Here is a 124,829-nt window from a genome sequence, read left to right as displayed (position 1 = left end):
TCTTACATCTATTTCCTTATCTCCCATTCACTCTTCAACCCACTAGAACTTTATTTCTGTTCTTACTATTTCACGAAAATTGTACTCACTAGGTCCTTTTGCAGACAGTATTTTATTTGACTTGGAAATATCTGTTAGAGAGGATATTAGATATATTGGATATGCCCCATTTTTCTTGACCAAACTGAATGCTAACAAAGGAGAAAAAAATGAAGATATATATCAAAAGGTTATATAATCCACAGAATGTTTTATTCTATGTAATGATTTTACATACTTCTTAGTAATAAAGATTAGGCTCAAACCCTAGTATGTAACAAAACTTAGGCCAGGGGAAACCCACAATATTTTGCAATTATACTAAGCATTACCCACCCCCCCAACCCTTGACCTAACAAAATGCTGACAATTTCTGATGAGTTAGAAGGACATGGCAGTAGTTGAACAAAGAATAGGATAAGGCTATGTTTAGAGAGAGTAAAGAATAAGTTATTTACTCTAGGGAGCATTATAGGATAGAGCTAGTATAAGGTTTATATGTGAATGATTTTTTTTATTACTTTTACATTGAACAAACCCTAAGCATAAAACCTAATGAAATACATTTTTTTGCTTCCCATTATCTCTTTAAATTTTTTCAACGATGGAAGCTTCCCCCACTACTGAATTAGAGTTCTAAGATTTCTACTCATTCTTAGATAATTAGCATTCCTAAAGACATTTTAAGGCCCAAAACGCTGTCTGGCTTCAGACAGTGTCGATTCCTCTATAATAATTGAAACTTGGCTTTTAATTTAGAGTTACGTCTTTTCCCCTCTTTCAACTATTGCTGGATTTAATAGTTGCCAGCTTGCTAACCTTAGCTTCAGACCTTTCCAGTTTCTGTTAGCACGTGAAAGGGAGGAAGAAAAAAATAATAAGAAAATTGTTACTCGAACTTTGGTGGGCTAGATTTGAGGTCCTGGGATTGAGAAATATTTAGGGCTGACTCTTTTGGGTGCTTTTGTGGGTGCTTGGAAGAGTCCCATCACTGGAGCCTCTCACCTCTGGTTTCCTAATGGATAGATCTCTGTTTGAGTGGTAGATTTAGACTCTCTCTGCCCTTGCTACCTCCAGAAATAGGAGATCCACATAGATCCTATCCTTGTGGATTGGGCCCCTTGATCCCTTTCTGTAGCCGTATTGGACTGAATCCAAGGTGAGCTCTTCCTCATATACTACCCACCTCCAGGCCATGGGAAACTCTCATGTAGACTTTACCTGGGCAAATTTGATAGTGCAGGCCAATCCCCAAACAAAAGAAACCCTCCCCCATTACCATCAAACCAGTTGGTAAGCCAGTCTCTTGGCTCCTTGATTTCTCTGGACAGGAGTCAGACTACAGTCATTTTGCCTCACCAGTGCAAAGGTAAGACAGTAAGTTCTCTCAGTAGGCTTCTCGGAGGCACATCCAAATGAGTATGAGGAAAGGGAACAGGCACACTCTAATCCCTGCCCATTAGGGATGGAGGACCTGAGAGGTCCAGGAATTTTGTGATCATTTCCTTTAAAAATCTGAATTTGGGTCTGGCACCTTACTTTGGTGTGAAGTATCTCCGTTATCTTGATGTGTCAGCTTGTCATTCAATATCCTAAGATATTCCCTTTTGGAAAAATAAGAAATTTGGGGCTGGAATTGAATTTGTCTAAAATATTAACACATTATTTTCTATTCTCTCTTGCTTCTCTGAGTGATCCAAAACTTGTTGTTTCTCTTCTTAGTTAATTAATTTAGTTATGGGGAGCTGGAGAATTAATATGAATTTTTCTCTTTACAACTTTTCTATTATAATAACTGATATTTATTTGGGGATGATATTTCCTACCTCTTTTTTCTTTTTTTCCCCCTTCTGATATGCAAGAGAAATAATAGTAATCCTTCAAGTAAATCTCTGAGGGCTGATCTTGGACTGTGAAAACTGCTCTCTGTGTGCCATTCATTTCAAATTTGGACTTCTCTACCTACTGTGTAAATCGTCTCTCCAACAGGTAGGAATGATTGCATCTCTTCATTAAGGAAATCATCTCTCACTTGAAATGTCATCTTAGAAAAAAATGTTAATGTTATCAATCTTGCCATATAATATTTCTGACAGAAAATTCTCTCATAGATGAAAAGTAGTTTCTTTCTTTTAATCAAATGAAAACAGTGTCTTATTAACTGATATGATAAACATTCTATTTTTGGTAAAAGATGTATAGAAATCATTTACAGTTCTCAGAGGAGAAAAACCAATAACTACCTCAATGTTGTATTACTTCCTCTTAAGATATTAAAGTGTGGGCAGAAGAAAACAAACAAAAATTACTTGTAAAACATTATGGTGAGGCTAGATATAAAAGGCTGTAGCAGAATTAGATAGGACATAAAATTGAGTAATCTTGACCCATTTTATTTATATAGACACATAGGAATTACCACTGAGTCAAAGCTATGGTCCATCCAGCCCTGCATTTTACTAAAAACCATAGCCCAAGTTTATAAAAACCACTATGCTAGTGCTAGCCATAATGTCTGAGAATTTCAGGTGGAACTGTTGGGTTGTTGGAACCAGAAAGTTGAGTTCTTTCAGTTATTTTGTCCCAGCACTTTCCATATTCTTTTTTTTTTTTCTTTAAGAACTTTTATTGAGATACAATAGACATACAGTAAACTGCACATATTTAAAGTGTAAAATTTGATATTTTTTTCTTATTAGTAATGTATATATGGCAATCCCAATCTCGCAATTCATCCCTCCCCCCGCCTCCACTTTCCCCACTTGGTGTCCATATGTTTGTTCACTTTCCATATTCTTAAATGCATTCAGCCTTATGTCATGTCTTTTAAGTAGGGCCATAATTGGGGTCAAGGTGAATCACTGTCATCTTTCTCATGGTATGTTTGATGAAGAATATGACTGTGGTAATTTAGCACTGTGTCGATTCAGCAGGAACTATGGCTCCCAGAATTCCCTTCCCTTTATTAGTTTCAGTTTAGAGTTGGTCATTAGAGAAATTTGCATGAGATTTGGAAGGGAGAAGCAGCAGGCATTACACAGGAGGTTACTGCAGGGTCCCAGGCATTGCTCAACACATGCTTGCATATGTGCACACACATGAGTGTGTGTGTATGTGTGTGTGTGTGTGATTCCTGATGTTCTGACTCACCTTGTTGACATTGAGCAGCACCCAGACCTGTAGCTTCTCTTATTCCCGTGAGATCTCCTCCTTCATCTTTTCCAGCTCCTGGGCCAGTAGTATGTGTAGTGAGGTGGTCAAAAGCAAGAACATTTTCTGCATGTGGCCTGCATCCTTGGAGTTTGACATAATGAGTGACCAATGTAGGTTCCAGTTTTTCCTTGTGGAAGAAAAATGTACCTGTGCTTTACCCAACTGTCTGTCCAACTTTGACTAACTTACAGTGACTTCAGACCCACTGCCAGATGCAGGTGCAGCAGCCTTCCACAGCTCCCTTTATGGTCCCTTGTTATTGGCTTTTCTCTAATCCTCCAACTATCCACGTTCAGACCTTTATTTCCTCAGCTTCTCACACCATCGTGTAAGTTCTAATACCCATCTTAATCCCCTACTCCATTCTACTTATAGTGTTGTTTCCTTGACTGAACCTTATCCTATTTATAGAAAGGAGTACAAGAGTTACCCTTGGTTGTACCCCAGTGAGAGAACTCAAAATACCCAAGGTATAAGATGTCCTTTGGACATGGCAAAGAAGGAGAAGATAATGTTTGGCTGGTAGGAGAGGCCAGAAATGCTACAGAATAGCCTATACCAAGGACTGCCGAAGGTTCTTAAATGTAGCAAGGAAATTAAAAGGGAATCCAGAAATCTTTTCAAGTCTGCACTGTATATATACTTATATTCTCAATGAAGTAAAATTAAAAAAAGAGCTAACTCTCAAAACGTGTCCTTTTCTTTACATATATTTAAAATTCTTTAAAAACAATTCAGTCTTTCTTCTCTGCTTTTACATAAACAGAAAAGAAAATCCAGAGAATAATATGTTAGGAAGTGTCTAACTTTGCTTTCCAGAGACGACTTTTCAGATTCTGTTAAGAATTTGATGAAACTTGTGTATGCTCTGAACCCAAAGTCCAATGTGAACATATACACAAAAATTTTCATTCTATTTAAGGGCATTCAAGGCTCCTGCAAAACTCATCCTCATAAGCATAGGGAGTTTATGGACCCCACTTCCCACCACTTCCATAACATCATCTTTCCCCAGTTATCCCCATCCTAGTTATTAGAATTATCATAACTAACTGAGGAAGCCAAAACCCTCAGAGTCAACCTCAATTCCACTCTTCCTGATTTCTCATATCCAGTTCATCAAGAATCTAGTTGGCCAAACCTCCTACATATTTCCCAGTTGCAATACCATCTCACCATCTTCACTCTTACCTTTATCATTTATCCTCTGCCTGGACTGTAGCAAAAGCCTCCCAACTGATTCCTGCTTCTACCGTTGACCCCTTTGGTTCACGTTCCACAGAGTTGCCTGTGAGATCCTTTGGAAAGATAAATCAGATTCTTTTTTTTCAGATTATTTTCTTTTATAGCTTAAAATTCTCAAATATCTACTCATTGCAATTAGAGTGAAAAAAAAAAAAATCCAGAGCCCTAAGGCCCCACATCACTTGGTCCCTGACAATTTTTTCATGATGTCGTCTTCACACACCAAACATGTACCTAATTTAGGGCCTTTCTGCTAGCTGTTCCCTCTGCCTGACGCGTTCTAACGCAGCCCTCTTCTCATCTTCTTGGCCAGCTCTTTCATATCATTGTAGTCTCAGCTGAAATGTCATTTCTTCAGAGATGTCTTCCGGACCACCACATCTAAGATAGTATCCACCTCTCAGTCATCTTCTATTTTATTATTTTCATAACACTTGCAACTATCTGAAACAATCCCTTTTTTTTTTTTTTTTAGGCAAAGGTTTTTACTTGTGGTTAGGCTTACATCATTCCAAAAAGTAAACATAATTAACAAAACACTTAAAAGTACCAGAGAAGGTGCTCTGGTATCAGTAGAAGGCACTGATCATCGTAACACAGAGAAAGCATGACATGGACCTTCACGTACAGATGCCAGGACAGTCCTAGCAAACGAAGACACTGTTTTCTGAGTGTGACAGTGGTAGGCAAGAGTAGGAACTGGAGGCTCTTCTCCACTGGGTCAGGCAGCCAGGCCCTCCAGGAGCAGTGTTACAGATAACATGAAGGTGACTATGATGGTAACCGTGACAGTAATCCCAGCTCTGACAACAATACTGACATCATCAGCAATAGCTTGGCCGGATCTATAAATCCTTCAGGTGCTTCTCACCCAGACGATCATCCTGGATCCATTGCTTGGATGGACCACAAAATCCACTTTCACAGAAATGAATCCAGTATATTCAGTTATCACTGAAAACACACGAGTCCTGGTATTTGCTGATGGAAGAGAGGGCTGTGTGTCACAGGGATTCCTAAGCCGCTAAAGCACATCCCCAGGACCATATCGTCTGGAGCGTCATTGCTGTAGCAGCGACACTTGCTGGCGAGGAGTCTCCTGATTGCTGCTCTGCTGAAGACCATCCCTCCTCCTCCTGTGATGTAGCTGTAGCCACCGGTGCCCAGGCCGTAGCCATAAGGCTCTCCCAGAAACACGGGCTCTTGGGCGTTGTAACAGCTCAGCAGGTGCTGGAGCCTGGAGATGCTTATTAATGTGTCATCATCCACAATGACTAACCATGCTATTTTGTCATGGCTGTGATTCAAAAATCTTTCCAAAATGGCAAATGTCTTTCCACAATGACCTCTCTCTGTATTAGGAATTCCCAGATCCACCGCTGGAACAGAACTGTCTGCGTAATCGCTGTAGTATTCAATGCGACCTGCCTGCGCCGCCCAAGGCTGCTTTACGATGGGGATTCTATCACCATGAAATTTCTTGCATGTTTTTACTGCAACAAAAATATCCTCCTTCTTCACTGGATTTCCCACGAAGCCTTTGCTCAGCCAGACCGACACCAGAATCCCAGCTCTGCCATTTCCACTGTGTCATCTGGACGCGTGTCCTCAGCTCTCTCCCCCTTTTTTTATATATATCTGTTTGCTTGTTCACTGTCTTCTCCCACCTCTAGGGCCCTGTCTGCTTGTTTTCCACTGCAACTCCAAACATAGCTCAGCACCTGGCAAGCAGTGAGTGCTCATCAAATACTTGTTGAATGAAGTGTGTGATGGGTTTATTTTATGAAAATATTATGAAATTAGTTGATGTCACAATTATACTCCTAGTTTTTATAACATATTATATACTTATAGCAACATTCACTGTGAAGACTTCTATTGCATGCCTGAATTGTACATGACTCTGGATTGCTTGGATCGCAGTTATTAGAAATAACAATAATCCATAATTCCCTTTTCCAACTGCTCTCTCAGTGCCTGCTCTACCAGCATACCATTCTTTCTGTAACTGTCCCCTTCAGGAAGCTGGTCCCTCATTATGGTAAATATCTAATCCCTTGAACCCTAACACTTTCCCTTGGCTTCTCAACCCTTAAATTCTGCATGGTGTTGCCTGGCCCACAGTAATGCCCTATTATTCATACATTATTTTTACTGGCTGTGTTTTTGGTGATGTCCAGTCCACTTCAGGTCTTCTAAATGGTGTAAATAACCTCCCCAAAAGCTAGATGTAGGGGGCCAAGTGTGCTGTGTTACTCTGTGATTCTAGCTAAAAATTAACAATAAGATATAGGTTTAAAAACATATTTCCTCTAATCTCAAAAGGACTAAGCATCAAGTTGTCCTCTATCTCTGTAGAATTTAGAGGAATGGTAGTCTACAAAACAGTTCCAGAAAACTTCTCTATACCTGTTATTTCAGAATTCACAGAATCTACACCCCAGTTACCCCTAAGGAAATCCTCCACATCTATTTGAGAAATTCCAGTTTAAAGCACACTATTCTTATTAGCGTAATAGAGTTAGAATTATTAACTAATTGTGTTAGGAAGACACAATTACTAATTCATGGACATTCATAGCCTCCCTCTTCTCCTTGAACATCCACCTACACTTAAGAGAAAGGATTCTCTCTTTTTGGCCCCTTGGGGCTATCGTTTGGTCTCCAAAATTCAACTGTAAGTCTAAACAAAACAAATGAAACCAGAAAGGCTCCATGGAGCTACATCATAATAAGCTACAGAAGAAGGAAAGAGAGAAGACAGGGAGGAAAGGCATATGCAAAAGCTATCAGAGAAGTTTTGGAGGGCAGGGAACTCTGATTGAATAAAAGTTAGAGTTTCTGGGAATAGCTATGGTGCTGGAGAATATTAAGAGGAATGATGATGGTCTGAGAAGATTTTAAAGATATGCTGTTTATTAAGAATGCACCCTCCGCTCTCCCTTTGACATTTCCTGTCAGAAGATCTGTAGTACTTCTAATTAATTTGTGGTCACTGATGTGTATCTAGTCTGGGGCATGTGGAGTACCAGATGACCTAATCCAACCAAAATAAAGCTGGTCTTCATATTGTTAGTTTGCCTTTTGACTGTGCAGAGTAGGTCTTTTTGCCTGGCATATTTTTCTGTTGTTGGACCTTGTTCTTTAGTATTTTGCACCCATCTTCGTTCTCTCTGTGATTTCTGGTATGCAGCCTTTTCTTGCTTCAGCACGATGGGCATACACAGAGGGTGTATGAAGGGAGCTGCATCGCTCAGGGTACAGAGGCTTCACTTTCTAGAGTACGGATTGGTACATTCTATTTTCAGCCCTTATAGTTCTAAAGAGATTTAGCTGCAAAGAATCGTTCTAGGAGATTGTTTTATTCTTATACAACATTTGTAGTTTCTTAGACATTTCTCAGGAAAATTCCATCTACTTCTCATTAGTTCTCTCCTGTTTAATTAAAATAATAATGATTTTATAAATGGGTTGTTTACTGCCCTTAATTCTCTACCTCATCGTGCTGGTAAATAATCCAGATCTCCAGTGTTCATTAACTATGGGCATAAAGATTTACTTGTTTCAATAAAATGAGAAGAGAGGCAAAAATAAAGCCTCCTGGAAATAATAATCAGCTGACTTATTCATCTTTGTATCAGTATGTGGCTGAACTCAGAGCAGGTGCTGGATACTAGTTTGAGGAAAGGAGAGAGAATTGGAAGGAAAGCCGATGGAAGGAAAAATAGAAAGACAAAAGGGAAGGAGAAAATTCAGGAGGCAGCAAGGGGCACCTGGTGGGTGTACTTTTAAAACGATGAAGAGTGTATGAAAATGGAGTGAAAAGCTGGGAAATATGACCTGACTTTGGCATTCACTTGAGTACTGACTCAGTTGTACAGGCCTACAATTGACTGACTGTTATTTGTAAATTTCACCTTGCCCACCTTGCCACAACAGGGAATTCTCTTGGTCACATAAGAAATAGCTATTATTTTGCAGGACAAAGTGGGTTCTAATGTCATGTCTTTGTATATTTAATAATAAGTAAAATGAAATTAATAAATATATATATATTCGTATTTTAGAAAAAGATTAACTTGTTTCCTGCTGAACCTTGCATGAGTTGGATTTTCCAGTAGAAAGGAAATTTCATGATTGTAGTAAACATGGAGTTGTAACACCAAGATCCCCCTTCAAGGGAGGACTTGGCTTACTTGCTGGGATTGAGGTCAACAAGCAGCTTTTAGCAGTAGGCTCCAGCAAGGATTGTCTCAGCTACAGGAAGCCTTACCCTTCTGGGGGTGGTCCTCCAGTGACTAACAGAGGAGAGAATACAGGGCTGACCAGCTTGACACAATGTAAACAAATCTGATGGACCTCTTCAGCTTCAGCACTCCCCATGGGGTTCGCTGAAGACTTCACTGGGAATGCATCACAGCTCACCTTCTCCCTCTGCTTAGTCCTGCTTCCTTCCCCTCCATTCTGCAGGTATTGGTCCCAGGTTCTTATTTCCCTAAGAAATACCTTGCCCCCTAAGTGCTATCATAGAACCTGCTTCCTGGAGAAGCCAGCCTGTGATAACGATCCTTAAAGCTCAAAAAACATTCTACCAGTTGGAAAGAAATGTAAAGCCTAAATTCTTCTTCAAAACCTAGAAATTATTGCTAACTTTTGGGTACAACTAGAAGGTTAAAAGGTTACTAATGGAAATCTTTGCTTTCAGGACATATGCTTATTTACTTTCACATTATTCTCAATATTTTTCTTATATATAACATTTTTCCTATAAAAATTAAGCATTTTAATCCTTTCACTGTTTAAAGATTTAATGGTATAAGGACATAATTAATTGCAAATAGCTCAGATGTTTGCTTTTATTTTAGTAGTATTTTCAATGGAACCCATAGTAATTTAGAATTTCTAGTGATTTGAATGGAGCATTAAATGCACAACCTATAAGAAAAGCATGGATAAAATTTTTAAATGCTTTAATGTGAATGAAATTTTCCATAATTTGTTTTATTTTAAAATCACTCTTTTCCTTATTGCAAAACAATACAGGCTCAAAGTTGCAAACAAAAGAAAAAAAAGCACCCTAAATTCTATCATCCAGATAAGTAATTATTGTTTGTTTTTGTGTGTATAATTTTAGCTTTTGACATAAACATTCATGTTAGATTTTTTGTTTGCATAGATGTATATACTAATTTCAAACAGCTTTTAGATACTCGATAAAACATACCTTTTAGGAACCTTTATTTTTAGCACTTTGCTAGCAAAGTCCTTTAAATGTAATAAAAAGTTAAAACATTTCTTTTACAATATTTTCTAATATAGAATTTTGATTAACACTGACTGAGTGTCACACCAATGAATTCAAACTAGTGATGTTTATTACATTTAAGGAAATTGCCTGATAACATCTATCTTACTGTCATGATTCAACTCAACTCTCATGGTGGCAATCCCAATTCCAATAAATTCCTTATGAACAGGGAAACACCTCCTTAGGCTTTAGTTTCCTTAACCTACAAAATGAGGGTGATGGTGGAATTCTAACATGAGTTGCTCTTGTCAGATGATCCTTCTACATATAACAAGGATAAACTCTAAGTGAGGCATTGGAGAATGACCAAAAGTAAGCAGATTCTGGAGGTCAGTTGACAGTTTGTAAGGAGGGAGGTACTCAGAACTCTGTTTTCACAATTTTTAGCCTAAGAACTGGCCTCAGTGTGCTCCCTTCAGGTTGGCTACAATTCTGCTTCAAAATGCCAGGTTTTGTGACTTGAAGAATGAGAGGTCTGAATTTAGGATAAGTATGATTGCTGGAAAGTAAGGGGAAAATCCAAGGTAGGAGGAATTCTGGGAAGGGAATCCTCAAATCTTTTAAACAAATCTTCTGCTGATGCCTGGACCATGCCTGAACAGGACAAACTTTAAGAAGCCAAGCCCAAAAGATATCGCCTAATCAAGTCAATTGCATGCTAAACAAACCAAACAAACATATTAAAAAAAACTTTTATTGGGAGAGTGTTACAAGGTGTTTGGAAAGTAACATTTACAATGTTAAGGATACAACCTAAAATTACTTAATAAACCAAGAAACATGGAAATGTGACTCATTTTTGAGATAAAAGACAATCAACAAAGATCAACCTGGAGATGCCCCACATGTTTAAGCTAGCAGACAAAGATTTAAAGCATATTACTATAAAACATATTCAAGGACATAAAAGAAAATATGTGGATTATGAATGAAATATAGGAAATCTGACAGAAAATAAACTATAAAAAAGAAAAAAATGGAAATTCCAGAAATAAAAAATGTAATATCTGAAATAAAAATGTACCAGATGTACTTAACAGCAGAATGCAGATGATCAAAGAGTCAGCAAAGCTGAAGATATACTAATAGAAATTATTGGGAATTTCCTGGTGGTCCAGTGGTTAGGACTCCGAGCTTCCACTGCCTGGGGCACAGGTTCGATCCCTGGTCAGGAGCTAAGAGCCCACGTGCTACAGGGCACAGCCAAAAATAATTTAATTAATTAATTAATAGAAATGATCTAACCTGAGGAACACTGAGAAAAAATATTGAAGTAAAAATGAACAAGTCTAAGGGACCATATTGAAAGTGCTAAGATATGTGTAATTAGAGTTCCAGAAGGAGATGATAGAAAGGAACGATGGGCAGAAATAATATCTAAGGAGAAACGTGGGCGAATATTGTCCAGATTTGGTGAAAGATATAAGTGTACACATTCAAGAAGCTTAACAAACCTCAAATGAGATAAAAACGAAGAAAACCACACAGTTTTATGATAAAGAATTTGGCTGGTCTTTGTCCATGGTTCCTGGGAGATAACCTCTAAATCTTTTTAATTTCTCGGAGTGATAGAAATGTCTTTGTTACTTATGGTGGGCCTCTGGGCCCACACCTGAGTTTATGCTAATGAGATGACTCAAAATTGGGGCTAGCCACACCAGAAAGACCAACCATATAATTACAGGGTTGGAGCTTTGAGTTCTGTGATATGAGCCCAGCCTCTGAATAGGGCAGGGTTGGCTGGAGACTGAGTTCAAGCACATGGCCAATGAATCAAACAACCAAGCCTATGTAGTGAAACTCCAGGAAAAACTCTGGGCACTGAAGTGAGCTTGCCTGATTGGTAATTATCCATTAATGTGCCTGGAAGTTGAGATGTTCTGAGGACACAAAAGCTTTGTGTGTGGGACCTCCAGACCTTACTCTATGGGTCTTTTCAGTTGGCTGGTCCTGATTTGTATTCTTTATATAAAACTATAATTATAAATACAGTACTTTCCTGAATTCTGTGAGTCATTCTAGTGAATTATAATACTTTGGGGAGTACTGCGAACCCCAGTATTTGTAACCAGTTGATCAGAAGCTTGGGTGACCTGAGAACTCTGGAATTGGTATCTGGCTTCTGAAGTGAGGGGAGGATTATGCTCCTAACTTGCAAAATTTGACTTAATTCTAGATAGTTAGCATCAGAATTGCATTACACACACCTAGGTACATTATCATCAAATTTGAGAAAACTAAAGGTGTTTTGAAAGCTGTCAGAGAAAAATGACACATTGCATACAAGGGAACTATGATTTAAGTTATTGATGGCCAGAACACAGTGGAACATCTTTAAAGTACTGGAGGGGAAGGGAGAACAAGACCACATCAAAGCAGAATTCTACATCCAGTGAAAATGATCTTCCAAGAATGAAGGTGAATGGACTTCGCTGGTGGCGCAGTGGTTAAGAATCTGCCTGCCAATGCAGGGGACACGGGTTCAAGCAGGGGACACAGGTTTGATCCCTGGTCCAGGAAGATCCCACATGCTGCGGAGCAACTAAGCCGTTGTGTCACAACTACTGAGCCTGTGCTCTAGAGCCCATGAGCCACAACTACTAAGCCCACGCATTGCAAGTACTGAAGCCTGCATGCTCTAGGGCCCATGTGCCACAACCAGTGAGCCCACGTGCTGCAACTACTGAAGCCCTCACGCCTAGAGCCCATGCTCCACAACAAGAGAAGCCCATGCACTGCAATGAAGAGTAGTCCTGACTTGCCACAACTAGAGAAAGCCCGCATGCAGCAACAAAGACCCAAAGCAGTCAAAAAAAAAAAAAAAAAAAGGAATGAAGGTGAAAAAAAATAACATTTTCAGAAAAAGAAAACTAAAACAATATATTGACAGTGGGCATGTGCTATAAGAAATACTAAGGAAGTTCTACACGCTTAAGAGAAATAAAAACATGAAAATTTAGATCTTGGTTTAGCAGCGGGCATGAGAGCATTGGAAATTATAACATTGTATCATGGAGTTTTAATGTATGTAGATGTCATACACTTGACAAATTTAGCAAAAACAGACAAGGGTGGGTAAGCCTACCTTGCAAGATTTCTGTATTTGACATGAATTAATTCAATGTTAACCTTAAGTAGGCTGTGAAAAGTTAAAGATACATATTGTGATCCTTAAAGCAGCCACTAAAAAATAATACAAAGAGGTAAAGTAAGGATCCTGGAATATGTAATATTTATACATATGCTGTGTTTCAGCTAAACCAAAGATAAACCTAAGTTAAACTTTTTATTTCTTGTTCTTTTTAAATGATGACAACAAAATATTTCTATTAATGGTCTTTTTTGTCACGGGTAAGGATTGTATGATCTTCTCTCAACTTCTCTCTTGAAATCTTTCTTTTTCTCCTGTCTCAGAGTCAGTGTTTTGTTCATCTCTGTCTCCTGTGTTCCTGAAAAAAATGATGCTTACTTTCCCTTCAATTAGTCAGCTGTCAACTAGTGCTTGTTTTCTCTGCAGGGTACTTATTTGTTTCAACTGCATTTCCTGCCCTCTTTCTCCCCAAGGTCATTGAATCACACTTTGATAAATACATTTTTATTAAGATTTACTAGAGGCAATTGCAATTGTTGATTTTTAAAATTCATGTCTTTCATCATAATGAGTCAGAAAGTCAGTGAATTGAAAAATTATTCTTTTTGTGGGGATTCAGCGTTAGTTAATCAACATGTCTTTCTGTGTGTGGAGTGCTCTTCTGAATTCTCTGGGGGTGTGATTCTGGCAGTATTTCCTGGAGAAACAAGCTGTGTAATGAAGAAACAGGATAAACAAAAGTGTGACAGAACTTCAGCTAAGTGATTGGAACGTAGGAAGCATGGGGGCAAATGAATAGGCTACTGGCCTGACTAACCCAGGAAGTCTTCACAGGTAACACTGGAGTTGTGAAAGACTCGAGTGTGCCTCGTGGAAAGCTGACAGAACTCCCTAAGTGGAGGGAATGTCATGGATATGAAGTAGAAATCAGCTAAAATTATTTATTGAGTGCTGATTGTGTCATATGGGAGTCACTAGAAGAACATGAAATAAAGATAGTATTTCTAAACTGGTGGGGGAAGATTACATGTTCTCGTGAAAAAAAAAAAAAAGACAACATATGCAGTAATAGATGCCACATACAAATATATGTCAAATACTATAGTGGAAATGAACACCTAATTGCAGAAGGAAGGCTGAATTAAGTGGAAGGGACTTTGAAGTGGGATCAGGGCCTAACAGGACAGAGAAAAAGGGAGAAATATAACTCAGAGATGAAGTTTGGGGACAACAGGAATATGCTGGGAACAGGAGGATTGTGATAGGTTGGTGATGAATATGTTGCTGCTGGTGAAGATGATTTTAATAAAAATGGTACACGGCATGGAAAACATAGCTGCTTATTATTTAGGGTTTGTTTTAGATAAAATAATTAGATGGATTAGTTAACTTGAATTTATAACTAGCCAACTGTTAAATCTAAGCTTCTACATGAATTTATCATGGCTATTTCATTTATTTATTTGTTTGCTTTTTTTATTTTTTCATTTATTTATTTATTTTCCTTATTTTTTTGGCTGCGTCAGGTCTTAGTTGCAGCACTCTGGATTTTCGTTGAGATATGCGGGATCTTTTCAGTGTGGCGCACGGGCTCTTCATTGTGGTTTGTGGGTTTTTTTTCTCTCTAGTTGAGGTAGGCAGGCTCCAGGGTGCATGGGCTCTGTAGTTTGAGGCACGTGGGCTTAGTTGCCCCGAAGCATGTGGGATCTTACTTAGTTCCCCGACCAGGGATTGAACCTGCGTCCCCTGTGTTGGAAGGCAGATTCTTTACCACTGGATCACCAGGGAAGTCCCCGTCATGGCTGTTTTTAAATGTACTGTGTGCTTTTGAGTTCCACTGTTGCACCTTCTTTTTGCCAAATGAAAAATATTATTTCAAGACCAATTCTCCAAGCGTTTAACCGATAGCAGTCTTCTGATTCTTCAGCTATATCCTCTGTGTTAGTCCATTCAGGATAACATAACAAAATACCAGAGACTGGGTAGCTTATGAACAACAGAAATTTATTTTTCACAGTTCTGAAGGCTTGAAGTCCAAGATCAGGGTGCCAGCATAGTGAAGGCCCTTTTCTGGGTTGCAGACTGCCTACTTCTTGCTGTGTCCTCACCTGGCAGAAGAGGCTGGGGATCCCTCTGGAGCCTCTTTTACAAGGCACTAATCCCATTCAGGAGGGTTCTACCCTCATGACTTAAACACTTCCCACAGGCTCTACCTCCTAATACCATCACCATTGGGGATTAGAATTTCAGCATATAAATTTGGGGGTGGGGGACACAGACATTCAGACCATAGCATCCTCCCTTTGGTTCTGTGACATCATACCACCCTGGAGCTTGTGTACGCTGATTGTTCTGTCTCTTCTCCCTTCACTGATTCCATTTGCAGTTCATGGACCCCTAAATTTGGGTATAGTCTTCGATCTTCATCTCAACTTCTTTTATCAGTGTATGCTCTCATAGTGGCAGTAATTTTCTATCAAAACAGAGACCTCTCAACTTAGTTATATTTCTAGTTAAATTTTAATTCCAGAATATCCAGAATCAATTCTAATGCAACACATCCTAAATTAAGTTTATCCTCCCCACTATTCTTCCTTTCTATTCTTCATATTGTCACTGTCAATAAGCAGGCATGCCAAAAACAGTGGTTTTCTTTTCCTCCCATCTCATATCAATGTGACCAGTCACCAAGCTTTGTCTTTATGTATTTGAAATATGAATCTTGTCACTATCCTAGAAGTTTTAACATGCATTATTTGACAGTAGAAAAGAATATACCTAACACATATTTGTTGGCAACTGTAATCATAAAAAACTAGTGAGTTTAGCAACTAAGGAAGCTCTCTATGCATTCTTCTACATCTCATTCCCTTATACACCCAAACTTAACCACTCTCCTGAATTTTGTGATAATCACTTCCTTACTATTAATATTATGTATATACATGTATTTATAGAGAACATGTGGTTTCATTTTGCTTGTCTTTGAAATTTATAAAATGGTATCTTCTGCAATTTGCTTTTTTTCATCTATAATGCATATAGCTATAGTCTGTTCATTTTCACTGCTGAATTACATCCCATTGTGTGAGTATACCACAGTTAATTTATCCTCCTCTTAACCGTTAGGTCATTATGGATTGTTTCCATGTTTTTGGCTTTTATGAAGAGTGCTACTATGAACATTCCGTTCTAGTGTTTGTCTCTTGGTGCTCATGTAAAAGAGTTTCTTCAAAATCTTTCCTGGGAGTAAAAAGATTGATTGCAGGTTATGTGCTTGTCCAGACTCATAATATAGTGCCAATTTGTGCTCTAGACTAATTGAACCAATTTACACTCCTTCTAGCACTATGTTTGAGTGCTTCATGTGATGGGTAAGTGTATATATCAACTTGACTGGGCCACGGGGTGCCCAGATATTTGGTTAAATGCTATTCCTGGGTATGTCTATGAGGATACTTTTGGATGAGATTAGAGTTTGAATCGGCAGACTGAACAAAGATGGACCTCCCCATCGTTCTCTCTGCCTGACTGTTGAGCTGGGACATTGGTCTTCTCTTCACTTTGGACTGGGATTTACATCATTGGCACTCCGGTTCTCACGCCTTTGGACTTAGACTGGAACTACAGCACCAGATTTCCTGCATCCGGAGCTTGCAGACAGCAGATCATGGGACTTCCCAGCCTCCATAATCATGTGAGCTAATTCCTTATACTAAATCAGTCTCTCTCCCTCTCCCTCTCTCGTTTTCACTCTCACTCTCGCTCTCTATTTATTTAGCCCATGTTTCTCTAGATAACCCTGACTTATACCTTCCATATGCTCACCAACACTTGATATTGCTAGACTCCTTAATTTTTGATGACTTGATGGTTGTGACTTTGTATCTTATTATGGTCTTTCACAATTTGTACTTCCTTGCTTGCAGTGAGGTTATGAATATGCTATGCAATCATTCATTATTTATGTTTCCTTATTTATGAAATGCCCCTCTAAGCCTTTTGCCTAGTTTTCTATTGTGGCATTTGTCTTTTTCTTGTTGATTCCATGGAAGATTCTTATATCTTGGATTCTAATTCTAACCCATTTGTGGTTATAATGTGCTATAAATATCTTCTCCCGGATTATACTTATCTGTTATCTTTATTTATGGTGCCATGATTAACAAACTTAACTTTAATGTATTAATTTTTCTTTTATGCTTAGCGCTACTTGTATTTTGTGTAAGAAATGCTTGCCATCCTCAAGATCAGAAAGACATTCTGAATTTCTTCTTAAAGTTGTAATGCTTTGCTTTTCACATTTAAATTTTTAATCTACCTGGGATTGATTTTTGTGATTGTATGATGTAGGAATCCACTTTTTTTTTTTTTTTTTGGCTGTATCACGCGGCTTGCAGGATCTTAATTCCCCAACTGGGGGTCGAACCTGCGCCCTTGGCAGTGAAAGCACAGAGTCCTAACCACTGGACTGCCAGGGAATTCCCAGGAATCCACTTCTTTTTTTTCCCCCCTATTTGGAAAACCGATTCTCGTAGCCTCACTTAGTGAAAAAGATAGTTTCCTTACAGATCTGCAATGCTAGTTTTGTCACATATAAGTCTCTATAAATGTATAGGTCTGTTTTTAGGCTCTCTAATCTACTTAGTTGGTTAATTTCTCTTTTCATGAGCCAATAACATCCTGTTTAATTACCAGTGAGTCCTCTTTCCTTATTGTTGTTTTTTAGGAGAAGCTTAGCTATTTTGGATCTTTGCTCTACCATGTAACTTTTAGAATGACTTTTCATTTATCCTGGTATGATTTTAGTTGAAAATTTGTATATTATTTTGGGAAGATAGATATCTTTGTAGAGCACATATTAGCATTCTTTTTATTTAAAATTTTTTTGTCTTTCAAGAAAAAAATTTTCCAAAAAGCATTTAATACCCTTGTTGATTTTATTTCTAGATATCTTATATTTTTGTTATTATTATAAACAGTATCTCTTTTCTAATTTATATTGTTTGCTACTCAGATATAGAGATGCATTGGATATTTTATTTTTTTAATAAATTTATTTATTTACTAATTGGCTGCATTAGGTCTTCGTTGCTGCACATTGGCCCTCTCTAGTTGTTGCATGTGGGGGCTACTCTTTGTTATGGTGGCTTCTCTTGTTGCGGACCACAGGCTCCAGGTACATGGGCTTCAGTAGTTGCAGCACTTGGGCTCAGTAGTTGTGGCTCACTGCCTTTTAGAGTGTAGGCTAAGTAGTTGTGGCACACAGGCTTAGTTACTCCGTGGCATGTGGGATCTTCTCAGACCGGGGATTGAATCTGCATCCCCAGCGTTGGTAGGTGGATTTTTAACCAATGTGCCACCAAGGAAATCCTGCATTGGATGTTTTAGATTGATCTTATATCCAGCCACCTTACAAAACTCTTGTTAAATAATTTGTGGATATAATTTATTTTATTTAAAAAAGCAACCCATATATAGCATTTTTACTATGTGAAGGCACTATTCCAGACACTCCACAAATATATATTTAATTATCTCAGCATCCCTATGAAACAGGTTTATTTTTAATCCCCATTTTACAGATAAGGAAACTAAGTCACAAAGAGATTAAGTAACTTGCCCAAAGTCACCAATTTTCCTTTTAACCTAGAAGGCAGAATTTAAACAGTTTAGGCAGTTGATCTCTAAGCCCCATGCTAAACCAATAGCTTTGCTGCCTCTCCAGTAGACTAAAAATTCTGATTCTTCCTTTCTAATCCTTATCCCCTCCCCCCCCTTTTTAAAACTTTCTTTGAAGGTATTCTTTTGAATGTGAACAAAGGTAATTCTTTCTTGTTCTTAATTTAAAAGAGAATGCTTTTAATGATTTACTATAGAAAGAAGCTTGCTGTAGGGTTTTGGTGGATGACATTTAAGAGGTTAAGGAAATTCCCTTCTATTCTTAGTACTGAGGAGTTTTTTGTTTGTATTTGTTTTTGTTTATTTTATCTCGCATGGGTGTTTAATGAAATGGTTTCTCTCTTCAATTTTTTTGTGTGGTGAATCCACTAATTGATTTTCATATGTTGATCTTTGCATCCCTGGGATAATCCCAGCTTGATGCTGATGTGTATTTTCCTAAAACCTGCTGAATTTGGTTTGATAATATTTTCTTTAGGATTTTTCATCTATCATCAGTAGTGAAATGGTCTTGTGACTTTACTCTTTTTCATACCGTCCTTGTTCCTGGGTCTTGGGTCTGGGGAGGTGGGCAAGGGCGGGGCCTTGAGAGCGGCCACCCACTCTCTGCCCGCTCACTTTGTCTCTAGAGGAGAAGCGTGGTTTGGCTGCTGAGCTGACTCCCGAGCCCCAGCGGCCGCAGCAGATCCCGCAGCGCGCTCTCAGGGAGCCTTAGTCTCCAGGCTCCGGAGCGCGGTGCGGCTGACGGTTCCCCAGGGCAAGTTTAGGGCGCCCAGTGAGCGCTCACGGCAGGTCGCGGAGCACCGCTTCCACCTGTCGCCTGCCTTCAGGGCTGGGTTCGACTGGGCAGGGGGTGGGAGCCCGCTCAAAGACCTTTTGTCCCTCCCAAACAGGAGCAGCCCTCGTCCCTCGAGCGAGCACAGTGCACGCAGGACATCGCACCCGGACACTCGCCTGTGCAGTCCACGTGAGGTACCATTCCCCGCGGGCTCCCTCTCTGCCTCCAGGTGACCCCACCCGGGAAGAGAGCACTGGTCCTGAGGGGAACCTGAAATTCTTAGGGAAGAAAATTCTCTGGTCCCACCCAGTCCTTTTGTATCAAAAACTGGCCACTGTCAGCTCTATTTGGGAAATCTGCACTATCTTCTGCAATGTGAACCGACCTGAATAACCTAAGTTTAAATTTGTTTCATTTGATTTGTCTGTTTAACCTAACTTTTTTTGGGGAAAGTGGAGGAGGACAGTTTACAGGAAAGAAAGTGAGCCCTGTCCTCTGGATCTGTCCTCTCCACTGTACTCCTCCCACCTGGCTGTCAAGGTTGTGTGAGTGACATTTCCAGTGTCAGCCTAGAATGGTAACTGTGTGGCCATTCAAAGTGAATTTAGACCTTGACTTCACCTATATGCTTCAGGCCGATTTACTGAGCAATCAGTTTTCAGGGAAACTTATGCAAAGAATCATGAGAAAATACCAAGATTTTGCTGAATGTCATTGGTGCTGCACCATCTCATATTAGCTTATATCACCTTTCTTGTGTTCATGCTCTTCTGTGTATGTGTGTTAATCTTCTCCAACCAGCTCCTGAACAACCTGAGAAAAGCCAGGGATCCCTGAGATATTAGTGCATAACAAATATTTTTTCAATGAATGTTCAAAGTTTATCAGTAACTTTGAAACCTTAAATGGTGCTCAAGTGTCCAACACATGATAGATTGGAAAACATCAATTAAAACACACACACACACACACACACACACACACCCCTTTTCTTATGGTTACACACAGAATGGGCTGCATCTTGATCTTCTTGGTTGAAATGTATTGTGGTAGGAGTCTTGGATAGGGAGACAGGAAACCTGAGAACTTGCTGAACCATATCACTGAGAATTTTTCTAATCTGTAAAAGGAGAAAGTTGGAACACGTACTTTTTAAAGTTTCTTTCACCTCCAAAGATCTTTGATGAAATGAATCTATCACAACTTCATAAACATGTGTTGGATTTCAGTGGCTCCTGAAGACTGTTTATCAGAATGTTGGTAAAGCTGTTATTGTAATATCCTTTCAAAGGAAGGTCTGAGAGTCAGCAACTTAGAGGAAAACAAACAATACATAGTAGGCAAATTTGACTTGATCGAAACCAAATACATAAGTATTTATAATTTTTTAGGTTTGAACATATCATCAAGTAATTGAATAGTTTTCTTTTTAAGTTAAAAACATTTCCCTTAATTTTTTTTTTTCTGTATAGAATATGAATTTTGCCACAAGAAGATGGTTCTATCTGCCACTGGGCTGCATGATGCTGATCAATCTGATTAATGCTGATTTTGAATTTCAAAAGGGGGTGCTTGCCAGCAACAGCCCAGGAATCATGGAAGACATTGATCTCCAGTGCTGGAATGCTTGCTCTTTGACACTGATAGATCTCAAGGAACTCAAGATACAGCACACTGTCGATGCTTTCTGGAAGTTCATGTTGTTTCTGCAAAAATCCCAGTGGCCTAGACATTATAATGTCTTCTTAAGCATAGCTCAGGATTTCTGGGACATGTATGTAGACTGCTTGCTTTCAAGATCCCATGGAATGGGCAGAAGACAGGTGAGGGCTCCCAAGTATAATTTTCCACAGAAGACAACAGGAGGTAATTTAAATTTGTACTTAAGAGAATAGCAGTTTAGTTTTCTTAAAAATTCAATATTTAATCTTTCTGATTTTTAAAGTTTATCTAATAAGCTAGCAAATTTGCCATATTTTTCCTAATACATCAGCTTTGATTTTCATTTTTACTGATTTTATATTATTTAGAAACCATGGAAGCTCTGATATGCAAATACTTGATTCTAAATGATCTTGGAATATAATGTATTTTTGTAGATCATTAAATTATCATCTTATTTTTCCCCATGAATAGTTCATAAGAAAGCCATTTAGTCCTGTAATTATTCAGATTACATTTGTTGAAAAAATTTTTAAACATCAACATGTATTTAGGGTTTTGAAATTAATTTTTTCAATAGGGTTGTTTAAAGGGAGGGAATCTTAAGAGTCATATTAGAATAAATGTTAATAGTTTTTTCTCTCTAACCTTACAGGACTGGATTTTACAAAACTTGAGTTTTACATTTAAGAGAACATAGAAAATACCTCAAGCAGGATGACACCAACCTGAAAATTTAACCCTGTGTCAGTATTTATGAGCTCGAATATTTCCTGTAGCATTTATCAAAATTGTTATTTCTAATTCTTTAATATTGATGAAGGTTGTATTTTTGTTGATCTGTAATTGTTTTATGGCTATTGAATTATCATTTCCCATATTTTGGGGTAATTTGTGAATGTTTTTATTTAGAAGGCATCTTTGTAAAGCATTTTTTTTTAAAGAGAACACCATTTAAAATGCAAATACAATATATTTTTTAATACAACAATCACTGCAGTAAAATTGTAACCAATTTTATCAGGTATCTTATATATAATATTGACTTTAAAACTGTGCCAAAACTAATGCCATTATTATCCTAAAAAGTAATACTTAATCTTGATGTAGTGTACTGTGTGGCTTCTGATATATGTATCTCATCACCAAGCTATCTTATATATTATTTTTCTATGCATTAAGGACTGAAATTTTGTTTTATGTTCTCATTTTTATAGTCCTCATTTAAAAAAAGGAATAACAAGCAGAAAGGTGGTAAGAAACTTCGTTTTAGTAAAGTGCAGTTGGATAGAATTTTTGTCTTTGTTATCTCAGTTGTTTTTTTATATCCTATTTATATCACACATCTTATTCCAAAAAGGATATGCAGTTTAAAGAAATATACCAAACAATACGATGACATGAAGTAGATGAGGAAATTGAGATGATGAGAAATAAAGACAGGAAACAAATAACATGCAGTTAAAGTTTAGATTAATACTCTTAAATGCATGTCATAAAGTTCTATACTTTTGATAAAGGGTAGCCATAAATTTGGTCTAAGTTTCCTATTTCTCAAGGTGAAGAGGGACTCATGAGCAGTTTCAAGATTCACAATGCTGATAAGAAGGACCAAACAACATGTTTTGGAGAAGTCCAGCTTTTCCTAGGACTAAGAACCGATAGAAATCTGTCCTATAGGTTTTTATAATGGCTGCCGTGGGGTACAGCATCATGTTTTCAAGTATCCTGAGAATGACAGATTGCCTGCAATGCAAGCTGATGCCAGTGCACCCAAACTCAGTTAAATATAAACAAATTCAAAAGCAGCAAAAATAATATGAAACAAATATGCTACTGTCTGATGGTTTGACTTGATCCAAGAATAAATTCTGAGTTAAAGGAGGGGGCCTGACATTCTTTGAGTTGTAGACTATTTTGAAATTCGGATGAAGCTATAGACACATTACTAGGGGTTTTATACATACAAGCTCATCATTTTGTGTATAATTTCAGGGGTCCCATGAGTCCTAGGTCAAGAAGCTCCAATATTAAAGGATGAATGGACTGCATAGCTTTCAGGTATTCTTTTACAAATAGTGTTTCATATAACTGAATTTTTTTATAATAACTGGTTGCAGATAATACGAAGTTATAAATTTAATAAATTTCTAGATTGAGAATATTTTGTGTTGCCAATTACAGATAGATCCCTAAGCTCAGAAAATCAACTAGTTGGAGGGTAGAGCTTACGTTCTCTTATAAAAATGACCAAGAAGTTGCTAAGAGGCACAGAGTCATGATTTTCCTTAGAAAACAGCTCTCTTTTAGAACTTTAGAAGTTGAATGCCAGAAAACAAGACCATGTAATTTTAGCCTAAAAAATTATTCAACCATTTGTCATCAATTATTGTTGTCATAAAAATTTTATTGCAGCAATGATGAACTTTTTAATGTTAATATAATTAATTGTAAACCTTCCAAAAGAGGTTAATTGAAAATGGTTTCCCAGTTCTCCTAGTTGAATTTACATGCTACCTTGGATAAGTAAAAATATTAAAAATAGAGATGTTTGCTAAAATGAGCATTCTGGTTTTAGAGCAGTTCACCTTAAGCCTTTTTTTTTTTAATGAAATTTTTTTAAAAAATTTTTTTTGAGGTACACCAAGTTTAATCATCTGTATTTATACACATATTCCTGTATTCCCTCCCTCCCTCGACTTCCCCCCACACTGCCCGTCCCAGTCCTCTAAGGCATCTTCCATCCTCGAGTTGAACTCCCCTGGTTATATAGCAATTTCCCACTGGCTATCTATTTTACAGTTGGTAGTATATATATGTATATGCTACCCTCTCACTTCGTCTCAGCTTCCCCTTGACCCCCCGCCCCACCAAACCTCGAGTTCTCCAGTCCATTCTCTGCATCTGTGTCCTTGTTCTTGTCCTGTCACTGAGTTCATCAGTACCAATTTTAGATTCCGTATATATGAGTTAGCATACAATATTTGTCTTTCTCTTTCTGACTTACTTCACTCTGTATGACAGACTCTAGGTCTATCCACCTCATTATATATAGCTCCATCTCATTCCTTTTTATAGCTGAGTAATATTCCATTGTATATATATGCCACATCTTCTTATCCATTCATCTGTTGATGGGCATTTAGGTTGCTTCCATGTCCTGGCTATTGTAAATAGTGCTGCAATGAACATTAGGGTACATGTTTCTTTTGGGGTTACGGTTTTCTTTGGGTATATGCCCAGTAGTGGGATTACTGGATCATATGGTAGTTCTATTTGTAGTTTTTGAAGGAACCTCCAAACTGTTTTCCATGGTGGCTGTACCAACTTACAGTCCCACCAACAGTGCAGGAGAGTTCCCTTTTCTCCACAGCCTCTCCAACATTTGCTGTTTCCAGATTTTGTGATGATGGCCATTCTGATCGGTGTGAGGTGATACCTCATTGTGGCTTTGACTTGCATTTCTCTTATGAGTAGTGATGTTGAGCATCTTTTCACGTGTGTGTTGGCCATCTGTATGTCTTCTTTGGAGAAGTGTCTATTTAGGTCTTCCGCCCATTTGTGGATTGGGTTATTTGCTTTTTTGGTATTAAGCTTCATGAGCTGCTTGTATATTTTGGAGGTTAATCCTTTGTCTGTTGTTTCATTGGCAACTATCTTTTCCCATTCTGAGGGTTGCCTTCTAGATTTGTTTATGGTTTCTTTTGCTGTGCAAAAGCTTTTAAGTTTCATGAGGTCCCATGTGTTCATTCTTGATTTTATTTCCCTGATTCTAGGAGGTGGGTCAAAAAGGATGTTGCTTTGATGGATGTCATAGAGTGTTCTGCCTATGTTTTCCTCTAGGAGTTTTATAGTGTCTGGCCTTACATGTAGGTCTTGAATCCATTTGGAGTTTATTTTTGTGTATGGTGTTAGGAAGTGTTCTAATTTCATTCTTTTACATGTAGCTGTCCAATTTTCCCAGCACCACTTATTGAAGAGGCTGTCTTGTTTCCATTGTATATTCGTGCCTCCTTTGTCAAAGATAAGGTGCCCATATGTGTTTGGGCTTACCTCTGAGTTCTCTATTCTATTCCATTGATCTTCCTTTCTATTTTTGGGCCAGTACCATACTGTCTTGATCACTATGGCCTTGTAGTATCGTTTGAAGTCAGGAAGCCTGATTCCACCAACTCCATTTTTTCTTCTCAAGATTGCTTTGGCTATTCGGGGTCTTTTGCGTTTCCATACAAATCGTAAGATTTCTTGCTCTAGTTCTGTGAAAAATGCCATTGGTAATTTGATCGGGATTGCATTGAATCTGTAAATTGCTTTGGGTAGTACAGTCATTTTCACGATGTTGATTCTTCCAATCTAGGAACATGGTATGTCTCTCCATCTGTTTGCGTCGTCTTTGATTTCTTTCATCAGTGTCTTAAAGTTTTCTGCATACAGATCTTTTGCCTCCTTAGGCAGGTTTATTCCTAGGTATTTTATTCTTTTTGTTGCAATGGTGAATGGGAGAGTTTCCTTAATTTCTCTTTCTGCTCTTCCGTTGTTAGTGTATAGGAATGCAAGAGATTTCTGTGCATTAATTTTGTATCCTGCTACTTTACTAAATTCATCAATTAGTGCTAGCAGTTTTCTGGTAGAGTCTTTAGGGTTTTCTATGTATAATATCATGTCATCTGCAAAGAGTGACAATTTTACTTGTTTTCCAATTTGGATTCATTTCTTTTTCTTCTCTGATTGCTGTTGCTAAAACTTCCAAAACTATGTTGAATAATAAGAACTTTTATTGAGATACAGTTAACAGACAACAAACTGCATATATTTAGAGTGTACAATTTGCTATTTTTTTCTTATTAGTAATGTATATATGGCAATCCCAATCTCCCAATTCATTTCCTTAAGCCTTTTTGATGGTACTTAGATATAATGTCTGTTAAATCCCCCCAGTTTTTGGGCACAAATCATGTCATTTGTATACAGAAAATTTTATTCTTTTTTCATCATTCATGCAACAAAAATTCACTGAGCTTGGAGGTACAATGCTGAGCAATCCAGACATAATCCTTGACTCCCAGAGTTGTCATTGCTGTGCAACAAAGATGCAGCAGGAAATAATATAACTAGTTCAAAAGCACTTTTATGATGTCAAAATGTTTTTTTCAAAAAAGAGAAATTGTAGCCAAAATGCGGTTGAGTGGGGAATAATATGTATTTCTCTTTTGCCCTACTCAAAATCATCAGACTAGATCAGACAGATCATCCAAAACAAACCTCCAAACCCACCAATTCTTGCAGTGGTATTATGGTAAAGATTCAGTCAGTTTCGCAGTTTTGGGTTTATGCTGAACTCATATAGCTTAACTCATAACCAGTTATTTTCCAGAGTGCTGAAAGCTGAAAAAAAGACAGCAAAACATCTAATATTGTTCCCAAAATATTTCTTCATGAGGTGATACAGTGGATAAAAATTGAGTATCTATGCTTAAAGTTCCTCTGCTCTTCCTACAGAATTTTTTTTTACTTTAAATAAACTTTCTATTTTAGAATAGTTTTAAGTTTGCATAAAAGTTGCAAGGCTAGTGCAGAGGGTTCTTGTATATGCCTCACCCATTTTTTCTTATTGTCTGGTATGTTTGTCATGATTAATGAACAAATATTGATACATTTTTAAATTAAACTTCACATTTTATTTGAATTTCACTAGTTTTCCCCCTAATATCCTTTTTCTGTTCCAGGATCCCATCTAGGACTCCACTTACATTGAACTGTCATGTCTCCTTAGGCTCTAAGAAGATGTTTTTGATGACCTTGACAATTCCGGATAGTGGTCAGGTGTATTGCAGAATGTCTCTCAATTTGGGTTTGCCTGATGTTTTTCTCATGGTTAGACTGGGGTTATAGGTTTTTGGGGATGAAAACCACAGAAGTAAAGCACTGTTCTCAGCACTTCACATCAAGGGTACATGCTGTCAACATGACATACCGCACAGATGGTGTTTAACCTTGGCTAAGTTAGTAACTGCCAGGTTTCTTGGCCATAAAGTTACTTTCCCTTCTCTTTCTATGTTGTATTCTTTGGAAGTGAGGCACGAAGCATTACCCATGCTTTAGGGAATGGGGAGTTACATTCCATCTCCTTGAAAAGGAAATATCTATGTAAATTAAATACAAGCAATTATGAAACATGGTTGCCAATAAGACTAATGTAAGCTTCGGCTATGTTGGCAGAAGGTGTGTAAAAATGAGAGGGACTAGTTTCATTGGTGTGTCCTGTTATATCTGTAAATTATTGATTGGTTCTGTTGGTCTCAGTACAGAGGAATATTAACAAATTGTAGCACTTCAGAAAGGGCTGGCCAGATTCACAGTCTAGAATGATTAAATACACTGGATATTTGACCAAAAAAGACTTAGTGTGAACATCATAGTTTTTTCCTGTGATATGAAATGTACCGTGTTCCAGAAGGCAGACTGAGGACCAGATGAACAAAAGTTGTTCTTCTAATTATTCAATGATTTTCATCCAGTATGAGCAAGCACTGGCTAACAGGGTCTAGTAATGGAATGAACTCCTCCCTTATGTGGTAAGAATCTCATTATTGGAGAGTGTTGAAGCCATTTTCATCTCTGCTCACTAAACTCCATTTTTATTTTCTTGACTTTCTTTTCATTTAGTTTATTAGCAAAAGTTTAGGAGCTGAAATTTTGTCTCAGTTGACTCATGGAAGGAAATATACTGTACACGTTTCAGCCAGGCTGGATGGGCAAGGCACCCATCCCCTAGGGCTCAGGAGTGGTGTGGTGGGAGCACAGGATGTGAGGAGAGAAGGAGACTTGCTAGAATTAGTGACACTGTCAGACAGAGGGTCTGATCCACTGGCTCACTGCCAGGGGGCTAGAATTATAACATGCATGTGAACTTGGGTATTGTCTGTCTACCAAGTCCAAGTGTCTGGATTAAGCAACCTTACTACCCTCCATTCACATACATTTCTTCCTCTGTTAAATGGCTGCTAGGTAATAACTTTCCCTATTTTACCTTTCCTCTTCCTGATGGGTAAGATCTACAATGGCAGGGAGAATTTCTACAGAAGTCACAGATTGTTTTGATTGTGGTCAGTCCTAATCAATCTCGCAATACCAAGTTGCATTACATACAAAAAATGATATTTAGTCAAGTAATATCAATTCTGTTCCTACCCACTGGTTATATTAATGTAATAGTATTTATGCCTCATTTTTAGAGAAAGTCTATCACTGTTATGAAGTAAATACATTTGAACTACTTTAACATGTCTGTGTTTAGCATTCCCTGTATAGTATTTTGTTGGCTGAACCTTTCCTTTGAGCTCAGGACTTTGCTGCATTTGCAGAAGTTGAGGGAAGGGCTGCCAGGAGCTGAGACCACCATCACACTTAGTTATTTATTTACTGAGGTGTTGGTTACAACAATGAATGAAATATGGTTTCTGTCTTATCTTTAGGGAGCTTAAAGTCTGAGGAAGGAACTTATAGTCTAAAAAGTGGGGTAAACATTCATCGCTCTTAGCCATGGACACCTCGTCTCGATTCTATGTGCATCTCACGTGTACCTGAAGTATATCTGGTGCTTTTTGTATGGGCGTCTCATCATTGCATGTTCCTACCCATATCCATTCTTGTGTCTCAGTAACTCCCCTTTACGTGGAACCTTTGTGCTTAAGGCTGCCTGTGAAGAAGAGGAACAGATTATGCCCTCTACTGTCATCTTGGGTAATAGAGAAAGGGATTCAAGAGAGGACAAAGCTCACTGATAAGCTGATACATATTATGTACTCCTGTGAGCCACAAGGAGAACGGACAGCTGGGCCAGGGTGAGAGGCCACTAGCAACTCATTCTAATTAGAACAGAAACAACAGCTACAATTTCTCCTCTTACTGCAGATGCTACTATTCTCACAGATGGAATAATGAACAATTCTTGGAGAAATGTGAGTTGGGGGAAGAGGAGTAAGGAGAAGAGGAAGGAGAAAGTAGGAGAAGGTGGGCCCAGTGGGGTGTTGGAACCCTCTTTTATCTGATAATGAAAGTAGATTCTATGTGTGTCTTCCCAACTCTGCATTCATTTGCACCATGTTGGTAGCTTGAAATTGGTCATAGTGGGAGTATTTATACCATGTAAATTGGCAAACATTACAAATAAGGCCTTTTTCCCCTTGAAGAGCTGACTGTTATACATTTAACCAGTACACTGCCATGTGCACCCTACAGGTCTAGAGTCTAGACTCAAATTCCAGTATATTTTCCTTTCTGAGAAAACAGATTCTTGTCTTTCCCAGCCCTGGACATGAACTCAGCTTTGCAGTTTCATGAGTAGAGAAGTGGGTTGATGGGAATGGAGACAGGCTGTGGAAACCACATAACAGCATACAGGGACACAGACACTTTGCTGTATCTGTGTCCAGTATTAAGGCATCTACCTCCTATTTGGCAAGACACCTCTACCACCAAAAGAGCGCCCCCCCCTTTCCTTCCCCATTAAAGAAGAGAAGTAGCATTAGAATTTATATACTAAGAGTTAAACCATCTTTATTTTTATTGTTTAGCTTGACTAACATTTGCTTTTTATAGTAGAGATAATTTATTTTACTTTGACTATCATATTTGTTGCAAATGTTTTTGCTGCCCAGTATGTATATATACTTATAATAACTTATATACTTATAACCTGAGTCCCCACCCCATCCATATGCTTTGGATGGGACTGGCCTCCTGGCTCTAGATGTAGGCAGTTCTCAGATCTGGCCAAAGTCATGATGAATGGTTCAGGAGTGGGCATGTGGCCAATCAGGGGTCCCAAAATGCAGAGACAGTCGCAGAGACTGTTGAGAGACAGGCATGTACTCTTTTTCTACTGGATATCAACCTGAGAGAATATAATTCAGGAGCTGCTAGGGAAGGAGAAGCTCTTACAGAGTTTCAGTTCCTAGATTTGATAGCCCCAGAGCCTGTAAAAGTTGGGTTTTGTTTTTTGTTTTGTTTTTTTTTTGGCTTAAACCATTTGGAGTAGTTCACATCAATTAAAAGAGTAACTGATACAATATGTTTTACAGTTTTCAGTTAAGAGAACTGTAATCTTTAGAAAGAAATTGATGACAACTTTTCTCAAAGTATATGTTGATATTTTCAATAAAAATACATTATATGTGCTTACTTTTATTTTTTAATAGTATTTTACTAAAATGTATATTCTAAAATATTTGCTTTCCATTTATATATAAGGGTATTTAACTAAAAAATTATAAGTGGAATTTATTTCAAAAAGTCTAGAATATTTTATGTGGGAACATTCTTCTTTGGCTCATCCACAACTTTTACTGCTTTCACCCTCTGTAAGGCTTCTCCTCGAATAGGCAGTTTTTTAAGAGCAATATCTGTATCAGCCAGAGGTCCTCCCACTAATCGAGCAGGAGTGCTTTCCACTGTTACTACCCCACCAGAGGGCACCTAAAAAAGCAAAAGTAAATATTTAAGAGTCTGTTTACAAAATTTTTCACTAAGAAAAAAACCCATTCACCCTTCAGCTAACTTTGGAAAAGACACAAAATGTACATAGTAACTAGGAGGCAACGTTGAATAACGGAAAAATAAGGGCTTTGGAGCCTTTGCAATCTGGCCCAATTAGGTGCAGAAAAGGACACCAGGAACACTGGAATATGGCATGGATCTATTTGCCAGGCAAAGGAGGCACTGCACACTCTCTGTCAAAAAGATGTAGAGATATATTTTGACTAGTGTTTATAGCAGTTTCTTGGGAATCCTGGAGGGCTGGACCTGGTCTAAACCAGCACTAGGCACAGGTAGAGATAAATGTGCCTTAACTATTTGATATTTGAACAGCAAAAAGAAAAAAATATGAGACAAAATCCCATGGAAATAATATTCTTTGGGGACTAAATTTAATATCTACTAAGAAAAGTTATGGAGAAAAAAAAATCTTACCGTTGTGCTAAGGCCTTTAATATCCGTCCGGTGAAATATTGCATTTGGTGGATGCTCACTATATCTAGAGGATTCTATAGCTTTCTCTTGAAGTCTTTTTGCTTTCTGAAGATTTTTAAATTAGAAAGGAAATAAACGTAATTGCTATTAAAGCATTAACTATGGTGCAATGAAGAACACAAAATATATTGTGTCTGGTTCATGCTTTATTAGTTAGCACTAGAACCTGCACTTACTCATTTAGGCTAAGAAAATAGTTATTAGCAAGTTATATCTTTTGTACACTGCAGAAAACACCTGAAAATGTTACTGAGATTTCCAGAGGTACTGGTAATATGTGACCAAGGGATAAAGGAGGTCCTAAAGATATTGGCTTCACTTTTTTGTGCATAATTGAATAAGCTACTAAACTTACAGTAGATGGTGCATGTTTTCAAATTATTTTGCATAAATTAAATACTTATACAGTACACTTAAATGTTTCAAGCATTCAGAGTAATCAAACTATATAATTTGCTGCGGTTTTATTCAAGCTTAATAGTTGAGGCACTGGAACAGGCGAAATTCAAGGTGACAAATTATCTGCTTGGAGGGAGCTGATTTTCATTAACTCTTCCTTAAAAGTACAGGTAGTTATGAGGCTATTTTGTAAATAAAGTTGGGAATAACTTTTAGTGAGAATGGGGAGACATGGTACCTTGCATAAGCTTGTTCTTAATTTCGGTTTTGCTATCTTAATATGGTTCCACTGTTTTTGTGGGCTAATATAACATTTAACAATTTCATATCTAGAGAAAGAATTGTAACTAAGTAAAAGTGTATCCCAAGTATTAATGGAAAAGTTGGAAAAATGTAATGAGATTTTGGAAATCTAGTTCCAAGTAAACAATTAGCATTATAAACTTTTTAGATTAGTTTCCAGCTTATTGCTGAAGCATGTTATCACATTTTTCCAAGTGTTTATCCCAAATTCCCACCTAAGCTTTAATATAATGTTTTTTTTTGGTGGTCACAGAGGGGAAACATCCTTAAGGGAGAGGGTAATATGGACAGTTGTTTTTCGCATCCTTCACTCTGCTTCTTACAGAAAGGATCAGTGAATAAGAAGGCTCAGAATGGAAAGTAGGAGCACATTTATCCCGTTTATTCCTGGTTAACTCTCGTCACTTTTATGCAAACCAGGAACACACCATCCTTGTTTCCCACTGCTAAGCCAGGTGAAACTCAGAGTGGTATCTTCTGTAACTGTGAAAAATGCATAGTTTCAGTTATCATCCTAAATTGCCAGTGAGGACCAATAGTGTTGGTGTTCCACAGAAAGATCAACAGAAAAAGGTGAATGAATATTTATCCCTAAAAAATTCTGTCAGATTTGGCTGTGTGTTGTGGTTATCATAATATTTAAAAAATCTTACCTTTAAAGTTTTAGCATTTGATGTTCTAGCCAAGAAATTTTTCCATGATTTATTAGCCAATTCTCTTTGCTTGTGTGTGGCTTGTATCTGAAATAAGAAAGATAATTGAGAGTTCCAGTTTCTATGAAAGGATACCAAAGGGCTTGAATACTTGTATTTTGAAGGAAGACCTAGTTTTTGCCAAAGTAAATTTTAAGGCCAACTAGCAAAAGGATTAGAGTTTAACAACTTAAAAAACAAAAGTCTTAAAGTGGAAAAAAAAATCCTTCCCTCACTATGTGGCCAAGGTTTGAAGTGCTTCCCATGAAATGTAATGCAAAACTGTTGTTATAAAAATATAAGATATGAAAATAATAATAATCATTCTCAGCAAGACTGATTGTTTTACATGATTATCACTTGTGAAGACAGAGTATAATCCAGAACAAACTACATAAATGACCCAACAGCAAATTCACAGGAGAAAATAAAGAGATTTCTGCTGCTGCTGCTAATAGTTTCAGCAAATTTATATTGGTAAAACTGCTTCTAATATATGACTTCAGCAAGACAAACAGTTTTGTGAGACTGCTGAGTTTGTTGTGGTGATGTAGTCTAGAGAGGTAACTACTGACAAACTGCAAAGACTATGGTTCTCAGCAGGCTCTCCACTAAATATATAATCAGAGGACATGTGCCCTTGGTTGGCATATAATATGCTATTAAGCTTAAATTATGAACCTAAGAGTATTTAAGTAAACAACTGCTAAAAAAATAAGTTGGGTCAAAGCCATGATAATAACAAATCAACAATAACCAACAAGTCAACAATAGCTAGTCCACACAGCAGAATCCTGCCACTAAATAGAACTAATGAGGAGCAGAACTTCCAACAGGGCTACTCCACTTAAGAGCAAATGAATGGGTTAAATGGCAGCATTCTTGCAATAAAATCTTCACAAATGAAATTTTTAAGCAAGGAGGTATCTAAGATGGAGCAGAATTTATAGGTGGATGCTAAGTTGCACTAGAATGAAGATATAAACATTTAATAGTTTATGTGAAAAGATCAGGCAATAGAAAACACTTTGGAAATCACCTTAAAGAGTTTTAAATATTTAATTTTAGTCATAAAAGATCATCAAGCAGAAGTGGGGATTCTACATCATCACTGTATCTTAGGACAAGTTCACTTAAATAGTCACAACCTATTTGCTCAAAACCTTCTGATGTGTTATTTCTCACCTGTGTAAAGATTTGGGAAAATGGCTTATATTTTCCTGACAGGCTTTTTCTGATTAGCTAAAGTCAGAGACCAGATTTGCATAGTGCTCGCAGTATGTGTTTTGGCACTGAGGTGAGGAGAAGCTTGTCCATGTGACTATGGTTGGCATACTAGTAAGGGCCTATCACAGAGTGAGGGACAAGGCCAGCTTTCTCGATGAAGTTATACATATAGTCACAGAGATACGCCATTTGTCAGAATTTGCTAAATGTATACATTTAAATAGACCACACTTTTTGGAACTCTGCCCTTTCAAAAAATGGAAATGTCTCAGTTGTCTACCTTTTAAAATGTAAGCCTGTAGAAATCAAATTATAATGCCATGAGGCAGTATTGAGCATAGTAACTGAATTTCAAGCTATTAACTATGTTTTCTTTAAAAACTGTACAAAGACATTGAAAGTAACTATAAAAGAAAATTACAAAATAGTTCTAAGTGCTGAAGCATTCACAAGTAAGGGAAGTATATCTTATAGATAACTTCAACTAGTTAATACATTGAAATTATTTTCTTGTGCCTCAGTGGCATCTGTGGCTTACTTTTGTATATACTTTTTGTTCATTTTGCACATCTTGGCGTGCTTGGCTTTCAATCATCTCACTTTGCAGAGAAGCAACCATCTTTCCAATATTTTCTGATGCTGTTGTAATCAATTCCAAAATCTTTTTGTCTGTAGTGACTGGTCTTAACTTTTCTAATTTTATTTCTTCATATATTTCATTCCATATTTCTCCAATCTGTTATAGCAAAGTTTAAAAGAGTTTTAAAAAGTTAACCAAAAATAAATTTTGGGGGGTCATCTAAAATTTATTTGGGTCATCATTCCAAAGTTAACACTTACTGAACCAGCTTTTCCTCACTTACTCCTTGGGAATAAGTTAAGTGCATTGGGAATGGTTTGGGTCAACAGTTACATTTGAGTATTCAGAAGTAATTTTCCTAATGTTTTTCAGTGATAGCTATTCATGGATAAGGTTCCACTACCTAAGTGTAGTTCACTGCCATCATCACTGCTCTCTCCTTTATAGTCACTCTGTTTTCACAGCTGCATAAATTGTTGCTTTAGTCTCATCCTCCTGAAGTACCGATGCTTTCCTTCCTAAAGCCCTGTTTGAAGGCTAGGTCAAGGTGAAGTTGTAGAACAATGAACATGAGGATTTCTGGGACCCAGATACCCAGCCACCCTGAGAAATAGGACCTTGTCCCTTACCTTCCAGCTAAGGTAATACCTGAATCTAAAACTCTTAATACATTGGTTTCATCATGCCGTAGTTCCATCTCATATTATGGGTTATCTGGAAATTACTGTGCTTGAGTATGTTTCAATTTAGGGAAAAAAATATGCATCCAAGATAGGGATAAAACTCACCCTTGTTTTCCTTTTTTAAATAGAGATTTATTCATTTACAGCATTCAAATACATACTACTAATATTAGTAGAAGAGAATGTTTACTTTAAATGCCTTTGAAATTTTAGGAAAGTCTTTTCTTTACCAAAAAGTAAGAAACCTAGGACTTTTTAATTGATATTTGACCATCATTTAATGTAATGATAAAACAATACTTTAATAAGTATTAATAATTTATTTTAATAAGTAGTAATTCATTCAATTCTAGCTCTTAATACCCTCTAAAGAAAAGAAATTATATTTTAAAGATTCTGTTAGGCTTCTATGTCAGTAACATCCATCTTTTTTTTAAGAAACTAATGGTTGGATGAAATCTTATCCCATGGAAAATACCCAATTAGTTGTATATTCCTTGAATAGTAACAGATGTGAAATGAAAAATAAAAACTACACAGTACATGGACGATTGCGCACAAATACAAATAGATCTTTCCCCAATGATGTTTTGCCATACTAGATTTTAATAATAAGGTTAAGGAGGTACTCTATTTTTTTAGCTCTTTATTCGAATATAATTGCTTTACACTGTTGTGCCAGTTTCTGCTGTACAACAAAGTGAATCAGCTGTATTTATACATATATCCCCATATCCCCTCCCTCCCTTGACTCCCTGCCACCCTCCCTATCCCAGCCCTCTAAGTCATCACCCTTCCTCAAGTTGATCTCCCTGTTATGCAACAGCTTCCTACTCTCACTTCATCCCAGCTTCCCCTTTGCCTCCCCACCCCCCTACCCACCCCCATGTCCTCAAGTCCATTCTCTACATCTGCATCTTTATTCTTGCCCTGTCACTGGGTTCATCAGTAAGAAGGTACTCACTTTAAAATCAAGATATCTATGTATGATACAGAGGGTAACAAAATCTTCAGCAGATAAGCCAGGTAAATTTTCAAAATCTAAACAAAGTTTATAAAGAGAGAATTACTTTAACAGAGCAAGTGATTCCAAAAGGCATACATCTAACATTTAAAAAATGCAGATGGTTACTTTTGATTTCATCCTGATTTATGAAAAAGTTACTTCTGGCTTCCTCCTACAGCAAATCTCTGCCAGGCCATCCTTATCTAGTAATTAGTAGAGGAGTACTTTCTGTGCTGTGGTCAGACCATAATATTGCACTTTCACAATTTGAAGAGTGAGGACTTCTTGCTTAATATGAAGCAAGGTTATGTCCTCAGGTGATTCAGAATTCTAGTGTTTAAGCCTAATCATCTAAACTAACTGCCTTTAATCCTAGCTGCAGTCTGGAATTGCCTGGGGAGCTTAAAAAAATACTGATGTCTGGCCTGAAACCCAGAGCTCAAGGGTGTAGCCTGTGCACTGGGATAACAATGGAATATGCATTTATCTGTATAAAGGGACTTTTGTTTATCATGTTTGAAAAATGGACTCCAAAGTGAAACCAATTCACAACACTTAGCAAAAAAGAGAGGCTCTTGTGAATGTGATGAGTAACTTCTTACCTAGTTTGCCCAACACAGCATAAATTTTTGCTCTGATATTCTCAGCAACATCCATAACTGCAATGGTTGGGCAGTTAGCAGGCAGTGGTGTGATTTTTTGCTCTTCTTGAAAACTAGTAAATAGAGGTTTCTTTGTATCTAATCATTGGATATCGTGAAAATACAGAAAGGACAGATAAAAACTGTAGTAAATTAACACAATTTTAAGAGTTTAGTCTAGACATCATAAAATATATAAAAATATTTTAATAGAGTACAGTAATACCTGACACATGATTACTCTTTTAAAAGCATAAATAATCAGTATTTTCTTTCCATTCTGTTGCAAAACTTAAAGCTTTCATTTTTTACTATTTATGTAAAATATAAAAATTTCACAAAATTACTTTTTTTAAAAGTGAAACTTTCATGTTAAAAACTTCTTATTTTGAGATCTAGAAATTGAACAATGTCAGTTTAACAATGATGTAATCTTCTATTTGCTTTTGGATTCCATATATTATGCTATAAATATAAAAACTATTTTATGATATTATGGATCAAAAGATAGAAACAATAAAAATGGATTGAATATAGAAATCATCTTAAGTTAAAGGGGAAGTATTTTCACTTAAAAATAAGCAATACTAACATATGAAACTATAAGAATCGTAAGAGGTTCAGAAAATGTAATATAATATAGCATTATAGAATAGACAAATAAAATATAAATTCTGGTACTATAAACTTCATTAATATAAAGCCAGTAATTAAAATTTATGAACATTTGATTTGTTTTTGTTTCTTCTTTCATATAAAAAGTAAACTGTGTAAATATGAATCAACAGAAATGTACAAAATACTATAAAAATTGTTCTCAAGCACTCTATTTATATCCCAAATTTTACTGGTAAATGAAATATTACTGAATATACTTACAAAAGCAGGTAACCCAAAGAAAGTTCTTTAGGAAGTACTGTTAGGTTTTTTTTCAAGTTAAAGAATATAATCAAACACCATTTCCTAAAAATATTCTATAAAAATATAAGCCAGCTACTAATTTACTTAGTTTTCTTTCAGTCATTCAGAATTTATGATAGCAACTTCTGCAGACCTCTGTGAAAAGAACTTTAAACAAAGTGGTGAACGTCCCCATACTTTGCTAAGATCTCTTTTTAAAAATACGGATCTAACTGCTTCTATGAACAATTATAAATACACTTACCAACAATCTTCCCATGTTTATCACGTTTTACTCCTAGTTCTTTTTCTTCTTTTCTCCACAATTTAATTAAAAGACTAGCAGCTGTCTGGTCCTTCTTCCCTCGCCAAGCATTGACGTGAGCCGCAGTTTTAGGATTATCACAAAATTCAACCATTATTCCAAGTATTAGATTACAGAATTTTTTTTGATTCAACTTTTACAAGGAAACAGAAAAAGAAAAATGTTGCAATAAATATTAAGATTTACTGTCTTTTAAAAAAAAGAAACATTTGTATTAATCAGTAGGTTTCTTCTAAATGATTGCCTTATAAAATTAAGACTCTAAGTATGACTTCTGACCATCTCCTGTTAAAATACATGCCATTGTAAGAGTCTGTTTTCAAACATTAGGAATTTTTAAAAAATTGAAAGAAAAAGATTCAGTATAATTCTAATGTAGTCAAACATATGTCGTGAACAAAAATGTAATTGATTTAGTTGAGTAGGAAAAGGAGAGACTTGTAAAAATAAGTGAAAATGTTCATTTTAAGCGAAGCAAGGTCAATGGTTCTATGCGTAGGACTCTAGTTATAGGATCTTTCCAATTCACCTGCTTTATTAAAGTTTGTAAAGACTCATCCTAGCTATAACCTCATTGTTACTAAGAGACTAACTGATGGTAACTCCAAGTGGCAGTCACGTGTGAAAATAAATCAAAATGAGGTATGATTTTGTATTTTGAAACTCAGCATCCATAGAAGAGTATTTAAGCACTTAAAATTATCTTCTTAAGCATATTTCCTGTGTTTTGCTATGAATAATTTTCAGCAAACCAAAATTTAGGTTAGAGGATTCCAACCAGAGCAGTGGCCTCCACACATTAATGGTTTCTGTGTGAAATATTTTTGATTAACTCTTACAGTATACTGCTAATAGAATATAGCAAAATAAACATGTAACCTGTTATCTGAATTGCAAACATTATCAGTTTCCTCTTTCATTAAATTAAGGACAATAATATTACCTGCTTTAGAGAATTTTGATGAGTTATATGAGACTGCCTATCACATAGTAAGCTCTCAATAATAGTTAACCTTTATTAGCAATTATCAGGCACACTGAATAAATATTTTAGCAAATTGTATTAAGCAGAATCCTCAATCAACTGAGTTTTTTATTCCTATACTTCACTTTCAGGAGAAAGAGGCAAATGTCAAGGGTTGAAGTTTATATAGAAACTTCATTAAAGAATATTTATAATTTGTAATTAACTTGGTTGGTTTAATCCACATTAAGTGGAATCTAATAATTACATTTATAGCAATAGAAAACATAGCAAAAATATGTGTCAGGAACTATTCTAACTAATGCATATATATGTGTACACACACACACATAATCACTCATATCATCCTTCCACCAGTGCTGAGGTAGATAATGTTATCTCTGTTTCATAGATGAAGAAATTGGTAACAGAGATGTTAAATAACTTGTCAAAGTTACACAGCTAACAACTGTTGGAGGCCTCAGGAGACTGATTCCAGCCTGTGCTCACAACCACTGTATTATATGGCCTCTCCTACCAGTCTTCATGCCTTTCAATCCAAGAAACCCTAATGGTGATGGAGAGTGAACACGAGTCAGAAATGTCTTTTAAGTCTTCTATATAACATTAAAATAAAATTTACCGTGTACATGCATAATATCATTCCTTACTTCCAAATCTTAAGTAGAAGCTAGATTCTAGGAGGATATGCAAAATTAATTTTGTAGTTTCTAGAACCCCTGACACCATGTGCCTCTGGGCATACTTGTTCTTTAGTCAGAGAAACACTGTGAGCTATATGTCATTTAGGACTACATATGTAGAGATACATATATATCCTTCTGTATTATGTGCAATTTTCTGAACTTTCAAAGGGTTTCTGGTTATGACTCATTCAAGGCGGATTATTTTTATCATCATTATTTACTTATTTTTTGTTTGTAGTGTTTTATATCTAATGAGTTCACTCTCATCTCTAGTGTAAACTAATTTTCTTTCAGAGAGATGAAAGCACATAGCACACCTACTTTGCTAAGTCAAGGTAGGTTTGTTATTCTGTTCATAAAATTGAGAATGGTGGCAATCACAGGTAGTGACATAGCTAGAACTCTTCATGAGAACATCTCCAAAGTTTTACTGAAACAAAAGTAACACTTTTTTCTTTCATATCATAACTATGGGCCCACTTAGAACTGAGGCCAGTAGGGGATTACTGTAAGGATCTTTGCTATTCTTCTCAGCTGCCTTCCTGGGAGGCTTAGTATGCTCACTTCTGCTCCTTCTATAAAACAGTCTATGACACACTAGATTCTTCACATTACCTACAAACTATACACAGTTTTTTTTTAAATGCTGATCTTTACTCCTTTGTCTAAGGTGACCCTTTTAATACTAAGAGAAGAAGCTAGAAGTTATTAATAAATTATTATTGATTTTGAAATAATCTGTTTCTTTAAAGTTTCATAGAGGAAAAAAACAAAAACCATAAAACAATTCTCGCTGTCATGTGTTTGGGAACACTGACCTAAGTAAAGCAGTTTATTCACTGAAAGAATTTTCAGACTCTACTATGCCAATGTATATTATGAAACTCCAGGAGGGATTTTTGTTTAAAACAAATATTTGAATACTATTTGGGGGCACATTTAATCACAGAGTAGTGTTCTGTGATACTCAGTTTGGAAAGAGTTAATAAAGACATACTTATTTTTTGTTTCACAATTGTTATAATCATACTTACTGCCAATAAATCCAAAAGGAGAAAAATGCCTTCCTTTTCAAGAAAGTAATCCTCTGAGGGGTAACATCCCAAAATGCAGCACCTTAATTAAAACGGGAGTTATTTAACAAGGCTTTATTGTTAAATTCAATTTGTGAGTTTATTTCTATCAAAAAATCTTTTCAAAGGATATTTTTTCTTCATTTCCTTAAATCAAGTAGTTAATTTCTTTGCTTAAAAAACTGAACTTTGAGGAGACTTTGCTAGTGTAGTTTAATTTCAACTATTTAAAAACTAATGTCAATTATTTTTCATAACTGCCCATTTCTTTTCTGTAGATGCAATATTCTCCTTTGCTCTCCTGATATTAATTATCCTTAAAGATCTCTGTTGCTCTATTAACTGTTTCTTCAAGCTTTATTCATTTACTGTCTGTCTTTTACAGTGCTGGCGTGCCTGAAACACTTGTTGTTTTTAATTACATTTAATCTTTGCATATGAGACTATTTGCTGAAGTGCCTGCTGCCTAGGCCTGTGTAGCTCATATGGAGTGAAGGACTGAAGTTGCTGTCAGGGCTACTTTGACTGTTTTCTTGGGTGGGGGATGGATATGGGCTGAACAGGCCAGTGCTGGGTGTGGTGGTGGTAAACAGAGTCTAATCTACCTCTAGCCCTCCCAGGCATTGCAAGCCTGCTGGGGTCAACCTGTATACCTTTCCTGTTTGATGTGGTATCTATCTATCTATCTGTCTGTCTATCTATCTATGATTCAATAATAATATAATTATTTAACATGGTTCCCTCTTGGAGAAAAGACACGCTGTTTCTGCTGGCTGTTTTGTGGTGGTGGTTGTGTGCGGTGGTGGTTGTGAGGGTTGGTGTGTAAAGGCCATCCGCTTGGCCCCTCTCACTCAGGTGCTTCCAGGTTTTACCACCTCTGGGTATGAATCACACTTATTGTGTTCCCACTTTTGAAGTAGTATTCTCTGATGCCTATCATGGGCTGCCTTTGCCTCTTTAATTCATAAAAATTACAATAAGAGAAAAAAAGTAGTAAATATTTCTCTGTTCAGAAATTAAATAACATACTTCTAAATTTCCCAAAGACTGAAAAGAAAATCACAATAAAAATTAGAAAATAGTTTGAACATAATGACAAAAATGGAACATATGGAAACTTGGCTGAAGCTAAAACCATGATTACAGGAGAATTTACAGCCTCAGATGGATATATTAGAGCAGAAGAAAGACTGAAAATCTATGATCCTGGCATCTATCTCAAGAAATAGAAAAGATGAAATTGAATGAATGAAAAAAAAACCCCACAGAAATTAATTAAATATAAAACAAAATAAAATAGAAAAAATAATGCACACAAATCAATTCTTTAAAAAAACTAACAATATTGATCAACTCATGGTGAAACCCATCAAGAAAAAGAGAGGAAGAGAAGGCAGAAATGACCAATACCAAGAATGGAAAAGAAAGCATCACTTTGTATCCTACAGACATTAAAAATCCTAAGAGGATATTACAAACAGCCACATGACAGTAAATATGAAAATTTAAACAAAATAAATGAGTCCCTAGAAAAAGACATCAGAACCTGTGCAAGAAAAGAATATCCTAATGGACACATACATATTAAAGAAATGAAATCTATACTTAAGGATCTTTCTACAAAGAGAATTCCAGGCACAGATGACTTAATTGGTGAATTCCACAAATTATTTAAGAAAGATACAAAAACAATCTTACACAAACTCTTTCTAGAGAATATAGAAAGAATATTTCCTAACTTGTTTTCTGAGGTCAAAATAAACTAGGTATCAAAACCATTCATGGAACATTAATAAAAGGGAAATTAAACTCACATTAATATGGTACCAAAAATAAAATCTAAAAATATTAGCTAACCGAACCCAGCAACATAGAAAAAGAAATAATACACCATAACCAGGTCAGGCTTATTCAAGGAATACAATGTGAAGGACCACATTAACAGAGTAAAGGAGAAATATTATATGCTATCTCAATAGAAGTAAAAACGCTTGATAAAATTTAAAAGTCCTTTCATGATGCAAATGAATAGAAGAGAACCCTTCTCAGTTAAGTTCCTAAGAAAAGGAAAAAGATCTGATGCCTGGTGTTACCAATTAAACATTGGAGTTATTACTTATCTCTTATCCAACAGGATTTGAAGTTGTGCTATAATAAAAGACAGACAAATATTTATCTTTTTCTTAGAATAATTGTGAGGTATTAAGTAAAAAGAGATAAAACATCAACTCATTTTCTGCAGTAACCACTGAATCCCAATGTATTGGTAGATAATAAGGATGGTACTCATTAATATTCATCTCTGAAATTTTTACCGTGCTTAATACAGCACTTTGGTCAATAAGACTTAGCTGTTGAAACTTAAGATCAGGTTATCATGTTATCACTATATCCCTCTCCTCTCTGCAGTAAAAAATAAACTACATGGTTGATTAGCCCCATTGCCTATATGTATCTGGAAGAGAGCTGAGTATTCCAGCTCTCTATGTAAACAGAATTTGCAGGGGATAAATCTAGTTACTTCATCTTATGGAAAGTAATATCCATCAGTTTTTCCTCCCATCTGTTTATTGAGGTATAATAGGAATTTTTAAATATGCATATAATTACATATAATTTGGACATATGTATATACTTGTGTTACTATCACCACAATCTAAGTAATAAAAATACTCATCACATCTAAAAGCTTCCTTGTATCCCTCTGTGGTATTTTTTTGGGTAGTAAGACGACTGAACATATGAGATCCACGCACTTAACAAATGTTTAAGTACACAATACCTTACCTTAACTATAGCCACTATGTTATACAGTAGATGTGAGCAATATGTTGTTCTGCAGATCTCTGGAACTTACTAATCTTGTATGACTGTAACTTTATACCGGTTGAACACCACCACCTCATGCCTCTCTCACTCCATCATTTTACTGTCTACGTACTGTTATCTACTTCTACATCTTCGACTATTTTAGATGCCTTGTATGAGAAATTATGTATAAGAGATATTCTTCTGTGAATGACTTATTTCACTTAGCATAATATCTTCTAGGTCCATCCATGTTGTTGCAAATAGTAGGATTTCCTTCATTTTTAAAGCTGAGTAATATTCCATTGTATGTATATACCGCATTTTCTTTACTCATTCATCTGTTGATGGACATTTGGGTTTTTCCATATCTTTGCTATTGTGAATAATGCTGCAGTGAACATAGGAGTGCAGCTATCTCTTCAAGATCCTGATTTCAATTCTTTTGGATATATATCCAGAAATGAGATTACTGGAGCATATGGTAGTTCTATTTTTCATTTTTTGAGGAACCTCCATACAGTTTTCCATAGTGGCTGTACCACCATGTCTTTCACCCCTTGGTTATGCTTATTTTTAAGTATTTTATTCTTAGAAATGGCAAATGTGATTGTTTTCCTGATTTCCTTTTTTTTTTTTTTTTTTTTTGCGTAGTTCATTATTGTTGTATAGAAATGCAACTGATTTTTGTATGTTAATTTTGTATCCTGCAACTGTACTGAATTCATTTATTCTAACAGTTTTTTGGTGGAGTCTTCAGTGTTTCCTACATATAAGATCATGTCATCTTCAAAAAGAGATAACTTTATTTACCCTTTTCTTTCTGATCTGGATGCCCTGTATTTATTTTTCACACCTAACTGCTCTGGGTAGGACTTATATAGTACTATATTGAGTAGAAGTGGTGGGAGTGGGTGTCCTTGCCTCCTACAGATATTAGAGAAAAAGCTTTCATCTTTTCACCATTCACAGTGATATTAGCTGTGGCCTTTTCATATATAGCCTTTATTGTATTGAAGTAAATTCCTTCTGTACCTAATTTGTTGAGAGTTTTTAATCACGAAAGGCTGTTGAATTTTGTCAAATGCTTTTTCTGTATACATTGAGGTAATTATGTGATTTTTGTCCTTTATTCCATTAATGTGGTATATCACATTGACTTATATGCATATATTGAACTATTCTTGCTTTCCAGGGATAAATCCCACTTGGTCATGGTGTATAATCCTTTTAAGCTGCTGTTGAATTCAGTTTACTAATATTTTCTAGAGATTTTTGCTTTCATGTTCATCAGGGATATTGGTTTTTGTTTTGTTTTGCCACACTTTGTAGCTTGCGGGATCTTAGTCCCCCTACCAGGGATTGAACTCAGGCCCACAGCAGTGAAAGTGCCGAGTCCTAACCCCTGGACCACCAACGAACTCCCAGTTCTTTTTTATGTCTTTGTCTGGCTTTGGTATTATGGTGATGCTGACCTCATAAAATGAGTTTGGAAGTGTTCCCTATTCTCCTATCTTTCAGAAGAGTTTAAGAAGGACTGGTATTAATTCTTCTTTAAATTTTTGGTAAAAATCACATGGAAAGCTCTCTGGATCTGGGATTTTTAGGTTGGGAGATTTTTGATTACTGACTCAATCTCCTTACTGTTATTGGTCTGCTCAGGCTTTCTATTTCCTCTTGATTTTGTCTCAGTACACTGTATATTTCTAGGAGTTTATCCATTTCTTCTGTTGTCCAATTTGTTGGCAGATAGTTGTTTATAAGTCTCTTATGGTCTTTTTTATTTCTGTGTTATCTGTTGTGATGTCTTCTCTTTCATTTATAATTTTATTTCAGTTTTCTCCCTTTTTCTCTTAGTCTAGCTAAAGTTTTGTTGATTTTCAAAAACGTTTTGTTATCTTTTCAGAAAACAACTCAGCTTTGTTGAGTTTTTCTGTTCTCTACTTCATTTATTTCTGCTGTAATCATTATCATTTCCTTTGTTCTGCTAACTTTGAGCTTGGTTTGTTCTTCATTTTATAGTCCCTTGAGGTGTAAAGTTAGGTTGTTTGACTCTTCTTTTTAAACATAGGGGTTTTTCACTATAAACTTACCCTTAGTGCTGCTTTTGTTGTATCACATAAGTTTAGGTATGTTGTGTTTTCATTTTAGTTTGTCTCTAGAAATTTCTAATTTCCCTTGTACTTTTGTCTTTGAGCCAATGGTTGTGCAAGAGTGTGTTGTTTGATTTCCGTGCATTTGTGAGTTTTTCTGGTTTCCTTCTGTTATTGATTTCTAGTTGTATTCAGTTGTGGTCAGAAAGGGATGATTTCAGTCTTCTTAAATTTGTCAAGACTTGTTTTATGACCTTATATGTGATCTACCCTAGAGAATGCTCTATGTGTGCTTGTAAAAACAAAACAAACAAACAAAATAAAACAAAGCCAAAACCAAACTAAAACAAACAAACAAAAACCTCTGTCTCCCCTCTCAAAACTACTCTAAATACTTCACTTATGGCCACCAAATGTGTAGGTTTTTCCTTCACCAACCAATTCTTCAATTCTCAGTGGACATCATCTGGGTGTCCTACAATTCAATTCAATTTAGAAACCTTCTACCTAGAGTTAACATCAGATCTTATAGTTAAGGGCTCAGTCTCACAAGACTGTGCTGCTTTCTTCCCCCAACCTTAGATTCCAGTCCAGGTTGTCACCTGTGCTTCTGATAAACCAGCTATAGAGTAGCTCACAGAACTCAGGAAAATAGTTTACTTACTAGATTATCAGTTTATTGTAAAATGATCCAACTTGGAACAGCTTGATGGAAGAGATGAACAGGACAAAGTATATGGGGAAGGGGCATGGAGCTTCCATGCCCTCTCTCAGCCACCATGTGTTCACCAACCTGGACAATCTCATAGTTTAGGATTTTTATGGAGGCTTCATTATGTAGGCATAATTAATGAAATCACTGGCCATTGGTGGTTAAACTCAATTTTCAGCCTCTCTCCCCTCCCTGGAGGTTGATGGTGGAGCTGAAAGTTACAGCCCTTTAATTAACCATATAGTTAGTTCCCCTGGCAACCAGGCTCCCATCCTGTGGTTATTTAGGGGCTTTCCAAAAATCACCTCATTAACATAAACTCAGATGTAGTTGAAAGGGGCTTGTTATGAATAACAAAAGTACTACTTTCATCTTTATTACTCTGAAACTATTATAGGAACTGAGAATAAAAGACCAAGTATTGTAACAAAATATGTTCCTATTGCTCTTATTAATTAAGAAATTACAAGAGTTTTAACCGTAATTCAAAAAGATACATGCACTCCAATGTTCACTGCAGCACTATTTACAGTAGCCAGGACATGGAAGCAACCTAAATGTCCATCAACAGATGAATGGATAAAAAAGATGTGGTAAATGTATACAATGGAATATTACTCAGCTGTAAAAAGCAATGAAACTGGGACATTTGTAGAGACATGGATTGACCTAGAGACTGTCATACAGAGTGAAGTGAGTCAGAAAGAGAAAAACAAATATCGTATATTAACACATATATGCAGACTATAGAAAAATAGTACAAATCAACCGGTTTGCAAGGCAGAAATAGAGACACAGATGTAGAGAACAAACATATGGACACCAAGTGGGGAAAGTGGGGAGGATTGGGGGGCGGGGTGAATTGGGAGATTGGGATACCAAATTGTACATTCTAAATATATGCAGTTTGTTGTCTGTTAACTGTATCTCAGTAAAAGTTCTTAAAAAAAAAAAGATTGCTTTCCAAAGGATATTGGTAAGTGTCATTACTGGACTATTGAAAAGAAAAAGTCTTATCTTTCTGCTGTAGTTTTGAGGGAAGAAAACAGGCATACGTAGCTACAGAGGTAACTTTTTTTTACTGTGGTTCTATCTAACATAGGTACAGTAATACTCACCAAATGCTGTCCAATGTACTAAAAAGAAGTACATTATAGCCTAATCCACTCTGTAACTTCTTGGGGTCTGTTTTCATTGCATGTAGAATTATATCCACTCCTTCAGTTCCAAAAATTTCCTAAGAGATTTGTTTAAAATTATTTCTTGAAATAAATAATCCTTTCCTTTCCTAGTTCATCCTGTCCCCTAAAACTTTTTCTACCAGAAAAATACAACAACATTGTTAGGAAAATAGTACTGTAATACAATTTTTTTTTTCAAACTTGTACTCACTTGTTCTCAGGAATTTAAGACAAATTATTATAAAGCTAGTCATTTTAAGAGAGGATATCAATCAATATGTCAGCTTAATGCCCCTTTATATTTTTTCCCTTTCTCTCTTTTTAAAAAAAAAAATAAACCATAAGACTTGTCCCATGGTTTTCTTCCACATTGTAATAAATGTAGTCTAACATTATGTCAGATGAGTACTAGATAGCAACAACTAATTTAAGGGGTTAAAATTCTATCATGGAAGATTTTCTAATGTTCCCAAGAGAGAAATAAATGTATAAATAGCAGTTAAAACCTCTAATAATTTATATGAAGTTATTACCAGTTAATATTTGTCCCTTACCAAGTACCTTTCTTATTTGTCTTGTTGTTCAGTTCTGGTTCCCAGTAAGCAAGACTATGGGTATTTTCCAGAAGAACATAGGCACAGAGTGATAGACTATAAGAAGTTTCACCAAAGCTTGGAGCTAAATATGTATTTACTGTCCTTTTTGCCTCTCCCTCAAATCACTCTATTGAAACCTTCATAATTTTTAATTTGTATCTTTCCAAATCTATATCTTGCTATTAAGTTATTAGTCTCTGAGACTCAGAGTTTCCTATGGCATTAAAAAGGTCAAAGGGAATTAAGCTATTTTTCTAACTTTTAGTTTTAGGTATGAACCCAATTCGAAACCCAAAACAGCATTTATAATGGTACAGCCACTTTGGAAAACTGTTTGCCAGTGTCTTCAAAACATACACCTATCTTATGATCCATCAATTGTACTCCTAGGTATTTATCCAAGAGAAATGAAAGCATTATGTCTACAAAAAGACTACTACAAGAGTGTTAATTAAAGCTTTAAACATAGTAGTCCCAAATGGAATCAACCTAAGTGTTTGTCAGTAAGGGAACAGAGAAACAAATTTTGGTGTATTCATACAAAGAAATACTACTCAGCAACAAAAAGGAATGAATTATCGATACATGCAACAACATGGATAATATTTCAGAAATATGGTGCTGGGTGACAGAAACCAGAACTAACAGAGAAATAATTATGTGATTCCATTCATATAAAGTTAAAGAGTAGGCAAAACTAATACATGGGAATAGAAATCAGAATAGGGTTGCCTGTAAGCAAGCGGGGGCATGGCTGCTAAGCAGTATGGAGTAATTTTATAGGGAGATAAAAATAGTCTATATTTTAATTGGGATATTGGTTAAATGGATGTATATATTTGTCAAGATCTATCAAATTATATACTTAAGATCTATATACTTTATGTAATTACAGTCTAATTATAAAAAAGATTATTAAATCTTCATAAGATTAAAAAAACACCAACATTTATGGACATTTACTAAGAACAAGTTCATAGTGTTATGTGATTGAGAGATCTGAACAAAACTTTGATTCACAGGCATACATACCTTCCTAGGAATATGATGTTCACAAAGACCAGATAAAATAAGTAAAATATCAGATTGAATTTCCAAAAGAATGGACTCTTCCTTATCATTATACTTGCTTATTGTATTTTTAAAGATTCCTGAATTGAAAAAAGTTAAAGAATGTAAAGTTATTGAACACTGTATTTCTATTTTGATCAATTACTGTTCTGAAATTCTTTCTTATAAAAATTTCAACTGGAAGAACTATTTTAAAAAGGGCTATTTTCATTGCATGGTTTCCTAGAAGCTGTAGACAGAAGATGATAAATGGATTCTTTGGGCTCTCAATACAATCAAGTAGCCCCATGTATATGGAATTTCTAGTACATACTTAATGGAGTTTCATTAAAAGACGCCCTTAACAACCTGATACTTCACCAGGCAAATAAAACTAGTGAAGTTTTGTTTAAAACTATGCCGTTTCATGAGGCAAAGATGCGTGCCTTTGCAAATATGTGACCAAAATGCCTGATCATAGCTTGCCTCATCTCTTCTTGTCCTTGTAGTTAACAGGGTCAATTTTAAGCAAAGGTGGAAGACATCCCTAAGTATGTTTTCTATTCCTGTTACTTCTTTATGCATTGTCTCCTTATGTCTACCCAAAGGCATCTTCAACAACTTAGGTAGCAATATTCCCGTGCCCTTTAAAAGCACTCCCTTGCTTCCGATCAAAATCTTAAAAGACTTGAAAATAGCCAGTTAATGGAATGTCACTCACAAGAAAATTTTGCCTCAAAAAAGGACTTTTCCTTTAAGCATTATATAAGGAACAAAAGTCATTTTTCCTCAGTTAAAGAGATCACTGGCATTAGCAGGAAGGTGTGAAGCTATTTTTCAAAGTAAAAGGGTCATGGAAATCACAGCCTATTTCCATAGTTGGCCTGAAAGGAGAATTCTTGGTCCTGTTAGCATGAATTACAGGTGAAAGATCAGAGTCTAGGAAGGCTAGGTGAGCATGCTGGAGGCCAGGGCAGAGGCATGGCATGGATGGAGGGCCTATGTTCCCTTATTAGGACACCTTCCAGGAATCCAACCTGGCTGGCCTTGGATCTGCTTCTCCTTTCTAGATTATCTCCTCTTCTTCCTACCTTGTACAGGCATGTCACTTTCCCTGTTGTCTGTAATAAATATTATGTTAATACTGAATTATTTTCTTAATATTTCGATATCCTTTAACTCCCTAAATTTTCCCTCTCCTTGTTCTATTCTAAACCATTGGATATATTTCAGATTTCCTCTTTTTTTAAAAAAAAATTTTTATTTATTTATTTATTTATTTATTTGTTTATTGGCTGTGTTGGGTCTTTGTTGCTGCGCGCGAGCTTTCTCTAGTTGTGGCGAGCGGGAGCTACTCTTTGTTGCAGTGCATGGGCTTCTCAGTGGCTTCTCTTGTTGAGGAGTAGGGGCTCTAGGTGTGCAGGCTTCAGTAGTTGTTGCACGTGGGCTCAATAGTTTTGGCTCACAGGCTCTAGAGAACAGGCTCAGTAGTTGTGGCACACGGGCTTAGTTGCTCCGTGGCATGTGGGATCTTCCCGGCCCAGGGCTCAAACCCATGTCCCTTGCATTGGCAGGCAGATTCTTAACCACTGCACCAGCAGGCAAGCCCCCAGATTTCCTCTTTCTAAAATAGCATTGTATGTATAACTTCCCTAATCCAAACCACTAATAGCTCCCCATGCTTAAAGAGGATGAAGTTCAAACTCTATTACTATCTGCCGTTCAAAACTCTTTCTAGCTTGGCCTCTGACTAGACAATTAACTTTATCTCATATTATTTGTCTTTGTAAACCTTTGGCTCCACTTAAGCCAGCTCTGAACACATCATCATGTATATTTTGGCTTCATGTCTCTGCTCATGCTGTCCCCTTGTTTGAAAGACCATCTCTCTCTCTCTCTCTTCCCACCCCCCCCTTCCTCTTGAAACTAGCCTTACTCTCACACCGTAACTCATAAAGGTTCCTATTAAGATTGCCCAGCCTTGAAAACTACCCTGTGGCATGTACTCTCTGTGTTACTCACTAGGTACCTTACTGATGGGGCAGGGTAACACTTGCTATCTTTCTATGACATACATCTTTCCTTTTGTTTTCATTAAGGCAAGGTCCTGAGAGTTCTGCTTTATAAATGTTTATGACACTAGTGCCTATACAACAGGTGTATAAACATTTACATTTACAATGCAGTTACTATTTGCTGAGCTTATTACTACTATTGTTAGACTCAGTAAGAGAAGGTCCCTGCCTCTAGGAACTCACATAATGAAGATCAGCTTCTTTTAAGTTAAAGGGAAAAGGTACGAAGAAGAAAAGAACCCTTGCTATTTGCTTTCCCTTCTCCACTTGCTACCAAGGTAAGATTAAGACTTCTTCCTAGATGTATGGAAAATTGTATTCATCCAGTTAGGCTGGGGCCTTAACACTGAGTTCTGTATCGTGAAATATGCACAGAAGTGATAAAATCTATTTTCAGGTTTGGTCATTCCTCCAGTAAACTCATCAAGAAAGTGACTGTTTTTGCCTAGCCCCCTTTTCAATATCCTCATTTTGCTTACTAGTGTTATTATTAGAGGGCACCACCCCAATCCACTAATAATGGAAGAGCGGGCACTTATCTTAACAGGTAGAAGAGTTTCTGAGTAAGCATTTGTAATTAATTGACATCCAGCAAATTATATCACTTAACTCGTGCAGCCTGAACTCATTCAGTTCAGTCACTGAACATAAATATGACTACTATAGCTCTTACTTCTCAAAGCTAGGAAAGGTTAGGGCCAGGGAACTATTTATTTTTTAAATAACAGAAGGTATAAAGCTTTTGCGTAAGGGTTCTGAATTTTACAGTGAGCTCACATGTACATATGTTGGGGATAAAGTGACTTAGCACAGTCAACTCTTTTAAGTTGAAAATTAAGGATATCCTGATATTTCACATCTGAAAACCTGTGTACATTTTTGTATACATCAGTGTACCAGTGTTCTGGTATGTCAAATGCACTGGAGAATGTAATGTTATCCTTTTTTTACAATGACTCCAAAAGCCTTGGCCAAAAGATCTTACTACTAGAAGAGTGAAATATAACAATAGCCCATTAAAAAAAAAAAAGATAAAGATAATCCTAAATGAAACAGTATCTGAATTAAGTAAACACGTATTTAAAGGATAAGTAATCATGAAGTTTCAGTAAAGACAAACTAATTTATAGCAACAGTATGAAACAAAAATCAAGAGAATATTCAGGAGTTTGTCAGCTACAGGACAAAATAAATGTGTAGAAAAACATTTCAAACAAAAGTTCTAATTTATAAACAATCTACTTTCATCAGGACACAAACATGTTATGTTTTACCTATCAGTTGCTGAACTGCTGTCTTCTCACAAAGATCCTTGTTTATAGTCTCATTCTCAAGGTAGACCATGGCTCTCAAGAGTCTTAAACTGTAACGCATCTGGGCAAACTTGTTGCCACGGCCACCTGTACCATGAAAACTGTTACCATGACTAAAGAAGGAATCTGTAGAGAAATATTAATAGTTTACTTTACATCAAGAAATTTAGATTAGACATCTTTTGTATCTATATATAAATTTAAAGAGATGTTAAAATTTTGTCATACTTTAGTTTTTTTTTTTAAGAGAAGTAAATATGATTCAATCCCCCCTCTTTCCATTTCCAGTATAGAAATGTTTTTAAATTTTACTCAAATGTATCATGATTGTATATATCTTTTGTAACTTGTTTCTGTTACTCAACATTGTGTTTTTAAAATTATTCACATTTGTTACAAGTAGATCTAGATCACTCAGTTTTAACTGCTTTCCACATCCAGTTTATAAATAACAGTTTATCCATTCACTAGTACAAATTGTTACAATGAACATTCTAGTTCATGTCCTCTTGTTCCCACTGAGAATTGTTTCACCTGTGACACCAGAATCATATAGGGTACACCCACATTTAATTTTACTAAAGTTGACAAATTGTTTCCCAAAGTGGTTATATTGATACAATGTATTAGAAATAGATTTTCCCCAGTCTATTAAATGTGAAACAGTAGTTCATTGTTATCTTAATTTGCACAGCAATTACATTTCTCTGATTACCAGTGGGGTTGAGTATCTTTTAATTTTTCTTGAAAATTTGAGATTTTCTCCAAATATGTTGAATAATTTTCTTGGCAATCCCTATTTTTTGTCTACTTCTCTACTGAGTTATTTTCTTTTTGATATGCAGGAGTTCTTTATGAACCTGAATTCTAATCATTTATCAGTCAGAGGGGTGAGTAAATGTCTTCTCTCAATTTGTAGATTGTTATCTAATTCATATTTTGACATACAGATATTTCTGTTTTATAGTAGCTTATACATTTAATAATCTTTAATACTCTTCTATATATTTTAAGCTCTTCTGTTTTTTAAAAATGTGTTTCTACCCTGTTATCATAATTTCCCATGTTTTCTTCTAAGATTTTTACAGTTTAACTTTTCACATTTAGGGCTTTAATTCATTTTGCAATTGACTTTTTAAAACAAATTGAAAGGATCTAATTTTTATTTTTTCACACCAACTGTCTGAGCACAATCCTTCTCTCATGGATTGGCAATATCATCTCTGATAATGCCAACTTCCCATATATGTCATTCCACTGGTCTCTTCCTGGTCTAGTACCATACGATTTTAATTACTATAGCTTTATGGTCAGTCTGGATAAATAACAAGGCAAGTCCTCTTTTTTCATTATAATATACATTCTTTGAAAGGTGCTTTTAGAAGCAGCTTTTGGTTTAATGCTAAAAAAGAAAGTTCAAAATACTGTTCTCAGTAGTGTGTATGGTTTTAAAAATGTGGATTCTGGAGCTAGACTGCCTGCATTAAATCACTTACTATGTGGCAAGGAACAAGTTACTTAACTTCTCTGAGTTCTATCCACTGACCAACAGGGCTAATAATAGAACCTACAACTCCTAGATTTGTTGTGAGTCCTAAATGGTTTAATACTGCTGAGGGGTTAAGGCCTACCACGTAGTAGGTACTCAATAACTGTTAGCTATCAGGCTTCCTCTTGTTAGGCAGCATTTCCTTTTTTAGCCTTATAGACTTCTATAAACATAAATGATATAAAGGAGAGACAGGATAATTGTTTTATTTAATGCACAGTAATTTAACATGACTAAATTTAGTAACTCAGCATATTAAAAACTAGAGAATAAAAATAAGCTATAATTTTTTCTCCCTCATGGATGAGTGTTATTCTTGATCTAATGAAAAGGCACCATACAAAATTATTTCCAGAGCAAAGTTACTACCAGAGAAGAATGCAGTATCCTCCTTATAACTTTTTTTTAAAAAGAAAGTATTTCTTATTCCCTTCTAAGAATTATGAGAATTGAAATGAAATATTCATACAAATTAGGGCTCTGCTAATTTGGCAGATTACATGTGGCTAGAGATCTAGATTTGAAGCTCCATGAAGGTATGGATTTTATTTACTTTGAACATAAATGTTTCTTTAGCAGCTAAAACAATATATGGTAACTAGTTGGCATTCAATAAATACTTGTTGAATGACTAATTAAAATATTACAGGATTTAATATAATTATTCGATAGGCCTAATAATATAAAAATTTTAATCAGTTTATATGAATGATTTCTTTTACTGAAAGGTATGCATCAATTATAGCTAATATTTACTAATGTCTGACTCTAAATGAAATCTCAGGCTTTTTTCCTTAAAACAGCATTTAAGTACATTAAAATCACAGAAGGCCAGATCTACATTTTTAGTTCTCCTTTTAATTGTATTTCTTTTTCTACACCGCCATTCAGTTGACATATGTAGATTAGAATTTTGACAGGAATCTGAAAGACCACTTACCTTCACTGTCACACCATTCTAGAAATGCAAGGACTCGAGCATTTCCCTGATACAACATGTACTCGTCTATTAAAAAAGGAGCCACTGATGACAAAGTGGCAATTGCATGCAGCTGTAATTCTTCATACTGTGCTGCAGACCATTCAACTATTTTGTGTTTCTCAGGCTTTTTAACATATGTAAACAAAGCCAAAATAACTTGGCCATCGATTAATAGCTATGAGAAAGGGCAAAAAGTACTATGTTAGAAACATAATTAAAACAATTTTATTTAATCTGAGAAAATTTAATAAAAGATGTCCAATTTGATGTGTTATTGATGATCATTTCAAAGTTCTTTCTTCCTAAAGATTCCAAGCTATGGTAAATACCAAAAATTTAAAAATTAAAAAACCAAAAACCAAACTCAGTAATAACAACAGTTCACTAAGATTCCCCTTTCTGGGATATACAGTCTATGGTTGACAGTAATATAAAATATATATTAATTTTTAAAATCTATGCTGCTTATATATGCAGTTTAACTCCTGCTTATGATAAAACCATAAGAGTTGAAAATTTGGGGCAAATAAACTGGTGGTTGTTTCTGTCTTTCTTACCTTTTTTTTTTTAAAAAGGAAACATTTCAGAGACTCAATTGTATATATACATTAAGAAATCAATTTTGTCTAAAAGTTATGATAATTGACTATGGCTAATTTTTTTCACAGTAACATCTATGAATTTTTCTAAATTTCCTACTATTCCACATGGAAAGAGCACAAGATTTATAATTGAGAAAATAAGAATAACAATTAGTTCTAGTGTTGCTGTATTAAGTGGATAATTTTTTTGAAATACTCTGTGAACTTCAAATAACAGTATACATATTCATTATCAGTACTATTACTGAGCCACAAACACATATGACAGAAAAAAAATTAGTCGATTCCATTACTCACACAGTGCTTTAAGAAGCTTACCACAGTCTTTGTGCCATTTGACTTTGTTGTCAAATAAAATCTGTTTATAAATTATAGTGTAAATTTTATTATCTTTGTATCTGTCATTTTAATAGTTATATAATACTCCACTACAATAATAAGGCATATTCTACTGAATGATATTCTATATGACATTTCAGAAAATACATTTAGGTTCTTTAGAGTATATGTTTTTGATGTGTATAACAAAGTTATAACTGTAAAGACAGTTTTTTCCTGAGCATTTTTTAGTATATTCTTTGAAATTGCATTACCAAAACTTTGGTAATGTCTTACCAAAAAATGTTTACCAAAAAAAATTTTTTTAGCTCTTTTAATCCTCATAATAATTCCATGAGATAAGTGTTTTCCCCATTTTGAAGTTGTGGTAACTGTAATTTAGAGAAGCTAAACTACGGATTCAAGATCACATTGCTACAAAGTGACAGCACTGGATTCTACCTGACTAAAGCCTTAACCACCATACTATACCACCTTTATATTATCACTAATGATACTGATAGAATGAATCCCCCCTTGGAACTTGAAAGAGTTTTAAGACTAAAATGAAATTTCAATTAATGCAATAATAACTAAACTAATGGAATTGTTAACAAGTAGTATATTTTTTCTGTTGCTTTATAGTTACAAAGCCTTTATCTCAATCAAAAGGAGGAACTGAGCCTCAGAAAGTTTAGGTGACTTTGCCAAGGCCATACAGCTAGTAGGCAATAAGACAGAAGTGAAATTCACTTCCAGTGTTCATCAAACTTCATCGTGCTTTATGTAGGATATAAAATATTAAGATAATTCATGGGTAATAAAAATAGGTATATAAAGAGGTTAGATTTGTGTGGAGAAAAAGCAGGTTCATAGCGTTTGAGATGGGCGGCATAGAGATGAACAATTTCCTCCAGCATTAAATCATCCCTTATTACTGTGGTCAAAGATAGGCTCTTAGGCTGGGTGGGCCTATATGGATTTTCTTTCATTTTATGTTCTCTTATTCAGTTGCTCTAGATATATGAATAAATCTCCAAGGTTCTCCTGCTTTTTCTTGATTTATGTGGTTTAAATTTAGGTAAATTCACTGTTCGTTAATAGATAAATTTTGAAAAAGTGAAATTCCAGTGAACATGAGTTTGTAAATTTTTATGGTAAACATATGGGCTGATGCTTTCATCAGCCATGACTTTTGAAACGTTATATGACAAAGTGAGACAATTTTAATTTTTGTTTTACTTTTTACCTGTATAGTAGATAAATCTTTACATAAGATCACAATTATATTGAACAGCAATTTCTTCAACTCAAAATCTTCATAGGAATTAGAAAGCTTAAGATCTTTTACCAAAGGATTTTGACTTTTAACTGTGAGGGGGGAAAAAAGGAGGAGTAAAACAAAAGCTGAAACGATGTATACAACTCATTAAGATAATTATAACATGAAAGCTTTATGGTTTTTACCTTCATTAAAGGTTGCAAATAATATCAAATCCCTGGTAAAGCCACACTCCTAATATAAATACACAAAATAAACAGAAGGGTGAATTAATTACATGGAAATTAAGTTACAGATGCCCATATTTACTTAATTTTTAAGTATTTTTATCAGATTCTCCTTGTCATTCATTTGAATTCATAAAACACTAACAATAAGGAATAAAAGCAAGAAAATAAAAGCATATAGCCAGATAAACTTGTAATTTATTTAATATTAAACTTACTTCTGTAGGTTTTAAGAAATATATTACATTATTTTATGAATATTTTACAAGATACTGTTTAAACTTTGGTAAGAACTCAAAACGTATTGCTACAAGTTGCTTATGTAATTCATTATCTCTACTTTCATGTGACAAAAGAGGGGAAGAAAATAGTTATTTTCAACAGCTTTTCTTCTTAAACACCCCCTGGCTCCCCACCCTGACCCCAACCACTCTCAAATATGTCAAAGGTTTGGTCAAGAGATAACAAACAATTCCTACTTAACTTGAAAAGCCCTGAAGAATGACCAGAACTGCAGACAGTTCAGCATGAGGGAACTCATTCTTGACAGAGATATCCTAGTTGGACTTTGTACATCAGGGAGAATTAATAGGGATAAACCTTGGGCTTTTGAGCTTGCAACTATATATTCCTACTATTTTAAGATCTATATGGTTTCTTTAAAATGTGAAGATGTTATTCCTGTTGACTCACATTCACAGAATTCAACTGAATGTTTACAAGGATGTAATGAGAATTTGACCACGGGCTTCCATAGAAACATAGGTCCACCTACACATTACAGCCTTGACTAGGAAGCTATGTAGGACTTTTCCCCCATTTGCATGATATAAATTCCATGACTTTTTTTTTAACTTTTATTGAAGCCTAGTTAATTTACAATGTTATATTAATTTCTGCTGTATAGCAGTGATTCAGTTATACATATATATATTCTCTTTCATATTCTTTTCCATTATGGTTTATCACAAGATATTGAATATAGTTCCCTGTGCTATACAGTAGGTCCTTGTTGTTTATCCATTTTATATATAATAGTTTGCATCTGCTAATCCCAAACTCCCAATCCTTCCCTCCCCCAGCCCCTCCCCCTTGGCAACCACAGGTCTGTTCTCTATATCTGAGTCTGTTTCTGTTTCATAGATATGTTCATTTGTGTTGTTTTTAGATTCCACATATAAGTGATATCATACAGTATTTGTCTTTCTCTGTGTGACTTAGCATGTAATCTCTAGGTCCATCCATGTTGCTGCAAATGGCATTATTTCATTCTTTTTTATGGCTGAGTGTCCCAATGTATTCCATTATATATATGTACCACATCTTCATTCATTGATCTGTCGATGTCTTGGCTATTGTAAATAATGCTATGAACATAGGGGTGCATGTATCTTTTTGAATTATAGTTTTGTCTGGATATGTGCCCAGGGGTGGGATTGCTGGATCATATGGCAACTCTATTTTTAGTTTTTTGAGGAACCTCCATACTGTTTTCCATACTGCCTGCACCAATTTACATTCCCACCAATGGTGTAGGAGGGTTCCCTTTTCTCCACACCCCTCCAGCATTTGTTTTTTGTAGACTTTAAAAAAAAATTTATTTATTTATTTTGGCTGTGCCGGGTCTTGGTTGCAGCATATGGGATCTTCGTTGAGGCATACTGGATCTTTAGTTGCGGCATGCAGGATTTTTTAGTTGCAGCATGCATGACTTCTTAGGCAAAGCATGCATGTGAGATCTAGTTCCCCAACCAGGGATCGAAATAAGGCCCCCTGCATTGGGAGCTCAGAGTCTCACCCACTGGACCACCAGGGAAGTCCCTGTTTTTTGTAGACTTTTTAATGATGGCCATTCTGACCAGTGTGAGGTGGTACCTCATTGTAGTTTTGATTTGCATTTCTCTAATAATTAGCGATGATGAGGATCTTTTCATGTGCCTATTGGCCATCTATATGTCTTCTTTAGAGAAATGTCTATTTATGTTTTATGCCCATTTTTTCATGCCCATATTTTAATTGAGTTGTTTGTTTTTTTGTTTTTGAGTTGTATGAGCTATTTGTATATTTTGGAAGTTAAACCCTTGTTGGTCACATCATTTGCAAATATTTTATCTCAGTCTGTAGGTTGTCTTTTTGTTTTATTTATGGTTTCCTTTGTTGTGCAAAAGCTTATAAGCTTGATTAGGTTCCATGTGTTTATTTTTGCTTTTATTTCTACTGCCTTGGGAGACTGACCTAAGGAAACATTGGTATGATTTATGTCCATGACTGTTTTCTTATGTTGTAATCACTTGATGTCTACTTATATGGGGTTGAGGCTTCATTGCTACATTTCCTTTAAGTACAACTTGGAAAGTAGGAGGCTATGTGAACATTGTTGCCAAAGATCTCTACTCTAGAATGTCAATCATTCAATGATTTTTACATTATAAAATATGGAGGCTCAGCTTCTGATATGGCTGAGTAGCTCCTAAACCCTCCTATAGGTAACAATTATAAACTCTGAACAAAATATAAAAACAAGTGTCTTGTGATCAAAACCAAGCAGATACTAGAGGGGAGTTAGGACTTTGAAGAAAGAAATGGTACTGAATGAAAAAATGGCTTTTAGACTGAGACCAGGCCCTAGTCTCGTACCTTATATGGATGTTAAAGTTCAGGGTAAACCTGTAATTTAAGTGGTTTAAAGAATCAGAGGACAGAGGCAATCACAGGGCAACCTGTGGGATAATACTACAAAAATCAAACGTAAATATAATTAGAGCTTCAGAAGAACAGGAAAGAAAGAATTGGGCTAGAAAAATATTTAAAAAATAATGGCCTAAAATTCTCCAAATTTTTACTTAAATGTACGTATTTAGGAAGTTCTATGAACCTCAAGCAGGATAAATACAGAGAAAATCACATCTTGGCACATTATAGTAAAACTGAAAACCAAGAACATAGAGTGAAAAAACTTGAAACAGCCAAAGAACAAAATGATACATTTTTTTATAGGGGAACAACAATGTGAAATGACTACTTCTTATAGAAGACAACAGAGGCCAGAAGACAGTGGAACAATATCTATAAAGTGCTAAAGCAGAAAAAAAACTTGCAACCTAGATTCCCACATTTTGTGAACACAGATTTCCAGAATTAAGGTGAATTGAAGATATTCTAAGATACCAGAGACTAAAAAAAAATTGTTGCCAGCAGCCAGCAGATCTACATCACAAGAAATGGTAAAGGAAGTTTTTTAGATGAAAGGGAAATGATACCAGATAGAAACTCCTATCATCAGGAAGGAAGGAAATATATCACAAATAGTAAATATGTGAGTAAATTATAGTACATGAGGAGGATCTCAACCTTCCAAAGGGATGCAAAGAAGAATTGGCAGAGTACAAGTACACTGGTGACCATAATGACATTACAATGTAACTTGGCATTACATCAAAGTACATCCCTGTTACAATATAGTTTAGGACTCCCTCCTCCCCCCACACCCGCCGCTTCCACAATTAAAATTAAAATGCAGTTTGACTCATACTTACTATCAGTGGTGCTCCAGGGTTTTGAGATATAATTGTTGTGATCACTAATATGTCATTTCTAAGCTGCCGATCATAATGACCAAGACTTCTTGTAAACAGGGTTTTAAATGCTTCCTTCAAAGCCCTAAAAAGTAAAATCATATCTTTAAAGCCATATTTCTGTGGAAATACTACTTAAGTGCCTACCAACAAAATCTCCCTTTTTATATTTTACTACTCATTTCAAAATATTTCTAATCTTTTCTGTCTTTCCAAATCTGCCTCTAGTTCACTGAGGGAACAGATAATCCCTCAATCCAATCTATACATGGTGGTCAAAGTGACTGCTCTAAAATAAAGATTCAGTCACATCATTTTCCTTTTTAAACTTATTGATACTCTTTATTCTTAGGATGACGTCCTACCTCCCTACCAAGGCTTATCAGGCCTTTCATGTTATGATCCCTGCTGTCGTTGTTAGCTTCCTCTCTCACTATTCTACCCTGTACCTTTTGCTCTCACTATATTGAATTTCTTTCAATTTTTGGATTGTGCTAAATTCTTCTTTCACTTTGGTTCCCCTGTCTAAGGTGCTTTCCGCGTGCAAAACTCTTGTGTTGCTAAGTCACATTTATCATTCAGATACCAGATTAGGATTTGTTAGGAAGTGTTGATTAACTCTCCAAGTCTGGGTCAGGTTTCCTGTACAATGGGCTTTGTTGCTTTATCTTCTAGGACCCTCTTGCCCTTCTTAGGATAACAGTGCCCTTATTTTTATTTAGGCATTCACTCTTTACTCACTTTTGGTCTTGCGAAGCTGCCTTCAACTAAAATGAAGCTAGTTAGAGCATTCCTTCTTTCTGTCACTAGTAATTCACTCTGGAATGGGCATATGGCCAACACCAGACCACTAGGGATCAAGAGGGAGTCAATCAGAAGAATTTTCTTTCAGCGCTTGGAATAGCAAGTCTTCTCTTCTGCTTGGTTTGGGGTTGTGATGATGTGAACCTAAACTTCTTAGGTCTTACTATATGGATCTTGAGACTACAGCCAACACAGTGGAAAGTAGAATAGCAGAGGGATGAAGAGGGCCCAAGTCCTGATATTTGCTGAGCCTTGAATACAGCTGCACATGAAACCAGTTTTATCCTTGACTTTGTACTTACATGAGCCCATAAAATTTCCTGTTTGGTTTAAATCAGTTGGGTTGGGGGTTCAGTCACTAGCAAATAAAAATGTGCTGATCCACCATCTTCTGGAGAAAATGAAGAACCTTGCAATAATAATAATCTCTTTCATAACATTTAGTATGCTGTCTTTCAGTTGCCTGTTTTACTTGTCTATCTCTCTTAACATAATGCAAGTGCCATCAAACCAGAGACCATTTCTGTATTGTTTTCAGTTGTATTTCCACAGCCTAGCAGTGAGCTTGGCACAGAGCAGACAATAATTATTTGATGAATAAATAAGTAACTTAAAGGATCACTCATATTTTATTGCTAATGCTTACTGTAATATCTGGAAGACATTAAGTACTCAAAAATAGGTTTACTGAATGAACAAATGAAATAGTTCTTTTAAATATCTAATTTATACCTACTCAAGGACATAATTTAGTTTTGTTAACAAGCTTTTAAAGCCTTCCACATAGGGGAAAAAAAAAAGACTTGTTATAGTGCAGATGCATTTATACCAAGGTACAAAACAATGTCCTGAAACGTAGCCATTACATGAATCAAAAGCCTAATTGAACACAAATTTAACCAAAAATTTTAGTAATGTCACTGGCTATCATTTTGAGGTTAAAAACATTCCTATCTAACCACATATACTTACAGCAAACATTCTAAGTTACTAAGCTGTTGTATAATTTCTTCTTTTGAAGATTTTTCCAATAAGTTCCAAAGTATTTCGGATGAACGAAATAGAAGCTGTCCAGAGGGATCTGGGTCATTGAGGTGAGCACAGAGTCCACTGGCTGCTTGTGCTTTCACCATTAACATACAGTTCACTTCTGAAAATAAATTTTAAAATAATTTATGTTGTACAGTCTTTACATTATTAGATAAAAACACAAAAAGTTGAGAATGAAGTGTTCAAATATATACTATAATATACAAACCAGAAGTTGAGAGATGCTGTAGAACTTTCAGTACCCAAAGTTTCTCAACCAGTTGATTTTCAAGCAACGCCAATGACTGGACCATTGTTTTTGCCAGTCCTCCAACTTCTGCCATTTTAATCTTATATGATGAACTAGCCTGCTGGTAACCTAACAACAATTAGTGAATAAATATGTACAAAATTATTTCACATAGTAATCTTCTACATTAAACAAAAGAATGAGTAATTTATAATTAAACAACAGCAACAACAAAAGCTTTCAAAAAGTGTCATTAAAAACAGCTAGAACAAAAACTTTAAAAAAAGTGTATGGCATTTTAAAATGGTATAGCACAGGGATTGGCAAACCTCTTCTATAAAAGGCCAGGTAATAGGACCACAGATTTGGAGGCATATCTTAAATTCTAAAAAATAACAATATTTCTTGTCTCTAGATACACCTTTCCATAAAGGAAAATGTCATGATTACAAATACTAAATGTTTTCACTATTCGAGTCAGCACAATACTTTAATGCTTTCAAGGGACCATAATTATGTAACTTGGCAGTGAAATAAGAGGTGAAAATATAATGCTTTTCTGATAAATGCTAGTGAATATAACAGTATTTTAAGGAAGTTTGATTCTTGGTGACATGTCCTTGGCACACAAGACATGGCAGTCTTTAGCTTTTCATCCTCCTCTTTGAACCTTTCTTCATCGCCAATTTCTTTGGATCGTTTTTTGTTTCGTTTTTTCCCTGGATCTCAATATGGGTACTCTCCATGTTGCTTTTCTTGGTCCCTTGTTGTTTACATGCTTTATCTCCTGGAAAACTCAAGCATCCTGATGGTTTCAATTTTCATCTCTATTTGGGTGAATTCCAAATCTGTATTTCTGGTCTCTGCTTTTCATATCCAATGTCAAGTATCTACCAAACACTTCCTCCTGTTTATCTCATCAGTAGCTCAAATCTGACAGTTAATAATCTCTTTACTCATTTCTCTACTTCAGATATTTTCTCATTTTTCCCTATTCATAAGTCAGCTTTCTTTTCTACCAGAGCTTATTGCCACCTATATTAAGGAATATATAACTTAAAAATGTATTTTATATCTTCTCTCCTTTCCTAGGAGAGAATCATAATCCTTGATTATGAATTACAGAAGCTATGAAGGTAGGAAGTATGTCCTAAGTAACAATTATATCCTCCACGTTGCAAGTGCCCTCTATCTTGATACCACCCATTTCAGTGTGACTCATTTTATCTTTATATATTATGATCTCTTAGCTGTAACATGCAGAACTCTTTCCAAACATGGTGGAGAATGTTATTAGCACTAGGAATTTAACATCTAATTGGGTGGGACAGATATTATGAATAATTTTAAATGTTAGAAAACAATAAATAATATTATCAACAGTATTAAATAACATTAATAGTAATAATTATAATTAATTTGGGTATGACTAAAAATTCTGTTATATTTAGCATCAGAATAAAAATCTAATGTTGAAAAAATTACATAAACTTTTTTGTTTAAAATGACTGAAGAGTTTGAGACTACCAAAAAAACTGTTTTGATATGTTGCATTTATGATCCCACTGTCTTACCAAGTTCAAAGAGAAATGAGACAGACTGTTCTGTTTTATAAAGACATAAGTTATTACTGAAAGACTATTGAAAACTTTACCTGTAATATGCTTCTTTGGTGGTTCTGCATGATAAAAGTCAATAACACACTTACAAATTTGTATCCTTAATTCAGAACTTGGTATTTGCATTAAGTCACCTGTCAGAAAGATAAACGAATGCCATTCAATAACAGTGACATCATTTTATTTGCAGTTTTAAGCATAAAGTATTAGTAACGTGGTTATTAGAAATATCCTCATCAGAGATTCAAACTGGATCATGTAATTTTATATACACATGGACGCACACACGCGCATACAAAATACCCTGGATATCTATCCTCTTAACACTTGGCCTCTCCATCAACTCAGCCTCTCCTTCCCAGGAAGAAAAGAACGGTAATTAGCAGCACAAATGTTAGAACTAGATTGCTTAAGATTAAATCCTGGCTCTGCCACTTACTCCCTGTATAAACTTGTGTCTCCGTTTTCTCATCTATAAAATAGTATAACACTAGTTACTACTTTAAAGATCGCTGTGAGAATTAAATGCTTTAGTATGAGAAAAGGGCTGAGGATTTTCCTCCCTAACTGGAGAGTCAGTAATGTTGCCTCTAATAACGCATCCTTTGCTTAGAGAAGTTCCAAGTGAGCTCTGCTCCTTCAGTTTACTGACAGGCTGGAAGACAGTGAATTTCTAGGCAGTCTTTGCCCTGCAGGAAATAGTTGTACGTTCAGGTTATTGTGGTGGGGATGGAGGATAAAGAAGATTCCTTTTCAGTCATCTCTAAACTACTTCTGAATTAGCTTCAGCCTATACTTCAATCTGGATTGTATCTGCTCTGGTGAAGTCCTACAAGTATGATCCCTAAGAGAATCTGAAAGTGATCAGTGGGATTCTGGAAATGATCTGGAATGTCCTCTGGGAGCCTGAGGACAACTGGAGTCAGGAATGTCAGTTTCAGGACTGAACCAGGTCTGCTGGGATTCTCTGAGGGAAAGAGTAGTTAGGTGTTCCTTGAAGACTTGTGTTTTGCTTTAGGCCTTGCACAATGTTCATCTCTGGGGGTAGTCAGTGGGTGGGGAAGTGGAAGGAGGGAGCATGTAGGAAAGACTCACCCTAGCTTGAGGGAAATCTATCTGCAAAAGCTAGCACTTAAAAAAAAGACAGGTTTAAGATTATTCTCTTAATTTTTTTGGACCCATCCTTTGAAGTTGAAAACTCACTATGTCTTGAAAAAAATAAGACAACAGGAACAACTAAACTTTTCCAACAGAACTAGCCAAGTGTTCAAGTTTATGGGAAATTCTAAGGTTTCTCATCTGCTTCACCACCCGTTTAGTTCCTGTAAGTTTAGATCATCTCTCATAGTTTCCTGTTTTATAATCTCAGGGCAGAGTACCAACATTTTCCTTCATATGTTTCCAGAATCCTGCTCTTAAGTTGGAACTATCTATCATTTAGAGGAAAAAGTAATATAACTTACTAGTACATAGTAGAAACTGGAAGTCATTAGTAAAAATGAATAGCCTTTGTTCAAAACTTTGTACAACAATTATTTTGTTTAAACTCATGTTTCCAGCAATTAAAAAAAATAAGGGACAGAATAGCAGTACTTACAGTAAGTAATCAATGAAAGGAGTTCATTTTAAGCTGAGTTCCTATTGCCCTCGAATGAGGCAGTAACATGTTCTGTAGGCAGGCATTCAGCAAAGAGCAGACTGACACAGTAAGAAAGGGCTGTGTATTTATGGTACAAATGCATATTTAAAAATAATAAGGGCAACAGAGATTTTTTAAAATGTTATCAACCAAATATACACTTTTTTATCTGTTAATACTATCATATCCTCTTCTAGGTTGGCTTCTCACTGTAAATTTCCATTGATGATAGAGGTTCACAGAATTAAAGTTTCCCATTAGTTTCCAGTCTGCCTGATCCTTAAGGTCATCTTATCTAACTCCCCATATTTATTCTAATTTCCTTGACACCTTCACCCACTTTAGGCCATAATAATTTATCCCAAAATATCTACAGTTGAAGATTATGAAACTTATTTAGACATAAAAGTGTTACTGTCTATGTTAAAAATTTTAAATGCCTTTTACTTATACTAATTTCTATCATCTTTCAGTATGGAGTATAATGCTGGGAATATAACTATTCAGTAAATATTTATTTTTAATTTGTTAGGCCATTTGTGTATCTTTTATTTCTCCTGTACAAACAAAGACTTAAATTAATAAGCATAAATTTAACATAGGATTTGTTTGGGGAGCATGCTGTCATGTCTCAGGGGCTATTTAAGGAGCTATAGTATTTGATCTCATTTCTGAGAAATTATTTTCTTTCTCTAGAAAATAGAGCAATAACCCAAATATAAAAGCTGCTTATGGGTTTTTTTCATATTTTTGTATATAAAACACAGGCATCTTTATGTTATACTGAAGTTCCCAATATTCCACCATTTTATGATTTTAAGACTTTAAATTATTTAATGAACAATTTGGCTCTCAATCAATTCTAGCAATCAATTAGATTCAAGCAATTATTAGAGTTCAAAGAGGAAAACATTTTAGTGATTACTAAAAGAGAACACATACTTCTGATTTATAAGAAAAAATGTTAACAAACATTTCATCAAACTAAATATACAACATCAAGACAAGTAAGTGCAAAGAAGTATCTGCCAGTCCTTATAATTAAGGAACAAAAAATCCTATTCGTATCATAAAACACCTGAGCGGAAGATGATAACAAAAAATATCACCAAGCACACTATGATTAATTCCCAACCAGAAAACAAGAAAAGAGCCTAGATTTGGAGGAGTATTCTTAGTGAAACTTTGTGAAAGAGATATTTCCTTCTTGTCAGTAGAGCCTATCATCTTAACTCACCCAGAAGTGCGATTGAATTAGCAGTATCTTCAGCATATGTTATTTCATCCGATACTTTCTTTTTCAAAAATGGCAAGCTTCAGTAAGAATGAAGAATATATGAGTTATGTTTAATGAACTCCTTAATTGAAGCATCATTTGCAAAGCAGAGGAAAACTTTTCTAAAGACTAAAATGAGGATAAATATCCTGTTAATTTAGCCCTGAAGAATTAACAACTACCAAAAATATTTTTATGTTTCTAACCAGCTGACCAAAATAAAACAAAATAAAATAGGTTTATAAAAATGAAGAGAGATGGACATAAAATGCAAGGGTTAAGAAAAGCCATCTTGCAACACTACATAAATAAAAAACTTAAGAATCCTCTTTCTATCTGAGGGCAAAATAATACTAGATTATACCTGTACTATCAAAATTAGGAAGACATTGGAAATCACAGATCTAGTCTTACCTATAACTTAAAGGCTATTCAAGAGCTTTTTCTGAAGTTTTTGAAATTCTAGTTAATAGATAAACGGTCTATTTACTCTTAAAGGTTAGTGACTTTTTCCTTCTTAATTGGATCAGTTACCATCCACAAAATAACAAATATACTTTTTGAGACACTAAAGAATTTAATTGAACAAATATTAATTATATTAGAATCACATTTCACAGCTAATATAACCAAAGTTATTTGAAAATAATTTATTCACAAATCATAAAAGATAGACTAGTGACCTAGGTTCAAGTGCCCTAAGTGTCAGAGAAGAGATAAAAGTCACCTCCTAAATAAAAAATACAAACTATTTCAGCATTTCAGGAGTTCAGAATTTGAACTTTGTATGCTATTTAAAGATATTAATATATTTTATATATAAGACTTGGAACATGTGGATGTATATATAGGTCAATTGAAATTAAAAGATATTTCAAGGGCAAGCTATGAAAAGGAAAATTTTATAAATGCTATAGAGGTTCACCTCTAGTGTTTGTTAGAATTTTTCATTTGAAACAAATAACCTATTACTTGATATCCAGCTCTAAAGTGAAGAACTCTAAAACAAATTCTTCTTGTCCTCAAGTTTTTTCCATTCTTACCAAAGGAAACAACCTAAAAGGTAAAGCATCAGAATAGTTTTCCACCAAAAAGGTTATGAAAAAAAATAAGCATTATACTTCTGAGGCACTGAGAAAAATGTTATTACTTAGAGGCCAAAACAGAAGGGTTTGATTTTATTTTTTAATTTTCAATGTTTTTGTCTCCCAAAAGTGTCCTGAAAAGGGTACCAAGTGAGGGTGTGGTGTGAAAAATGCACGATGAAAGTAGAAATTAGGAAAGTAGGATAAATAAATAAATAAATGCTGTGAATAATTATGAAATATGAAGGAAAGTGAAGAGTGCATTTCAAAAGATTTCTCATATTATGCAATGAAACATTCAGGCACAGCTTTCATAGAGAACCAGTTCTTGGTGGAGCTCTGTAGGAACACTGATGTTGAAAGTAATGCTTGCAAATCTGGTGTTCTAAGACTCGCACGGCCTCAAAATCTGAAAGTGTTTTACATAATATTATCTCACATCAATATAACAATAATTTCCAATTAGTACATTTCAGTTCCTCAGGAGCATCAGAACAATAATTTATTTCTTTATATTTCATTGTCTCTATTAAAAAGTAAGCATAGTAAGGGCATTCAATAAATTATTTTTGACCATTTGTTCTGATATCAAAAAATTTAAATGTACTTAGTTACAAAATTGCAAATATTATTGCTACTAAATCTAAAAGCTAGAGATAAACCTACCACGTATACATAGTCTTACTAATTCTATTATTTATATTTTAAAAGAAACTCACTATTTAAAAAGTTAAATTGGTAGAAAGGTTTAGAAGGTTAAATTTTCAGAAAAGTTTATTCCCTGTTTAAGAAATTTCCTCTACCATATTATATTGAAAACTAAAAACAAATATTTTAATATACATCTGGATTAGCCACTATGTGGCTAGTTCCCCCAAATGGTTAAAGAAAAAATAGTACAGAGGATGGAATATATAAATTTTTAAATTCTGACCTCTAATTTACATTTTGGAAAAAATATACCAAAATAATTTGGTGATAAATCATTCTTTGTTGAAATTTGGAAGATCAAATAAAACATTTTGACTCTCATGTCTCTGAGAGTCAAATTTTTTAAAGAGATAGAAGAACACTAGACAGAAACTATTAAGTATTGTCCATAAATTTTCTCAAGGATTCTTTAATTATAATTTCTTTGTTTCATCTCACATTTATCATTCACTTGAGAGCAATTTATTATGTGAAAACATTTTAATATACTTACAGTTTAATCTCTTGTGGTCAGCAATCTCAGACTACAATAAAATGGACTACCTTTGAGATACCAGCTGCTGGAATCAAGTGATCAAGTAAAGCTTCCTGAGTACTGTATCACTTTGCTATATCATAACGCATAATGTTTTCATAAGACAAAATAAAACATAAAATACTGCATGCTAATATAAAAGAAAGTTTAAAAAAACAACTTACCCACATAATTTTAGGATATTATATGCAGGTTCTATAAAATGGGGCTGTTTTTTACTTTTTTCTGCACACAGATTCAGAATTTTAAATATCTGTGCTAAATCCCTTAGGGGCTTTAATATTTTTAGTTAAGAAATAAAATTAAGATTTTTATTAAAATATAATTTACTGCACTCTGTCAAGAAAGTCTATAGAATTCCATCTATTTTGTTAAATGTGGTTGACCCTGTTTTAATTATACTAATTTTGAAGTCTAAAGAGGAAAACAGAACCATGTTTTTTTAAGGAATATTATTTAATTTTTGTCTCAGTAAGTAACTTCTTATTCAAAATATTTTTTCTCTTCTCACTATATCTTTAGAATTTGATTACCAACTACTACACCACATATTCAGTTGAACAAAAACTTACTATTGGCAATGAGTAATAACACTTTGAAAAAAAACTAACTTAATGGCTCAATTATATTCTTCATCTCTACTCACATACAAAACATACTGCTTGGGAATAAGCAACCCAAACCTACCTTATTTTCTGCATTATTTTATTAACATTACTCAGGTGTGTTGTCTTTTTTTTTAAGGTTTAAATTGGTTGAAATTTTATTTAAGACTAGTTTATGAGAGCAAAATGTACCCTCTCTAGATCTTCAGGTAAAAGCACCTTTTATTTCACCTATTTAAAAAACCCAATTGGTACATAAACAAATTTCACAATTTTTTTTTTCTTTTCTTTACAGTTAAGGGGACATGGTAGCTATGACTTGCACTTCTTGATTGAATCTGATCACTTCTAGTCTCTTTCTAGGAGCTTCTTAGAAAAAGACAGGAGAGCTGGATGTATTAGAAATACAAACCTCTGTTAACTTCTTAGAGAAATGACCAAGATACCTCTCTAACTTATTTTTGCTTTATGTTTTATAACCTCTAAAGCCAGCCTAATAAAGGCATTCAGAAATAGAGTCATTTGCCACCAACTGTCTAGCCTAAAGAAGAAAAAATAATGGAGGTGTTGAGTTACCAGGTTAAGATAGGAAAAGAAATCACTTGCTAGTTGACGTCCTTGGCTCCAGTAAACAATGTTTGATATCCACAACCCCTCAGGTAACTGACTGACTGAACAAATACACATAAAACAAGGCTAAAATAAGGTGAGAAAGAATTAGATAAAATTATAAGGCATATTTCCCTTAATGGGAGGCTTAAGACGTTTTGAAATACTAGAACAAGCTAATATTAGAGACCCATATCATCTTGGGACCAGACTGAACAACTGCTGGAGATTATTTAGATCAATACTACTGTTAAGTGTGGTCTGTGGACCATGCCAGTTCTGGAACTGTATGTTATCGGTCTGTAGAAAAATAACTATAGAATGTGAGTTTCCTGTGATAATTACACTGCATTTTACAATGGCATATATGCAAAGGTTAAAAAAAAACCAACCAAACCCAGCAGCAAACTGGTTCTTAAGCACAGACAGCTTTGAGACACACTGGTTTCTACATATTCTGATCAGGGTGGTATATTCATTGGGGATAACATGTTCATAGAATGTTTTGCAGATTATCAAGAACTTGCTCGTACATTATCTCATCTAATTTTCCTAGTGACCTCAATAGGGACTGTTATCCCTATTTTACAAGAGTGGAAAAGTTAAGAAGCTTATCAACAGTGCAAATACTCAAGTAAATTGGTAAAAACAAGACTGACTCAGCCCTGCAAACTACATCCATTGTCTCTCTGCGTCTGTAGAAACTGACACTATCTGCACAGTTAATATTGCATTATACTGTTTCTTCAATTTTATATTCTCTGATAAAAATATAATTTTGTAAAAAAACACCAAATGTTAGATATTTTCTGTGGTAAATTGAATAATGGCCTGTCCTAATCCCTAGAACTTGTGAATGTTACCTTCCTTACATGGCAAAGGGACTTTTCAGATGTGATTAGGTTAAAAGTCTTGAGATGGGAAAGCTATCTGAGATCATCCAGATAGGCCCTATGTAATCACAGAGTCCTTACAAAGAGAGGAGAGGCAGAAGAGGGTCAAGAAAGGAGACGTGGTGACAAAAGCAGAGCTGCGAGTGACGTTTCTTCAAGGAAGGGCCCAGGGAGCCGAGGAATGCAAGCTGCCTCCACAAGCTGGCAGAGGCAAGGGAGCAGATTCTCTCTGAGAGCCTTCAGAAAGAACCAGCCTTGCCAACACCTTGCCTTTAGCCCAGGGAGACCCCCAGAACTGTAAAACAAGAAATGTATGTGGTTTTAAGGTGCTAAGTTTGTGGTAATTTGTTACAGCAGAAAATAGGAAACTAATACGTTTTCTAATAAAAATCTCTCATTTCAGGATAAACAAAACAAACATACACATATAAGTAAAGGATACAAGTCCATTCTGATAACACTGCACCACTTTCTTGACAGATTTAAGTTGTTTTTCTTCTAAATCATCCTAAAACAAATTATCTATTTTAGTTCTTTTGTTATTAATTCTGTTGAGATTTAAAGTTTTTTTCTTAATGTAAAAAGAAACTGGACACATTATCAAGTAATTCTTAAATTACTATGTTATAATGTAAACTGTAAAAAATGTTTCATAAAACAGTCAAGGTAAAAATAAACTACCACTTATATTTGAATAGGAAATTGCAGATCGAAACTAGGTTAATATAAAAGCAGTAATTGTTTCCAGAAATAATATTAACAATACCTGAAGTATGTTGAGCATTTTTCTATGCTATGTACTATTTAAGCAATGTATATATATATCATTTCATTAATCTTCAAAATAACCCTATTAGCAAGGTACTTATATTATCCTTCTTTTTCGTAATAGAAAACTCAAGCTGAAACACTAAGTACTACCCAAAATCACACAGCTAATAAATGGTGCTATAAGAAGTCAAATTTGACAATCTGACTCCAGAAATTGTATTTTTAACCTCTAAAATATGCCCAATGTAATGGCTCAAACTAAACATCTTCAGCCAATTAAAACAAAACAAAGTAAAGCAAAGCAAAACTCTTTATAGTAATATAGTATTTTCATGACTGAATCACTTTTGTCCTTTTGTGAGAAACTGTGGCATACACACACACACACACACACATTTTGCCTACCCTTATTTAACAGCTATTAGGAGCTCTACCTAGTTGAGCTTTTTTTAAAAACTGCAGATATATTCACAATTAAAAATAACTTTCACAACAATCATAGCCAATAAAAGATAAATTATTCTTAGAAATTATTTTTATTGTGCTTTATTCTTGTGTGTAAAAATGTAGAAACTAAAAAATGTTAAAATAATGACTAAAGTTTTGCACCTGCTAATCACAGAACATTGTTTTGATCCACTATACAATGGTCAGCCCATTTCCCACTTATTCAAAGTATGAAGTCTTCATCCTGTAGTAAATTTATAGTGTATATTGGCTTTGTAGGCATTCACTCAATTCTTAGGTAACATCAGGAGAGTGTCATATAAACACGTATGCATATGCATTTATTATCCTTTCTCCCAATGCCTAAACTTTCAATTTTGAGTCTTATATCTTTATTTCCATTACATTCTGTATAAGAGTGCTCTCAAAATAAATTACTTATGATCGTGTATGAGTATGTACATATCCTGATTTCTTACCAGAAAATTTTTAAGTACTATATCGTGATACACTTTTTCTACCCTTGTGCCCATATCCTACTTGGTAATAAGCTATGAATAGAGGCTAGATAAGTCTTTCTCTACTCTTATGATTTCTTCTGTTTATATCCACCATGGATTTGTCCATCCCATGAAACCAAATCTATTCTTTTCCAGTCTCCCTACCAGTTTAAATATATTCATACTAAATTTAATAGTTCTTAAACATAAAACATATACTATTTGAAATGTTTTCAACAAAAGGAGAGAAATAAGACTTATATTTAGGGGAATATATGTTACCTTTCAGGGAAATCACATTTTCTAAGTGAAATAGAGAAACTTTCTCTCACAACTTACTTTACCAGTCTCTTCGATGAGTTTGATGACACGACTTAGGTCCATAGACTTGAAAGCACCCTAAAAAACATACAACTCATAGTATTCTATGTCATGAGAATCAAGAAATCACATTAAACACACTTTTTTTTGTTGTTCTTATTTCTATTTTATTTTATTTTTCATTTTTTAAATTTATTTTTGAGGTACACCAAGTTCAATCATCTGTTTTTTTTTAAATTTATTTATTATTTATTTTATTCTTTTTATTTACTTATTTATTTATTTTTTATTTTTTTGGGGGGTACACCAGGTTCAATCATCTGTTTTTATACACATATCCCCATATTCCCTCCCTCCCTCGACTCCCCTCCACTCTCCCCGTCCCAGTCCTCTAAGGCATCATCCATCCTCGAGTTAAACTCCCTTTGTTATACAGCAACTTCCCACTAGCTATCTATTTTACAGTTGGTAGTATATATATGTCTATGCTACTCTCTCACTTCGTCTCAGCTTCCCCTTCACCCCCTGCAAAACACACTTTTTATATGGTATTATCTCTTAGCGACTTAAAAATATCTTATGGCAAAAAGTGAGGGGAGAATGAAAAGCAGATGAGACTTACAGGAGTAAATAAATTTTGGAGTGGAAAAAAAAACTCTTGAATTGTAGTATTATCTGACAATTTTAATGTCTTTAAATTTCATTAGTCCCGAAAGGCCCAAGAGAGCATTGGAATAATAGCACTTACATGCTTTGGAAAATAAAATGATCTCATTCATACAGATTACACATCTCATGCATACACATTACACTGAGTTTGCCCATGCAGATATGCATAAGACTAGCTTCTAAACTACATGTAGGAGAGCGCCTTCCTGAACTAGGTATCCCCTCTCCCAGCAGCCTTATGTCACCCATATTAGAAAACAGGAACTGCCAAGTTCTACAGACTGTACATCTTAAATATTTCTTGAACCCACTCCATCTTTTTTTTTTTAAATTTTATTGGAGTATAGTTGCTTTACAATGTTGTGTTAGTTTCTGCTGTACAACAAAGTGAATCAGTTATACATATACATATATCCTCTCTTTTTTTAGATTTCCTTTTCATTTAGGTCACCCAAAGAGCATTAAGTAGAGTTCCCTGTGCTATAAAGTAGGTTCTCATTAGTTATCTATTTTATATATAGTCATGTATATATGTCAATCCCAATCTCCCAATTCATCCCGCCCTCCCCCTCTTCCCATTGGTAACCATAAGTTTGTTTTTCACATCTGTGGCTCTATTTCTACTTTGCAAATAAGTTTATCTGTATCATTTTCCTAGCTTCCACATACAGTATAAGCGATATTATACGATATTTATTTTTCTCTTCTGACTTACTTCACTCTGTATGCTAATCTCTAGGTTCATCCATGTTGCTGCAAATGGCATTATTTCGTTCCTTTTATGGCTGAGTAATATTCCACTGTATATATGTACCATATCTTCTTTATCCACTCCTCTGTCCATGGACATTTAGGTTGCTTCCCTGTCCACTATTGCAAATAGTGCTGCAATGAACATTTGGTGCATGCATCCTTTCAAATTATGATTTTCTGCAGATATATGCCCAGTAATTGGATTGCTGGATCGTATGGCTGCTCTATTTTTAATTTCTTAAGGAACCTCCATATTGTTCCTCATAGTGGCTGAGGCAGTTTACATTCCCATCAGCAGTGTAGGAGGGTTCCCTTTTCTCTGCACCCTCTTCAGCACTTATTGTCTGTAGATTTTTTGATGATGGCCATTCTGACCGGTGTGAGGTAATACCTCATTGTAGTTTTGATTTGCATTTCTCTAATAATTAGTGATGTTGAGCAGTTTTCATGTGCCTCTTGGCCATCTGTATGTCTTCTTTGGAGAAATGTCTATTTGGTCTTCTGCCCACATTTTTTTTTTTTTTTTAATTTATTTATTTATTTTTTGGGGGGGTACACCAGGTTCAATTATCCGTTTTTATACACATATCCCCATCTTCCCTCCCTTCCTTGACGCGCCCCCCCCCACCCTCCCCGCCCCAGTCCTCAAAGGCATCTTCCATCCTCGAGTTGGACTCCCTTTATTATACAACAACTTCCCACTGACTATTTTACAGTTGGTAGTATATATATGTCTGTGTTACTCTCTCGCTTCATCTCAGTTTCCCCTTCACCCCCCGCCCCCTCCCATACCTCGAGTTCTCCAGTCCATTTTCTGTATCTGCATCCTTGTTCTGGTCACTGAGTCCAACAGTACCATTTTTAGATTCCGTATATGTGAGTTAGCATACAATATTTGTCCTTCTCTTTCTGACTTACTTCAATCTGTATGACAGACTGTAGTTCTATCCACCTCATTACATATAGCTCCATCTCATCCCTTTTTATAGCTGAGTACTATTCCATTGTATATATATGCCACATCTTCTGTATCCATTCATTTGTTGATGGGCATTTAGGTTGCTTCCATGTCCTGGCTATTGTAAATAGTGCTGCAATAAACATGATGGTACAAGTTTCTTTTGGGATTATGGTTTTCTTTGGGTATATGCCCAGTAGTGGGATTACTGGATCATATGGTAGTTCTATTTGTAGTTTTTTAAGGAACCTCCAAATTGTTTTCCATAGTGGCTGTACCAATTTACAGTCCCACCAACAGTGCAGGAGAGTTCCTTTTTCTCCACACCCTCTCCAACATTTGTTGTTTCCAGACTTTGTGATGATGGCCATTCTGACTGGTGTGAGGTGATACCTCATTGTGGCTTTGACTTGCATTTCTCTGATGATTAGTGATGTGGAGCATCTTTTCATGTGTTTGTTGGCCATCTGTATGTCTTCTTTGGAGAAATGTCTATTTAGGTCTTCTGCCCATTTGTGGATTGGGTTATTTGCTTTTTTGGTATTAAGCTTCATGAGCTGCTTGTATATTTTGGAGGTTAATCCTTTGTCCGTTGTTTCATAGGCAATTATTTTTTCCCACTCTGAGGGTTGCCTTTTAGTCTTGTTTATGGTTTCTTTTGCTGTGCAAAAGCTTTTAAGTTTCATGAGGTCCCATTCATTTATTCTTGATTTTATTTCCATGATTCTAGGAGGTGGGTCAAAAAGGATGGCGCTTTGATGGATGTCATATAGTGTTCTGCCTATGTTTTCCTCTAGGAGTTTTATAGTGTCTGGCCTTACATGTAGGTCTTTAATCCATTTGGAGTTTACTTTTGTGTATGGTGTTAGGAAGTGTTCTAATTTCATTCTTTTGCATGTTGCTGCCCAGTTCTCCCAGCACCACTTATGGAAGAGGCTGTCTTTTTTCCATTGTATATTCTTGCCTCCTTTGTCAAAGATAAGGTGCCCATATGTGTTTGGGCTTACTTCTGAGTTCTCTATTCTATTCCATTGATCTTCCTTTCTATTTTTGTGCCAGTACCATACTGTCTTGATCACTATGGCCTTGTAGTATAGTTTGAAGTCAGGAAGCCTGATTCCACCAACTCCATTTTCCCTTCTCAAGATTGCTTTGGCTATTCGGGGTCTTTTGCGTTTCCATACAAATCGTAAGATTTCTTGCTCTAGTTCTGTGAAAAATGCCATTGGTAATTTGATCGGGATTGCATTGAATCTGTAAATTGCTTTGGGTAGTACAGACATTTTCACGATGTTGATTCTTCCAATCCAGGAACATGGTATGTCCCTCCATCTGTGTGTGTCGTCTTTGATTTCTTTCATCAATGTCTTAAAGTTTTCTGCATACAGATCTTTTGCCTCCTTAGGCAGGTTTATTCCTAGGTATTTGATTCTTTTGGTTGCAATGGTGAATGGGAGAGTTTCCTTAATTTCTCTTTCTGCTCTTCTGTTGTTAGTGTATAGGAATGCAAGAGATTTCTGTGCATTAATTTTGTATCCTGCTACTTGACTAAACTCATCAATTAGTGCTAGCAGTTTTCTGGTAGAGTCTTTAGGGTTTTCTATATATAATATCATGTCATCTGCAAAGAGTGACAATTTTACTTCTTCTTTTCCAATTTGGATTCCTTTTATTTCTTTTTCTTCTCTGATTGCTGTGGCTAAAACTTCCAAAACTATGTTGAATAATAGTGGTGAGAGTGGACACCCTTGTCTTGTTCCTGTTCTTAGAGGGAATTCTTCCAGTTTTTCCCCATTGAGAACGATGTTGGCTTTTGGTTTTTCATATATGGCTTTTATTATGTTGAGGTAATTTCCTTCTATGCCCATTTTCTGGAGAGCTTTGATCATAAATGGATGTTGAACTTTGTCAAAAGCTTTTTCTGCATCTATTGAAATGATCATATGGTTTTTATCCTTCAATTTGTTGATATGATGTATCACATTGATTGATTTGCGTATATTGAAGAATCCTTGCATCCCAGGGATAAACCCCACTTGATCATGGTGTATGATTTTTTTAATGCGCTGTTGCAGTCTGTTAGCTAGTATTTTGTTGAGGATTTTTGCATCTATATTCATCAGTGATATTGGTCTATAGTTTTCTTTTTTTGTGATATCTTTGCCTGGTTTTGGTATCAGGATGATGGTAGCCTCGTAGAATGAGTTTGGGAGTGCTCCGCCTTCTGCAATATTTTGGAAGAGTTTGAGAAGGATAGGTGTTAACTCTTCTCGAAATGTTTGATAGAATTCGCCTGTGAACCCATCTGGTCCTGGGCTTTTGTGTGTTGGGAGATTTTTAATCACTGCCTCAATTTCCGTACTTGTGATTGGTCTGTTCATGGTTTCTATTTCTTCCTGGTTCAGTCTTGGAAGATTGTATTTTTCTAAGAATGTATCCATTTCTTCCAGGTTATCCAATTGATTGGCATATAGTTGCTTGTAGTAGTCTCTCATGATCTTTTGTATTTCTGAGGTGTCCGTTGTGACTTCTCCTTTTTCATTTCTAATTCTGTTGATTTGCATCTTCTCCCTTTTTTTCTTGATGAGTCTGGCTAATGGTTTATCAATTTTGTTAATCTTCTCAAAGAACCAGCTTTTAGTCTTATTTATTTTTCTTATGGTTTCTTTCCTTTCTTTTTCATTTATTTCTGCTCTGATCTTTATGATTTCTTTTCTTCTGCTCACTTTAGGGTTTCTTTGTTCTTCTTTCTCTAGTTGTTTTAGGTGTAAGGTTAGGTTGTTTATTCGATCATTTTCTTGTTTCTTAAGGTAGGACTGTATTGCTATAAACTTCCCTCTTAGAACTGCTTTTGCTGCATCCCATAGGTTTTGGGTTGTTGTGTTTTCATTGTCATTTGTTTCTAGATATTTTTTGATTTCCTCTTTGATTTCTGTAGTGATTCCTTGGTTGTTTAAGAGTGAATTGTTTAGCCTCCATGTGTTTGTCTTTTTTGCAGTTTTTTTCCTGTAATTGATATCTAGTCTCATGGCGTTGTGGTCTGAGAAGATGCTTGATATGATTTCAATTTTCTTGAATTTGCTGAGGTTTGATTTGTGACCCAAGATGTGATCTATCCTGGAAAATGTTCCGTGTGCACTTGAGAAGAACGTGTATTCTGTCGTTTTTGGATGGAATGTCCTATAAATATCAATTAAGTCGAGATGGTCTAATGTGTCATTTAAAGCTTGTGTGTCTTTATTTATTTTCTGTTTGGATGATCTGTCCATTGATGTAAGTGGGGTGTTCAAGTCTCCCACTATTATTGTGTTCCTGTCGATGTCCCCTTTTATAGCTGTTAGCATTTGCCTTATGTATTGAGGTGCTCCTATATTGGCGGCATAGATATTTACCATTGTGATCTGTTCTTCTTGGATGGATCCCTTGATCATTATGGAGTGTCTTTCCTTGTCTCTTTTAATAGTCTTTACTTTCAAGTCTAATTTGTCTGATATGAGTATTGCTACTCCAGCTTTCTTTTGACTTCCATTTGCATGGAATATCTTTTTCCATCCCTTTACTTTCAGTCTATATGTATCCCTTGGTCTGAAGTGGGTTTCTTGTAGGCAGCATATAGAAGGGTCTTGTTTTTGTATCCATTCAGCCAGTCTGTGTCTTTTGGTTGGAGCATTTAATCCATTTACATTTAAGGTGATTATTGACATGTGTGTTCCAATTACCATTTTCTTAATTGTTTTGAGTTTGTATTTGTAGGTGTTTTCCTTTTCTTGTGTTTCCTACTTAGAGAAGTTCCTTTAGCACTTGTTGTAAGGCTGGTTTGGTGGTGCTGAATTCTCTTAACTTTTGCTTGTCTGGAAAGCTTTTGATTTCTCCCTCAAATCTGAATGAGATTCTTGCTGGGTAGAGTATTCTTGGCTGTAGGTTTCTCTCTTTCAGGACTTTCAGGATATCCTGCCATTCCCTTCTGGCCTGCAGAGTTTCTGTGGAAAGGTCAGCTGTTATCCTGATGGGTTTTCCCTTATATGTTGTCTGTTGCTTTTCTCTTGCTGCTTTTAATATTTTTTCTTTGTGTTTAGTTGTCGTTAGTTTGATTAATATGTGTCTCGGTGTATTTCTCCTTGGGTTTATTCTGTATGGGACTCTCTGTGCTTCTTGGACTTGGTGAATTATTTCCTTTCCCATGTTGGGGAAGTTTTCCACTATAACCTCTTCAAATATTTTCTCAGACCCTTTCTTGTTTTCTTCTTCTTCTGGGATGCCTATAATTCGAATGTTGGTACGCTTAATGTTATCAGTGAGGTCTCTGAGACTGTCTTCTAATCTTTTTATTATTTTTTCTTTTTCCTGCTCTGTGGCAGTTATTTCCCCCATTCTATCTTCCAACTCACTTATTCGTTCTTCTGCCTCAGTCATTCTGCTGGTTATAGCATCTAGAGTATTTTTAATTTCAGTTATTTTGTTATCCATTGCTGTTTGTTTTTCTGAGTTCTTATGAACTGTTTCTTGTACTTTCTCTATTTTGTTATCGAGATTTTGTATCATTTTTACTATCATTACTCTAAATTCCTTTTCAGGCATTTTTCCTATTTCCTCCTCATTTATTTGGTCTTGTGGGTTTTTTTCTTGCTCCTTTGCCTGCATGGTGTTTCTTTGTTTCCTCATGGTTGTCCAAACTTTTGGGGTTGCTTGTCCTTGGGTTTTTTTGCGTTATTCTGTGACCAGCAGAGGTTCCTTTATTGTTCGTCTGTAAGCGTCGGTGTGTGGGGAGGGAGAGGGTACAACAGTGGCTCCTTCTCCTGGGAGGGAGTGAGCAGTGGCGCACTGATGTCTCAGTCAGGCTTGGAGGTGCCTGTTGCAGAGGGCACTGGTGGCTCAGGCGTAAACAGAAAGTCTTAGAGTTGGGCCTCTCTCGGGGGTTTTTTTCTTTTCTTTTCTTTTTTTTTTTTTTTTCTCTCGGCAGCCTCCCTGCTGCTGGCGTTGCAAGGGGTTTTAATCTAGCCCCACCCGAGTGCCTGAGGGTACTTGTTATCCCTGAGCGCCTTAGGTGGCCCGCAGGGCGTCTCTCCACTGCCTGTTGCAGAGGCGCAGAAAGAGAGAGAGAGGCTATGCGCGTGGCTCCTCCCAGCCGCCAGTGAGCCTGCAGCCTCCAGCCGCCATCATGGCCGGGCAGCTCTCAGGAACGGGCACTCCTCTCCGCGGGCCTCCTCCCTCCTGTCCTCTCGGTCCGTCACCCTACCGGCAACAATGTTTCCCACACTGAACCAGCTCTCCTGCTCCCACACTCCCGCTCCTGGACCCTCCGTTCAGCCGCGGATCGATGGCTTGGTCCGGGAACGCTGAGCTGCGCTGCGGACCCTCCGAATGTTTCTCACTCCCTCCCGTCTGCCACAGCTCCGCCGCTTCACCCTCTTTGAGCCCTCGTAGATGCCTCCCTACCGGCTATGTCGGGCTCCCCGCAGTCCCATCCGGTGTCCGAGGCCGTCTGCTGGTGTTCAGCTGGTTCTCTGTGAGAATTACTGCGTCCTTCAGTGCATTCCCAATGCATCTGTGGGGAGGGATGCACTCCACGTCTCTCTACTTCGCCGCCATCTTTTCCTCTTCTGCCCACTTTTTGATTGGGTTGTTTGTTTTTTTGATATTGAGCTTCATGAGTTGTTTTTATATTTTGGAGATTAATCCTTGGTCAGTTACTTTGTTTGCAAATATTTTCTCCCGTTTTGAGGGTTGTCTTTTCGTCTTGTTTATGGTTTCCTTTGCTGTGCAAAAGCTTTTAAGTTTAATTAGGCCCCATTTGTTTGTTTTTATTTTTATTACTCTAGGCAGTGGATCGAAAAAGATCTGGCTGTAATTTACGTCAGAGTGTTCTGCCTGTGTTTTCCTCTAAGAGCTTTATAGTGTCCAGCCCACTCCATCTTAATGATTTATTCAGTTCTTATTTCTCACTCAGTTGTGAAGGCTTCCTGCTGTTTGTTCTCCCCACCTCTAGTCTTGCACCCTTCAACACTGTCCTCTACCCTCTGGTCAGAACAATAAAACTCAAATCTGAACACAACACATCTGAATCATTCAATGACTCTCCATTAATGCCCTTCACAGCCCTCCTCTGTTTTCATTTAGTTGTTACAATCCTATCCCTCTCCTTGGTTAACCCCCACAGGTCCTTTAAGACACAGTTCAGGTGTCACCTCCCCAAGAGAGGAAAAAGGATACAACAAATGTACCTCCTGTGTACTCCCACAGAACCCTGAAGGTATAGTCATTACAATTCCCATCATCTTATTCTAAAATCATTTACATCCTTATCCCCTATCCCAAAGTTTACTTGACGGCAAAGACTTTTGTCTTCTGGCATCCTCAGCACCAAACACTGGGTGTGACATATATAACTTATTTGTAGGTAAATGGAGAAGGAAATAGAAGGTGTTATCATCCAAAGTTTAAGTACTTATGATAATACAGTAATGTCCAAATTCTGAATGCAGTTTTGGCTATATCTATCTTGGGGATTAATGCTTTGCTGCATGGTGTTTTCTTTAATTCAAGTGTTATATCAATATTGCTTACTCCTATTAGGTAAGTTAAACTATCCCAGTCTCTCGTTTCCTTCTTCCCATCTGTTCTGCTTTCACACTTATTTCTACTCTAAAATAACTGTTTGAAAAGATGGTGTGGTGATGATATAAAAAATATTTAAAAAGAAAAAAAATCTTATTCATATCATCAAAATACATCTTTTTATTTTTATATATTTTGTTTTATATACATATTTTTATATTATATTTTCTGTTTTTGTTTACATGTATAAATACATAATTTCACTTAGTGTTAACACCACTGTATATTCTGATTTTTAAATATATAATACATACCTTTCCGTATTTCTATATAGTCAGCTTTCTACATAGTCATTATTCCATTGCCTCTTAGGTCTAGAACTTCCTTTCCTTTCACAATTGCAAACTCATATGTTCTGATCTCAAGAAATGTCTTTCAAAAATTTTTCAGTTAAGCATTCTAACTTTAAGTCTGCAGAATAAGTGAGTTTGTTTACTCAATATAATTTTTACTTTAAAAATTATCAGAAAGGATTTACTATATACTTATTTGTCCTTGGTATTATGATTACCATTACAATTGCTACATCTTACTGTTAAACTGCTTAAATTATTATTAAATTTACTGTTACAAAAATTTTTGATAAATAGAATTTTGCCTTTTAAGATTTTGGCATTTAACAGTGCCATCTACCACTGCCTCAGTTGTCCTTTTTCTTCCTGTGTTCTAAGAGAAATATATATAGTGAGCTTTTATTTTCTGACTTTCTGCGATACTGGCTGTGTGGGTTAGAAAAAATATTGAAATGAAATATCAGCTCAGAATTTTCTTTTTAATACCTGTATGTATTATCAGAATTTTCCCCCCAAATGACCACGTATAATTTTAAGAGAGTAGTAAAGATTAAAGCATAGATTTATCTTGTATTATCTTAAATTTATCTTATATTATTACTTCACGTTACTCTGTGTTTTCCTTGGAAAGCATGTTATATTTTTAAGATGTTTCCCTCTCCCTCCCTCCCTCAGCCTTTCCCTCCTTCTATAAACATTTATAAGCAGCTGCTACATTTCAGAAGTTGTGCTAGGTGTGGGGGACACACTGCCCTGACTTAAAGTACCTATCAATGTGGCATGAGATGCAGGTAATACAGATAATACGCTACAAAATGCTTTATGAATGCCGAGAGGTGTACTCCGGAACTATATGAGGGGGACAGAATGGCATGGGGCGGAGGGATGGCGATCTGGGACAGCTTCTGAAAGAAGTCATCTGCAGGCAGAAGTGAGACTGAGTAGGATTCGTGAGATGAAGTGAAGGTTTGAGAGATGGAGCAAAGGAAGCAGCACGTGTGAAGGACCGGAGACGAGAGAAAACATGGCATTTAGAGGACTGATGAGTCATTCGGTAGGCTGGAGAAGATAGTACAGGGGATAGTAGCTACAGATGATGCTGATCAAGTAAGTAGAGGTCAAACCATGAGGAATAATAATGGTGAAAATAACACTAATGGTGATAGCTAAAACTGAGTAGACAGTGTCTATTTCCAGGTACGGCTGTAGGCCCTAAATGAACTTCCTAACTGAATTCTATGAAGCAGATACTATTATTAACCCCATTTTACAGAGGGCCTTGCATACTATGCTAATGATTGTCAGAAGGTATTGCATGGTTTGAGAGACTGGATATAAAAACAGACAAAGGCCAGACTATATCTGGCAACAGAAATCTGTCCTACAACCTCTGTAGCAACCAATCTGGGGAGTCAAACTACAACTTCTGCAGCGATTGGCTCAGACAAGGCAGTATTTTGTCAATGATTGTCAGAGTCCCTATTTTTTGCCCCAATTGGCGACTCAGGGTGAACCAGAAAAAGCCAACTATGGTTCTCAAATCAATCACACAGGATGCCTTGCTTCTAGCTAGCTCACTTCCAGCTTCCCCAAGACAACAACCTCCAACCAGAGCAAATCAGAAGGCTTCCTTTTATTCACTGTAAAGCTTCTCTGCCTGCTCTGGAGTCTCTGCCAAATGTAAGTAATGCTGGCTGACTTTCTATAGCAAGCTCTGAATAAACAGCCCCTGTTCATTCTCATTAGGGTGGTCTTCATTGATTTCCACAGGTTAAAACCAGAGGAATGTAACAATAAAAAAGATAATTCTTTCTGCTGAGTAGAGACTGAACCTGAAAGATCTAGAGTGGAGGTGGGAGACCAGTCTGTGACTTCAGGCCTTGACTAAGGCAGTGGCAACCGGGATACACAACAATGAATGGAATGAAAAGCATCAAGGAGGCAGAATCAGCAGGACCTAATGAGTGATTTGATTTTGTGGGAAAGAGAAGGAAAAGGTAAGGATGACTGACCGGCTGGAGGAATGACATCAGTGGCGGCACCATTTGCTGAATCAGGGACGCTGGAGGAAGAGGCTTGTGTGGAGGCTGCAGATGAGTTAAATTTGGGGCAGATTTCTAAATCACAGGCATAAAGTAATAATTGGAACACAAGCAGAGTGTAGAAGCAAGAGAGAACATACAGATATAAATATAAAAATAATTGCTGTTATTATCATCATAAGATGTTTATGGAGAAACTGTAAAAACATTTAACAAAACCTTTTAAGATCAAAAGCTTAATATACTGCTTTGAAGAAAATTAGACCTCCACTTACTTCAAGTTATAGAATGAACTTATTTTCCCACTTTACCAAGGAACGTTTCAAAGGGGGAAAATCCTGCCCCTTTGATACTTGGTTATAGGGAACGGAACTTTCATTGTGGTCCATTTATGTGTCTGGTACTTTATATCTTAATCCTCAAATATACCATATGAAGATAGCATTATTATCCCTGTTGTTGAAACTGAGGCCCTCTGTGAGAGTGAAAATGAATGGGAAGTACGTCCTATTGGGGGATAATTTATGGTGGAGAGGTAGAATCTGAAGGTAGGGTGAGATTTTAAATTCAGAAGAGAGGGGAGGGCATTCATTCAATACATATTTAATATCCCCTCCTGTGTACCAGGTGTTGTGCTGGGCGCTACTAGGGGATAATAGAGGACACTACCGAAAAAAAAAAAAACCACAGAAGGTTTCTGCCCTCATGGAGGTGGCACTAAGCAGAGTGCATGGTACAGATAAAGTACAGATTATGCATTGGGAAACCTTGCATACAGGACAAGAAGTGGACCTGAGGCACTTTGAGGATGGCAGAGACTTTAGATACCATCTAGTTCACTGGTTCTGAGGCTAAAAATCACTTAAAGAAGCTTTTTAAGAGTCCCAGGTGCCACACTGGGGATTATGATTAAGGAAATCTAGGGAAGGACCCAGCTATGTACAATTTTATCTTTTTAAAGCTCCTCAGCTGATTGTGATGGTCACCTGAATTTGGAGAATGCTCATCTAGTACAGGCTTATTTTACAGAAAAGGGAACAGGCCTAGAGGGTTGAGTGATCTGGTCAATGTAATGATATTAGGTGAGGGAAGCAATAAGGAGCTACTGTGGAAGCCTGAAAGAAAGAACAGGTGGGACTCAGAGGGAGCAAGGAGGATGGTAAAGTGGAGTGGGAAAAGAGGAAGAGGTGCGGCCCAAAAGACGTGACATTAATCCAGGATTGACTGAGGCATTGTGGCGACAGAAAAGGAAAGCAAGTAATTCTTTTAAAGCCCCATTTGGTACCACATCATCTGACCTGGCAGGGGGAGGGCTGGAATTTTTATTGTTAATGTTTAGTTTGTTTTATAATAAGTCCATATAAAACCCTGTCCTATCGCTTTCCAGGAGTTAGCTGCTGTGAAACTGTCACACTGTACATACCAATACTGCAGCCATGATACACTAAGTATTGCTACTCTGAGTGGGAAATGGGGTACTGCAACCAGTAGCAATGGCATCACCTGAAAATCTGTTAGAAAAGCAGAATCCAGGGCTCCAACCCAGACCTACAGAATTAGAATCTATATAGTTTAATAAGTTCCCCAGGTGCTCCCAATGGACATTAAATTTTGAATAACCACTGCTCCAGAGAGCTTCTGATTCCTTATGAGAGGAACAACATTAAAATAAAGAGGAAATAGACAAAGGGTGAACAATCTGTGATTTCTCAAGCAAATTATGAAGCTGGTTTAATCAACTGAGGTAGACTCCACATTCTCATCTTTAGCTACTAGGATATACTGTACTGTCACTGTAGAAAGAGGAGGTTGCAAATATGGAAAGATTTGAAAAGAGTGGAAACATTTAGAGTTCCAAGGCAGAGATCTAAAAGGTTATCATTTTAAGTGGCAGAGAGCACTAGACTCCACTCCCAGTAAAGAAACTGAGTAACTCTCAGTTAACTTCTCATGGCCTTAGGGTCCTCATTTGTAAAAACCACCACAAACAAAACCCAGGAAGGCTGAGTGACCATTTCTCCCAGCTCTAAGATGTTTTTATTTGATTTCATTTCTTTTGGTAGAAACTGCCTTTTTCTTCAGTACTATAAAAAATGTTAATACCCCTAGAAGCAGTTATTGACAGGGTAGGATTTTAATTAACACAAATTGATTTCTTCCTGGAGGAGAATCCTAGGCCCTGTAAGAAAAGGTAGTAATGAAAGAAAAGGGGAAGGGAGAAAATAAACACACATATACACAGGTATACTTGTTCTGCATTATATATGGACTATTTTGGCAACGGCCTGTTAAAAATATTTCCCCTTTTTTCTTCTTCTTTCTAACCCCCTCTTGCCTGCCTCCTATAACCTTGCGCCTCCCCACCCCTCCGCCTTTTTTAAATACCAAGAAAAGGAAGAATGAGAGCCATCAGATGCCAAATTCACCTACTTGTCATTTCTGCCCCGTGCCTGGGAGAACAGCAGTGTGTTGAGCCCCCTTGCAGTCTTCAGAGTGAAGGGACAGCTGTTGTTCCTCAAAATTGTCTCCCTGGATTGGAATACTTCCACAAAACTGATTAAGTAAATTCCCCTAACACTCGCTCCTCCTCATTCAGAAGTGCTGTTGCTCCGTGAGTTAAATGTCTGGCCATCTTCAGAGAGCACAACCCTATTCCCACTATGGAACAGGTCCCCAGTCAACTCGCCGTTCCTTAGGAACTCTCCAAGGCTCCAGGATGTGGACGCAGGAGACAAGGTTCCTGACGCAGCCTGAGACCTGTGAAGCCTCAACAGGAATTCCCATAGTGGCCCCACGCCATCAGCGTGAGGAGGTAGAGCAGGATTCCTCCATAGAATTCACGTTAATTTAGGCCTGATCAAGGCTCTCTGGCCGTGAAACCCTAGAATGAAACAAAGGCCTTGGAGTTTCTAAACACCCCCACTAGGAATGGAGATCCAAGCCTGGATCCTGAAGTGAAATTTCTCAACAGAAATTCGAAAAAAAAAAAATTAGTTTTGTGTGACAAAAAGTAAACTAAAAACCAAATATAATCACAATAAAATAAATCAATTCTATTCAATACCAATTCTCTCCGACGCACTCCTAACCGTCTTCCGAGTTCATGTGGAAACGTTGCTTAATTTCTCATTTTAATAGTATTTTCCTCCCCTCCGGGTGCGGGTTTTGGTAGCAGCAAATTTAAACAGGGGAGGATTTACCCCTACGTCAAGGACATCACACGATAACAGGGATCTACATACAAAAGCCCAGCGCAAGCAAAGTGGTCATCAAATCCACGTTTTCGCTAAGTATGCTTCCCTCCTTTTCAGACCCTTCGTGGGGTCACACGTTTCGAAGAAGAGCCTCCAAACCTCGCCTCCTCAGTTTCCTGGGACGCTCCGGGAGGGCCTCGGGACACGAGTCCCCAGACAGGCTGGCTGACGCCAGCCGACTCCCCTCGGAGGGCTCAGCTTCGCGCGGGGAACCCAGTCCCGCGAGCTCCCCCGCTTTCCACGCGGGCCCCCACGTCCGCCCTTGCTGCCCGCAGGCATCGTCTCGGCCCCCAGATCTCACCCCCGCCCCCGCCTTCACACCCTCCACAGCACAGACGCCTGGCCGTACCTGCGCTTCCCCGTCCTCCGTCACCACCCCGACCACCGGGATTTGGCGGGGGCTGCTGGACTTGATCCTGCTGCCGGGTTCCCGGGCCTCGGTCGTCGCCGCGGCCTCCGCTGTAGACATGGCTGTGGCGGAGGAGTGAGGGGTGGGGGGCGGCGGGTGGGGGTGGGGGGGTCCTCCTGTCCTACACGGTGCCCGCAGCCGCGAGACCGAAAGAGGCCCCGCCACCGAGAGGTGAAGGCCCCCTGAGAGCCACTAGCGTCCCTAAATGTCCCGGGGGTCCGGCCGTGGACTCGGCCACCGCGACGCCCCGAGCATCCCGCCGCGGCAGCCCACCCGCGCAGCTCGCAGCCCGCCTGCTGGCAGGTTGTTAACAAGCCAACGCGTTGCTAAGGGCGGGGGCAGAGGCTGCAGAAGCACCGGCTCCTACGGAAGCCCGGGGATCCAAACTACCCCAAACCCTCATCTGCACCCGTAAACTCGGAGCGGCTCGGTTTGCTTGCATACCAGGGGCAAAGCGGGGCAAGACCTCGGTATGTAACAGTGGCGTGTTACCTTTGCGACATGTGTGTCTCAGTCTTGGTAGTTTGCGCTGGGTGGGTGGAGGGACGAGAGATGGATGTGGGATGCAGAAACGACGGATGATGGACTGATAATGTTGGAAGCTCAGCAGTTTATCTCACCCCAGAGAAGTGGCCAGTGTCACCTACATTCCCCAGCCTCTTACCTCTTCTGTACTTCCGTGGCCCTCCCAGATAATTAAATAACCATCAAGGCATTGTACACGATGTTAGAAGGCTTTCGAGTCAAATCAGTGAATCTAGAGCAAGTAAACCCATGCAAGCCAGACTTTTCTCATAATTTTTCCACTTTTCTCCTCAGTAGGATTGCTGTGAGAGCACTGAATGAGATGATAGTTTTCTAAAGTGGTACTTGGCACATAATAAGCAAGATGATCTGAATGACATTTCTGGCCCTGCAAATAAAAAGAAATGGAGAACCTAGACTGGGCTTGGCAGCACTTGATGTGAATCACAGCCAAAGAAAGCAAGCTTCTTTGAAAGAGTATTGAGCACTTCAAATCCATATTTCCTCAGTTCCATTCATTCTTCTGCTTTGCTCAACCCAGTCCTCTGAAACTGCCCTGACTGAGGTCACCAACACTTGTGGTCAAAGTTTGGGGACACATTCATGTCCTCATTTTGGTGTACTTGTCTATAGTATTTTACACTGTTGACCACTTACCCCTTCTTGAAACTCCCTAGCTTGGGTTTTAGCATTCTTTTTGTTTTTGTTTTTTATCTTTACAGCGGTGCTTTTAGAGCCCCTCTCATGCCTTACACCTGGGGGTGGTTCAGTGGGTCTAAGGTTGCTATTAACCCAAGAAAGTGCAAAGGGTGTGTCAAGTATATTATTAACATAACCTTAATTGCTGTTGTACATTCCAAGTATACTATATCAAGAGGAGACTGAAACCACTTGGATAAACACAGTGGAATCCTGTGAGAATGGCACCCAAGCCTAAGATGGTGGTTGGGAAAGCTCATAATCTGATGATTTGCTATCCTTTGTGTGCTCATCCTGGCATCTGAAGATAAGGAAGGATGAAGAGGGGGGATTGCTAAGGAAAATTTTCCACTTGAAGTGGAGCTTGCCCAGGAGATATCAACTGACTTTTGTGATTTAGCACAATAGACTGAAGGTGATAAGGGTCCATAAACCTCATTGGCCCTGGGAAGGCAGACTCTCCTCACTGCACTTAACTGAAGATATTTTCCTAATGAATGAATTACAGGATTTTTGTTTTATTTTAACCAGTTGTGTACTGACCTATATATTTATTCTGTCCCATATCCAGAGTACCAATTTCCCATCCTTAGTCAGCACAACTCCCATAAACTTCCCCTTTCTAGCAGTTAAAAATGTTTGACTTTCCTCCATAAGTGAAATCAGTGAAATTCTTCATAGAATGTTTCATTACTGAGAAGTTAATAGATCTAACTTTGTAATTTTTTTTAGCTCTTATGGTTTTTGTTTTATTTTTTGGCAGGCAAGAAGCAACCAGAATGGAAGTTGTCAAACACCCCACACTCAAGCCATCTTGACTGAATTACTTGTAGTTTTTCACAGGTGCCAAACTTCATCCTGCATTACCTTTGCATATGTTGTACCTGTGACTGTCTTCTGATGTCCAACTCATTATGAAACTCAGCTCCCATGACCTTCTCTAGGAAGCATTCTTTACATGCTCTGCTATGTTAGGTGCCACTTTGTTATTCTGGTTTTGTACTGACCACATATTTAATGGTATTTATTGGCTCAGCAGACTTCGTACTAGATTGAGATTTTGTTAAAGCAAGGAGAGTCACATACCCAGGTTTACACCCCAAGCCCTCAGCATAGTGTCTAGAGCAGTGTTTCTCAAAACTTAGTGTCCATCAGACTCCTCTGGAGAGCTAATTAAAAAACTCCTTTTTAATGACTAATATTCCATTGTACATATGTGCCACATCTTCTTTATCCATTCATCTGTCAATGGATATTTAGGTTGCTTCCATGTCCTGGCTATTGTAAATAGTGCTGCAGTGAACATTGTGGTACATGTATCTTTTTGAATTATGGTTTTCTCAGGGTATATGCCCAGTAGTAGGATTGCTGGATCATATGGTAGTTCTATTTTTAGTTTTCTAAGGAACCTCCATACTGTTCTCCATAGTGGTTGTATCAGTTTACATTCCCACCAGCAGTGCAGGAGGGTTCCCTTTTCTCCACACCCTCTCCAGCATTTATTGTTTCTAGATTTTTTGATGATAGCTATTCTGACTGGTGTGAGGTGATACCTCATTGTGGTTTTGATTTGCATTTCTCTAATTATTAGTGATATTGAGCTTTTCATGTGTTTGTTGGTCATCTGTAAACAAAGATATTTTAATTACTGTCCAGCCCTTCCACGACCCTAGAGGTATCCTAAAGATTCCTTTGTGCATGTGTGTTTCTCATGGAGATTTGCAGACCAGGCTAACATGGAGAGGAGATCCTGCAGGAGACTGAAACCACTTGGATAAACACAGTGGAATCCTGTGAGAATGGCACTCAAGCCTAAAATGGTGGTTGGAAAGCTGATAATCTGATGATTTGCTATCCTTTGTGTGCTCATCCTGGCATCTCAAGATGGGGAAGGACAAAAAGGAGGGATTGCCAAGGAAAATTTTCCACTTAAAGTGGAGCTTGCCTACCTGCACAGGTATTGCATAGGGACTTATTAGGAACACGGAAGTTCTGGCCCCGTGGTGGACCTACAGAGTCTCCATTTTATCAAGATTCCCAGACGATTAGTATGCACATAAAAGTTGAGAGGCATTGCTCTGGTGTGTGTTGTATATCTTCATTAGTATTGTTTTGGCAGTTGCAGTAAAATTGGCTCTCACTAAATATTCCATTTGTGAATTTTTCCATGTCCTTTGTTTTCTTACTGGTGATAATGTTGAATGCATTTATTTGTTTCTCTTCTTGTTAAGTGCATCAAGCTTAGGCTTTTTAAAAGTTTTATCTGTTTAAATTATGTAATGGATTTAGGCTTAATCATTATTCATTGATTTTTTTCCTTAATATTGATTTTTGAAGGCTGTAAGTTAAGAGCACAGGAGACATTTTTATGACACCAGAACACAGAAGGATGTAGGGGTAAAATGGCTAAGTATTGAAATGGTAAATTATTTCAGCAAAAATATAAATTAATAGTAGAGAAATGTATGAGAGTAATTATACATAGAGAATAGAAATGCCTCAATCTGCTAACAGTTCAGCAGAATTTAACATTTCTGTTAAATTACAAATTACAGTTTCTTAAAAGCGGCTGTAGACTTACAGATTAACTACAAGTTTTAATAATTTATTGACCTATGCACCACTTTTACTTTTAAAAGTAGCAAAGCTAAATATATTTTTAACATAAATGTAATATTAAGAAATAATATTCTTCTGATCTTTTTTCCTGATACTTGTTTGCACCCTGCCTAGTTAGCAATATTTAGTAAAATTATAATTATTCATTAGCATGAATTAAGAATGTTTCTAATTAGTATTTTAGAATACATATGAATTTGGTAGTTGCTAACCTAATGCCAGATGTTCTAAATGTTTAAGTAAATGTTATTCCTTTCTGAGTCAGAGTAATTTATTTTAAACAGAAAAATTTTATAGCACATGAAATGTAATTAGAGTATAGTCTTAGTACGTTGGCTGTAGGGGAATTATGTAACAGAAGAAATATATAAAATCTGGAATTTAATCTATTTTAGTGTTTTAAAAAATCGTTCAGGTTGGTTGTTGAAGAAACAAAGCATAAAAAAGAAATTACTTCTTTCTAACAATCATTAATGTAAATTTGATAATAAGTACTCGGTACATGGAACAGAAAATAAAAGAACAGCTACCTCTGAAGTCAACCATTCTAATGAAAATTGTACTAATAATCCAAATTGCAAGTGATTTTGAAATAGGAAGCTGCAGCAGCTATTCATGTTTAGTGGAGAAACTAAAGAAATGGTAATAAATGAGATTAATTTATAAAAAGCGACTTTTATCTGATCAAAGCTTGTTTCATGACATAGTTCCAGTTCATAGTTCCATGAACTGAAAATGTTATTGAGCTTTTAGAACTAAAAACTATTTATTGTGTTTACATGGTGGGAGGTTACAGTGAAGTACCCCCAGGAGAGAACTGTCTTTATTGTGGAGCCGGACTAATTGGACAAGCTTATTCCAATGACATTAATTATTCAAGTTCTGTAACTAACTTGATTTGTTCTGATTCCATGAACTGTGTTTTAGTTTTTGAAGACTGTGGGAACAAATACCACAGACTGGGTGGCTTACACAACAGAAATTTTATTTCCTCACAGTCTGGAAGCTAGAAGTCCAAGATCAAGGTGTCTAAGATTGGTTTCATTCTAAGGCCTCTCTCCTTGGCTTCTCCCTTTGTCATCACATGGTCTTCCCTCTGTGTCTTAATCTCCTCTTCTTATAAGGATACCAGTCATGCTATATTAGGGCCCACCTCTATGACTTCATTTTACCTCAGTTACTTCTTTAAAGGCCCTTTCTCTAAATATAGTCATTCTGAGGTACTAGAGCTTAGGACTTCAATGTGAATTTTAGGGGATACAATTCAGCCCATAATAAATCCCAACATCCTTTGGATTATAATTTGAATTCTTATAAAGAACAGATTGAAGAATAGAATGTACTTGGTTAAGGCAATACTGGTATTTTTTTTTTTTTTAATGTTTATTTATTTTGGCTGTACCAGGTCTAAGTTGTGGCACATGGGATCTTCATTGCAGCATGCAGGACGTTTAATTGTGGCATGTGGGCTTATTAGTTGCAGCATGCAGACTCTTAGTTGTGGCATGCATGTGGGATCTAGTTCCCCAACCAGCCCGGAATCGAACCCTGGCTCCCTGAACCACCAGGGAAGTCCCAATTCTGATATCTTTGCCTATAGGACATTGTTATTTCTCACAGTCGTGATAAATTACTATTCTGATTTAACAACCTATCACTGTACATTTATAAAGTGAATCTATCCCTGGGAGATGTAGCCACTCAAGGCTCTCAGCCAATCTGGATTTGAGTCTGCAGGGCCCTGTGCCTGACTTTGTGAAAATCATTGTTTATTTCATGTTTTATTTTCTGTTTGAAGAATCCACTACCGAAATTATTGTGCTAGCCTAGGCTTCCTAGAGCCTGCCACAAACAAACAAGAAACATTCACTTGCTGCCAGTTCACTGGGGGTCACAATCTCTGGGAAGCAGAAGGGAGGAAAAGATGGAAGTGAGGCAGACAGTGGAGGAGGGTGTTACTGAGCTGCCATAGCTTTTGAACAAATGCAGTTAACTGCTCGGTCTTTTAGGATATTTCATGGATTATTGCACTTTGGAACAATCTATCTTGGGGAAATGAAGGGAGAAGAATTTATCTACCAGCTCCCTCTTGTGCTGCATCTCTTAGGTCAAAGTTCACCCTCCAAGTAGGGTTGCTAGATTTAGAGGGGGAAAGAGAAGTCCCATGCAATATTTGTAACAGAATTATACTAAAAATGTTATTTGTTGTTTCTCTGCAATTCAAATTTGATTGAGTATCCTGTATTTTACTCGAACCCTACTCTCAGGACATTAACACCCACGCATTTCTAGGCAGCAGCAGGGGGGAGCCAGAGCCTCCACCGATCCTGTGCACAGGCATGAAGGTCCGTTTCTTTTCCTCAGTACAGCAGTGTGGCGGGGGTGATGGTGGCGGTGGTGGCAGCAATAGCAGTGGCTCCACTCTGGGACCTCAGGGCAGCTCCAGGCCACTGGCCAGGAGGCAAAGCAAGAAGTTGAGATAGTGATGGGGAGGGGCGTGTGCTGGAGAACACAGACATAGCTGCACGAATGTGGGGTGATAAAAAACATAGTTTTCTGTAAAAATGAGGCATCATTCATTAAACTATCTCGTTAGTGTCTGTAGGACCATGTTGCACAAGACACTAGGAATATAGTAGTAAGACAGAGTTCCTGCTAGCAGGAACTTATAGAATATAGCTTGAATATTGTGTTCAGTCCTGGCTTAAAGATACTTAATAAATGCTAATGAAGTGAAATACTTTTAAGAATACCATCTCATTAGATGGATGTTTTTCTAAATGTCTACTTTGGCAAAAACAAACAAAATTCCCCCCAAACCCAAAACTACTACATGCATTGCTTTCTGGATGTTTCTAAAAAGAAATAGAAAAGTATTAGATGGTTCCCATGAAAATTGAATTATTATTCAGTAACAAAGAAAAACCTATTTGTATATAACATTTCAAAAAAGAAGCTGAATCACATTAAATAGTACTTTTTTATTTAGATGTTTATAAGGCAGATCTATGAGAATGATATAAAAACATGGCATATAATTTGATAACCATATTTTAGAGATTACAGAGTTTTAGCAAATATCTGTTACACAGTTATAAAGAAGACAGTATTTTCCAAGCAGAATACAAAATACCTAATGAAAGATCAAGGCAGGAAAATGAGTATAAGTAATTAACAATGGAAAATCAATTTTAATGTGAATTGCACATTACCCTTTGAAAACTTTTAAAGGTAAGAATTATTGCAATCTAGTTTATACAGTGTTAAACGGTATCGTGATAAAGAACTGAAGGCCAGAATGGATTAGTTTTGACTTCATGTAAAGAAACCCAAATTTACAATGGCTTAAATACAGGAAAAGGCAGTCGAAGTAGTGACGTGGTCAAGATGTTTTTAGTTTCTAACATGCCGTCCTTAGGGTCTGGCCTTGGTCTTCTTGGATATTTGCAAGGGCTCCTGTTCTATCACAGCTGTGGCAGGAAGATGGAGGAATAAGATAAAGGAACACATGCTGCTTTTCCTTGGAGAGACTTCCAAGAAGTCACTCATTTGTACCCTTACATCTCACTGGCCCACACCCAGTCACACGGGAGCACCTAGCAGCAAGGGCAGTTGAGGAATGTGATGGGCAACAGCTTTTAAACGAGGGTAACTAGACATTGAGAGACAACTTCCAGTCCCTGTTCAGGCTGGATATCTGCGAAGCTGTGAAAGACCTTTAAAGAAAATCTTAAGAGAATCTTACTTTGAATTGGAAATTTGGAAATCATAAAAAAAAAGCACCTGCTTTGCTAATTTAATTTAGCCCATCTAGCCATTAGGAGAATTCAAATAGTCTGCCCTAATTTTGGATGACTGCATGTTGTTAATCCAATGATTTGGAAAGTTAAAAAAATCTCAGTACAGTAGTCCCCCCCCTTATCTGCAGGCGATATGTTTCAAGACCCCCCAGTGGGTGCAGAAACCACATATAATACCAAACCCTATACACACACACACACACACACACACACACACACTATGTTTTCTTCCTATACATACATATCTGTGACAAAGTTTAATTTCTAAATTAGGCACAGTAAGAGGTTAACAATAACTAATAATAAAATAGAAAAATTATAACAATATACTGTAGTAAAAGTTATGTGAATATGATCTCTCTCTAAAAATATCTCATTATTCAGATTTAATGCCTTTTCTGTCTTAACTAAGCACCTGTCACACACTGTGGCTGTAACTTTTGCAGTATGAGGTGCAATGCAAAACTAGCATGAATTTCTCTTTCCTTCTTCACAATTTCATGGATAAAAGATTCATTCTTACCATAAATCTTAGCAACCTCAGCATGCAATTTTTTTTCTTTCCTTATTAAGTCAAAAACCTTTTCATTTAGAGGGAGCTCTTTACAACTTCTCTTTGGCAAATCTGAATTGCTAGCATCACTACTCTTGTACTTTGGGGCCATTATTAAGTAAAATAAGGGTTACAAGCGCTTCGGTACCACAACAGTCGATCTGATAACCAAGACAGCTAGTAAGTGACTAATGGGAAGGATACACTGAACAGAGGGATGATTCATGTCCCAGGCAGGATGGAGCAGGAAGGCCTGAGACTTCACCATGCTACTCAGAATGGTGCACAATTTAAAAGCTATGAATTGTTTCTTTTGGAATTTTCCATTTAATATTTTCAGACCATGGCTGATTGTAAGTAACTGATTCTGTGAGAAATCACAGAAAATGAAACTATGGTAAGGGGGGACTACTGTGTGTACAGGTGTTGAGCTGAACTAAATGTTTTTTGGTATCATGTCGACAGAATCTCTGAATGTTAGCACTTTATAGTTTTCTTGCATTTAAAAAAATTGAAGAATCTATTCATCCCTATAAAATTCACTGCTCAAGAGTATGAACAAACTGTTTCCACTAAAATTATTACAGTTTCATTTAGAGCAATTACATATACTGAATATGTATCAGAATTTGCTTTACTGACTTATGAACAATTGAGGGTGAAACAGCTCATTTTCATGACAACACATCACAAGCATAAATCTTAACACTGGACTCAGGTTATTATACCATGTGTTACAATGCTTTAAGTCATGAATTTACAAAATAATTTTAACACGACATTTTAGGCTGTTTAAATACTTATTTCAAAACAGAGATTTTATAGACTGACACAGGTTCAGTGTTCATAATATTCCTAAAGAAATAATTACGAATTACACTGATGGTACTTCATTTACAACATCGCATGAGAATCTTTAAATTTCACAAATAAAACTTTTTTGGAGGAGATACCTCTCTGTACAGAATTTATTATGAAATAGTTTAATGACAAAAAGCAATTCAAAAGAATTAAGATTTTATAATATTACATAAGAGGTAAACAATAAACAAATTGGATATGATCTATCTTAAAGCCCTTTTACACAAATAATTTTCATAATTTGACTCTAAGGATGAATATACATTAAGTTACTATTATCAAATTAATTTTGAAAGTAAATTCCTTAATCAACTCAAGATTATACTAATTTTAAGAAATTAATCAGGTAGTTTAACACTGGAGCTCATTAACCAATCCTGTATGTAGCACAAAATAATTATCTCTGATAAATACCTATAAATATAATTTATTCACACTTTAAAATATTTTAAAATTTAAATAAAAATCTCTACATGTAGACGATCTAGGCTAATTTCCATATATGCTTTGAAAAATATATGTTGGCATGAATATATTCTTATTTAAACATGATTTTAAATATTCTTAATAGAGGAGACATATGAAATCTGCACACAAAAGCTAGGTAGCATGATACAGTCAATGTTTAATTTCCTCTTGGGAAAAAAATTATTTTGCATAGGCTTAAAACTAGGTATTTTCTACATTCTTATAATTTTCTCAGGGGCACTTCTCAAAATACAGTTTAGGGAAAAAAATCCCGCTACTTTAAGGTTCCCACTACTTTCTCACATCTAGCAAGAGCAGAATTCAGTCCTACTTCTGAGGCCAGAGTAATGATTTTTAAAGAATGATTATGATAAATAATGATTAAGAAAAATAATCAGGTAGGAAATTGTAAAATAAAGCAATTAAAAGTCAATATTTTTTGCATTTTTAGCAAAGCTTTTAAACAGAATTATAATGAATGTGTTATATTTATTCTAAAACTTCAAAATTATTTCATCTTTGCAGTACTGAAAAGAAGATATCACCATTTCAAACAACTGTTACATCTTATATACATTTTCATAAACTTTGTTTTTTCATATTTTCAAAGGTCCGATTTATCTGTAATAGTGATAATTTTATTTATCTTACTGGCTAATTAATATATACATGCAATAATATACTTCAATAGTTATCTAACTTTTAAAAATATTTCATTGTATTTTCACATTAACTGGCGAAAGTATGGGCTTAAGGGAGTGGAATTTAAGGAACAATAAAATATTAAAAATGTGCTGTTGATTTCACTAGTCCACTACATACTTTATAGATGTTTACCTTTAAGTTATCACCCACTGAATCCCTACTGAGAACTAACAAGTAAATGATTACCAAGAGGGAAAGAATATAATTAAAGAAAATGAAAAGCTCAATTAAAAAGTACAAGTTACTAAAATTCACCAAGAAGAGAACATCAGAGAATCATGAGTAGTTTACCAAAGTGACACGATGCAGTAGTAGGGAAAGAGCCACTGGAGGAAAAGGTAGCCTCCGCTAAGTAACAGTCCTTTTATTTTTGGCAGCTGGATTCAGTGGAACCTTACTGGGTTTAGAAATGTTGTAATTTCAGGAAGAGTAATACATATAATTGTATCTTGCCTGCAACTTTCTGTTTCAATAAGGAAAGAGCAAATGGAAAAAAATGTAGGGCTTTCTAACCAAAGTATGAACAAAATGCAATTTTAATGTGGAATGTCAGCACTGAGAACTTTCATGAATAATCTGTATCAGCCTATGTCTCTAGAGTACATTTAGAATTAACTGCTCATCTAAATATCCTTCATGCTTGCAAACTGCTCCCTAATAAATGGCTGAGCAGGCAGGAGGACTTCTCTAGAAGAGAAAAAGAGATGACCAGCTCTACACCCACAACACACTGTAGAGAATGTCAATGCCTTTATGTCAAAGAGGAAGTATCTAGATTGGTATGTATGGGATGGGGCAGGGGCCATACAGCCTACTGGCTAAAACCACAGCCTCTGAAATATGACTGCCTGGACTTGAATGCTGGCTCTGCCACTCACTAACTGCATGAGTTTGGGCAAATTACTTAAGTTTTCTATGCTCCAGTATTCATTTATATGTAAAATGAGGATAATACCTATCTCGGTCACAGGGTTGTTGTAAGTAATGAATGGGAAAATACAAATAAAGTGCTTAGAACAGTGCCTGGCATGTCATAATCCCTCAGTGGATGTTAGTAAAATCCTGTACCATTCAGCCTATGACTGGCTAAGGTGCAACAGCACAGATCAGCTGATAATTCCTTGTGTGTAAACGTAACACTTTCCCTCTAACTAGAAACAATTATAAGATTTCCAAGATTGGTACCAGGTTAGAAAAATCAGTTTTGGGGGCCATGTATTACTGTCTTCTCCCTGATTGGTATATTAATATGCAAATAAAACTGCTCTGTACCAAGATAAAGAATAAAACCTTTCATGAGGTCCTCATCATCAGTATATATTTCATGTCGCTAATGCATTTTAAGTATAATTTCAAGTTCAGCTTGTCTCTTTAATTTGTGTTTGTTTACAGATCACACTGGTTCATACAATTGATTACATTCTTCAAACCCTATCTTATGAAAGAAACATAGGGATGTTACCATGCACCCTTACCTAGATGCTTATGTAATGTGTCCTTTCTTAAAGATAACGTATGGTTATGCATTTCTGTTTCTTAAGCTAGATAATAATTAAAACCTTACTTAAGCTTCAGAAAAAAATATATATCCATTGACTTATATTAAAACTTAAAGTTCTGCTGGTTTGCAAAGTTTTTTAACATTATGTTGTATTTATATTAACTACAAATATTTCTGCTTGATTATGGAATAAATTTTGTTAAAATAACAATACCATTACAATTGTACAAAACAAAACATACCTACATTTCAACAATAAGTCGACCATAAAAATTCATATTGGCAAAATGTGACATTAGTGAAAATAAATTTGAAGAAAATTCTACCAGTAATTCAGTTGAGATCTCACTGAACAGGTTTCAGCCCACAGCAGTGTGACAGTGCACTTGCAACTGAAGATTAAGGAAGTCATAAAAATAATGGCATGAGGAGAACTCTGTATGGCATCCGGGAGCACCATTTATCATCACATTACTGTAACCCTCTCTGGTGAGAGATGAGGAACTGCTCCTCCAATACCTTCTTCTAGAAACTGGCTCTTTTCCCAGCCTTTTTTAATTCTCTTTAGCTTTCGGCTTATACATGGAAGGAGTAAAATGATCTTACCCAGAATTACAATTGAGGGCAAAACAAGAGCAAGAACAAAGTTTGGTGGTGTATAAAATCTGTAGTACTCTTCTTCAAAAGCTCGTTTCCATCCATAAATTAAAACGTGGAAAGTACTTATGAGCAAAGCGACATATCCAAGTGTAGACTTGGGATAGGGGAGGAAGAAAAAGAAACAGAATAAGAAGCAAATTATTCGAACTCATAAACTAACCCATCCAGACATACCAAGTTTATATTTTGATAACACTATTTTATCTTAAATTATTGACTTACTCTTTGTTGTCTACTTAATTTTAATATTTTCATATATTTCTTATATATTTATATGCACACTTTGTTTTACACAAATAAGGCCATATACATATAGTCTAATGTTCTGATTATTTTATTTATCACCTCCAGAACATTTCCCTCATGTCATTAAATATGAAAATATGACTGCTGCTATATGATATTCTATTGAATGGATATGCTATAATTTACCTAACGACTCCCTTTTGTTGATCATTTACTCTGTTTCCTACTTTCCTCAATTATGTCACTTTAAGCCCTTTTCTATATTTTGGTTTATTTCCTTACAATTGATTTCTAATAGTGGGATTACTGGTCAAAACATCTGGCTTTTCCTTAAGGATATTGATAAAACTGAAAAACTTCTTTCTAAAGGTTATCTACATTTCAACCAGTTGTGTATTTTTTTTAAAAAGTGTGTGTATGTGTGTATGTGTATATATATATATATAAAATAATACATGTATACATACATATATACACATATATACTAGCTGAAGATAAATATGAAAAATATTATAGTATTAATATGTTACATAAAAAGCTTTATTGACCATATTAAATGAGAATATTAAGAGTACTTTGTTAAATAGTTCACAGGTTAAAATAAACAAGTTCAGCATTTTGGGTTCCCTCTATTATTGCTTATTTGAGAAAAGGTCTATGTTACACAAAATGTGGTACTACTTCAGCATAATCATGTAACATCTAACTTCACTGGGGGAAGGATCAACTCTCTAGCAGAAAATTGTTCTGCTTGCAATTACTCATCTAAATTTATAATGATACTTTGCACCCATCTAGCACCTTTTATCAGCAGGCCTTCTGTTTCTTTTCAGGTGTGATTAAACTGGCAGCTGGGAAAGTATTCACATTTTATTTCCCCTCAAAAAGGAAAAAATGAATTTAGATGAGACATGTGCCCTTAATTTGAATGAGATTTTCAGATCACTTAAAAAAAAAACCTGAAGCTAATAGGCAAAAAACAAGACCAAAAACAACGAAAACTTAGTGTACCACCAAATGACACTCATCTGCATATTGTGCTTTAAACCATTTGGATACAACCAATACTTTTTTTATGATAATTTAGGTAGGGTCTAAGTTTGAGTTATATATTTTTAAAATATGCAAATTTATTAAATAGCTACTACTGGAGAAAGTGAATGTTTAACTTATCAAAGAACACAGTGTTATTTTGAAACCCCTTTATAGACACTTCTATACATATGTATACAACTGATGTACCAAATACATTACTAACAACATTCATAAGCCTGGCTGCTTGTCATAATCCATTAACCTGGTTTTGCTACTGCTTGTGTTTGTGTGTGTATATACATTTCCTTTAAAATATTCAGACTGAGCTTCTCTCCACTTGAATTACAATTAATGAGACTTTTCTAGACAAATCAAGATGACAAAATATAAAATGTCTTCCTTCATTTGGTCTATAATAAATTGACTATGATATTAAACTTGATCTAAGCTCACTCATCCCCCACATTCTTCTTCTTCTTCTTTCTTTTTCTTTTAAAAATAACCTTTATCTGTAACATCGTAGGCAATGCTATCAAAGTGTTCCAGTAAAGTCCTGTACTGGGCTTTCACTTCCTAAACCAGAATGGTCCTAAGCTGGCCTCTAGCAACATATATTCCACAAGCTAGCTGCATACACAGCAGTCCCAGAGGCACTCTTTTATAAGGAGCATATTTAAAATTCAACTGTACTTAACTGTAATTAAAAATCTATGCCACCCAATCTCTCACCAAACAAACCCCATGTACCTGAATGAAACTGAATTCTCTCCAGTTTAAAGCATTGCTCACTGAAGGGATGGAGGTGACTGCCAGGAGGGAAAGTAAGCCAAGGCTCATTATGCCAAAGGAGATGTACATTTCAATTCTCCAAACTTCTTCCTCGTTCCAAGAGTTTTCAATATTTGCATGAACCTAACAAGAAAGCAAACGTGAATTTCCTTTGTTTGGTAGAATATTAACTGATTCAGCACAGAGGTCACTCTTGGCCTAAGACTATGTCATATACGGACATAAAATATTTAAATTGTGCTAATTCAATTTAACAAACTGTTATGGAGAACCTATTACTGGATGGTATTGTTCCAGGTGGCAGAGAAAGAGAAGGGAGAGTTAAACAAAAAGAAGATTAGGATACTCTCCTTCCTCACCCACGTGTGAGAAGGGTGGGTAAATCTGTCGTCGCATTTGTAATACGTCATGGTGACAGGGACACTGGAGTCCCAAGACTGTAAAATACTGAGTGGTTGGTTCCAGAGGGACACAAAAGAAGTCCTGGCAGTTAGACTTAGTTTTCTGGTACTTTTACAAGTAGTTTAAAATTGGTTGAATATTTTGGGCACATTCTGGCCTTAGTTCAACTTAGAATCCTGGCAGGGAATTTCTCAACTATGTCTGTGCCTTCCTTTCTCACGTGAAGAATATTTATATGTTGATTTACCTCATTCTTCTTACCTTCTTTTCCCCAGGAAGCTGAGATTTCCCTGAGGATAAAGCCCTTATGAAGAGCAAATATTTATCCACTTGAATGGCCTCATTAATATACTTTCCAGCTGTCCAGTTGCCTCATTCAGTCCTTTCCCTTACATTGATAATGCACAGATCAAGCCAGACTTTAACTCTGAATATGTTGTATTCTATATAGGGACTACTTTTAAAATTATCTCTTTATCTGCAAACGGTATAATTAGAGTATAAGTCAAGGTTTGGATTCCTTGGGTTGAAGCTTTGATTTAAGTAAGCTATTCATGGAAAAGATTCTAACTTAATACCAGCTTAACTTTTTGTCCAATTCCAGGTAACCAAGCATACCTGAAAGTTAAAAAAAAAAGAGAGAGAGAAAAGCTCTTTCTTAGCCATCAGTTCCCTGAAGCAATCATACCAACATCCTGAAAAGAGCCACAGAGTTCCTCTGTGGAAAAAGGCTCTTATTGTCTCCTCTGGTGTCTATACAACAATACAGAATAACAGCACAGCCCACTGTACCCAGAGATTACAACATGGATCTATCTACCCGCCCTCCCAATTCAGCCCTTCATTTCACGAGTATGTTTTTTTCATGTCTACAATGTGTCAGGCACAGTTCCAGGCATTAGGCCTACATCAGTGAACAAAACAGACAAATATCCCTCCTCTTGTGAACTCACATTATGATGAGAGAAGGCTGAGAACAGTAAATAAACACAGAACACAAAGTGTGTTAGAAGGTGGTAAATACTGTTGAACAAAGAGAAAGTAGAGCAGGTAGAGTAAGAGGGGCTGGGAGTACCAGGGCTGAGTCAGAAGCAGGTGGCAGAATGTAAAATGGTGTCCAATGAAGGCCTCGCTGAGGAGGTAAGAACTTGATGGAAGAAATTTTCACATATTGAGGTATGGCGAAGTCATTCTGGCTCATACATGATTTGGTTTGAACTTTATGCTAATTAGAACAGCCTGTCTTATGGCCTGTCAAACATACATTGTATGTCAGCTTTACCATTAAAGAATGTTATACACCATCAAGTTATACAAAGGGTTCAGTCACAACCCACTGTTAGTTGACAGTGGGCCCTGAGGGGAATTCAGGAGGAAAAAAAACGGGATGAGGCTTTCTGTGCTTTGAAATATGGGCCCCTAAACTGTTAAGAAGAATTTCAATGATCCCAGATTCTTGCCTCTTCCCTTATATAGAAAAGCACCAAAATCATTAACTGAGATATCTGTTCTTTGTGATTAGTAATAATCCTTATCAGAGATATATGCTTGACTACGTGTATTTCCTAGCCAAAAATTCATATACATACTGGCTCCTTTCCTGCCTCTTCAGAGCAGTCCCCTCAGAGCTCCTGAGAGGTTGTCTTCAGTTTGGCGCAAATAAAACCGTCTTCTATTCTTATTATTGATTGTTTACTGATTATTTGTGTCAACAAATTGAAGAATTGAAGGAGGTGAGGAAGTTGGTGGAGTAGATATCAAAGCCTTAGTATTCATTTAAGTGAAGCGGTGATTTTTAGAGAGAATGGCTTAAGGAACATCAATCTAGTAATTTCTTTCAAATTATTTTAGGTTTTATTGTTGAAACAAGTGTAAGTACTGGATGCAACACACTTGGACCGTGATGCCTTGGTTCCTTATAAAACGCAAAAGCTCTTACACATTTGTTTAGTACATGGTCCTCAGCTTTCATTGAGAAATGCTAAATAAAGAGCTTCAATGAAACCCCTTACATCTGCTGAATGGAAATCATTGAGGAAAATCATAGTCTACTCCATCATCAACCCCTTCCATGAAGCTCTCCCTGAGATTTTCTTGAAGAGCTAAGTGTTAGAAAAGCTTCACCTGAGGACCCAGTATCTTTCCTGCTTTATGATAGCTAAAACCTTGTGTGTGTCTCCTGATTTTGACTTCCTATTTTATTTTATATTTTCACCAGTTCTAATTTTATTGTATATGTTTACTGACAGCTGCCTAATTATTTCATGGAACGTGGCCAGTTATAAAATAATTGTTTGATGCTGAAAGTAATCACTGCAATTTTAACATTAAAAAAAAGAAAACAAAACCCAACTCTCCACTTCTCTGTTTTGATTCTGCAAAGAAAGGGATGGTAGCAGCTTTTATTCTAAATGATTCTGAATCAGCCACATAATTCTTATGCAGAAATGTTGTTTAAAGAACACTTCTTTCCCCTCCCTAAATATACCAACATTTCTATTAAAAGGTATGTAAAATTTTACACTAGGTTAAATCTTACGTTTTACAAATTATGCTAATCAAGTATTTTACTAGCATCAGGTGAATATCAAGCACGTCCCATACCTGCTGATAAGCCATGTTGAGAAACAAATATCTTTCTGACCTTCTCATGGGTAGGCAGAGGCTGTAGGCAACATGGACCGAAGCGAAGAAAAAGCTTACTAATCCAAGCTGTTTTCTACACTGTAGCCAGGTCTCCAACCAAGGTGGAAATCTCCTATACTTGGTGCCATAATAAAGCTGATAAGCAGCTGCCAGGAGGCCTGCCAGGTAGACCAGGGACAGCAAAGTAATGGCAACTATGGGCAAGGTTTTATTCACAATCTCAATAGGAATCTTATAAAAGTCACTCTGCTGGTTTCTAGCGTATGGATGAATCACATCTCTGACAAAAGAATAAAGAAAGAAAAACGTGGCCAGGCTTATGGCTACCACCACTGGCCCTCTCCAGAGAGTAAACAGTCGCAGGGGTAAATTTTCAATCTCCCTGGCTGATGATAATGATCCCAAGTCAACGGGAGTGAAATTCAACTGACGGGCAAGTTCAATAACCTGTTGTCGAGCTTGAATATTGTTGCTGCATATATAAACCTGTGGGAAAAACAGAAGACTCATCATTACCATTATCGCTCATAAAAATGGTAACAATCACATGCTCCATCTAATCCACAGAGCATCATTTATGATGACCCTGAGCGATGCAAAAAATTAAGGGGATAAAGCATTTATTAATTTATTAATCCATTTATTTATAGGTTAAAATAGTATCATAAAAACACCAAAGTCCTTGCTACCTTCCATGGCGTGAAAAGAAAATGCAGAAAAGTCTATCTTGAACCTGGGATGGGAAGTCCTCAGGGGAAGGGAGACAGGAGGAGAGAAAGGCTTCTAGACTACATGGTTCTGAGCAGACAAGGTAAGGTTCCCTCCAATAATCTAGGTGGAGTTTGAGCTGCAGGCCATGCCCCTCCCCTGTCCAGCTCTCTCACTGCTGCAGGGACCTGGGTGGGGCTGGTTCTCCAGGCTTTGGTGGACAGTACTTAGTTCTAGGACTGTAGTGAATCTGCTGAGTAGAGTCATTGCAAGTACTGCCCTTTATGGCTGTGCAGCAAGGGAAAAGATGAGCATGGATTCTGAATGGTTGAATTTGTGATTAAAACCTCTAAATTATGTCATGATGCTTTACTATTTATAAAATTTAACTTTTGGCTTAGAAACTAATTCACCAAAACCATGGATAACCTCAGGTATATTATTTCATTGGTCACAATTATGAAATTCTTTCATTTTTAAATGAGGATAATATTTTTGGTGGGGAAAAAATTGCATTATTAGGTTTAGTCAACTTAAATAGTAAAGGAACTGCCATTTTCTAAGCGCTGTTACCTCTATAGGAACTGTACAATGTGATCGCGATCAGTGGGGGTGAGGGTGGGCTTTCAAACTACCAAAACCTCTTAGAAATTGTAACGTAGTTGAGAATTCAACAAATATTTGTTGAACACCAAGTTTCCACATTCCTGGTTGGAGTGAGCCAGGATTAGAGTTAGAAAAATTTTGCTATAAAATCTCCGAGCAATGTTCAGGGAAAACAAATTCCTAAATATATCCCTGAGGATGTTTACACAAGGGCTCTGAGACAGACCACATTGAAATGCTTGTCTACTAAACCTAGTTACATAATGGTGAGGATGTAGAGCTCTTAGGATTATTAATTTTATCTAATGTTAATCATATAAACGACCAAGTCTACACTATTATATAAATGTTCATGAACTTCTAAAATGGAGAGGGAAGTAGAGAAATACATACCACAGAAATAAGGAAAAGCATTCGCAATTTATTACAGGTGTGACAATGGTGGATTAAACTTTTTTTAAAATTCATTGGGAAAAAAACCTACAAATTATAAAATTTTATAATAAACCTAAAAGAATAAATCAAACATTCATAAAGGCACAAGGACTACAAAATAGAAATGAGACTTTCTGTAGCTCAGGTTGAACTTAATCTCTTGTTCCACGATTTCTTTTGTTGAATAATTAAAATTATCACAAATATGGGCAAAGGATTAAATTCAGGTTTATCTCTAATTTGCTAGATTTGTATCCATTGCTAAACCCTGGTGGATATGCAAAAGGAAGAAAGGATTCAGAAATACTCTCTAGGAAAGTAAGAAAGTGTATATTCTTTTACCAGGTTGTGCAAATTAAACACTTGAAAATGAAGGGTTATCATGACAGACATGCAACATACAGTGATGTCATACTTGAATTTATTTTCTAAGACATCTAATCAACTGTCTTTATGGACAAACATGAATGTATTTTATCATCATGCTTCATTATAATGCATAACCACACTTTTGAAAGATTTTTAAGGTGCACTATTTTATGTGCTTACTTGTAAAAGCTCTCGTTCCACAAAAGCATTGATGGAGCTCCCCATTTGCTTTATTCTCCAACTGAACTGAACAAAGCTCAGATTAAAGGAGAATCTGAGAAATCCAATCTGCTTCTACCTTCCCCACACAGATTAAAACATACACTTACAGTAAAACAAACTGTACTATTTAAAATTCTATGAATAATCTATATAAAATTAAAAGGTCCTTCTAAAGCATTCTTCTTGAGGATCATACAACATATAGTATTTCATGCAGAGATGAGATACTGTTTACCAAACAGCTGCAAGGAAGGAAGAAGGGAGGATGGAGGGAAGGGAGGAAGGGAGAGAGGGAGAAAAAAGACATGTTTGAGATTAATTTTTGAGGAAGCAGGGAGATGGTCCATTATTCATCTGCCAGCCTTGTCTTTTTCTTGAATTAGCTGATTATGATTGGAAAGTTCAAGTTATTTTCTCAGCTTTTCACATCATTTTGGGAATAGAAATGTGCCCTTACAAGGTCAGGACATGAATCTTCAGTTCATACATAGTTTTCAAAATGATAATCATCAGAGAGTGTCAAAATTCAGTTTTTAAATGTATGATATTTGTTTAACTCTTTAAGTACAAAGTGCAAGCTAAATAAGAATAAAATTTAAAAATACATACCTGCCGGCTGGCATCCTTAGGTCCTAACTGAAGTGCCCAAGCTGAGACAACATTAAATCCTTTCACAATCAAGGAGTCCGGGAATAATGAAGCCAAATATTCTGCATTAGATTCTGGGTATTGGTTTATCCTCATGTTATTGCTCACATCGATCAGGATTTTACCCACAAGCAGATGTCTCAGGTCCCACAGGGAGGTGTAATGTTCTCTATGTATAGCGACGAATATTATATTTGTTTTTATTAGAGCATCTTCATGGTGAGTGACATCTACTACATGAGGGAAAAATTCAGAAGCAAACTTAGGATTTCTGCTTCCTATGACTACATGATAGCCACATCTAATAAGTCGAATGGTCAGGGATTTAGCAAAATCCCCACTTCCAATTACACCTACAGTGACCTTCCTTGCATCTTTGATACCATTTATGCCATTAGGCAAAAAAGTTTCGCTAAGGCTCTTGGGGCTTCCCATCATAGAGATCGATTCCATGATACAGACTCTTCCAAGATCACCAGGGATATCCTAGGGGAGAGAAAATAAAATGCTCGTCAATTACCTATTACCAAACATAAAAACACTTCTAGATGTTATAACATCCCTTGTTTCTAGAGGTAAAATAGTTTGGCAAGCTATATAACCTCAAACACTGGAAGACACAATTTGTAAGCTAAAAACGGATCTCGAAATAGAAAAATGAACTATTACAAAGTTGATGTGCTAAAGTGCAGCTTCTCAAATTTTAATGTGCACTTGAATCACCTGAGAATCTTGTTAAAACGCAGATTCTGCTTCAGTAGGTCTGGAGTGAGGCCCCAGATTCTGCATTTCTAATAAGGTGCTTCTGATGCTGTTGGTCTGTGGGCCCCTCTTTGAACACCAAGGCTCTAGAGCACGAAAGGAAAGAGACTGAAGTCTTCAGCAAGGGAGAACTTTTTAACAAACACAGTTCTACCAAGTGTGATTATCCGGTTTCTCAGCAGACCAGAGGCAGCAAGTCAGAAATGCCACTAGAGGTAGAGAAGGACTGTGATGGTTCATCATAGCTCACAAGACAACAGAAGACAGAAAAGCAATAATAAAGACCAAAGAACTATTTATAACCCCAAACTGTCTAGAGTCATTTGTGATGAGGTCTACCTCAGTAGCCAGTGAGGGACTTTATTAAGTAAGAGTAAGCTAAATCAGCTACTAAAAAATGAAATCTTGCACTTAAATAGTATTTTCAGAAAAGGAGGCATCAAAATATAACAGAATTAAATACTATAGACTTCTATCATTTACCCTATGTCCTATTAACTTATCATAGAGAAAGATAGCTGCCCTGTGTAAAGGGGGTTAATAATGTGTTTATGGTCTTAAATTACACAATACTTATGAAATTTTTTTCATTGGTTACATAGAACATGATGCAGTTATTTTTTTCTGGAAAAATTTGTCAAATTCTATTCTGAGTGACTAATACTTTCTAGGTTCATAGTTGTCGTAACTTGCTCAAGAATACTAATCAGATCACCATGAATCAGTGTCACTGTTGGTTCTGGGTAAAAAAATACTCTTCCACTTTATCCACAACACACAATTTCTTTTATGCTAACAGCAGATGTGGATCACTTCAGAGAACTTAATGGATTTTACAGGAACAGGTGGAATGTTTTAAAAAACTTTTTTTTTTTTTTTTGGTTTTTACTAAATGAAATTTGAAATTACTGGTGCAAGGAAAATCCAACTTTTTACCCTAGAAATGGAACATATTCAATGACTCCAAATACATCAGTAAATGAATCTTTAAAAAGACAATAATAATATTACCTAATAGTCATATAGCATATACTATGTACCAGCTTGTGCTTTACAAATTAACTGGCTGAATCCCCACAACGACCCTGTGAGACAGGTACTAATATTGTCATGCCCATTTTGCAGATAAGGAAACTGATACATGCAGAAGATAATTTGTACAAGGTCACAAGAGAGAAACTAGAGGAACCAGGATTAGAACCCAGGCAGTCTAACTAAGGTATGTGTCATTTGGGTGCATGTAAGGAATTTAAGACAGATATGGGAGCAGGAGAAGGTGGAAGAGTGATGGTTGTGTTCATATTAGTATCCTCTCCTTCTTCGGTCATGTCATTGCCCCTTAGCATTACTTAGTCATCTTAATGTCTAACTTGGATCCTGGGAAAGGAGAAAACTCACTATTTTTGAATCTATTACATGTTTCATTTCATACTTTTCAAGATACAAGGGGCGGTAATTATTTGCTTTCCCTTGGAGTGATCCCATGCACCCGAGAGGCAGGCGGGGGTCAGAGGCACCAGGGTAGTACAAAACTGTCAGCATCTTCTTGGAGATATTGTTGGCTATTTGGAGAATCAGGAGCAGCTAAAGGAATCAGAGGTAATTACATCAATGCTCATTTTATTAAACAATTCAAGGTGAATTGATCAACCTACCCCTAATCATATATATTATCTAAGGGTAGAAAGAATTACTAGACTTAGACACAGGAAACCAAGTCTCCTATATCCCAGTCCCAGGTTCTTCTGAGTAGAGACTGTAGCATGTCCCAAAATGTAAGAATTTCAAAATCTTTAAATAATAAGAATCATGATAATCAAGACCTTTTCAAATGAAAAACAAAACAGTATCACTTATCTGCTTATTTGCAAAGCAAGTTCAAACCCCTTCTGCACATCAGAATGTGAACAGGTAAAAATACATTAGGGCCTAATAATGTCATCTCTGGGTACCTCATCATTATACCATGTATTTTATACATATTAATAGGTGACTTTATTCTAACATGTCTGGGCCTTATTCACATTGTATTTCTAATGGCAAGTTCTAACTGAACCCTTTAACAGTGTGACTGTGCCTACAAATAGAAGCTCACCTAATAAATGAGACTCTTTTCATCAAAGTTTTAAGGAATGTAAAAGCACTCATGAGAGAAAAAAAAAAACAACCTTTAATAGATCTGAGATGGATTATTTGTGTATTGCTGAAAGCATATAATAATACCATATGCTTGTGTGCTATTTCATAGTTCACAATATTTTCACATATATTACCTTATTCCTCAGATGGCTGTGAAGTACATATTATGCCCATCTTAAAGATGAGGAAACAGAGGCTTAGAGAACTTTAGCAATTTATCAAAGACAGTACAGTTGGTAGTTAACACAACCAGGCTTCAAATACGAGTCTTTTGAACTCTGCTCATTCTAACACTGCAGTGCAAACATTGTATGGGGAATCTTAAAACTGTCTAGATCACCAAATGTCACCCGCTAACTTTATTCTCCAAAAGAAATACTAACTCTAAATAGTTAAAGTATGAATCTCAGCTTAGGATAGTTTTAGGTAAATCCAAGGCTATAAGGTTAGGAATTCTACCTACCAATCAATCAGTCAAATCAATCATCAGTAAATCCAATTTTTAGATCAAAATCAACCAAAGACTTAAATTTATTAATACTACAAAACAAAACATGATTGGTTGCTGGGTATCTCTTGGAGAACCTCCAGATAGCAACACATTTTCTTTTGGGGGCTCTGCAAACACTGTGAAGGTGTGTACTGCTTCTAGAGGGAAGGGAAAAAGAGCCAAGAAGTATGTCCGTATCCTGTGGAACCCACCTGTACACAGACTTAAAGGAACTCATCTCCACAAACTATGGGTGCTGAGACACTGGAGCAAAATCTCATCAATCACTTTGTAATTTGCTAAGCCATCATTTCGCATTACTTGGTTAATAGCTGAGCTGAAGTTTACTACTGTGAAATCCATAAAAAATGGGGTTATAGGAAGTGAATAATGTCAATAGCTGAAAAAAGTCTACCTATTTACAAAATAAGAGTAATAAACACCTTACACTGTACATTTCCACTGACAAGGAGTGATGCAACTATAATCTAAAGGCAGATCTATTCTGCTGTGATCCAGCATGAATTTACCCAGGCCACTGTGTGCTTTGCACTTAAGAGATAAAGAAGAGAAGCATGGCACTTACACTTAATGAGTTTACATTCCAGTTAGGAAGAGACAGGATGTACTTGGTATAAAAAGCAGGAAAAAAACCTTGTTATCAGTATATAATTAAGAACTAGATTGTATGATCAGAGTATAGTTACTCTAAAAAATCAGGGAGAGAAAAATATCACATGGTGTTCCCTTACCTCAAGTCATTCTGTGTGTGTGTGTGTGTGTGTGTGTGTGTATGAATTGTACTTGCAAAATAATCTCTAAATTACACAGAACATCTTCAAGCCAGGTTCACGGCAGTATACTACAGCCTCATTCTAGCTTAAAACCATAAGGACCCAAAATTAAATTTGGCTTTCTGTGACCTTACTTTAAAAGTGCTAGGGCATTGGTTCCCAAATATGAAGCTATCACTGGTCAATAGCAATTAAAAAGTATATGGATACAGAAAGGAATTTTTCATAAAATTATTCAATTTAACAAATTATCCTTTACTCTGAGAGTATGTCTTAACTTCCTTTAGGGGTCAAAAATGTCCTTTTTTCATAAAAGGATAGTGGTAACAGTTTGAGTTGGCAGTCCTATATAGATCCTCTCTCCTCCTTTTTATTTTACTGGTCTGACATTAGGAAATTGTCTATATAGAAGCGTTCCTTAAGCCTGTTGGAGAGAAAACCTTTCTGGGGAGGGGAGAAAAGCAGCCTGGAACAGGCTCCCTGCTGCTGGAGATGTCTGCTTAATCCTCAGATGAAATATCAAGTATCCCAATCTAATTTTCTGTTATTAAATTGTGATTCTTACTATCATGATCCTTGGGTTGCAAAAAGATATTCCCTACATTCTCTCAGTATTTAAATAAACATATAAAACCTAACTGTTTATAACAATAAAGTATTTCTTTGAGGGAAGAGGTGGGATTTTTTTTAGCTTTTTATTTTTGGGAAGAAATTCTTAAGTCCTTTAGGCAATGCCAGAAGCAAAGCTGCAATTCTGCTTGAAAAATTAGAATGTGATTTCTTAACGCAGTGGTTGTCCAATTATGGTCCCTGAACCAGCAGCTTCAGAATCACCTGGGAACTTGTTAGAAAAGTAAATCCTTAGGCCCTACCCCAGACCTCCTAAGTCAGAAACCCTGGGGGTGGAGCCCAGCAATCTGTATTATAAAAAGGCCTCTGATGATTCCGATGCACATTAAGGCTGGAGAATAACTGCCCTAATGTAATGCAGTCCAATCACTATTTGCTATTTGAATATCAAAATCCACTTAAGTCAGACTATTAAATTCTTTCCCTCAGCTGAAACTCTTGGATAATTTGCATGCATCCTCACTTAAAAATCATTTTCCAAAAATTACAAAATCGTAATTTTATTAAAACTATGAAGATTTCTTCTTTGAAATTCTGTTTATAAACTATGGAAATTACAAATGATACATTAATATTTCATATTCGGATCTGAGTGTCTTTTTGTGTTCATGTTTTATAGAACCAAAAAAATTTCAGAAAAGAAATATAATAGCATTAAAGCAAAAGCTTAACTAACTCCAAGCCTTCCAGACTTTTCGAATAACCAGAATTTTAATGAGATATTCAAAATTACAAGTAACTTCCAAGATATTTCCTAGGCTCAGTATGTATTCAATATATCTTTATATGGGTGTGATTTTATGATGTTTCTAGGTCCTAAATCATCAAAACAAAACTTTATATGTTTATTATGTTGCAATTGCTAGGGTAAAAAAGCAGTTTAATTCATGGTAGGAAGATTTTCAACAAAAGAGCTTTCTGATTAAATTTGGGTTAGTCTAGAAATTCAATTTTAAAAATGTATTACCAAGGACTTCAGTTAATAAAAAAATTTAGGGTCTTCTTCAATAAATTAAAGCAACAACATCCCCCTAAGGCCTCCCTGCCAACTCACTTCTCTTCTGTGTTTAGGCCAGAGAAGAAACTATACACATCCTTCCATCCACCTCATAGTATAGCCTGCTCCGTCAAGCACAGCCATGTGTCCTGTGCCTACGTGGGCTTTCATAGCGCTGCAATTTAACATGATAGGGGGTATGTCTAAAATGAAGCTGGGAGTAGCAGGTCATATCACATGGTTGAAATAATTTCCCCAAATTATAACCTTGTTGCAGATGGTACTTTGAGATAAGGACACCTATATTTATTGGCTAGCAAATACAAGTTTTTCTGTGTTGCAGTAACTTACTCATAAATAAATAATCTTCTGTGAAAGGCCTGGTATTCTAGCCTCTACACAAACCCTTTTCCCTAATTTCAATGCCATACTATAAACAGGTTACAAATGGCACCAGTGCCCACTGGGTGCTATGAACTTTAGGGATCTCTAATGATTGACATCAATTTAGAAATCAGTCCACAACCCAAGGTCATAATGATACTCACTCATCCATCCCCAGCCATTCCCCCATCCAATGTCTTATTGAGCCCTATCCACCAGGCATTCAGCTAGATGTTAACATTCCAATGACACAAAACAGGCACTGGCTTCCTGGCCATCTGAGCAACATGATGAAATTATGAATGTTGAAGCGTGTATAGCAACTAAAAAAAAAGGCTCTATTGAGGTGAAATATACATATCATGAAATTTACCCATTTTAAACGTATAAATTAATGATTTTCAATATATTTACAGTTATGTCACCCTCTCCACAATCCAATTTTAGAACATTCCCACTAGCAATAACTGTTATTACTCAAAATTTAATAAAACCTGCCGAGAGTATATGCCTCTTTAAAAAAATATCCTCCCTCCTGCAACGTCCTGAAAGCCCCGGTGGCTTTCATACACAGCAGGTTGTGACTTCAGTTTTGCTGATTCTGCTGGGTGCCATGGGAGTAATAGAGGGTTCCACTGCTTGGGCTAAATGTTCAGTGGAGAGGCAGAATGTCAGTCTCAGAGCTGCCTCTTCCCACAGTGAAGACTGACCTCCTAAAGCAGTGGTTCTCAACTCCAGCTGTACGCTGAAGTGACCTGAGGAGCTTTACCACATAGTGATACCCAGTCACCACCACCCCTCCAGCCAGATTTTTATTTAACTGGTCTGGGGTTCAGCCTGCGCATCAGGAGTTTTTGAGATCCTCAGGTGTTTTAATATTCAGCCAAGATCGAAAATAACTCTCCTAAAAGAGTCAGGATTCAACCTCATACTTATTTTGGTATTTGGAGATAACAGATGTGGCTGGCTTTTCGAGCTTCTATTGCATTCCTTTTCACATCGTTGTTTGTAATAATGAAAAATAACCCTAGTGAGGACTCACAGCTGCCCTTGAACACTGGAAGCTGGAGAACAGGCACACAGTCCTTTCTCCTTTCCCACACAGGCTCCGAGCTGTCTCAGAAGGTCCACTCACTATTTTGCAATTTCCTCTCCTGATATTTTGGAAAGGGCAGTGCCATTCCTTAACATGTGTCATCCCACTGCACAGCATACTTTGTTCCTGTTATTTCATAACATTCAAAATTCAGTTCCAGTGAGGGTGTCTCTTCTTTCCATCTGACGAGGGGCTCCTCTCCTCAGTTCTCCAGGCATCAAAGGTTCTGCTGACCAGAACAGATGAGAGTTTCCAGGTGGACCGACTATGCAGCTTGAATGTGGGTATGATCCCTTGGGGATCTTGCTGCAATGCACATGCTGATTCTCTAGGTCTGGAGTGGGGCTTGAGAGCATGCATACTCCCAAGCCCCCAGGTGATTCCCATGGTCCTAGTTCATGGGCCACACTTTGACTAGCAAGGCCCTAGAGTTTCTCTATCTTTTCTTTTGATTTTATTCACAGGTAATACTGACTAAATAATTGAGAAGACAATGACATTTATAGAAAGTTTTGTTTATGTGGTGTCGAGGAAAAAGAATAGGCCCAGGCTTCTGAAATCACCTTGCTTTCTTTGTTAAATGGAACACAAAAAAGTTGTACTTGACTCTGCAGTCCTTCCCAACACTAAAATTCTTTCGTTGCCAAGACCTATACCTATATAATAATGTAATTGCTAGCTTATATTTAGCACTGTTACATTTCAACTTTATGAGCTCCATCTAACAGTGATTTAAGTAGCATATGGGTTCCTTGAAATTTCAAGGTCACAGTTTTCTTGAGTGGACATTTGACTTGATGTATGCATTTAATTCTTAAAGTATGTTATCAAGCTAAGAGAATTCCATTACATTCGGATACATGACCAAGATTTTCAGTTTAGAGGAATTTCCTTGACATTCCTCTGGCTGAATGGCAGCTGTGGTACTATATTAATTTTATAAAACAGGACCAAATTTTTTCACATATAAACATCTAGAGCATTAATTGTTGGATAATAGTAACTCTGAAAGGACTGTCCTCAGAGATCTTGATGACATTCACAACCTGCTGATTTGGATGCGCTATCAAGAAAACATAATCCTCCAGGGCCATGAGATGAAGTTGGTGTATTTTTGATTTTACAAGCCACATCTGAAACTTTTTTCTTCTTCTGTCCTGCAAACCCCAAGATCCTTTGAAGCTCACGGCTCCTTGTAACATCTTCTCCCTATACTCACTGCTGTCACCTACTGACTTCTAGCTTATTCATTATCACTAGTGACTTTGGCCCCCAGTACATACACAGTCTTTCTCTCTGCCCCAGCAGCTCTCATCCTGGTCCATTGCTTCATCAAATGGATGAAGCATTCAACCTCATGGCTTCATTTCCTTCACTTATTTACCTAAGGCAATGAATCTTTGCCTCCACCCCACCTCAGATATCTCCAAGCACTAACTCTTAGCCTTCCAATAATCGTAGTTAAATACTCACACTGATAATTCCAGACAGCAGAGGAAATCTGATCCACTGACTATATTCTCACTCTCCTCGTTTCTTTATCCATCCTCGATTCCACATATATTTATCATTACTCACTCTTGTTACAGACTAAATGTTTATCACCCCCACCCCCCAACAATTCATATGTTGAAATCCTAACTCCCAAGGTAATGGTATTAGTATGTGCAACCCTCGTGAGGGGATTAGGTCACAAGGGTGGAACCCTCATCAATGGGATAAAAGAGAGCCCAGAGAGCTCTCTTTTCCCTTCTGCCATAAGAGGACACAGTGAGAAGTTGGCTCTCTGTGAACCAGGAAGTAGGCGCCCACCAGGTTGAATGTGCTGTTGCTTTGGTCTTGGACTTCCCAGCCTCCAGAACTGTGAAAAATAAATGTTTGTGATTTAAGCCACCCAGCCAATGGTATTCTGTTATAGAAGCCTGAATAAACTAGGACAACTCTCTTGCTCTCCATCACATTCACTTGGCAAAACTCTAGCCCTGGAAGAACCCAGCTATCCATTTTCACTGTATCTGTATCCAAGCTGGTGAAGGCTGCTAAAGAAAAATCAGACAACTCAGCTCACCTTAAATTCACAATCATCAACCTCACTTATCAAAAGATAGCCTGTCCACTTCTGTCCTGGAGACCATCCCTTTTCTTCTCCCAAGCAGCTGTGGTTATGATCTACTCAGAGACATCTCAAACTTAACAGGTTCAAAACAGAACACTTTTTCTACCCAGATCTGTTTGCATTCATCCATATTTCCTCCTCTCAGTAAATGATATCATTACTTTTCGGTTGCTTAAGCCAGAATCTGGGAATGATCCTCCAGTCCTTGCTTTCCCTCACCCTTGACATAAAATCCAACACCAACTTCTGTTTTCCAAAATATTTCTTAAATCCCTCTCCAGTGGCACCAGCTTAATCCAGGTCTCTCTCATCACTCACCTGAATGCTGCAAACATTTTCTAATGGGTCTCTCTACTTACTCCTTTGCCTCTTTCCAAACCATTCTCCAGGTAGCAGCGAAGATCATCTTAAAATGTAAATCAGATGATATATTTCACCTCCTTAAAAATCAGTGGCTCCCTGTTGCATTTTGAACTAGTCACCTTTCTGACCTAATGGACCTGACCTGAAGGCTCTGAATGAACTAGCTAGTCCCAGCACAACTCTTCAATGTCATCCTGTATAACTCTTACTCCCTATGGTCCAGCCACAGCATCCCTTTCTTGAAGTAGAAAAGACCAATCACTTTCCCATCCTGTGAACATTGCACATGCTATCGTCTCTTCAATAGGATGATTCACTCCAGTTTTGTTTAGTTTTGTTTTGAGCCCATTAGGTTTCCTTTCTTACGTAATTGTTCTTTACTCATTACTGTTTCCCCCACCAGAAAATAAGCTCCTTGAAGACAGAACCATGTTTGTCTTGTCCATCACTGCCTCCACAGTGCCTGGCACATAGTATATACATAAGAATGCAATAAATAGTCTTTGTGGTCAAATGCATCCAAACATGTCAGGACCAAAAGAGATATAATAGGTCTCTAGATAAGACCCCTCATTTCATGTGGGCCCAAAGTGGGTAAGTGATATGTCCACGTCATGGTTAAGTCAATGTCATGACTACTGGCTGAGCACAGACAGAATAAATGCATCTCCTGATGCCCTAAATGTATTCTTTACTGAAACTGCAGTATTAAAATATAATTATGCTCATTCAATTCAAGTCTATTTTCCATGTCACTAGTACGATAAAAAGTGACCTGGATACAGTTTTTCATTTCCTTTCTGCACAATTAGCTCAATTCAGCATTATTGATAGTTTCATTCCTTCACCGCCCCCCCCATTATTGACTAGCTAAGAGAAAGAAACTGCAGCCATTCCAATTATGTTTCTAAATATGCTGCAAAATCTCTAGGATGGGTATTTTTCTTCTGTAGATAGCTTTTAAGCTTTGAAACGAGAGAGAGCTGTAGAGTTAAAAAAAAAAAAAAATAGAGCCTTAAAGAAAGAAAGAAAAAAAATGGAGATCAACACGATGAGGAAATAATAAAGTGTGGGGTGTGGTGGGGGACCTATTTTGGAGAGAACTAAAAAGGTTCCCAGCAGTGGGGCTGTTAACAGGACTAGAATCCAAACAAAGTCAAGAGGGTGGGGGTGGGGCAGGAGTTCGAATTCTATTTCTCCCACTTTCACCCATAGTGACGAGTGATAATTAACCATGGCCTGGAATAAGTTTTTCCATCTAAGAAATGTACTGCCTGAGGAGTAAAAACTGACACCAATCCTTCTCCAAGGGGTGGGGAAGATAATAAATGGAAATCTCTCGACAAAAATTCTCTTTATCTCTCTGCTCTATTTTAAGACCAAGATTTTTAGGGCATAATTTTCAACAAGTTTTGGCTGTGGCTGAATACAGGGCTCAGATAATTCAGGACACTCAAAGTAGAGGCCAATTACTTTCTAATACATAATGGCCTAAACACACCACGGTCACATCAATTGGGTAATAAACAAAATGACTACTAGAAATACTTACACGTTCTCAAAGCAGCGCTGCCTGATCGTCAATGAAATGCGCAGCATGAACCCAAGTGGTAAGGAGACTATCAGGGAGGCTAAGGTAACCTGCCCGTCCTTTCCCTTTGAGGGCACATCCTACCTGGGACGATGTCTCTCCTAGCCTCCTTTCTCCTGGGCCCAACCAACCTCAGGACTTTCTGAGAGCTCGGGGAAGTAGGGAGCGGAATCCGTGGAACAGACACCCTTCCCACTGCCCGCCTCAAGGAACCAGGCGATCACGAACCCCAGCAGCTCAGGGCGGATGCCGCAGAGGGCGCGGAATCCGAGGGAGGAGGGATGCACCGCTTGGCGCCGACCGCATCTTGACCCCCAACTCCACCGCCGCCACCGCGTCTCGCGCTCGCCGCCACCCGCTCACCTCCGCGCCCTCCGCGCCGGGCAGGGGCGGGCCTCGCAGCTCCCCGCGAGCAGCGCCGACTCCGCAGGGGCCTCCCCGAACTCTAGGGCCTAGGGACTGCGCCTCTGGCCGGCGGCTGCAGGGTGGCTGCCGCGGCGGTCGCACTCGGGCAGCTTCCCCGCCCCCCCCCCCCCCCCCGCCAGCCGGATCGCGCAGGGCTGGGGAGGGGGAGGGGGAGGAGGGAAGGAGAAGAGGAGGAGGAGGGAGGGAGGTGCGCGGAGGACGCGCCGCTAGGGGCTGCGCGCAGGGAGGGCGCAGAGCGGACCCGGGGACGGCGAATGGAGGGCCTAGCGGGCGAGGTGGGAGAGCCGAGGAACCGGAGCGGAACCGGAGAGCTCGGAGGGGGTGAGGGGAGGGCTTGGGGAGAGCCCCGGAGGACGTGGAGCACCGAGGGGGACATGCCGAGCGGCAGAGTCTCGGTTGCACGGCTCCGGCTTTAGCGCTCCGCTCCCCACGCGCCTCCTGGGAGCTGGCGAGTATCCGCCCTTGGCCTGCGCCTCCCTGCAAGGTTCCCCCAGGATTCCTTTTGAAGCCGCTCTAAAACAACCGAGCCTACTTTTCTCCTCTGCTGCATGTGTGCTGTGTGGTCGCCTTTCCACTCTAGACTTTGCTTTGTATTACAACCCACCCCCTTCCCTCTTCCCCACTCTCAGCTCGTGACAAGTCTCTAAGAAACTGCGCCTTTTATCCTGTACGTGTTCTTTCCCTCACGTCTACCCACCCAAATCATCTTTTGGCTGGACTATGTGCTTGGAATAAAATGTTGAGAAATGCCCTTTCATGAACCACACTTAAAAACCACCTGGGATAGGCGAACCCTCAGAGCCGGCGGACTGCATAGTAGTTTGTTAGCTTTGACCTTCACTCTAGCTGGTGGCGCTGGAGCTTTCGTGTTTGGAGAAAAGAGGGTTAGGCCGGGGATGGGGGGAAGTCAGGATACCTGGGTTCCTGAGAAAACCACTTCCAGGGCCGCAATGACCTTGAGTGTTCAGAGGATTCCTGAGCTGTACGGCCACCTTTGGTTTGGGGATTGTGTAAATTTTCTCCCTGCAGATTGCCAAATAGTGAGGTATCCTTTATCTTTTGTGCTGAAGATGTCAGCGGAAGCAAGGGTTCTTTATTCTCAAATATAAAATCAATTTACTGAAGATTCGCAAAGTTGGAGAATTTGTTTTCATACATTAGTAGATCCCCATTTCAGCAAATTTAAGTTTAAAAATAATCTCTTCCGGTGGTTTATTAACCAGGAAGAAAACTCTTGGAGCAGGTCTTGGATCGATCATTGGACACTGCACTTTCCCCTCTATAGTCTATACAGAGATTAACCTTTGCAAATGCTGCTTTGGAAATACATTCTTTGTTTGACTTGAATGTGCTCCCTCCCCCACTGCCAAATATTATTAAGGTTTAAAGTTTAGGCATAAGCTACCTCTTAGTGATGTGTCATGATGTGGTGGCATTGGCATCTGGTGAAATTCTTTCCACTTTGGTAATTGGAAAAAAAAATTAAATTTTATGTCAATTTTTTTTATTGTTTTACTTCAACACAACTCTGAAATAATGAAATTAGCCTTTTTTTTTAACGTTTCCTTAGGACAAGTGGAGGAAATTCATGAATCTTAGTAGTCGATGAAAAGTATTTAGCTTTCCCATGTTCTTAAAAAATACAATAGCATTATATAACTGTCACAAGGGGTTATCAAAAATAAAGCATTTTTTAACTATCGTAAGTTAAAACTTACTGTATAAAACAGGAAAGCCATATATTTTAAATATTTTTAATAGCTGTCTTAACATGGACTATTAAAAAAAAAATCGAGTTTGTGAAATCATCTATCCTAAAAGAGAATCAGTGAGTCAATAATTTGTAATTTCCGGAAGGAATGTCTGCTCTTCATACTTGAATATTAAAATAAGAAGACATCCATGATGGAAAATCTCATGTCGTCAAATGTATTCCCCAGAATTGTTGGTGTTGATGCAAAGCAAGATTCCTTTCAACTTCTTCCATGGTTACTGTCATTTTTACTACAGTTTTCAGCTGGAGTTTCAGAGTATAAAAATGATTTCGCAAGATTTTTCCAAGTCATGACGTGCTCTCTGAGAAATCTCTTTAGTTCCCTGAAGTAGTAATGGATTCCACTGAAGTGCAGCAATAATTTATTAAATGGGTCTCTAGTGGCCTAGAGGCGTTAACACAGTGTTTTCTTTGAAGTTATTATACAACTGAATAACTTTTGAGTGGTAGTTTCCAAAGTGTGTAACTTCAAGCACTAGTCCCTCAAGATGCTCCTCCAAGTAATACATTCACTACAAATGTATTTATTGAGCTCCTGCTGTATGCCCTGGCTGAGGCACTAGGAACAATGGTGAAGAACAGAGATACACTTACCTGTCCTATTAGAATTTATAGTTCAGTGGGGAAGATAAATTAGTAAACAAGTGCAAATGAAATTTACAGAGATTTGTTCACACAAGTAAAATAAATGTAAATCATGATGAAAATAACAGACTTTGAGATAAATAGTGTGAAGAACCTATTCCTTTTAGAGATTCACTATGCATATTAGTGGTTTAAAGGCTCTGAGAATTGCTACCTAAAAGACATTTATTTAACTTCTTCCCAACAAATTCCCAAATTTTTTTTGAGCACCGAATCTTTGTGAGCAATGCTATTAATAAAATAGAACCATTTTTGTGAAACACTGCTTTTTGAAACCAAAGAATCCAATAAACATAAAATTCTGTTAGCATTACCTTGTATTTTTTAATCAGTGCACATTCATATATTTTAATAAATTTATATATATGGTCTGTTTGAAATAGATTGAAGATAAAATTATATACAAACATTTATAAATATATTAATAAATTTTAATAGATTCATAAGAATATATTTTATAGATACAGTCTGGAGAAAAATGATTAGACACATTTACAAATCTGTTAGAGTATGAGTGTGTATATGTATAAGACAGATATTTTGTAGCTAACATTGTTTCATGAATGAATTTCCTTATATCAACATAGTCCAGATGCTTATAATTTTTAATTGCTATATAGACCATAACATTGGTATAGAAATGTTTTCTTCACCCTAAACTTTAGGAAAACACATTTTCTGATTCTTTTGCTATTGTAACTAACACTGCCTTAACCTCTTTGAAAAATTTACTCTGAGATATTAAATGGAGGGAATATTTTTGATATCAGTATTTTATTAAACATTTAAAATGTGTACTTTTTAATAATAATCTTCAAAATTTCAGTAAAAGCAGACTTGATGCTAGATCTCATAGATGACCATTTTATAACTGAATACAAGTATGCAATTTCAGAACCCATGTTTTTTGCATTTATTGTTGCATTGGTGCCTGGCAGTATCACCCTGTCAAAGTCTAATGAGAGAACTCATAGATGAACAATAAAAATACAAATAGCCCAATTATAAAATGGACAAATGATTTGAATACATATGTCTCCAAAGAAGACATGCAAATGACCAATAAGAACATGGAAAGATGCTCAACATCATTAGTTCTTAGAGAAATGCAAATCAAAATCACAT

At 36.7% G+C, this 124,829-nt stretch overlaps 4 protein-coding genes across 9 annotated transcripts; 1 reads left to right on the top strand and 3 right to left on the bottom strand.

Moving 5' to 3' along the window:
* Positions 1–5,448: 5,448 nt before the first annotated feature.
* Positions 5,449–8,880, bottom strand: LOC130851874 (beta-1,3-glucosyltransferase-like). Its single transcript, XM_057732573.1, has 2 exons — positions 8,771–8,880; positions 5,449–6,040 (listed from the first exon to the last, which is right to left on the bottom strand). The coding sequence occupies exons 1-2, from the start codon at positions 8,878–8,880 to the stop codon at positions 5,449–5,451; spliced, it is 702 nt and encodes a 233-aa protein (XP_057588556.1).
* Positions 8,881–20,831: 11,951 nt separating this feature from the next.
* FAM237B (family with sequence similarity 237 member B) lies at positions 20,832–21,251 on the top strand. The gene has a single exon (XM_057730898.1). The coding sequence runs from the start codon at positions 20,832–20,834 to the stop codon at positions 21,249–21,251; it is 420 nt and encodes a 139-aa protein (XP_057586881.1).
* Positions 21,252–30,215: 8,964 nt separating this feature from the next.
* CFAP69 (cilia and flagella associated protein 69) lies at positions 30,216–89,068 on the bottom strand. Of its 3 annotated transcripts, none has more exons than XM_057732150.1 (23): positions 88,941–89,068; positions 74,026–74,085; positions 72,411–72,476; positions 70,026–70,135; positions 67,492–67,568; positions 64,651–64,749; positions 62,976–63,125; positions 62,690–62,867; positions 60,875–60,998; positions 57,297–57,345; positions 57,079–57,200; positions 54,868–55,084; positions 52,340–52,504; positions 48,973–49,091; positions 47,282–47,400; positions 40,512–40,593; positions 37,747–37,939; positions 36,543–36,680; positions 35,899–35,975; positions 34,210–34,407; positions 32,406–32,492; positions 30,991–31,095; positions 30,216–30,495 (listed from the first exon to the last, which is right to left on the bottom strand). In XM_057732150.1, exons 1-23 carry the CDS (start codon positions 89,058–89,060, stop codon positions 30,325–30,327), a joined length of 2,826 nt encoding a protein of 941 aa, XP_057588133.1. In that variant the 5' UTR covers positions 89,061–89,068; the 3' UTR covers positions 30,216–30,324. The 3 variants fall into 3 exon arrangements, with proteins under 3 accessions (XP_057588133.1, XP_057588134.1, XP_057588136.1); XM_057732151.1 differs by having other exon boundaries at positions 64,705–64,749; XM_057732153.1 differs by lacking the exon at positions 34,210–34,407.
* Positions 89,069–95,848: 6,780 nt separating this feature from the next.
* Positions 95,849–121,421, bottom strand: STEAP2 (STEAP2 metalloreductase). Of its 4 annotated transcripts, XM_057733334.1 has the most exons (6): positions 121,223–121,352; positions 109,459–109,983; positions 106,468–106,995; positions 103,420–103,584; positions 101,338–101,485; positions 95,849–96,313 (listed from the first exon to the last, which is right to left on the bottom strand). In XM_057733334.1, exons 2-6 carry the CDS (start codon positions 109,948–109,950, stop codon positions 96,258–96,260), a joined length of 1,389 nt encoding a protein of 462 aa, XP_057589317.1. In that variant the 5' UTR covers positions 109,951–109,983; positions 121,223–121,352; the 3' UTR covers positions 95,849–96,257. The 4 variants fall into 4 exon arrangements, with proteins under 4 accessions (XP_057589317.1, XP_057589313.1, XP_057589314.1 ...); XM_057733330.1 differs by lacking the exon at positions 95,849–96,313 and having other exon boundaries at positions 100,874–101,485; positions 121,223–121,421; XM_057733331.1 differs by lacking the exons at positions 95,849–96,313; positions 121,223–121,352 and adding an exon at positions 120,821–120,952 and having other exon boundaries at positions 100,874–101,485.
* Positions 121,422–124,829: the final 3,408 nt, after the last annotated feature.

Source organism: Hippopotamus amphibius, chromosome 4, assembly GCF_030028045.1.
Source record: "Hippopotamus amphibius kiboko isolate mHipAmp2 chromosome 4, mHipAmp2.hap2, whole genome shotgun sequence".
NCBI classification, from domain to species: Eukaryota; Metazoa; Chordata; class Mammalia; order Artiodactyla; family Hippopotamidae; genus Hippopotamus; species Hippopotamus amphibius.
This window is presented reverse-complemented; position numbering and strand designations above follow the sequence as displayed.

Excerpts from the sequence above, each read along its gene's own strand:
- FAM237B (XM_057730898.1), top strand. The coding sequence starts at position 20,832 with ATGAATTTTGCCACAAGAAGATGGTTCTATCTGCCACTGGGCTGCATG.
- CFAP69 (XM_057732150.1), bottom strand. The coding sequence starts at position 89,060 with ATGTCTACAGCGGAGGCCGCGGCGACGACCGAGGCCCGGGAACCCGGC. Across the intron at positions 40,594-47,281 it reads AGTACATTGGACAGCATTTG|GTGCTGCATTTTGGGATGTT; the intron begins GTGAGTATTACT and ends GTTTTAATTAAG. Across the intron at positions 32,493-34,209 it reads AACAAAAAGTATATACAAAA|ATACAAGCCACACACAAGCA; the intron begins GTAAGCCACAGA and ends TTCTTATTTCAG.
- LOC130851874 (XM_057732573.1), bottom strand. The coding sequence starts at position 8,880 with ATGGGGAGTGCTGAAGCTGAAGAGGTCCATCAGATTTGTTTACATTGT. Across the intron at positions 6,041-8,770 it reads GGAGGACCACCCCCAGAAGG|CAAAGGCTTCGTGGGAAATC; the intron begins GTAAGGCTTCCT and ends GGTCTGGCTGAG.
- STEAP2 (XM_057733330.1), bottom strand. The coding sequence starts at position 109,950 with ATGGAATCGATCTCTATGATGGGAAGCCCCAAGAGCCTTAGCGAAACT. Across the intron at positions 103,585-106,467 it reads TCAACATGGCTTATCAGCAG|GTTCATGCAAATATTGAAAA; the intron begins GTATGGGACGTG and ends CTTTCTTGTTAG. Across the intron at positions 101,486-103,419 it reads GAGAATTCAGTTTCATTCAG|TCTACACTTGGATATGTCGC; the intron begins GTACATGGGGTT and ends CCCTATCCCAAG.